This window comes from Ceratotherium simum, chromosome 40 (assembly GCF_057802395.1).
Source record: "Ceratotherium simum simum isolate JZ-2026a chromosome 40, ASM5780239v1, whole genome shotgun sequence".
Lineage (NCBI taxonomy): Eukaryota > Metazoa > Chordata > Mammalia > Perissodactyla > Rhinocerotidae > Ceratotherium > Ceratotherium simum.
Genome location: NC_141939.1, coordinates 12,536,730 through 12,680,576, shown reverse-complemented (window position 1 = coordinate 12,680,576; position 143,847 = coordinate 12,536,730). Strand labels below are relative to the sequence as shown.

At 45.2% G+C, this 143,847-nt stretch overlaps 1 protein-coding gene across 4 annotated transcripts; it reads left to right on the top strand.

The window, feature by feature from the left end:
- Nucleotides 1-41,533: 41,533 nt before the first annotated feature.
- Nucleotides 41,534-138,953, top strand: UXS1 (UDP-glucuronate decarboxylase 1). Of its 4 annotated transcripts, none has more exons than XM_087426319.1 (15): nt 41,534-41,681; nt 68,371-68,398; nt 69,713-69,761; nt 70,947-70,990; nt 76,454-76,514; nt 87,789-87,969; nt 105,093-105,197; nt 108,351-108,410; nt 111,455-111,576; nt 120,342-120,461; nt 126,838-126,881; nt 130,715-130,775; nt 133,183-133,240; nt 135,186-135,289; nt 138,101-138,953. In XM_087426319.1, exons 1-15 carry the CDS (start codon nt 41,588-41,590, stop codon nt 138,230-138,232), a joined length of 1,263 nt encoding a protein of 420 aa, XP_087282445.1. In that variant the 5' UTR covers nt 41,534-41,587; the 3' UTR covers nt 138,233-138,953. The 4 variants fall into 4 exon arrangements, with proteins under 4 accessions (XP_087282445.1, XP_087282444.1, XP_087282447.1 ...); XM_087426318.1 differs by having other exon boundaries at nt 69,698-69,761; XM_087426321.1 differs by lacking the exon at nt 41,534-41,681 and adding an exon at nt 42,333-42,605.
- Nucleotides 138,954-143,847: the final 4,894 nt, after the last annotated feature.

Genomic DNA, 143,847 nt, shown 5'->3' with positions numbered 1-143,847 from the left:
CAACACTTTGCCTGTACTATAAAGATCTGACAGCAATAAATTCCCAATTCCTCCCTCCCACCCTTGTGCTATAAAATGCGTCATATATTTTGCTTTTATATATTCTATAACACATACAATGTATTGCTACTATTTTCGTTCATGACAGCCAAATCTCTTTTAGAGCAATTCAAAATAAGAAAACAATTATTTTACCTTCTTTTGTTCCATTTCCAGTGCTCTTTATTTCTTTGTGTAGGTCCAAGTTGCTGTCTGATATCATATTCCTTCTTGCCTGAAAAATTTCCTTTAACATTTCTTCTAGTGTAGATCTGTTGACAGTACATTCGCAGTTTTTGTTTGCCTGAAAAAGTCTTTATTCTCCTTCATTTTTAAAAGACATTTTCAGTATATGTAGAATTCTTGGTTTACAGTTTTCCTTTCAGCATGTTAAAGATGTCATCTAGCTTGCATAATTCATGACAAGAAGTCTACTATAATTCTTACATTTGTTCCGTGTACGTAATGTGTCTTTTTTCCTCTCCCTGCCTTCAGAATTTTCTTCGTCTTTTTTGTCAGAAATTTAAATATGATATGCTTAGGTGTATAGGTTTTTTATTCATGTTTTCGTTGGTTGGTTTTCTGTTTTATTTTTATTTATCTTGCTTGGTATTCTCTGACCTTTTGGTTATATGGTTTGGGTCTGTCATTAAGTTTGGAAAATTCTCAGCAATTGCTTCTTCAGATATTTCTTCTGCCCTTTTCTCTCTGTTTCCTCCTTTCGGGATTCCAATAATACGTACATTGGACATATTGATATTGTCCCACAGCTCTTGAATTCTCTGTCCTGTTTTTCTACTCTTTTTTGGGGGGTGTGTGTTTCAATCTACATAATTTCTATTTCTCTATCTTCAACTTCTCTGATTCTCCAAAGGTATTCGGCTAAGTAGGTCAAGGCAGCCATAGTAGGACTGCTGTGTAACTGCTCCCTCCCTCGGAGGAGGGGGACTGTCTTGTTTGTGGCTCACCATTCGAGGTGCTGCACCCTAGGCCCTGCATTGCTCAGGTATGGTGCAACCCACCTCGTTTGTAGCCTCCACCCAGGCCCATGGCGTCACCTCATGGGACTTGAGGTGAGGGGAATCGGTGCCACTCCGTTGATGCTCCTGCTGTCTGCTGTGCTGAGTAGTAAACCTCCTTGCTCTGACCCACATGTCTGTTGTCTACTTTGGGCACCTGTGAGTGGTGGCAGGTTAATTCCTGCCATCTGCTATGAGGAGGGGCTCTTCCTGACAATTGCTTATTATTTTGTTTACTTTTATATTATGTCTTCTGCCAGAATATAACCTTAAGAGCACTTATTATATAAGTTATTCGTGTAACCTACCATATGCAAAGCATTCTAGTAGGTGAGACAAAAGAAATGACAGATTGAATGTCTGCCTCAAAGTGTTGTGATCCCGTGAGGAAAAAAAGAGGGACTCAAACCACAAAGACCCAGGGAAAGAGTCATTCACTCTCATTGTTGTAAATACCTGAAGCTTAACATTTTCTTTATATCATCCCCAATATCATCTCTGAATCCTACATCATGCCTTGTACACCGTAGATGTACAATAAGTCGTTCAACAAATGTTAAACTGACGTGTGCAGTGTTTCTGTACTTTGGCACCTGGATGAACCATATAAAATGGCTGAGATTACACCACCTTGAATTCTCAAAAGTGGTAACTTTATGTGGTTCAAACTAACGCTAAGCTTCTAATAATTACTTTTAAATCCCTTCTTGAAAGCGTCCTAGGCTGAGAGCTAAGAATGTTGAATTAAAAGGATAGATTTAGTACTAAAGATTGGGAATTAGGAAACCTGGACTTTCATTCCAGATTTACTCCTCAGAAGCTTTCTTCACAACCTCTTTGGCCCTTAGTTTTCACATCTATCCCTGAAAGTTGTAGAGATAAAGTGATACAAAATATGATTTTGAAAGGTTATCGAGCTACGAGAAGCAGTAAGTGACCCTTTATCTTGGCCTTTTATACAGAAAATAAGGAATTAGTAATCGTGGTATGATATTGATGGGATAAAAATTGTCACAGCTTTTGGAGGGCATTTTGCAATATGCATCAAAATATTAAATGTGAATGCCTTCTCTAACAGGAACTGCACCTCTGGAGCCCACCCCACAGAACATTCGCCTCATGCACACATAGCTAACCTTGCAAGAAGGTTCACTGTAAACAGCCTACATGCTCGTCAATATGGGAATGGTTGTTAAACAAACTGTATTGTGGCCATATAACAGAATACTACGGAACTCTTAAAAATAACAATATGAAAACATATCCAAGAGATATAAAAGGAAAAAAAGAACGTTGGTAACTATACGTTTGTATTAATTTGTATTAAACATCTTAATTGTGTTAATTTTTTAAAGGGTATACATGTGTGTTCATATTTGTGTGTTCATAAATGGTGTGTAAATAGTGGTTAACTCTAGGGAAGGAAGTTAAATCAACAAAGCTGTTGAGAGAGTGTGTGTGTGTGTGTGTGTGTGTGTGTGTGTGTTGAGGGATAGATTTGGAGAGAGAAATGCAAGAAGACCTGATCTGTCCGGGTTTGATGAGGAAACCATGCTATGTATTCCGGGTATAAAGCATTTAAGAAAGAACTGGGGGCTTCGTGACAATTGGAAGAGCTGGAGGAGTGGACATCCAGAAAGCTGCCACGAAAGGTCAGAGAAGTCGACAGTAAAATCTCAGCCTGAGTGCCCGGGAGTGGGTTGTGGGTGAGAACTGGAGTTCTAGCACACCCACAAAGGAGGAGTTCCTAGAAAGGGCTGCAGAACTGCTGTGTCCGTGAAGTTGGGGCTTGTGGAAAGATCTGTGAACCTGCCATGTCTGACCCCAGTAACTCTCCAAGTGATGGCCCCTACTGCACTTCACCTTCCAAGTCGCATGAGTCTTTCTCATTGGCCAATTCTAACCCAGGGCCAAACAGGGCAGGGAAATGGTCCCCAGCCTCAGATGGGATGTGCATTCTGGTGCCAAGATGACCACAAGCACTCCAGCTAGGGACTTGTACTTTTTTACCAAATAGATTGTGATATGGTTAGAATCTGGGTTAGAAGCTGGGAACATTGCACCTTCTCCTAAATCACGTTATCACATTTATAAGTCCCAGAGTTCATACAATCCCCCACATTGAAAATTCACTTGGGAGAAATTACTTCTAAAAAACACTGAAATTCTTACTGAAAATATGACCAGTTCCTGGTAATTAACACCTGTTTATTTTCATTTGAACAGAAATAGGTTCCAGCAAATTGATTGGCATCTATTCAAAAGAGTCACTAAAAGCCTGCTGTCAGCTGCACGCCCATGATTGTAAATGCCTATCATAGTGATTTATGAGGCAATAAAAAGCAGTATACCTTACTCGCTATTTTCTTTCAAAGTAAGAAATGCAAAAGGGACTTATCCTTGGTTCCATTTACCATATATGTCATTTTGCAATATATCTCTTATGGTAGCCTAAATTCCACGACATTGAGGCAGACACTTTTGTTGCCTACAATGGCCACTTCCCCCTTCCCTGTTGGCAGAGCCCCAATCTTGCTCTGAGACTAGGTAAATTGTGATTGATCTTAGGCAAACCTGGCAATCCCTTGTCAGGATTGGTCTAGGTGTGGCCAAATGAGCCTTGAAGGGAAGCTGGCTGAGATGCTTCTTGAAAAGACTTTCCACAGTCCTTAAAGGGCCCTAGGGAAGACAGCGCCTCTCCTCCCGCCAGACCTTGTCATGTCTGGATGTGATGCCTGGGACAGCTGTCGTCATCTTGAAGCCATGCTGGGAAGCAGCCTTCGGACAACGCCCAACGTGAGGGTAGCACAGCCAAGAGGACACAGGAGCCTGGTGCCTGATGAATTAAAGAACCACTGCTGTGCCGTGCACTTTCTCCAGACTTCCAGGGACTTTTGACTCTCATTGTCTTTAGCTTTAAACCAATTGACTTGGGATTATTTGCATCCCAGATCAATTTATCTGATAACAACTTTTCTTATCAGAATTCCTTAATTATGACCCTGGGTCACCTTTGTAATAAAATTTAATGATGGTGGAAGCATTAGGTCGTATGAAAATCTGGATTTGCCATCACTCCAGCTTCTTCACCTCCATATTCTATTCTCTGTTCCGCTACTAAATGACAGCGATAGCCCATATTTCCATTCTGTCATGTTTTATGATTAGTTATGAACTTTAATCTATTCTCAATGGGTGTGAATGAAAACTGGTAACAAAAACAGGTTTAACCCCAAGAGGAGACACCAGAGAAGAACCAAGCTGGATCTCTAAGAAATTGCATGCGTGAGGGGCACAGATTTATGCTGCCTTAAAGTCGCTGGGATCTTAACAAAGCAAGCTGAAAAAGTCACTCCTATTTCCACAGTTGGACATATTTTATTGGTTTTTATTGGTTTGATATTTTTTTCTTTGCTTTTATGCTTTAGCATTAATAGGCTGCTTCAGTAATAAATATATGAGACGTTTGTTTGGGGGAAAAAAAAAGACTAGACCAATTTATTAAGGTAACACTTTTGGGCAATTTGTCTTCTTATTCCTCAGAATACATTACATGATGATTTGCATATAGCACATGCTTCATCAGTGGGTGAATGAACAAGTGAAGCGACCAGCTGTCTGATCATATGAAGCCTCGGCAGTAAGAGACAGGGCTACGACTTCCTTAGCTCCATTGCCTGTTAACTGGGGGTTCAATCTGGGCGTTGACACTTACCAGCTGTGAGATTTGGGAATGTGACTGAACCCCTTCAACAAGCCAGTGTTGCTTCCTCTATCCGGTGAGGATAGTTGTCAATCCTCTTGCAGACTGTTGTTGTGATGCTGAAACAAGCTAATATCTGCTCTCTGCCCCTAACCACACACACACTTGAAAAAATAATAACATCATAATCCCAGGTTCAAGAAACCTGTATTCCAAAAGGCAGACACCCTCACCCTTGACTATTCTGGGTTGCTGTGTCCATTCAGGAGAAGCACAGCCAGAAGGAGCATGTTCTTTATAGAGCACAGGGATTGCATCCAATCTCTCCTGGCTCGTGTTCCATCTCCCCTCCTACTACGTCAGCACCCCTATCACTGACAAGAGAGGCAGTTACTCCCTGGTAGAGGGGCGACATCAGTGACCAAGCCAAGGCCACACTCCAGTAGGGGCTGCTGACACCTACACCAGGAATTCACACACTTTGGCTGTGCTGGCCTGGCCAAGAACAATGTCGCAGTCTCGAGCTAATGAGACACAGTAACCTGTAACCTGAGAATGCCCTTGTCAGCACCTGTCTGACATGACATTGAAATATTTCCACCTGAGATGCCAATTTAAAGATTTTAGAGACTGGCAAGTTAATAACCTACAAATTATTAATATAATCATTCAGTCAAGTCTGGAGATCAAAGGGTCGTCTATTCTCTGCTGATCTTTCTTCTATATGAAATTATAAACCATGTTTTCCAGAGTCCCCCACCCTAAACATCTGTAAATGAGGCCCACGGGTTGGGGAGCTGAGTCCTGATAGTACGTGGTTCTCAAAGTGGGGTCCCTGGACCAGGACCATCAGTATCACCTGGGAACCTGTTAGAAATGCAAATTCTCTTCCCCTACCTGAGACCCACTGAATCAGAAACTCCAGGGTGAGACCCTGTCATCCATGTTTTAACAAGTCCTCCAGGAGATCCTGATGCTCACTCAAGTTTGAGAACCTCTGCTACGGTGGATGGGAGGAAGTAATCAGCAGGACAAGGAGGAAATCAGCTGCACAGGAAATAGCTGACTTAGATCCTGAAACAAAAAGCCAAATGTATGACTGCTGAAAATCAATCCACAAACACCAAAGCCCTCAGCAAGGTAAAAGGAATAAAAATACCCTTTCTCTCTGTACAAACTCCCTTGGGGACAAATACTTTCGGACTTACTTTTCAATGATGCCCTAAGCATTTAGGTTAATTTATAATAAGAGCTAACACACAGCATTGCTCATGTGCCAGGCTTTATACTGAACTCTCTATTACCTCATTTAATCCTCACAACAACCTATGACATCAGTACTATTATAGTTCTCACTTCACAGATGTATATCTTAAAATTGGGGAGGGGTTGGGTGGTTTGCCCAAGGTCTCACCCTGAGTACAGAATAGAGCTGGTTCCATCCCCCGTGGCCTGATGTCACAGCCCGGTGCTCTAACCACTACACTCGACAGCCTCCCAGATTCAGCAGACACGCACAACACTTAGTACTTACAAAACAATGCACAGTGATTTCTTTCTAGAAACCAGAAAGAAGTGCTGCCCTTCCCAAGAGAGAACAAACAACTTAGTGAGGAAGGCAGCTGGAATGTGCGGCTCTGAAAGGAGGTAGAAGGAAACGAACGCCATGTAACTGAGCAAGCACAGTATGGAGGAAGGCTGGAGGAGGGCACTTACATCCAACAGCGGGCATCAGGAGGGCTTCCGGAGGATTCCAAGGGGCAAAGAGAAGGGGAAGCCAATCCAGGAAGAGAAGAGAGGGTGAGAGGAAGCGTGAGGTGACAGTAGCCCGGCTCCGGGGTGCACCCGCATGGGGGCGCAGAGGTGCATGGAGCACAAACGTGGGTGGAAAGCAGGAAAATCCCATCCTGAAGGGCGGGAAGGGCCTTGAATCCACAGAAAACAGTTTGAATTTCTGTTTGTAACCACAGTGTGTCGTGTAAAACTTCCTGAGCTTGGGAACAACATGATTTACCCAGGAGACCTTGGCAAAGAAGGTTGGGGAAGACAGGATTGGAGAGACAGAAGACAGAGCTCAAGAAAACCTGTATTTAAGGAGTCAGCAAAGGAGAAACCATTGAAGCAAAAAAGATAATTTGTTGGAATGAAAAGAAGACTTTCAAATGAGGGTAATCCATACGAACAAATGAAAACAATTCTCAATGTTGGTAGTAACACGGTCAAGGGTTACAGAAGGTCAAGAGCATGAACACGAAGCGGGTCTTGGATTTGGAGGGCGAAAAGGCAGAGTGCATTTTGAAAAACAAAACACATTCCCTTGACATTTCAGTCAGCAAAGAAATTCCTTGGCAAACATATTGTGACAATCCTTTTAGCCCTTTAGAGCACCTTTGTAATAAATTTGCCTCATAAAATAGTCTAATATTACTTCTCTGAAATTTATTGCTCTTTTAAAGTTAGAATATCTGGCTTGATTAGAAAATAGAGGAGAAGTGCATCTGCCATAAGAGGTTGCCTTAATTGAAGCTCTTTCGGTTAAAAATATAGGAAATCACCCACAATACCTTAGGCAAAATATAGGTCACATCTAGAAGAATTAGCCTCACTGGAATCAGTACGAGGCCTCCTGAAGGACAAGAACCAGAATCAGGAACGTCAGACTGAGGACGTCACCTCCATCGCCACAGTCGTGTGGCGTCTTATCCTGGCTGTTTCTTCAAGGGTGCTTTGTTGTCACTCTCACAGCTGCCCTCTATGTCAGTGTAGACTCTTCTAAAGGTCACTCGCGGTTTACATTTCTTTCCACTTCAAGCACCTAATAGAGAATAATGCGCATTTCAATAGTTCAATCCTAAATTTGAGGGAGAAAATCTGAGCAGCCCGGCTTGAGTCAGGGGATCAAGGAGTGAGCCCTGAAAGGGCTGGCTCAGGTGTCAACTCTGCAAACTCAGCGGCAGCACGTGGGCCCAGAGGCGGGCCCCTCCTCTCAGGGCCCAGGCTGGGCGGATTCCCTGCAGTGGTCCATGACAGGTATGTTCCTGAAAAGCTGTGTGCATTCCCAATTCGGTAAATTGAATCCTATTTAAAATGCACTACGAACAGCTGACATTTACATGCAATGCTGAAGTTAAAAAATCGCTTTCACCTGTTATTCCAGTTAGTGCCCACAACAACCCCCAGGAGGTAGGTGGTGTCATCTCTCTCGCGCAGATGAGAAACTGAAGCTCTCAGAGGTTGGATGGATGAGGGACACTTTGTGACATGAGTAATTATTTCTGTCAGGAGCAAGCATCAAAGGAGCTCGTAGAGTGTTCAGAGCACGAAGAGCTGATTGTTCAAAGAAGAACACGGGTGCAGGCACCTGGGGCCTATCACCATCCGCATGAGAAGATGATGGCAAACCCGCTGCACGTGATGTGTACCATGTGGCCCAGAGGAGCGAGCGCTGCAGGAATTCGGGGAAGGGAGAGGACAGGGCTAACGAGGTTGAGGAAGGTTGCCCCAAGGAGGTCGGACTCCAGCGGATACATGAGACATAGATAAACTGCAAGACAGAAGAGAGTGTGGAATTAGGAATTCCACGGAGTCTGGTTCAGAGGCAGAATTAGACTCGGGCATTTACTTTGTGTGTTTGAATATATATATGTACATATATTGTGTATTGAATATATATGTGTATATGTGTATATATGTATATATGAACAGATATAAAAAGAGCATATATATAAAAGAAAAAAATAGAGAAAGAGAGAATACAGAAGCCGTCATTTAATGGAATCCTCCTTAGCAAATGCGTTTTTCCATGTAAGTGAATTTCTCAGCCAACTGCAGGTTCAAGTACCAAAACATTTTTAATTAAAACCATTTTGGATGGAAATAGTTCTCACGTGAGATGATCCCTATAAAGCATTTTGCATGGACCTCGGCACGTAGCACTCAGCACTCAATAAATGTTAATTATTGTTGCTGCTGTTGTTCATAAAATGCCTTAGGAAGCAGAGTAAATAGAGTATAATTTAACTTTACTGGATGGCCAAAGGTCATCATGAACACTGCTTATTTAACTGAGCCGTGAGTACAGGGATGTCCTGAGAATGACCCAGAGACCATGGGGCTATTTGTCCCTGCTTAAAACAGCCCCAGGCTAGGGCCGGCCCTGTGGCTTAGCCGTTAAGTGCGCGTGCTCTGCTACTGGCAGCGCGGGTTCGGATCCCAGGCGTGCACCGACGCACCGCTTGTCAGGCCATGCTGAGGCCGCGTCCCACATACAGCAACTAGAAGGATGTGCAACTATGACATACAACTATCTACTGGGGCTTTGGGGAAGAAAAAAAGGAGGAAGATTGGCAATAGATGTTAGCTCAGGGCTGATCTTCCTCACAAAAAAAAAAAAAAAAAACAGCCCCAGGCTGTGAGGCTTGGCTAATGCTGGATCTGGTATCAGCTTGGCTGTTCCCTCCTTTGTTGTCAAGCTGTCACTGTGCCTACACTGGTCACCCCCAGCTCTCCCTTTAATTTCCTACCTCTAATTATCTGTGAGCTGAGACAGAGAGCCCTTCCCATCTTAGAACAGTATTCTGTCATTGAGCAATGCATTCAACCTCCCTCAGCCTCAGTTTCTTGTTTGTCCAGATAATCTTGAAGTTTCCAGCTCTAAAATCTATGACTCTATTAAATGTTTCATTCAAAGTGAGAGTCAGAGGTCTGCAGTGGTCTTGGGCTTGGGGTTCCATTTTGTGTATTTCTGGTGGTATTCTAGGGAACTGAATATTTGCCAACTTCCTGACATCCAAAAATTAATGTCTTATTTGATTTGATTTTCAAAGCAAAGAAAAATGGCAGCAAAATTAAAGATCTATTTGCTATAGGGATGATGTTGCCTTCGCTAGGATTGTTTAAAATCAAATGTGACTTGGGTAGCTTCTTCCTCTACCGATGGGCCTGGACCTGCCCCATGGACGACAGCCCAGGGTGGCAGGGACGAGCCAGCGCCTGCTGGAGGAGGCAGCTCTGATGCAGAGGCGAGAGTGCTGGGCTGAGAGGCGGAATGGCCAAGGTCTGGTCAACTGTGTGGTCTTATACCGGTCATACGACCTCTCCACACCTCAGCTGCTCCATGTGTAAATCTGGGATCACATTACTTGCCTCGTAGGACTGCTGTAAGGATTAAATCAAAGAATATCTGTATTCGTCTGCTAACGTATGTTTGAATGTATATGTATATATATACTGCCATAACAAATACCACAGATTGGGGGCTTAAACCACAGAAACTGGTTTTCTCACAGTATTGCATTTTCTCACAGTTCTGAAGACTAGAATGTCAAGGTCAAGGTGCTGGCAGGGTTGGCTTCTCCTGAGGCCTCTCTCCTTGGGTTGTGGGTGGCCGCCTTCTTGCTGTGTCCTCATATGGCCTCCCTCTGTGCAGGCACATCCCTAGTGTCTCCGTGTGTCCAAATTTCCTCTTCTTACAAGGTCACCAGTCAGATTAGATTAGGTCCCCTCTCTAAAGCCCTCATTTTTTTTCAGCTGTACTGAGATATAGCTGACGTAACATTGTGTAAGTTGAAGGTGTACAATGTGATGATTTGATACATATATATATTGTGATTTGATACACATATATTATGAAATTACCACAATAGGGTTAATTAACACCTCCGTCACCTCACATGATTACCATTTTGTGAGAGTGTGGTGAGAACATTTAAGATATACTCTTGGGCCAGCCCTGTGGCCAAGTGGTTAAAGTTCTGCACACTCCACTTTGGCGGCACATGTTTGCAGGTTCAGACCCCGGGCATGGACCTACTCCACCATCAGCCATGCTGTGGCAGCAACCCACATACAAAGTGGAGGAAGACTGGCACAGGTGTTAGCTCAGGGCTAATCTTCCTCAAGCCAAAAAAAAAGAGGAAGATTGCCAATGGATGATAGCTCAGGCCGAATCTTCCTCACCAAAAAAATTAAAATATCTACTCTCTTAGCAACATTCAAGTATAAAATGCAGTATTGTTAATGATAGTCACTAAGAGCCTCATTTTAACTTAATCACCTCTTTAAAGGCCCTATCTGCACATACAGTCACATTCTGAGGTGCTGGGGGTTAGGACTTCAATATATGAATTTGAGGGGGACACAATTCAGCCCATTACACTATCAATGAACATATCTTCTACATTCCTTACAAATGGAAGGTGTGGTTGCTATATTCCTAAGGGCAGAGGGAGGCACTGATAAATGAGACCCGAGGGAGCCACAGCTGGCCAAGAGTAACCAGAGTGGTTTGACCTCCAAAACTCGTGGCACTATTGGTGGTCACTTTGCATCCAACAGCTGGTTTTACAGCTGTGTCTCTTCATCAATTATTTCTTGGGTATCTGCCTTGTGTGCCAGCACTGTGCTAGGCAATCTGAGTGCTGTGGGGGTGTTGTCTAGTGTGTCTGATCCACCGGGACTAAGTGGGTCAAGACACGGGGCAAAGACCTTCTGCTGCTCTCCCCTGTCCTGAGAACCTCATGAGTCCCATGACAGGGCACTGGGCCCTTCCAGATATGTATGGCCCTTAATCTCCTCAATAATCCTTTGCGGAGCTGGATATTGAAGCTCAGGAACATGGTATCAATTGTCCAAGGCCAGACCACTCTAAACAGCTTTGCGAGGATTTGAACCCAGGTCTTCTGTGTTGAAGTCTAGCACTTTTCTCTTTAGGAGTGTGGTATTATCAGAGAGAGACTCCCAGGGACAGACAGAACCAAGTGTACCTGGGCTTGGTTCCTCTCGTGGGTCGGGATTTGGGGCACTCAGCCCTCCCCGCTGAGAGTGAGGGGCCTAGGGATCTCAGCAGGCCATTGACCCAGAGGCTCTGTTCCCTTCTTCCTTCCTTGGCCTCCGTCATTTGCTGACCTCCTCTTCCTTACCAGGGGCCCTGGGAACTCACCTAGGTGGGGGCAGGGAGGAGTAGCCTGTCCACTGTCCTTCCTGGTCCTTGACAGCCTGGCCTAGGAGTAGACCACAGGAGGGACTGGTCAAGAGTCTACACTGCTCTGACTTCCCTCCCCTTGGTTAATAAATACAAACGTGATGGCAATCACACTACAAGAACACTGAAAAAAAAAAAGAAAAGAACCGAGGGCCATGTACACACCTGTCAACTGGAGATTTTCTCTCAGAAACTGTTCTTGGTTTGGGGGTGATTTGGAGTTTGTTACATAGACTTTCACAATTAGTACAGTATATGGCCATCATGAGCTAGGGCAGTACCAGTAAGTTGGGGAGATGCAATAAAGAAATGAACAAACAAATGAAAATAATTAGAGACTAAAAGGAGCACAGAATTGCTAAATTTCATCTTATTCTGTATTCTGCAAGTCCTAGGGGATTCACAGGAGATTTGTGAAGAATGATGTGGCTCCATCCCTAAGGGAGGCATGGTTTCACTCTTTTCTACTGTTAGCTGTAACCCCCTCACCTCCGATTGAAATTTTGTTTTTGGTTTTTCTATCCCAGAGAAAGATAAGAACATCCCAAATTTTGACTACCAGGAGGAATGCTGAAATCAATTTATTTTCTCATGCTTAAAAGAGATATCTTTGCTGTCCAAGAAATTTTCACAGCATTAGTTAAAATTGGAGGTTTGCAGAAAGATTTGTTAATGATATTTTGTTAAATATATTTGTTAATATCTTAGCAGCAGTTTCACCAGCATGACCCTCAGACCACCAGCAAAGCAGTACATATGACAGTTTCTACGCTCTTGGGTCAAATGCTTAGAAGAGAGGTGTTCTACACATCCAAGTAGAGTTTACACAATTTTCAGCATAATCTTGTCGTGACAATGCACACATACCTCAGACAAAGTAAGGGCCAAATGAGGCCAAGTAGATGTTCACATTCTGTTTAGACATAACTTCATTGTGTCTGATGCAGGAACCAGGCACAAAGTGGAGGAAATGGAATCTTACAAACAAGCTTTTAATATTTGATTCTCATTCGTTGTCAAAACAGAGACAAGTCACTAACGAAAGTCCTGGACCCCAGAAAACTTCAGTAAGTAATAAGAGTCTGACCTAAATCTACAGAAACTGTACCAAGATGTGGCTATTTTTTCTCCTGGGATAAATCATCTTTTAGGACAATTTAGAAAAAAATATATCTCTTTAATTCAAAATCACATAGGTCAACACCCCTACCTAAACAGTCTGTGGCTTTCCTGCATATTCTGGCCAGTTAATCTGATGGAGTTCCTGATACAAAACAGTCAGGTTGAGATAGATGTTGCTTCATGCAATTGTTTTCTTTCCCTTTATGTTAAGAGCAGGTTGGTGAATTCTAAGCAAATCTTCAGAAGTGAATGAAAACTCTGTGAAGCTTTCTTTCAAAAGATATTTATTCACAAAGATGAATATAATAAGTAAGTACATTTCCTTATGCAAGTATCAGTTAGTTGTGTAGGAGAAATAGAAAAATATACGTATATGTATAAGGATGAGGGGGGTAAGCACTCTCAGAGAGAGAGAAAGTAATAACTGCTTAGATGGATGTGGCTATAAAGAGATTAATGTTAATATTTGAGGTGTCATAATGATGTTGTTGTGATTTTTACAGATCTTTATCTTTTAAAGATATATTCTGAAGTATTTATAAATGCAATGATATCATGTCTAAAATTTGCTTTAAAGTTCAGGTTGGATAGAGTGGGTGAGAGAAAAAAGAAACAAGATCAGCCATGAGTTGATAATTGCTGAAGCTGATGATGAAATTTTCCAGATGTTTGAAATCTTCAATAACAAAAAGTATTTTTAAAAAACTCTCAGGACAATCCAAAAATAAAATTAAGAAAACAATTCCATTTACAACAGCATCAAAAAGAATAACAGAGAGAATTTGTTGTTAGTGCCGTTGAGTGGATTCAGACCGCTAGTGACCCCGTGGACAGCAACGTGGAACCCTGCCCGGGCTTTTTGCATCATCTTCTCACCTTCCAGCGCTCTATCAGACAATGCTCCACTGCTATTCATAATGTTTTCATGGCCACTGTTTTCGAAGGTTGGTGACAAGGTCCTTCTTCCTAGTCTGTCTAGTCTGAAAGCTCCGCTGAACCCTGCCCACCATGGGTGAGCCTGCTGGTATTTGAAATCCTGGTAGCTTAGCTTTCAACATCATAGCAACATGCAGCCGCCACAGTATGACAACCAACAGACAGGAGGTGTGGTTCCCTGACCAGGAAACCAACCCAGGCCACAGCGGTGAGAGCATGGAATCTTAACCACTTAACCACTAGACCACCAACAGAAGGAATATTTAGGAATAATTTTTTAAAAAGAAGTGCAAAACTTATATCCTTATATTAGAAGATCTAAATAATTGGGAAAACATCCCATGTTCATGGATGAAAAGACTTATTGTTAAGATGGCAATATTGCCCAAACCGATTTACAGATTAAATGCAATTCCTATCAGAATCCCAGCCGACTTCTTTGTAGAAAGGGATAAGATGATTCTGAAATTCTTATGGAATTGCAAGGGATCCAGAGTAGCCAACATAATCTTTAAAAAGAAGAACAAAGTAGGAGGAACCGCTTCCCAATTTCAAAACTTATACAAAGCAACAGTAATCAAGACAGTGTGGGGCCGGCCCCGTGGCTTGGTGGTTAAGTGCGCGCGCTCCGATGCCGGTGGCCCGGGGTTCGGATCCCAGCAGGCAGCGAGGAACCACTTCTCCGTCCATCCTGAGGCCGAGTCCCACATACAGCAGCTAGAAGGATGTCAGCTATGACATACAACTATCTACTGGGGCTTTGGGGGGAAAAAATAAATAAATAAAATCTTTAAAAAAAAAAAAGACAGTGTGGTTCTGGCACAAGGATAGACACATAGATCAAGAGAATAGAGTTGAGAGTCCACAAATAAACCCATACATCTATGGTCCACCGATTTTCAACAATGGTACTAAGACCACCAGCCAGTGGGGAGAGAAAAGTCTTCTCAACAAATGGTGCTGGGACAACTGGGTAGCCACATGCAACAGAATGAAGTTGGACTTTTACCTCACATCACATACCAAAATTAACTCAAAATGGATCAAAGATCTAAATGTAAGAGCAAAAATTATAAAGCTCTTAGAAGAAAACATAAGGGTAAACCTACATGACCTTGGATTTAGCTCAAGACTTTTAGATATGACACCAAAAAGACAAAACAAAAGAAAAAAGAGATAAATTAGACTCTATCAAAATTTAAAACTTTTGTGCTTCAAAAGACACCATCAACAAGTGAAAAGACAACTCGTGGAATGGGAGAAAATATTTGCAATCATATATCTGATAAGGAACTTGTATCCACAATATATTAAAAACCCTTACAACTCAATAATAAAAAAAATAACTCAATTAATAAATGGGTAAAGGATCTGAATAGACATTTCTCCAAGAAAGATACAGAAATGGCCAATAAGCACATGAAAAAATTATCATCATTAGTCATCAGAGAAATGTAATCAAAACGACAATGAGACACTATCTCACACCCACTAGGATGGCTAGAATCAAAAAGTTAGATGATAAGAAGTGTGGGCAAGGATGTGGAGAAATTGGAACCTTCATACACTGCTAGTGGATATAAAATGGTACAGCCACTTTGGAAAAGTTTGTCAGTTCCTCAAAGCATTAAACATTGAGTTAGCATTTGACCCAGCAATTCCATACCTAGGTATAAATTCCTAGGTCTATACCCAACAGAAATGAAAAACTTGTACACAAACGTTTATAGCAGAATTGCTCATAATAACCCAAAGGTAGAAACCACCCAAATATCCGTTGACTGATGAACAGATAAACAAAATACCATATAGCCATATAATGGAATATTATTCAAGTACTGTTGAAAAGGAATGAAGTATTGGTACATGCTACAACATGGATGAACCTTGAAAACATTATGCTAAGTAAAAGAAGCTAGTCACAAAAGACCACATATTGTATTGTTCCATTCATATGAAATATCCAGAGCAGGGAAATCTACAGAGACAGGAAGCAGGTTAGTGTTTGCCTAGGGCTGGGCAGAGGGGGATTATAGTCAAAGGGTACAAGGTTTCTTTTTGGGGTGATGAAGGTGTCCTAAAATTGACTGTGGTGATGGTTGCATATGTCCGTGAATATACTAAAAACTGTTGAATTACATACTTTAAATAGGTGAATTTTATGGTAAGTGAATTATATCTCAAAGTTGGTTTTAAAAAATCATTGATACACACACACACACACACACACACACACACACATTCGGGACAGACCTGGGAAGATGGTAGTGGCGATAGCAGCATAGGTTTTGTATCCTCCCAAATCTCCACATAAAAACAGAGCAACTCAATATCAAAATGAGAAACCCATAGAAAACATTTACGACCAAACTAGGGACCATACCCCTATGAGCCCCACAACACGAACAGGCAGGGACAAACCATGAACATCCACAAAACGTGCATGCGATTGTCAGCGTCTGTATAGGAGAAAGCAGAGGGAAGCCAACTGAGCGTGCAAACTGAATTCCTCCTGGGAGCTGATGACTTCCCGACTAGAATTGTTTTAAAATTTTTTATTGAAAGGTCCAAAATTATTTACCTTTGTCCTTACCCCTAAAACACAGATTTTTTTTGTTTTGTTTTTATTATTCATTTATTTATTTTTTTTTGATTGATGTTTTAATAGTTTTTAACATAGTGAAATTTTGGGTTGTACATTTTTGTTTGTCCATCACCATATATATGTCTCCCTTCACCCTTATGCCCACCCCCCACCCCCATTGCCCCTGGTAACCACAATACAGTTTTCTGTGTCCATGTGTTGGTTTATATTCCACATATGAGTGAGATCATACAGTGTTTGTCTTTCTCTTTCTGGCTTACTTCACTTAACATAATACCCTCCAGGCCCATCCATGTTGTTGCAAATGGGATGATTTTGTCTTTTTTATGGCTGAGTGGTATTCCATTGTATATATATACCACATTTTCTTGATCCAATCGTCAGTCGAGGGACACTTAGGTTGCTTTTGCTTCTTGGCTATAGTGAATAATGCTGCAATGAACATAGGGGTGCATAAGCCTCTTTGGATTGTTGATTTCAGGTTCATTGGATAGATTCCCAGGAATGGGATGGCTGGATCATAGGGCATCTCTATTTTTAAGTCTTTGAAGAATCTCCATACCGTTTTCCGTAGAGGCTGCACCAGTTTGCATTCCCACCAGCTGTATATGAGGGTTCCTGTTTCTCCACATCCTCTCCAACATTTGTGGTTTTTTGTCTTGGTAATTATAGCCATTCTAACGGGCGTGAGGTGATATCTTAGTGTTGTTTTGATTTGCATTTCCCTGATGATTAGTGATGTTGAACATCTTTTCATGTGCCTATTGGCCATCTGTATATCTTCTTTGGAGAAGTGTCTGTTCATTTCCTCTGCCCATTTTTTGATCAGGTTGTTTGTTTTTTTGTTGTTCTGTTGTGTGAGTTCTTTATATGTCATGGAGATCAACCCCTTGTCAGATGTATGTTTTGCAAATATTCTCTCCCAGCTGGTGGGTTGTCTGTTCATCTTGATTCTGTTTTTGTTTGTCTTGTAGAAGCTCTTTAACCTGATAAAGTCCCACTTGTTTATTTTTTCTTTAGTTTCCCTAGTCTGTAGGCATGTCATCCGAAAAGATTCCTTTATGACCAATGTTAAATAGTGTGTTGCCTATATTTTCTTCTATGAGTTTTATAGTTTCAGGTCTCACCTTCAGGTTTTTGAGTTAATTTTGTGAATGGCGATAGCAGATGGTCCACTTTTATTCTTTTGTATGTGGCTGTCCAGTTTTCCCAACACCATTTATTGAAGAGACTTTCCTTTCTCCGTTGTATGTTCTTAGCTCCTTTGTCGAAAATTAGCTGTCCGTATGTGTGTGGTTTTATTTCTGGGCTTTCAATTCTGTTCCATTGATCTGTGTGTCTGTTTTTGTACCAGTACCATGCTGTTTTGATTACTATTGCTTTGTAGTAGGTTTTGAAGTCAGGGATTGTGATGTCTCCTGCTTTGTTCTTTTTTCTTAGGATTGCTTTAGATATTCGGGGTCTTTTGTTGCCCCGTATGAATTTTAGTATTCTTTTTTCTATTTCCATGAAGAATGTCATTGGGATTCTGATTGGGATTGCATTGAATCTGTAGATTGCTTTAGGTAATATAGATATTTTAACTATGTTTATTCTTCCAGTCCATGTGCATGGGATATCTTTCCATTTCTTTATGTCATCATTGATTTCTTTCAATAATGTCTTGTAGTTCTCATTGTATAGGTCATTCACCTCCTTGGTAAGATTTATTCCTAGGTATTTTATTCTTTTTGATGCAACTGTAAATGGGATTATCTTTTTGAGCTCTCTTTCTGTTAGTTCGTTATAAGCATACAGAAATGCAACTGATTTTTGTAGATTAAAACACAAATTTTTTTAACAAAGATCCTAGGAAAAGGAAAACCAGTGTGCGCTCCAGCTCTACACAACTTTGTGTTGCATTCTCACAGTGCCTCCAACTGCTTCCCCTTGTTCTTTCAGCCATTCCACGGTTTTTTTAAAATTCCAACTCAAAACTCGTCTCCTGAAAAAAGCCTTTTACAATTGATCCTTCCAGGTTAATCACTTCCCCACAATGACTCAGGATGACCTCCTCCAGTTCTCAGATGCCTAGTTTTCCACTGAATTAATTTCTCTGTGTTGAGGTTTTGTGCTTTTCCCATTGAGCCTGTCCAATAAGATGAGACATTCCTGGAGAGGAGGCTGTTTTCTCTGCATCACCCCACTGTGTCTAGGGGTGTATCTAAGTGGGACACAACTGGAAGGCAATTCTGAGGCCAGTTCCTGAACTATCGTGGGCAAGTGGGGACCTATCATCCACTACTTTAAACAGTCCTCCAACAAATGTATGATTTCTGATTGCTCACCAAAGTGCTGTATATTTCTTTAAAGCAATGAGACCAACATTAAAGAAAACCACTGCATTCTGTCTAACTAATGCTGAGGAAAGTATTGCACTGTGCACAGTAAACTTCCAACAGCTTTTCTTTTTTTAAAACAGAGCTTTCACTGTTTTTAATTTAAAAAGCGAAATTGTTTCTTGGTGAGCCAAAGTGAAGTTGTGAAGCGCATGTTCAGTAGCCCATTCTGAACAAAACTGGTGTTTGGCTAGAGGAAAGAAGAGAGGAGGATACCATACAAACCCACTTGACCAAGCATGTTTTACAAGACTGTGCGCCCACGTAAAGGCAATGTAGAATACCGATTTGCAGTTGAGACACTAATTAGAGCGGCCAGGTAACGGGCCATCCTTTCCAAAGAGCTGCAGAGCCTTCCTTTCCATCTCAAACAGGCTTCGCCTCCTCCTGGGAAAGGAGGAACCAAGGAGGAGCTAGTAACTTTTTTGCAAGCCTCTCGAGTTTTCACTCTTAAAATTGTCTGGTATCACTATGTAACCATGTAATTAGAGTGCTTAAGAATTAACTAAACTTCTAACAATGAACAGTTTATAGTAGATGAAGGCCACTGTTTAAAAGGCAACGAGTCTGCCTCTAAACTTGATGATGATAACCATTTTCAAAAGCAGACTTTGTGAATCATGATGTTGTACATCTGACGGCTGCTTTTTCCTTCGCTGATGGGAAGTTAATTACTCAGCACACCCCAGAGAAATCACGCTCTTTAATGGCTAATGCAAACTTCACAAAATGACAAATTGAAAATATAATTTGCCTGTATAATGTACTTCCCCAGAGTTGGTTGGTGGATAAGTATTCATTGAGCATTCACAACTACAGCTGGCACGCACATTAACCACCAGAATTTATTACCTGCTCATCAGAGACCTGGCCCTAGCAGAGAGACAATATTACCAGTCAGATATACAAACCACAGCTCACACTTTCATGATGCAAAAGAACACAAGAGAGAAAGCCTTAAGGAATAGCAGAAGGAAGCCTCTTTTCTCCTCTCCATTCCTAACAAATGTTCAGTGCACAGGTCGTTGCCTTTTCTTCTTGTAGATCTCTCAATTTCTACAGAAACTTGGAATTAAGCGCTTCAAAAATTACTAGTCACACCAGCATTATCTACTGCTAAACTTGGTCTTTGCCCACTGCCGGTGAACCCTTCAGTTCTGATGCTCCCGGGTGTGCCAGTGCCGTGGACCAGGGAGGTGCCGACTAGAAAAGCTGTCCTGTAAGATCTGCAACAGGCTTCAAGGTGCCCTGCCCCTGCCCCTGTCTCACTCCTCCCGCACTGTCCAATGACTCTGCTTGCCCATAGAAGCAGAGCTCAAACACCAGCAGGGAATGGAGGCAAGCGCCCCAGAACTCTCTCCTATACCCCATAACACACACTCACCGGGGAGGCCCTCCCTGGCTCCGTCACCAGCCTCCCCACTTATCCCCAGTGTTTGAGACCATCTCCTGGATTCCTTGTCTGGCTTGTGGGGTCCCAGCTGTGCGTCATGGCTCCCAACCCTGCTCAGTCCCTCAGGTCCGCTGTCTTGAGTGAAACAGACTGCTTCCCAGCCAACGCTGGCCCCCTGGAAGCCTGTCCCCACCCCCCTCCATGCCCCTTCAATAATGGACTCACAGGCATTAGAGGGGAAGAGGGGTGTGGCTGCACCCCCTGAGTATATTCTCAATATTGTCACCTCTTCAACAATTTTCCAAAGAAAATATATCGATTGTTCACTCCTTCGCATGCCAATTGTTAAGGCCACGGTGAAAAGATGCTAGAGGAAGACTCATGAATGCCAGGTGCTGATCAGTCTGGCCAAGTATGGTCAGACAGGGAGGGCACAGAGAGTCAAATAGTGTTCTCCAAGCCCCCAGCCTTGCTTCCCTGACCTTAGGCCCCACCCAGGCCTCTGCTCAGAGGGAATGTACTGTAGGCAAGAGGCTCTGGGAAAGAGAAGGTGGAAAACCCTCCTTTTTGCCTTGTGTTTTTGTTTTTGCTTTTTCCTCCAGTTCTTCCTGCAGACATCTGCTGGGAGGCCATACGGTGGAGGCACATCACACAGGCATTTGCTGATTTTTACAAACCCGGCCACCTCCCTGTCCCCTCTGCAAACAGTAACTTGCAGGCGCAAGACCACGCTCAGAGGGCAGCCGACCAATGCTGACAGGGAAAGGCAGGGAGTGGGTTTCCATTCTTCTCTTTTTTCAAAGACCAGGGCGTGTGTGGCCCTGATGATGCAAGATTTCTATTCAAAACCAAGAAAACATTCATTGCCACCTGCTAAGAACCAGGTCCTGTGCTCAATGTTTCGCTATTTGCCCAGTATCTTTTGTTTTGTTTTGCAGACAACTTGAGTATGGAAACTTTTAGGGATGTGAATGTAGATTTGATCAAATGTTTACTCGTAATATTTAACTTATTAATTTAGCTATCATACATGTAATAAAACATATTCAATAATACATAAGTTTAGAAATATGAATTTTTCTACTCTTTTATTTCTTTGGTTTCATTCAAACTCTTCATGGGGGGTTTGACATGAGTATCTCTATCACTATAAGAGCCAATTTTGAGCCTCCAAAACAAGTTTCTAGAGCGCATGACTTTTAGTTCTCAACTAAATGGAGATATAGAACCCTTTTGAACAGTATATTATGCTGCTAGTGGAAAGTTCAGCCCAAATCACAAATATCCATTCCCATGATTAACTAAGATAGTTGAATTTTTTCATTCATCCAGTACATGATCTCCATAATTGATCTTTAAGAAGCCTTGTGCAGGGGCCGGCCCCGTGGCTTAGCGGTTAAGTGCGCCCGCTCTGCTACTGGTGGCCTAGGTTTGGATTCCCGGCGCGCACCTACGCACTGCTTCTCCGGCCATGCTGAGGCTGCGTCCCACATACAGCAACTAGCAGGATGTGCAACTATGACATACAACTATCTACTGGGGCTTTGGGGAGAAAAAAAAAAGGGAGGAAGATTGGCAATAGATGTTAGCTCAGAGCCGGTCTTCCTCAGCAAAAAGAGGAGGATTCGCATGGATGTTAGCTCACAGTTGATCTTCCTCACAAAAAAAAAAAAGAAGCCTTGTGCAATGACATTCAACAGTGCAACCTGAGGTCATGCCCACAGACTAATTATTAAACCTGTGCCAAGTGTCTTTCCTCTCTTTTTTAAATAAAAGATTCCCTAGGTGACCTCAACAAACACCCAAAACTAGCATTCTTTAAGGCCCTTTCAAGCTTAAATGTTGTTCAAAATGAAGTAATTGAGACTGCATCCCATTTTATGAACATTTGTAATTACTTAAGTATAAGGTGACTCTTTTCTGAGGAGTAAATTTTAGGGGAAGAAAAAAATCCTTTGTCTTATTAGGGACTATATGATATATTATCTTGTTTGATCATCACAATGACACAATGAAAGAATATAAAAGTTAATAATTTTATAACAGAATAGACTAAACCCCACTTACTGGTAAGGATTTGATAGCTCTCTTAAAGACCGAAGACTTGGAATAATATCTAATATTATTGAGCATTTATAAAATGCTAGGCACTTTTCTAAGTGTTCTACATGTATTAATTCATTTAATCCATAAAACATCCATATGTGGCAGGTACTGTTATTGATTCCACTTAAAATAAGAGGAAATCAAGGCACTAGGTAACTTGTCCAAAGTTCTTGATCTGACCCAAAGAGCCTTCTGATTATATATCTCTTACTTCTAAAAGGCTAGACAACTGCAGGAAAACATATATTTTGTTTCTTCTAAAAAAGTCTAGAATCCCAATGGTTGATTGCACATTAGAACCACCAAGTGATGACTGGCCCCTAACCCGGACCAACTCAATCCAAATCTCTGTGGAGTGGGGGTGGTATTTTTTTAAAATGCCCCAGGAGATTCTACTGTGTCATTAAGTTGAGAACCTTCTAACTAGATTGATGGTTCTCAAGAATCTAAATAAAATCTTGATAAACCATTATCACCATCACCATCATCAGTCTCTCTTTCAGTTGAAGCAAGTAGCAAAGTACGGACCAAGCAATAGGGAAGGATAAGAATAGGAATAGAGACCCAGAAGGCAATCACATAGAGCTGGAGCCACTGTCTTTAGGAACAAAATGGGTTACAGCCTCTCTTTCACTGTAATATGATCAGTATATATATATATGTTTCCGTGTTTATAATGTTTATAAGTCTTGCTCCTTAAAACACACATTGGCGTTTTACTTTTGAATTGTGGGGCCATTTTCACCCATACAAATGACTGGGCTTCTTACTTGCGTTTATTCTACCACCCAAAAAACTTCTATTGAATGCCTACAATGACCATGGCACCATAGGAGAAAGAAAAATGAGAAGGATGTGTCCCACCCCCAAGAATTTCAGTTTATTAGGAGAGAGAGTATGTGAATATAATAATTACAATCAACTTCCTAAATATAAACACCAAAAGAGAGCTAGAAATAAAATGCTAAGAAAATTCAAAGCAGAAATGGATGACTTCTCACCAGGGGATCAGGAAAACTTTCATGGAATGAGTGCCATTTGAGCTGGACATTGTGGATAATGATGGATTTCAAATGCAAAGAAAAGAGCAGAGAATTAGACTCACAGAATCATGTGAGTCAATGCTGAGAGGGACCCCTGAGCACAGAGGTTCAGTTTGATTGGCATTTTAGGCACTTTTGAGAAAAGTAGAAGGAAGAGAAGCAGATAAAGTGCCAGGGGTTCAAGAGCTGGCCTCCTTGCTCTCAGATCCATTTCTCACCATCCCTCTGCTCTGTTCAGTATCACACGGGGTGCTCTGCATGCAGGCTGCAAGTCTCAGCCCCAAGCCAGCTGACCTCCAGCCAGATTTGCCAGAAGGCACTGGCAGAAGGCTGCGGACAGCAAGAAGATAGAGGCCAGGTCTATGCACACCCGTTTCTGCTTCAGTCCCAGCTCCAGCAGTAGCCATTTCCTCCACAGCTCCAGCTCTCACTAGACAGGCGCACGGTGCTTACAGCATGTGTTGGTGACCCTGGATTCTGTGCTCTCGTAATGCTGGCTCCTATCTTTGTCCCTGTAGGTAAGGAGGGTGTTTTAGTCAGTCCGGGCTGCTATAACAAGGTACAACAGACTGGGTGGCTTATAAACAATAGAAATTTATTTTTCACAGTCTGGAGGCTGGAAGTCCAAGACGAGAGTACCAGCAGAGCCAGGTTCTGGCGAGAGCCGGCAGGCTGCCATCTTCTTGCTGCATCTTCACAAGACAGAAAGAGAGAACTCTGGTGTCTTCAGCCCCTTATAAGGGCACTTAATCTCATTCATGAGGGCTCCACCCTCATGACTTAATTACCTCCCAAAGGCCCCATCTCCTAGCACCACCACATTGGGGACTGCGGCTTCAACATATTAATTTTAGGAGGACACAGACTTTCAGTCCATCGCAGGGGGAGTGACCTTTTGCCCTTGCCAATCACTGGGGTGCCTCACCCTCCTAGCCATCACCAGCACAGAAATTCCCTCTATTATATTCCCTGGTATTCCCTGGGTTTAGAACATTTTGGGTAGTTGCTGTTTTTCTGGTTGGACCCTGATTGAATCAAACGATTATTTAGCAGGAAAAAAATCTCACGAGGTCTTTAAGACCAGGAGGATTGCAATAGGAGTCTGGCTTCAAGGATAAGTCTATCAGATAGACACGGTTGAACCCAAAACCTCTTCTGATCCCTCTTGTCTGACTTTTATGTAGTATCTGACATTGCTGACCACAGCTTACTACTTACTTTTCTCTTGGTCTCTGCAATCTTATTCTCCGTTTTCCCTACTCATTCCTTAAAGGTCTTGTCTTTAGCCTTCCTTTATTCTCATTCTAGTCTGTCTCTCTGGGCAAATTAATATGGGTCCATGGCTTTGATATAATTAAATTCAGCTAATATCAAACCTATGTTTCCAACTCTGATAGTTCTTCAGAGCTCCAGATTCAAATTTTTATCATCTACCAGACATCTTCAGCTGAGTATGTCTCAAACTCAATGTGTCCAAAATCAAATCTGCTCTTTCTTCTCACCCAACCTGTTTTTCCTTCTTTTCCAACTAATCTTGGTGTCAGTCTAGAAGTAGCAAATTCAGTATTTATATGTTGGAGATGTCTTCATTTCACCTTCCTTCTCGAATGATAGCTTAGCTAGGTATAGAATTCAAGGTCGACCATTATTTTTCCCTTAGTACTTTGAAGTTGTCCCTTCGTCTTTTGGCTTCTTTTTTTGGTAGTTGAGATGTTTACTCTTAACCTAACTGTACTTCTTTTAAAGTCGATATGTCTTTTCCCTTTGGTCGCTTCTAGAAGTTTCTTTGAATTTGATGTTTTGCAGTTTCTCTGGTAGGAGAGTCTTGGTATGGATTTTTATTTTTTTGTTTTTGTTTATATATGAGGACTCATTATTTTTTTCCATTCTGGAAACTATAAGACATGATTTCTTCAAGCACTGCTTCTACCCATGTCTCTCTATTCCCTCTCTTTGGAACTCTTTTATCATATGTTGTATCTTCTCATCCTTAATTCCATGTGTTCTATCTTTCATCTCATATTTTCCACAACCCTGTGTTACATTTTTTATATCCTCAACTCTATCTCTCATCAAATCAAAATCCAATTAGGCTTTTTAAAAATATCTATAAATTTTTTATTTCTAAAATCTATATGTTGGGAAGGGGCTGTCATGACATTGACACCATTTGTAATGTGGTCCTAATCTGCCTTTTCATGCCTTTTAAACTAACCTTCTCCTTTTCAGACTGTTCAGCAACAATTTCTCCCAATTCTTTTGGGGAACTTCTCTTTTCTCATTCCACTCATGCTGTTAAGTGGGGCTGTTCAACCTCGGTGTCCCACCCCTCTGGCTGCAGGGATTGGCGTGGGGGCCAGGCTGATCCAGTCATAGTTCCTAATCCTGTGGCCACAGTAATTGGTTCAAGGATAGAATCATGACCAAAGCTTAGCCAATTCTTCACTTTTCTAAGTGGAATGAGTGGTAAAATTTCCCTTCCTTCTCAGGCAGATGTTGGCAAACATTTTCTTTGAAGAACCAGTTAGCAAATATGTTAGGCTGTGCAAGACCAGAGGCAAAATTAAGGATATGATGTACGTACCCATATAACAAGAGAGAAAACATATTTCTACAAAAGTTTTATTGACAAAATTCAAAATATAATAATTATAATTGAGCACATTTTTCATAATATAGGTTTACTAATGAGAATAAAGGAATTCTAATTTTGCTGCTTGGTGTTCAACGTTAGTGTTCTTGCCATCAAAGTCAATTGCAAATGTTCATATACTAATGCTGAGATGTTATGGATTTCATCGTTGAAAGTGTCTTTCCACACAGATAAGTACTGCCAAACACAGATATAAATCCTTGAGCCTATGATTTTATTGAGAATGTTCATTGCTTGGGAGTCATTTTTACAATTCTGTGGTTCTTTTGATATTTTCATTTAGCATGCCATTACACTTCAGATGAATCACTTCCAATGGAAGGTTAGGTAGAAGTTCCTCAGCTGCACAGTTATATGGATTTTGAAATATGGGAATTTCCTCCTCACCTGCAGTTTGATTGAGGTTTGATAAACATTGCTGGAACTGCACTTTGAGCTCAAAAAATACATCCACTGCAAACTCTTGTGGGAATGGAGGTATCATTTCTTATTTTAACTTTTGCCAGCATGAGAATTACATAAAGCACCTCGACATTATGTGTGATTTAAACAGTAGTTGTTATTGAAATGGCTTTACCATGGTTTAAGTTTTGCATGTAAGTGTTGTTTTACCTTCTAATTTTAGGTTTGAATTCATTAAGAAACATTATAAAGTCTGCAGCAGGAGTTAAAATTTCCAAAGCTATTCAGTGTTTGATAATTGGGGTTAAATGAAGTTCTTTTTCTTCAGAAATTCAATCTCAGCCCTGAGCTCAAAATGTTGCAATAAAACGTTACCATTGCCGAGCCATCGGACTGCTGTGTGGCAGGGCAATCCAAGATATTCAGCTTCTATTTCTGACAAAAAAGCATGAAACTGACAATGGTTAAGCCTAATATAGTGAATGAAGTCCGCTGTTGACACTTTCAGTTCAATAGCACAAGATATAGTTAAATATTTTCCACCAAGTACCTACTGATGAATAATACAATGAATAACCATAGGCTTTAAACACCCTCCATTTTCATGAGCTTTGTAAACTTGTCGAACTGAGCTGTCTACTGCTCCACACATCTTTAAACTGCCATCACGTGTAACACGTCTTAGCAGATTCCACTTCAAGTTGTACTGAATTTGTATTTTCTCAACCTCTCTGGAAATATTCTCGCCTATAATTCTTCCACACACACTATTTGTGGAAGCTACTTCTTCAGTTACTTCAAACTCAACATCAGCTTCCCAAATAAACAACAACGGCTGAGCAGGAGTGGTAATATTTGTTGATTCGTCCAGAGTGAAGGAAAACCACTTGAAATCATTTGTTTCTGTTTTGTTTTTAATTGACTATTGATATTGTCCCAACTTTGTGAGGAGCTGTTTCTCACAAAAAAGGCTAATGGTTTTAAATAAGTTCATTTTCTCTGGACACATTTCTTTAGCTGCTACAATAAAATGTGATTTAATTAAGTCACCATTGGTAAAGAGTTGTCCTTGCTTAGCTAACAAATGATCCGTGAGGAAACTTACTTTGTAGCTTTATTTCACTTTTGTATGGAAATTCAGCTTGATGAGACATTCTGTTTTAAATGTTCTAACTTTTCTGACAGTTGCTTTCCTGTGAATTGGGAATATTGCTGTGAATGCTTAGTCTGGTAACGTCAACCTTTGTAGTATTCATTTAGCATAGCTATAGTGTCATCACATGATAAACACAATGCTTTGCCATCTAATCCAATAAAATAATCCACACTCTGCTGTGCCCTAAAGGAAGACATTTCATGTCCACTTTCCTTTTCTTTTCTTATTTTGGCATAATGAGTATGCACGGGTGATAAAACACGAATGTCACGATCTGTTGATATCTGTGGCAATGGAAATGCTGTTGAGACACGACTATGTCACTGCGATTCGTGGTGTGTTGGGCAACAACACCAAGTGACAGGAGCCTCACATACGGTCTCTGCTGCAACGACTCCACTCTGCCTCTGTCGTGCAAAAGTAGCCAAAGGGGTGAGTGTGTTTACATCCCAATAAAACATAAGAGACACGGACTGTGAATTTCATATAATTTTCATGTCACAAAATATTATTCTGTTTTTAATTTATTTTAACTGTTTAAATTGCAAAACTATTCTTGGCTTGTAGGTCCTTCAAAAGCAGGAGGTCAGCAGGCTGTAGCTTGTTGACCCAGTATGGTAATCCTAGAACTCCTTGGGACCGCGTTTCCCACCTTCGGGGGGGTTCTATTTTGCACAAGAGAGAGTGTATGAGTGTGTGTGTGCATGAGAGAGAGAGAGAGAGAGTTACTGAGCTCTCTTTTCTAGTCCCTGAGGCCCCAGTTTCTATTGTCCTTCCTTTGATTTTGTGAATTATTCTAGTAGTGTTGTGAGTTATTTTGTGAATTATTCTTCTTTTTGGGGGCAGACTAGGTTGATTTTTGTCACGTGCAACTGTAACTATCCTAACAGTACAACTGAGTTTATCAGTTGCCAGCAACCTTAGATTGGGTGAAAACGTTTGTTTCTCAAATGCTGAGCGAGACATATCCTCAGTAACATCACACCTGAGGGCTCCCTTGTACAATCTGACGCACAACTAGTTAAAGGGTGAGGAGAGTCAGTGTGACGTTTCTCTTGGTGACTGACTTTTTTATTGCACCCACTACTAAGTGACAACCTGTATTTTTGCAGCATCTGCTGTTTCTGGCAGCCCTTATAAAGGGATGTAACACATTTTAAAATAGGCATTTCCTTTTTCTCCACTAGTGAAGGCAATTGTCAGCATGCCTTAATATAACATTTTGTGTATGGTATTCCTGTTTCTGAAAATGCATAAAATAGGAAGAAAATTGTTAGAAAAGTTCAAAGAGTTAACAAATCCAGATGTGAAGGATTTTATTGAAATCAACCAATAATGCTAATTGCTAGTTATAGATGCCCTCAATATAGCATTAATCTCAAAGTTTTGAAAAAGCACCCTTTTTGCAAGTGCATATTTATTGTTGTAAGAGTCAGCTATCTGAGCAAAAGCTTCAATACAGATAACACTGACAAGAGTAACAATAACAATGACTAGTGTTTATTGAGTGTCCATTCTGTGACAGGCAACATACTGTTTTACATATATTATCTCTCATCCTCACAGCAACCCTGAAAGATATGTATTATTCAACCCATTTTGCAGATGGAGGCTCAAGGAGGCCTAGTAACATGTCATAGAGCTGTAATATATTAGTTGTGGGGCTAGAATTGGAATCTGCAATCATTTGACTTCAAGTACTAAATCTTGTGCCCTATCCTCCTTACTGGCAGTGTGGCTGCTATCTATAGTGTAATACTCTACTATAAAAGGCCCTTGTTTCTTTATAGATATGACATTGCTTTCATTTCAGCAAATCATGAAGTAAATGACCACCTGCATTTGATAAAATAATTCAGAAGAATTTCCTTTGGGAGATTTTGACAGACACCTTTGAAAAGACTTTGGTGGATATTTTAGTGTTACTTTATTATTTTTGTAACATAAGGATACATTTAATGCAGCATGAGAGAATACCAAACCAGAAGATTACCATTTCTGTTACATAATTACAAGTTCAAGGAGTTCAGCATTTTATCACTTTATAGTGGGGATAGAAAGTAGGAGCAAGCCTCTTTTTCTTTATTGTGGTAAAATGTATATAACATGAAATTTACATTTTAGCCACTTTTTTTTTTTATTTTTTTTTGCTGAGGAAGATTGGCCCTGGGCTAACATCTGGGCCCATCTTCCTCTACTTTATATGTGGGATGCCTGCCACAGCATGGCTTGATAAGCTGTATGTAGGTCTGAGACCGGGATCTGAACCGGCGAACCTGGGCCACTGAAGCAGAGCTCGCGAACTTAACCACTATGCCACTGGGGAAGCCCCATTTTAGCTACTTGTAAGTGTAAAGTTCAGTGGCATTAAGTACATTCACATTGTTGTACAACTATTGCCACTATCCATCTCCGGAACTTTTCATCTTTCCAAACAGCCCTGTATCCATTAAATAATAAGTCCGTTGCCTCCTCCCTCAGCTTCCGGCAGCCACCATTCTACTCTGTGTCTCTATGAATTTGTCTATTGTAGGTTTCTGATATAAACGGAATCATACAGTATTTGTCTTTTTATGACTGGTTTGTTTCACTTAGCATAATGTCCTCAAGGTTCATCCATGTTGTAACATGTATCGGAATTTGCTTCCTTTTTATGGCTGAATAATATTTCAGTGTGTATGTATGCCACATTTTGTTTACCCATTCATCCATGAATGGACACTTGGGCACTTTATTTTGGTTTTATTTAGAAATTCACCTAGGGATATTTATTTATTTATTTATTTATTTATTTATTTATTTATTTTGTGAGGAAGATCAGCCCTGAGCTAACATGCATGCTAATCCTCCTCTTTTTGCTGAGGAAGACCGGCTCTGAGCTGACATCTATTGCCAATCCTCCTCCTTTTTTCCCCCAAAGCCCCAGTAGATAGTTGTATGTCATAGTTGCACATCCTTATAGTTGCTGTATGTGGGACGCGGCCTCAGCATGGCCGGAGAAGCAGTGCCTCGGTCCGTGCCCGGGACCCGAACCCGGGCCGCCAGTAGCGGAACGGGCGCACTTAACCGCTAAGCCACGGGGCCGGCCCCAGGGATATTTTTTTGAAGTTCTTCTTTTCCAATGAAAATCTCCCATAAGCACACTCAGCATTTTGGACTAGCTTCTCCCGGTATATGGAGGGAGAAAGGCCTTTGGCTTTCTTGAGCTGCTATTTCACACATGCTTCACCTTGAACCTGTGTATTAGACTAGGCTTACCTATCTTTAAAACAAATAAACTGACATCTACTTGCACTGAATATTCCATCCTGTTCTCCCTTCCTACTCCATGTTTTATTCCACTAAAATGCTTTAGTGTTGTCCCATTAACATTTAAAAATTCCCCCATCTCAGTCTTGAGTTCTGCACATTATCTTATGATGGAGATTTGCTACCATCACAAGATTTCTGCTTTTTCCTTATACTGGTAATTGAAAAGCAATCATAAGGCTGCATATGAAGTATGACAGTAAAGTAACTGATTTTTTTCAAGTATGTCTAAATATAGGTTGTCTTTCAAAATTATCACTTTCTCAAAGTGTCTGTGGAATTATCTTCACATCTATTTTACCAGTTTTATTACTTTACAGTCACAGGGTGCCTTCATGGCTGATTACCTCCCCCCGTTTGGCTTAACTTGGTCTGGTCCCAACCTCCCCTGCTGTGGTCCTAGACTGGGGTCCAGACCGTGGAGCGGAGGTGGAGGGCGGGAGGAAGTGTACCGTTTCATGTAGGCTTTCTCATGTCCCACCTGCTTGTTTGCTCGAAGTGTTTTGGTAAGTGAGAATTGGTTGTGCGCGAGAAAACTCAATCAGAGCAAGTCTAATTGTTATAACTCCATGGCCCCACGGCATACAGAGAAGCCGTTTTCTTGCCGTCTTCTCCTCTGCCTTCTCTCTGCATCACTACACCTAACCCTACTCCTGGCCACATATACCATGTACAGTTGTGTACTGATTAGAGGCACGAGGTCATAGAAAACATAGACTTATAGATTTACTGGACAATTTCCTGCCAGACGGAAGTAAGGTGCATTGAGGAAAGGGAGCCTTTTTCTGCTTCACACCAAAATGCCATACGGCCTCGAAGCAGCTCTGCTTCTGAAGATCCCACGCATGTGCATGCTTGAGCATGCGTGCACGCGCACACGCACACACACACAGAATTTTCTCTCCTTATTGCTCTTTGTGCCTAAAAAATGTCATTTTAAGCTTAAAGTACCATAAGGTCTGAAGAGCATGACTTGGCGGTGGCTGACACCTAATCCACAATTAACTGATTACCTCACAATTGCCTTTTTACATAGTGTCTGAGCAAAGACCTGAGCCGGTCTTAAGGGACTCATTATTACTCTCTTCCAGCTCCTTGATTATCTTAGTCTGGAATACAGGATAGGCCTTAGACTAGACAAGGAAGGATGCTGCCTACATGATATGATATAGAGGCTTTTGCTCAAAAATTGTCTCCACTAATGGTAATTTTTAGCACTTAAAATTCAGCAAAAAATTCCTAAACTTGAAGGGAACTTGCAGATAGAACCATGACAGCCAGAAGAGTCACAGGTCTCCCACCTCCCCCCCCACCCCTCCCCAAGCACCAGGCATGACCAGCATCACAGCCCTTCTCCTGCTGTGTCTGGATGCAGGAGCCCTCCCTAACTTAGAGCTTCAGGCAACCGCTATGTCTCTCCTGGAGCTGGCATGCATTTGAACCTCTTTGCCAACTTTGAATTCTAGTCCAGGAGTCTCATTAAAATGTGAACACCTGGGGGGAAATACCTTCAATCTTCATTGACTAACACCTCAGGAAGACCCACCACCACAGCATATGATATGAGAGGCCTATCTGATTAATCTTCCTCTCATTTGATCTCGACAATCAACTAGAACTTCTATTGTTCCACTTCTGAAATAATCCTCAAATGTATTGCCATGCCCTTTCCACCACAACTACTAGCATATTCCTGCTCCTGTCCACCTGGACTGTTGCACCAGCCTTCTACGCCAGGCGCCTCTCCTGTGACCATTTCCACTCCAGCCGATGCGGCCAGATAACCTGCCTGGACAATGGGAGCTGCTGCCCAGGGAAGGACAGTCACACTCCACTGTCCATTGATGAAAGCCCAGACTCTTAGCCAGAGCAGGCTTAGGTAGATATTTTAAGGGTGACACCAGACTAGTTCTTAAGGACAGAGCTGTATTTGCTTAGAAAGATACTTTTGTTAGCAAGTTTAGATGAGGAAGGTGAAGCCACTAGGGTATGGTCTCCAGGAGGGGAAACAAACTCCATTGCATAGAAATAAACAGGGATTCCAGGACTGGGGTGGACCAGGGGGTGGAGGGGGAGGGCAGGGGAGAGAGGAGAGGAAAGGCACGCATTGTGTGTGTGTGTGTGCGTGCACGTGTGTGTGCACGTGCATGTGTGTGTGTGTAGGGGGGAAGGGATGGAAGCCTGCGCACATGGCCATCCCCAGAGGCAAAGCAGATAAAGCACTCTTAGGTGACACTGCTATACATGAATATTGGAATTAGACAATTAAGTAAATGGATGGCGGATGGTGGGAGCCAGATTTCTCACTCTTGGAGCTGGAGGTTGCAACTAAGCAAAGAGGGGGTCTAGATGGATCCACGTGGTGATGGATTAGAGTTGGAGACATCAGGGTGAATTCATGTTTAGATTAATATAGATACAGATCATTACCTGTGGAAATATTTATTGATATGTCTATACACACAGGTTAGTGTACACACACATACTTCTTTGCTCTGTCAGCTATGAAGGCCTAGAAACAACAACACCCCAGTAATACTAGCACATCTAGCCCCCAGATCTTCGTTTCCAGTACCACACTCCAGTAAAAGGAACCAGGGCTCCTTGGAGAAACAGCTGACTCTAGGACTGCAGGAGGAAATATATGAGATGAGCCTGGAGTATCTTATAGTGCCAGAAAGTGAGGAAGTGCTTAAAAAAGCAACAGCAATGACGTGGGTGTATCAAAGGGGCACAGGAGCCAACGGAAAGAGCCCACAGTGAGCCAAGCTGGAACAATTTTAGCAATAAAATAAACAAAGAAGTACTTCACTATCACTCAAAGTATAAAGTAAATATCCATGAGTCCACTCTTATGTGCTGTCAAGTTGGCTCCGACTCCTGGCAACCCTACGAATGAGTGCTGTCCACAGTGTCCTGTCCTCAACAGCCTACTCAGCTCCTGTAGACGCAGGCCGTGGCTTCCTTTATGGAGTCAACCCGTCTCCTGTTTGGTCCTTCTCTTCTCCTGCTGCCTTCTACTTTTCCCAGCATTATTGTCTTTCCAGAGAATCCTGCCTTCTCATGATGCGCCCAAAGTAGGACAGCCTCAGTGTTATCATCTTTGCCTCCAGTGATGGTTCAGGCTTAATTTGCTCTAGGACCCACTTGTCGTCTTTCTGGCAGTCCAGGGTATCTGTAGAGCTCTCCTCCAACACCATGTTTCAAATGAGCCAATATGTTTCGTGTCAGTCTTCTTTCACAGCTGTACACAGTGACTGGGAATACGGGGGTGTGGATAATCTTGGCCTTGGTCTCTAATGACACTTCCTTACACTCGATGATCTTTCCTAATTCTTTCATTGCTGCCCTTCCGAGTCTCAGTCTTCTCTTGATTTCTTCACTGCAATCTCCATTTGAATTGATGACTAAACCAAGGTAAACAAAATCTTTAACAATTTTAATGTCTTCATTGTGTGTGTTAAAGTTGTGTAGTTCTTCTGTAGTCCTGATTTTTCTCTTCTTGATGTTCAAATGCAGTCCTGCTTTGGCATTTTCTTCTTTCACTTTCGTCAGAAGTCGTTTCAAGTCATTGCTGCTTTCTGCCAGGCAGATGGTGTCATGTCCATATCTTAGACTGTTGATATTTCTTCCACCAATTTTCGCTCCTCCTTCATCTGAGTCTAGCCCAGTTATTCATATGATATGTTCTGCGTCAGATTAAACAGAAAGGGAGATAAAATGCACCCTGTCTCACACCTTTGTGTAAAGGAAACCGTCTGTCTCTCCATATTCTCTCCTGACGGGGCTTCTTGTCCACAGTACAGGTCACACATCAGGACAGTCAAGTGCTGAGGCTCGCCCGTTTCTTTCAGAGCAGCCCACAGCTTTTCATGATCCACGCACTCAAAGGCTTTACTGTTGTCTACAAAACATAGACTAACCTTCTTCTGAAATTCCTTGGAACACTCCAGTAGCCAACGAACAATCTCAGTCAGATCTCGCGTGCCTCTCCCTTACTGAAATCCAGCGTGGACCTCAGGCATTTCTGGCTCCATGTGAGGTAGAGGCCTTTGCTGCAGCACCTTGAGCATCACTTTACTGGCCTGGGAAGTTAGAGCCGTGGGCCTGTGGTCACCACACTCCTGGCATCTCCTTTCTTGGGGATGGGGATGTATATTGAGTGTTCCAGTCTGTAGACCATTGTTTTGTTTTCTACATTTGTTGGCATATTCTTCTTAGGATTTTGACAGATTCAGTCTCTGTGGCTTGAAATAATTCTATCAATATCCCATCTACCCCTCGTGACTTATTTCTTCCCAGCTTTTCCAGGGCAACTTTCACTTAACTTGCTAGAATTACGGGTTCTTCCTCGTAGGAACCTTCTTCAAAGGCATCTGTCATCCTTTTCTCTCTTCTGTGTAGACCTTCATATATTGTTTCCACCTTCCCTCTATTTTCTCCTGATCAGATAGTGTGCTTCCCTGTTGGTTGTTCAGCATTCCTAATCTAGGTTTAAATTTCCCTTTGATTTCTTGAATCTTCTGGAAGAGACCTCTCGTTGTTCCTTTTTGTTGTTCTCTTCTCTTTGTGCTGGCCATTAGAGTAGTTCTCTTTATCTCCACGTGACAGTCCCTAAAAAACCACATGCAGGATTCTAGCCCTGCTTTTGTCACCTTTTACTTTTGCTTCTCCTCTGTTCTTAACAAGTTTTAGTGTTTTTTCTGTTATCCATCTTGATTTTTCTTTCTTTCTTTTTTTGAGGAAGATTGGCCCTACGCTAACATCTGTTGCCAATTTTCCTCTTTTTCTTTTTTCTCCCCAAAGCCCCAGTACATAGTTGTATATCCTAGCTGTAGGTCCTTCCAGTTCTTCTACGCGGGACACCGCCTCAGCATGGCATGATGAGTGGTGAGTAGGTCTGCGCCCAGGATCTGAACCAGAGAACCCCGGGCCGCAGAAGTGGAACGCGCGAACTTAACCGCTACGCCACCAGGCCAGCCCCTGCATTTTTCTTTCTTTTTACTTCAGGCATTGTCTTTTCGCATCTTCCTTAATGATATTTCTGGTTGCAGTCCATAGTTCTTCTGGTTCTCAGTCAATTAAGTTTAACAATGCAAATCTGGTTTTCACATGGACTTTAAATTCGTCAGGAATGTTGTTTACATTATTTCTGGCGCTACGATTCTTTCAGTGCTCTTCTTCAGCTTTATGCTGATATTCGATGTTAACGGTTCACGGTCAGCACCACAGTCTGCTCCCGGTCTTGTTTTGGCAGAGAGAACACAGCTTCTCCATCTCCTGCTTCCAGTTACGTGGTCTGTTTGATTTCTGTCTTGGCATCTGGGGATGACCGTGTAGACAGTCGTCTGTTCTGTTGTTTGAAGCGTGGATTTGCGATGGACAGATTGTTGGCTTCACAGAAATCCACGAGCCAGTCTCCTGCTTTGTTTCTGGCCCCTAGTCCAAGTTTTCTGATGACATTTGATTCCACTTTATTTCCTACTTTGTGTTCCAGTCACCTGTAATTATCAGCATGTCTCGTTTTGGTGTATGATCGATTTCTTCTTGGATACTGGTGTAAAAACTTTGTTTCATCTTCTTCAGCATCTGTAGTTACAGCATAGACTTGGATGATGGTTATGTTAGATTTTCCCAGAAGTTTGTGATATTCTTCGGTCAGGCCTTGCATCATAGCCCCTAACTGCCTGTGCTGCCTCCTGCCTCAGTATTGGAGCCACTCTGTTTCTTCTGAGTGTGTCATTTCCAGAGTGGAACACTCTGTAGCTGTCTGACTGAAAGTGTCCCATTCTCATCCATTTTAGTTCACTAACGCCGAGCACTGGGATACTTAAACATCCCAAATCTTGCTTTACAATCTCCAGCTTACCTGGGCTCATGCTTCTCACGTTGCATATTCCAGTGGTGTGTGTGGTGCAGCCTCGGACTTTCCTTTCACCTTCATGCACTTCAGCCGCTGGACATCCTTCCGGCTTTAGTCTGATGGCGTCATTAGCAACAGTGCTATTTGTGCTTGTTCTCTGCTCTTCCCCAGTCGCTGTTTAAGTGCCTTCCGACCCGGGGCCTCATCTTCCAGCGCTATCTCATATTTCATTTTAGACTGTCTCATCACAGGGTATTCAAGGTAAAAAAGTTTAAAAGAAAGAGAGAAAAAAAAAGAGGGAAAATACACCAGTGGTTACTCTTGCCTTCTGCTCTGTGGGGTGTGGGTCCAAATCACATGCGCTCAGTCCGTGGTGTCATAAACACCAAATGCCCAAGGGACTATGAGTCCATACTTACATCAATAAATGACTGAATAAGTAAATAAATGGGGGAGAAGATACTAATATCCCTTAATGAAGAATCTCAAATAATTTATATAGATATTACACTCTCAAGGAGGTGGAGCATAACTCCCCACTCCTTACATGAGAGCCGTGCAGAGTGACTTTCTTCCAAAGAGAACAGAACGGAAAAGGGAAAAAAGTGTAACTGTACAGTGGAGAAACCTGACAACACGACCTCAGCCAGGCAATCAAGGTCGACATCCACAGTCATAAACCATGTTGCCAATATGAAGTCTTGATATGAAGTGATATAAGTCCTATATAATGCAAGATGTTAATAACGGGGGAATGGATGTGGGTATATGCAGACTCTCTGTATTGTCTCATTTTTTCTGCAAATCTGAAACTGTTCTAAAAAAAAGAGTCTAGTTTTAAAAAGACACATAGAAATGGGAATGTTAGATATGCAATTTCAAGTTATTTATGTTGATATGATATTAAACCCTCCTGTCTCCCTGAGCCTGAGGTAAGGTCTTAATAATAAGTGCACTCGCTTATTCTGGTGCGACAGTGGGGTGGGAAACAAAGCAACAGGGCAGAGAACCCCCATCTATCTCTCTCCTGAGACCAATGGGAGGGAGTAGCATCCTCCAGGAAGGGACTCCAGTGCAGGCATTATGACCAGCAGGAGAACAGCAGAGCCCAGGCAGAGCTGGCACAGCCCCGAGGAGCAGCTTCATGACAGGCAACTCAGGAGCAGACGTGAGACCAGGCCTCTCTCAGATTCCTTAGAAGAAGGTGTGACAGTCAAGGTCTAGACAGGAAAAGTATTCGAAACAGACAGAATTTAATATAGAAGTTTGTTTGCAGAGCCGTTGGAAGGGTTAAAAAGAGCAAAGGGAGAAGGGTGATCCTGGAGGATCAAGGAAGAAAGGTGTGATACCCAGAGATCAGAAGCTGCAAATGCCTGTGGGCAGTCAGCTCTGGGTCAGCCCAGAAGAGAGGTCTTGATTCTGGGGGATGGATGTCTGAAAAGGTGCTGCTTCACTCTGGGCTGCTGGGGTCCAGAATCACCCACCCTCGCTGTGGCTATGGCCAGTGCTAGCAACTTCCAGGAGCCACTAGCAATGGCCATGCTGGAAGAGCCAGAAGCAGGTCTTTTCTTCCGCTGGGCTTCCACCAGGGCTTCCTACTGGCAGAACTTACCAGGGAGCATGGAAGACGCAGTGTACACACTCCTTGTGCCGGAGACCAGAAGTGCAGATGGAGGCTGAGACATCTGGTAAATAGCCAACAGAGACAGTCACCTTTTTTGAAGGTATGATTGACTTGGTTTGTACTAAGCCTTGAGGCCTTCAGAATCTTTCCTTTCCAACATTATTTATATCGTTTCTTCTTGTTCCCTGCTCCTCCAGCCAGACAAAGATCCCCACTGTGCCCTATGGGGTCCTTTCCCTCCCCAGTGTCCCTGCCTTTGCTATTTCCTGAGGGATGCTCCTGCCCAATGTGTGTAAGGAAAAATCTTACACATGCTTTCAAATTCAGCTCACGTAGCTCCTGTTCTGCAAAGCCTTCCTCTCACTGTTCTCACCTGAAAGCAGAGGAGTGCTGGTTAAAAGAAAAAGCCCTGATTTGTAGCAATCGCTCATTTCCATGGTATGAACACTCCCACTGGAGTTGTTAGCACTCAGCTTTGGTGAGCCTGTGCTAGCTGACCTGGCACACCACTCTCCCTGGAAGCATGTCTCTCTCTCTTGTGCAATTCCTTAGCCATCCGTCTGAGCCCGCCTCACAGCACTCACCACTTTCTGCCATGAATCATAGTTGTTTCTGTACACGTCTTCCCTCTCCTACAGAAAAGCGTCCTCGTGCAGGGGAACCGCAGGAGTTGAAACGCCAGCCCCTCACTCACAGCTATGTGGACAGTGACTAAACCCTCAGAGCTTCGGTTACTTGTCTATTACAGACAGCAGCCACCTACTCACAGGGCTGTTACAGAATCAAATAACACGTGAAAGCATCCGCATAACAGTCTCTGGCACATGATAGAAGTTTAATAAATGCGTTTTCTACTCTTCTTAGGCTTTTAACACTCTAGTAGTGTTAGGACACTCTAGGAACCATATTATGATTCATTTTTTAATTACCCCAAGTGTCAAGGACACTGCCTTGTAACTAGTAAAATGCTTGTTAATGTAGCCATTGAAAGAATGAAGCAGTTGATAGCAAGGGCAAAGTGAGGGTGGGGACGTGAGGCCAGAACCTGTTGCAGAAGCAGGGATGGGCTGGTTGGAAGAAGACAAGACAGAAGGGAGGACTGGAGCGCAGGGAACCGACCTGCCTGAGCCCACGGTTTCCCGATGAGCCTGGAGGGCCTCTTCTGCACCTCCTTTGCCTCAGGCCTTCTCGCCTCCACCGGGCGCACACTAACTGTTGTGTACTCCCAAATTCTGGCTTTGGCTGAGCTGGAAATCAGGGTCTTGGGCCACCACTAGCCTTCTGGGTGGTAATAATGACATGAGCGGTTACTTTGTAGCAGCTTATGGCATTTCCATATACTTAATCCAGTGGGGCAGGAGGAGTTGGCAATAGCGCATGGTGGCAGAAAAACCGCTCAACTAGGAATGCTGGGTTTTAAGGAGTTTTGTACAGAAATAGCATGTATTTCACAATTTCTGGCCTACTTGAATTGATAGATACCTATCAACTAAATCCCACCTGCAACCTAACGTGCTTGCAATTTGCTTACAGCTTCAGTTTGATTTTGCCGGTAGAGCAAGTGTCAAAGAAATCTTTTCTCATCTCTGCTCTCACCTTTCATCTAAGAATCATGGAATTATGGAATCGGAGGAGCTCAGGGCCCTACCTGCTCTAGACACTTCTCTGCAAAAATCATGGGTCTAACCCAAACTCAAAATGTTAATGATGAGGAGGCTAAGACTCAGACAAAAAACGGTTTGTTCCAGGCTAGCGTGCTCTGGCTCGCACGTCAGGTTCTCTCTGCCTCCAAAGGAAGTGTCACCTGGCAGCCTCCTGGGGTACTTCAGAGACGGACCTGGGCTTCTTGCAAGGCGGCCACTGCATTTGTGGGCATAGATAGCGGAGTGGCTCTTCCCTTAGCGAAACTGCTCAGCATGTTTCCTTCCCAATAAAGATTCTCCAGGCGTTAATGGGGAGACCTGGGATGGGGGAAGGTTGTATTAGAATCACAGAATCACAGCATTTCTGCTGTGTAGTTTGAAAGATGTAACATATTACTGTTTTGATTTATTGTTAGTTGTTTACTTTTCTTGGAGGTTTCTAACAAGGCTAAAGGAAGGTATGAGATTGTTAAGTATAGCAAAAGGGCCTGTCAGAGACACTGATGACTGCTCTGATTTCTCGCTGTGGCTGAACATTAGCAATTTTAGCCTGCAGCTCCCCAACACTTTCTGGGGTCTTTCTTGACTTGGCATCACACAGATCTGTGTGTACCATCTCTTCTCCTCTATGGGGACCAGGGTTCCCATGGATTTGATGAGCTTCTGGTATCTATGTATCCTTGGAGACACTTCCTCGCCTGTACCAGGCATCAATAAATGCTTATCAAAGAAATAAATTCAGGCACTACATATGCAATCAGTACACTACCACAATCACCTCCACAACGATTCCAACAAAAAGACTGGCATGAAACACACATGATGACATGTCCAGTGTTCTTCTCTAGGCAGAGACAAAGTGCGACTTCAGCCGTTCCTTTTCCTAGTTCGTCCTACCTTTATACCACTGGCATTACTTTTTTATAATGATACTAATAAACTCTTTATTTCTAAAAGAAAGACATCCCAGTCGATCATAGCAGAGAAAAAAATGCACCCGGTTTCGACTTGAACAGCGTTTAGTCATTAATCCTTTTCGCTGCCGCTATTGTAACTGAAAAAGCCAAGAAAACAGCCCAGAGAACCAGCCGACTTTCTGAGGGAGGCGTTCAAAGAACTTCAAAGACGAGGCCAAATTTAGCATAAATATTTCTTTTCATCGCAGTATGTGAGCGCCCACGGCGTGCCACCCGCTGGGCTGGGCTCGGAAACCCGGCGACCGCGGCCCCGCCCTCGGGGCTGGGGAGGCACCTTCCCGGTACACAGCCCCGCCGCGCTCGGGGCACAACACGCGGGACGCGCATGCGCCGCGCCGCGCCGCCGCCCCGGCGCCCCCGCCCAGCCACATTCTTCGAAAACCGAGGTGCGAGCGGCTGCAATTGCGCCTGCGGGGAGAGGAGGCGGAGGGGCGGGACGTTGGGTGGCGAGGCAGGGGGCGGGGCGGGGGCGGAGTCGCGCGTGCGCGGTAGCCCCGCCAGCAGGAAACCCGGCGCGCGGGGGCGGGGCGCGCGCTGGGGGCGGGGCTCTCCGGGGCCGCCGCCGCCGCCGCCGCGCTTTGTGCAGCAGGCGGGCCCCGCGCGGCAGGGCCCTGGACCGGCGCGGCCGCCGGGGATGGTGAGCAAGGCGCTGCTGCGCCTCGTGTCTGCCGTCGGCCGCAGGAGGATGAAGCTGCTGCTGGGCATCGCGCTGCTCGCCTACGTCGCCTGTGAGTGCGCGCCCGCGGCCGGCGGGGCAGCCCATTCATTCCCGCGCGCCGCGGCGGGGCCGGGGGGCGGCGGGCGGTGTGCGGCCCCGGGGCGGCCCTGCCGCGCGCTCTGCCTCCCGCCCCGGGCGGGACCTGCGCTTCCCGCTCCCACCCCCTTCCGGGGTGCGGACCCCTCCCTCTTCCACTCTCGCGGCGGAGCCGCCGGCCAACTCGGTGGCGGACCGCCGCCCGCTTAGGCCCCGGCGCGGAGACCCGCGGCCGGCGTGGGGCCCTTGCCCGGGCGCCGTGACCGCCGTCCTCGGCCGACCCCGCGCCGCGGCCCCAGCCCGCTGCCCCGCGTCCCCGCCCCGACGCTGGGACTGCTGTCCACGTCGTCCGGGAGCCGGAGAGGGTCCGGCCGGCGATGCCGGAGCGTGCCGCGCGGGGACACCCTGGGGACACGGGGCCGCGCGCCGCGCTGCTGAAGTAGGATGAAAATGCTGTTGCGGTTGGCAGAGCCCGGCTCCGACTGTTTGCTCCGCAGGAAAATTACTCAGCGTTTAACTCCTGGGGAGCCGAGTGTTGCCGGCGCGGGGTCCCGGGCGCGGCGGGTCCGCGCTCCTGGCCGGGCGGCCCGGCCCGGCGGCGCAGCGCGGGAGACCTCGGCGGCGCTCGGGGTGTGCGGTTCTCGCTTCTGTCGTTCCTCACGGCTGCCTGAGACAGGGCAGCAGCGGCGCTTTGCAGGCAGGTGCTGGACCGTGTGTCTTCTTGGAGGCGGAAACCGTCCTTGTAAAAATTGCTGCTATTAATATCTTACCAAGTACCAAAATTGGACCAGGAGTAGCTCCCAGTGTGAGGTCCGTTTGAATCCTAGCCACCAGACAGACACATACTGGAAGGAAACCACCTGCTAACGAGTTGAGTTACCAAGACCTGATTCCCGAGGTGAGAGGGGACTCGGGAAAGTGACGTCAGTTGAGTTTTAGGAAGACAAGTGTGGTGAAGACCCAGCCTGTGTAGTACAGCCCAGCTGCTCCAGGAGGGGGAGCCGAGGCAGCTCCTGCAGGGCGCCTGGTTGCTAGGCACGACTTCAGGCCGGGATAGGTGTTGGATGTGAGTGCTTTGCCGGGAGGAAGAGCTATTCTGAAGTGTGTGTGGTCAATCTTGAGTAAGAGAGCTGAGGCCCAAGGGGAAAGACCACTTAAAATTGCATGATTATTGTTATGACAATAATAATAATAATACCTAAATTTGCCGAGTGCTTACTATATATGTGCAGACATGAGTCTCTCTCGCTGTCTCCTTTTATTATCGCAGCAATCCTAGGAAATAGGAAATGTGATTATTCCCATATTAGAGGTGAGGAAATTAAAGCCGAGAGAAATTAGGAAAATTTACGGATGTTCGCACAGATGATAAGCTGTGGAGAGCCATGTTTTGAACCCAGAAAAGGCCAGGGAGCTGGGGGCTAGAACCCAGGTCTGCAGCAGGTTCAGTGTTGTTATGGGGGCTTCTAAAGTTAGACCAGAGGGGTTTTGAGTTAATAAGGTACGGGATCTAGGGAGCCATGGGAGGTTTTTCACCATTCATTCAATCAGGAAGTCCTGCGGAGTCCCTGTTGTTGTCTGTCACCATACTTGGTGCCAGGGGATGCCAAGGAGTGCAAAACACCTGGGCTGTGCCCTCATGGAATGGCGGGCAGTGGTTCTCAAACTGGAGTGTGCTTCAGGATCCCCCGGAGGGTTTTCAAAACACAGATTGCTGCCTCCCATCTCGAGTTTCTGATCAGTAGGTCTGGGGTGTGGCCTGACAATTTGCATTTCTAATAGCTCCACCTGGGAAGCTGTGGCTTGGTGTGGGGACCCCACTGGCCTAGAAGGTGAGGTGGCCATGAATTGGATTAATCACCCAAATAAGGGTTAAGTTATAGACGGTTACAAAGGAAAGGGAAGAGTTGAGGCTTGAGCTGAGAATTGAAGGATATAAAGGAGTTAATAGGGAGACATAGGAGGGAATGTGTTCCAGAAGGAACAGCATGTGCAGAGGTCCTGTGGCAACCCAGACCCCCCAGGCCCTTATAGTGGAATAAACTTGAAGAAGGCACCTTTGTGTTAAGTCTCTGAGGGTTTCTGGTTGCTTGTTGTCACAGCTTAACAAAGCCTGCCCTGACTGGTGCCCCCAGTGTTCAGGACCCCACCAGCATGGCCTTGGCACCTCTGTACCCCGTGTGCTGGGGACTTTTGAGCCCGTACAATCAAGAAACTCTTATTCTTTGGTTCTGGGAATATTCTTGAATTATTCTTTGGTTATCTCCTCCCCTCTGTTTTCTCTTTCTGGAATTACTGTTATGCCGATATAGAATTGCCTGGTCTAGTCCTTTTATTTTCCATTTTCTTTCATTTTAAAGTTTTGCTCTACTTTTTGGAATCTTCCTCATCTTTTATTCTGACTTTTCTAGTGATTTTAAAACAATTTTTTATTTTTGCTATCATTTTTCATTTTTAAGAGTTCTTTTTTGCTCTCCGAATTTTACAAAACTGAAAAAACATGGTCTTCGTTTCATGGTGGTGTTTTCCTCATGGTAGTTCTGTTTGTTCAGTTTTCTTCTCACAGGAGAGTCTCTCCTCCAGGTGGCTTCCCCCTTCCTCCTTGGCTTGCCGTGCCCTCGGGGGTCCTCTGTGGTTGGGTGACGGTGTGGGCGCTGGAGCCCCGCTGCCCGTGGACTGTCGGCGTGTCACTCACGGGGAGCCCGACCCCAGTACCAGGTCTGTCCTCCGGGCTGTGGTGACATGGCTCTCCCAGGCCCCTGCTGGGCGGGGAGCCCGGCTGCCCGCCATCTGGGAGCACAGTGGGGAGAGGGCTGCTGGGCTGAGCAGTACCTTGCGCATCGTTCTGGTTGGCCAGGGGCTCCCCGGTCCCAGACCCCCATCCTCCCCTCCGCGGAGATGGAGCTGCCCGTCTTCTGCCCGGGGCAGGGAGCAGAGCTGGCAGTCGTGCGGCTGTTTGGACAGATTTGAAAGTCAGGCCTCCTGTCGTCGCTGCCTTGTCACTCCATTTCCAAGTGCACCAGCGTGACCATTCTCCACCCTTCCTAGGTTTAACCTGGACTTTCCCAGTGCCCTCCTCGGGTTCTTGTAATTCCTCTGCCCTCATCCGTCTTCTTTTCACCTCCAGCAACATTTTGTTTCCCTTTTCCCTGTCCACCTAGGTTTATACCTTAAACAACAAGAACAAAAAAGAAATCTATTTTTTGACATTTTAGTGGACATTAGGAGCCATTATCTTTTCACCTTTAGCTCTTGAAAACCTGACATCTAGTAATACTTATTTAGTTTTTGGTGTATCATGGATTTTGTTGTAGTGACATTTTATTTGTGGTACCTTTTTTTTATTGATGTAATGGACAGGTAACGTGATACTAGTTTCAGGTGTATAACAGTGATTCCATATTTGTATGTATTGTGAAATGATCACCACAATAAATCTTTCACCATATGTAGTTACAGAAAATTTTTTTGTGTGTGGTACCTTTCTTTCCTGTCCCTGTTATTCCACTGAAAAGAAGACAGTAAATTAAAGCCTGAGAAGCATATGAAAGCATGTTTTATGCACGTCAGCGTTGCGTGTGTGATAACAGACTCAGGCTTCTCTGAGTTGGGACTTGGGTTAGGATAGCTTTGACCTGAGTCTCCTCAGCCCCGCGTGACTGGCAGTGGCCTCATAAAGTCACTCAGTAAACGTTCGCTGGCCTGCTGCCCGGAGGAGACATAGCGAGTGAGACGCCCGCCCTCTCGCCGCCAGCAGACTCCAGGGAGAAAAGTAGGGAAAATCAGGCAAACGATAGCGTAGGTGGTGTTTCCAGATGAGCCTGAACATCAGGATTCCCAGAGTGCGGTTCCCGGGAGCCCCTCAGACATGGGCAGCAGGAGCCCCGACTCTGCGTCCCTCCCTCGTTGGGCTTGGGAGCACAACCTGGAAGTTGTGTTGAACCCTCGGCGTTTTAGGAATTTCCATACCTATTTTGTATTCTTCTTAGTGAAAGGATAGTTCGGTGAACACCCAAATAATCCGCCACCTACAGTCACTGGTTCTTTTTTTCCACATTTGCTCTTTCTCTGTTTTTAATATATTTTTTATGTTGAAATATTTGAAAGTTGCAGACATAGTAATACTTAACCTTTAAATACTTTATATCTCAAGAGTAAAGGCATTCTTCTAATAATCTTATCGTTATCATACTCTAAAAATTACCATAAATAGTATCATTTACTATGCAGTCCACATTTGAATTTCCCCCAGTTGTACCATAAATGTCTTTTATAGCCTTTTCTGTTGTGTTTTTTTTTTTTGTGAGGAGGACTAGCCCTGAGCTAACACTTGATGCCAATCCTCCTCTCTTTGCTGAGGAAGATTGGCCCTGGGCTAACATCCGTGCCCATCCTCCTCTACTTTATATGGGACGCCGCCACAGCATGGCTTAACAAGTGGTGCGTTGGTGCACGCCTGGGATCCAAACCTGCGAACCCTGAGCTGCTGCAGCAGAGTGTGCACTTAACCACTGCGCCCCTGGGCCGGCCCCTAGCCTTTTCTGCTTTTTGTTTTTAAATCTAGGATCCAGTCAGAGTTTACATGTTGCGTCTCGCTGTTATGTCTCTAACTTTTTTCGTTTCTCATGACGTTAACCTTTTGAAAAAGCCCAGGCCTGTTGTCCTGTAAAATGTCCCACATTCTGGATTTATCTGATTATTTCCTTATGATTAAATTCGGTCAGACATTTTTTTGTGATAAAGGTTGTTGAGTTGCATTACATCAGGGGTGTCCCACCATCGGTGATGATGAGTTTGATGCCTGGAAGGGACGGCCATCACAGCACTTTTAGAGGAACATTTCCCAGTACACAATGTGTGGGGTGATTCTTGGAGACTGGGTGGTCCTATTGCCTCCTCCTCTTCTGTCTGTCAAATCTCCCCTGTGTCCCCTATAAGGACACTTATCACTGGATTTAGAGCCCAACTGGATAATCTTGGATGATCTCTTGGTCTCGAGATCCTTAGTTACATCTGCAAAGACCCTTTTTCCAAGTAAGGTCGTATTCAGGTTCTAGGAATTAGGATGTGGACATATTTTGGGGGGACCACCAATCAATTTACACCCCCCTGCCTTTTTTTAAATCGCTGTGGACTCACAGATTCTTTTAGTCTTTGAGTACTTCCTTGATCTCCAGCTGCTCCAGGCTTGTCTTGTTCTTCCCTGCCCCAAACCTGGAATCAGCGTTTCTCCAAGGAGCCCTGCTTGCTTTCAGTGGAGAACGTTGTTTAGAAATCCGGGTCTGAGCACTAGCTGTGCCCATTGCTACTGAGGTGTCATTGCTTCCCCCTCTTTCAGTGGACAGAGCCTGGAAATGTACATGTTTTTTTCCAATCATGAGTTTATGCCAACCGATACCCCCAATTAATCTTAACAGGTTTCTTCCATACTTTCCCCCATTCCATATTGCTATTCCCATTTTTCCCACAATGAAAATCTTGTTTCTAACATCAGTAAAAACCCCTTTACTCTATACTGCTACCGTACAAACAGTTTCAGAATTGCTACATCACTGCCACTACCAACAACAAACTTAAGAATATTCAGAATTTCTTTGTAGTTCTTTTGGTCGTTAGAATATATCCCCCTAAGGAGCAATTAGAGTATTGTGTTCCAAAGCTACTTGAAATAATTTTTTTCTATGCCTCATACAAGTTAGGTTCATGTTTTTCTTTTTGTGTTCAATTTTAGAGTTTGCTCTTTTCTTTCTGATGGTTAAAATATGTAAACCATTTACATGGTTCAAAAGTCAAACGTCTCTTGTTGCAGTTTCTAGCTCTCCACCATGTTCCCATTTTTATCAGTATGTTTTATCATTCCTGCGTGTCTTTTTGCAAATATAGGCATTAGTCTGTGTGTATACATGCACAACTATTCATTTTTACCCAAAAGGTAACGTATTATATAGACTGTTTTGCCTCCTTTTTTTCCTGCTCAGTATTTCCTGGAAAGCGCTCCACAGCATTGTGTGGGGATCACCTTTGTTCTGTTTCCCAGCTGCATGGTACTCCTGTGTGTGTGCACTCAGTTTGTTTGACCGTCTCCTGTGGAAGGCATTTCGGTTATGGCGGATACTTTGCTGTTACAAACACTGCTGTGGGGATGAACTTGCACATGTGCTCCCACCGGCGATGGAGGGGCGGCTGTTTCCTCGCAGCTCCCCAAGAGTGTGTGGACAGATGTTTGCATTTTCACCGATCTGAAAAGTGGTATCTCCTTGTTTTAATTTGCATTTCTCGTATTATGAGTGTCATTAACCATCTTTTCCAGTGTTTAAGGGCTATTAATATATCTTTTCTTGAGAACTGTTCATGTTTTTGCCCATTTTTCTATTGAGTTTTTGGTTGTCTTTTCCCCCATTTTTAAGAACTCTTTATATATTGGGGATGTTAACGGTGCTTTATGAAGTAAACTGCAAGTGTTTTCTCATGCCTGATGTGGTATAGGGGAAAAATAATATCTGGTCTTGGTCTCTGTTCCTGGCACAGAGCTCATAAGACCCCTGGGATTTTCTGAGTGATAGGAGTCTTTCATTATTCATACTGGGCCCCTTTTGAGGGCGCCTGAGTTTATGCCAGTGCAGTGACTTAGGGTGGGGCCCCTAGATAGCTCAGGATGGGGCTGGTCACTAGAAAGACCAACCATGTGCTTAGAGAGCTGGCACTTCAGCCCCTCCCACCAACTCCAGGAAGAGGATTGAGGGGGGAGCTGGAGACTGAGCTATATAAAAACTCCTGAACAGTGAGATTTGAGCTTCCCAGTCGGTGAACACGAGGAGGTGCTAGAAGGGTGGTGTACCCTGCGAGGCTTGGAGGCTCCAATTCCTCCCCCATGCCTGTCGCCCTATGCGTCTGTTCCATTTCTCTGTTCCAGAATTGTGTCCTTTGTGATCAACCAGTAAGTGTAAGTGAACTGCTTTCCTGAGTTTTGAGCCATTCTAGCAAATTATTGAACCCAAGGAGGGGGTCGTGGGAACCCCTGATTTAGAGCCAACTTGTCAGAATATGGGTGGCCTCTGGGACTTGAGATCTGCGTCTGAGGTGGGAAGCAGTCTTGTGGGGCCCTGCCCTTAACCTGTGGGGTCTCATGCTAACGCCACATCGTTAGTGTCAGAATTGAATTGTTGGACGCCTAGTTGGTGTCCAGAGAGCTGGAGAATTGGTTGTTGGTGTGGAAAAAACCCACACATTTGGTGTCAGAAGTGTTCTGAGGATAGAAACAGATTATAGGAACTGGGAACCTTTGTTTTCAACAGTTTTCCTGTTTCCCCACAAGAAACTGGTCAAGGCATTCAGTGAGATACAGGAGCCCGGGGGCTGTGAAGGAATGCGGATGCCCTCAGGGCCCGGGGCTGCTGCTTAGAGGATGAAGAATGAAGTTGAAGGCAGAGGCACGCTGTGACCTTAGGCATGGAGGTGACAGGGCGCAAGGAGCAGAAGTCCTTTGGGTCCATAACGGCAGAACTTGAAGTCTGACCTGACAGTGACTTTGTTCAGTGAGATGAGTAAACGTTTGATGAGAATTCATGCAGCGTGAGAAGGTAGAGATTTTGACGAACATGCCCTAAATATTCAGACATTAGGGTGGGGCCAAATAAAATCAGTTTTGCATTTTGGGGTGGCCTGTCTAGCCTGAATATTGCACTCCGCTGTGTGCATCTCCTTACGTTTTGTAGATATGCTGGCGAATTTGAATGCTGGCGTGTGGTACCGCCGCGTAGGCCAAGAGAGGAAGAGCGCGTCTGTCGTGAAGTTGAAGAGCTTTCTTGAAGAGATGTCTGATAGGCAAGGCCGGCTGCCAGACCTCCGTGTGTACTGAACGCACGTTAATGCCTGTTTCCAGTTTTTTCTTGCTTTGTGTTCAGAGTTCCTGAAGGATAAATGAGGGGAGGGGTGGTTCAGGGTCAGCTGTCTTCTGGAAAGGGTGGTTTCACTTGCCCTCGTTCAGCTCATCCTATAACTTGGGGCAAGTTGTTTCCCTTGCTGTTTCAATTTTTTCCATTTACAGAGTGGAAATACTGTGTTCTCTTATACCTTGTAGATAATCCTTTTTAAAAAATACCATGAGGGGGGCCAGCCCAGTGGCGTAGTGGTTAAAGTTTGCATGCTCCACTTTGGCAGCCTGGGTTCGGGGGTTTGGATCCCGGGTGTGGACCTGCACCACTCATCAGCCAGGCTGTGGCAGCGACCTGTGTACAAAATAGAGGAAGATTGACACAGATGTTAGCTCATGGCTGATCTTCCTCAAGCACAAAAAGGAGGAAGATCGGCAATAGATGTTAGCTCAGGGCCAGTCTTCCTCAGTAAAAAAAAAAAAAAAACTGTGAGGAATTCAAAGAATGTCTTTAAAGAAATGATAGCTTTAGTTGATGAGCCAGCTGGGAAGAAAATGGTATATCCAGGTGTGAGTGTTACAAAGTAACGTGTGATGGAGGGACTGTCCTCAGGCGGGAAGGGCAGTGACAACAGGCAAGTGGGTGCTTCTCCGAGGGTGGGCCAGGGGTTTCCTTGTCTCTCATTTCGAAGGGCAGGAGTGAATTTCAAGTTAATCCACCATTTTCTTTTACTTTTTGGTTAAGCTTTTTATTGCTGTAACCAAAATAAATACGTGAAGTAAAGTGACAACAGGGAACACTTGAACCCCTTCGTAGTAGTCATTTTCAGGAGTCTGAATGTCCTAGAAAATGAACACAACTTTGTTAAGGTGGTGAGATTTTGGAGTTTTATTCTTAGTGTCTTTGAACTTTTTATGGTATTTTCAGAAATTGAAAACAAAACATGCTGGTTCTAAGTTGGAATTCAGTTGCCATACGTAATGTAGGTGACTTGGCTTCCGTTTATTTATTTGTTTTTAAAGATGCGAGCAGGCAGTGCGTTGCAGTGCGTTGTATCAGCAGCAGGAGACTGAAGGTGTGGGATGGCTCAGTTGTAATCAAGTGAGAGACTCCTGTTAATCTGACTCTCTTCACGGGGCCCATGACAGTTCTTGTGGAAATGGTCATTAGCTGTGAATGATACGGGGTCCTCATCAACGGTGGTTCGCAGCAAAACTTGTATGTAGCCAAGTCAGGATCTTAGTTCTTTTCATCCTCTTAGTTTCTTTAACATTCTTCTGTTAAAACGAATTTAATTCTGAATGTCCTGCTCCTCTTACTCCCAGTGCATCTTAATTATTTACAAGGCAAACTTTCTGTCCTGGGTTCTTAGTGCAGTGAAAGCCTCTCCCCCACCCCTCTCCCCCCACCAGGCTCTCTGGGTCCTCCTTAGGCTTCAGCTTGCCCTGCCCCTCCCTCTGCCCTGCCATGCTGGGGCTGGAATGCAGTGGGCGGAGTGACCTGCTTTCATCATCCTACTGTCTTGCAGGGAAGCGTGAGGGGGGTGATGCGCTCTCCCATTTTATAGATGGGGAAACTGAGGAACAGAGTGGTATGTGACCTGCCCAGCTCTTAGTCTGGCTACAGTGGTATTCCGTGGTGGTGCAGAGGGACCTGAAGGAACCCCAAGGCTGCGCCTACCCCCTTTCTTAGCTTGGGTGTAGGCTTTTAGTGAAATGTGTCCTGAAAGGAATGTTACACTTTGAGGCGGCCCTGGTTGGGAGCTACAAGGTGGAGGGGGCAGGAGGTACCGGGGCTTTGCGCTTGTCTTCTTGGTGGGTAGTCAAGCTGCTTCTGGTGCTCCTGTTTGGCCCTGCAGTGGGGCTCTCTCCCCTTTCTTTACAACTCCAGTGTGGCTAATGGGGAGACAGTTTGTCTGGGCAGAGGGCCCAGGTTGTCAACTTGTCTGCATTGAAACCCCCACAGCCCAGGTTCCCCAACGTGGTTGTTTGGAATGCCCGTGCCTCTGGCCCAGCAGTAGTGTCTTGTCTAGGCCAGGGTGCTGAGTCTGCAGGGCCCGCAGTCCTTCCAGGTGGGAGTGTCTCTCACCTGCACCTGCCACACGCACTTGCCCTGCTGGTCCCACCCTGCCATGCCCCCACCCCTCGCCTCTGACTGCCAGTGCTCCCTAGAGGCCTGCCAAGGCACCTGCCTACCCACTCTCACCCTTCCCCTCCCACACTCTCACCTCCTCCTCCTCACACACCCACCTCACCTGCAACCCTCTCCACTCACTTCCCCCTCCCCATCTCTCCCCTTGGCTCTCACCCCTCCTTGCAGGAACACCCCACCCTCCACCTGCCCCCACCGCCTTCTCCCTTACCTTCTCCCACGCCCGTCTTCTCCCCTCTCTGCCTCCCTCGCTCTCGCCCCTTCCTCATACACACACCCCACTCTCCACCCACCCCCTCACCTGCTACCCGATTTTCCCCTCGCACATACCCCCTCCCATTGCCCCCCTCACTCCCAATCTCCCCCACACCCCCTTTCCTCACACTCTCCTGGACTCTGCCATCCCTGATAAACGCTGTGGGTAGAAGGCTGGCATCTTCGCAATGTGTTAGGGTGACTTACAGACACAGCTGTTCCCCAGGGTTCTGTCTCTGTGGATGACCGCGCCACTGCTGGGAAATCAGCCCAGAGCACCCAGTGGCCCTGGTCACTTGGAGTGTGGCACGCCTGGCCTGCACGTTGGCTGTGGCATGCTGGTGGGCGGCGTCCCTCAGTCTAGGTGTGCGCACCTTCCATGCCAGCGGCCGTCCTAGGTCGTCCTGCTCCTTCTTTCTGTCTCCACACCTTTAAACACAAGGTGAAAGGGCTGGCTTAAAACCACCGTTAAGATTTTTAAAGCTCCCATTTAAAAATTACAAAATAATTTGGAAATAGGAAAATAATGTGCTCAATGTGGAAAAACTAGAGAATGAAGTGCAAAGAAGATAAAATCACAATCCTGATAATTTTAGCGTATTAAAATGTCTCACCATACGGAAACAGTGATGTCTCTTCATTTAGTGGGATCTTTCTTTTTGGCCCTCACTAAAGTTTTATAATTTCTTTCATGTAGGTTTTGTACATTTTCTGTGAAGTTTATTTCTATCAAGTTTCTCTTTAGCATTCTAAATAAAGATCCAATAGCACATATGTTATTAACAAAACAACTTTTCAACAGCAAGCCACAAAATTAACCCCAAAGCTATGTTCCATTTTTGAAAAATTTTTCCTCTGCCTTTTGCACTAATCCTTATATGTACATGTTTTTTCCCATCTCGTTCTTAGTCATAACGTTCTCCTTTCTAAAAGAAGTTAGTATAACTTGACATGTAGCGTCCTATCTTCACATTCTGAGTTTGGTTACAGGATAGCTCCTCCCTCCACTGGAAGTTGTGGTGAGGAGTCTGAATTTACTTTTTCTTCCTAGCTAGTTTTCTTTAAACCTTGTTTTTTTTCGCTAGCTTTCTTTGCCTTAGGCATTCTAAAAATAGATTCATCAACCGTTATTATCAGTGGTGTTCATTCAAAGCTGGTTGAAAAGGAAGTGTTTGCAGCAGAGCTGTTGCTGTCAGCAGTTTTCAGCAGATTCATCATCGACTTGGCAGCAGATGTGTATTGAGTGGCCTGCTCTTTGCGAGAGGCTGGAAATGTGCTGCCTTCTCCTGACTTGTGCTTTCACTGAGAAGTGGCTGGTCCGAGGGGAAGGGCGCAGGGTCAGTTTCAGTGTGCACCCGTGAAAAGGCGGTTTGGGCTCCTTTAATCCCTCTCCCCAGGCGGCCCTCCTGGCTGGTGCTGGGATGGGCTAGGAAAGATTCCCCCCTGTGTTGCTCTCCTTTTCTTTAATGAATCTGTTGCTTCTTTCCATTAGAAAACTAAGGAGATACATTCGTTTGATAGTCTCGGGGAAGTCTATTTGATTTGCTGTTGTTCGAGAGAAGAATATTGCCACATTTCCTTAGGTTGAGCCTCCATCTAAGTGGAAAAAAAGCAAAAGAAATAATGTGGCTGCTTTTTCAACTGTATCACGCCGGACATCTATTGGTATTTGTGAAGTTGGAGGGGAGGAGCGGAGGGGAGAAAGGAGAGTCCACTTGTTGTCATTCGTCTTGGTGTCTAGTGATTTGAAGAAGCCAAGTGCATGTTTGCTTTCTGGAGATCAGGAGTGGTCTAACAGTTTTCTTTCTGTCTTTCTACCCCCTTCTGCAAATTGATGCTATTGTCTAGTATTTCAGATTAAGGGGTTTTTGAAAGTTTACTTATTAAATAGTAATACTGTGCACTACATCCTTGAGAATATGTTTGAGTGGAACATGTTTACAAATTTATTGGTGTCCTGCTGCAGAGAGGCAGGAGTAACTTTCTCACGTGAAGATTTGCAGATAGAATGTATCTTCATTTCAGCTGTAGGAAGTAGTCACGTAATTGTTATGACATAAGGGAAATTGTACAAGTAGCTTTCTTTCGATAGATTGTTGTCTCTGAGTCCTGAGTTGAGTTGGAGAATCTGGAAACTAAGGTGTTAGGTGGTTAAGGATAGTTTACAGTTCGGATAGTAAGGTGCAAACGGTATTGATATTTATGTTTCTTTTTGAGGCTTAGTTTTAATTCATTAATTTTAACATCCAAACGACATGGAAGCGTTTGGAAGACCCTTCTCCTTCCTCTTTCTGCTTCCAGCTAACCCTGTTTTGCTTTCCATGGGTTACTGGTTCACAGTTTAGTACTATATGAATCATCTAGATAGTTTCCTTTGCAGTCTGTGTTCATAAAATATTTTTAGGTGCTTTTAAAATGTAAGTGGTTTTATACCGTTGAGTTTTCTGTGATTTGCTTTTTTACTTAATGTATGGAGAAAATCTCTCAGTGCAGAGATCTACCTCATTCATCTAAGTGGTTGCGTAGAACTCAGTGGTAGGTATATCATAGCTTGTCCTCATTTATTTATTTATTTTTTGTGAGGAGATCAGCCCTGAGCTAACATCTGCCAATCCTCCTCTTTTTGCTGAGGGAGACTGGCCCTAGGCTAACATCCATGCCCATCTTCCTCCACTTTATATGGGACGCCGCCACAGTGTGGTTTGACAAGCAGTGCGTTGGTGCGTACCGGGGATCCGAACTTCTGAACCCCGGGCTGCCGCAGCGGAGCGCGCACACTTGACCCCCTGTGCCACCGGGCCGGCCCAGCTTGTCCTCGTTTAAATTAAAGGAAGGCTTTGCATGGCTGAGGGCTTCAATGGGAGAATTCTTTTCCTTCAAAGTGTTGTTCTTACAGCTTTCTTGAATAAGAGTGAAGCCCCTTAAGGATGTAACTCAATATTTAGAATTTTTTTCCAGTTTTATTGAGATATAATTGACATACATCACTGTATAAGTTTAAGGTATACAGCATAGTGGTTTGACTTACGTATATTATGAAATGATTACCACAATAAGTTTAGTTAGCATCCATCAGCTCATATAGATACAACAGAAAGAGAAAGCAGAAAAAGAAAAAGAAATTTGTTTTCCTTGTGATGAGAATTCTTAGGATTTACTCTTAACAACTTTCATATATATCGCAGAGCAGTGTTAATGTAGTCACCATGCTGTACATTGCATCCCTAGGACTTATTTATCTTGTAACCGGAAGTTTGTACCTTTTGACCACTTGACTCCAATCCCCCCCTCCCACCCCCGCCTTGCCTCTGGTAACCACAAATCTGATCTCTTTTTCTATGAGTTTTTTTTTAGATTCTGTATATAAGTGAGACTATACAGTATTTGTCTTTCTCTGTCTGACTTATTTCACTTAGCATGATGCCCTCAAGGTCCACCCATGTTGTCACAAATGGCAGGGTTTGCTCCTTTTCTTTTTTTTATGGCTGAGTAGTATTCCGTTGTATATATCTACACCACAACTTCTTTATCCGTTTGTCCATTGATGGACACTTAGGTTGTTTCCATGTCTTGGCTGTTATAAATAATGCTGCCGTGAACATGGGAGTGCAGATATCTTTCAAGTTAGTGTTTTCATTTGCTTTGGGTAAATACCCAGAAGTGGGATTGCTGGATCATGTGGTATTTCTATTTTTAATTTTTTGAGGATCCTCCATACTGTTTTCCATAGTGGCTACACCAATTTACATTCCCACCAACAGTGCACAAGGGTAGAATTTTAAAGCTTTACCTTAAAGACTGTCTTGGATTTTTGGGGTTGTGTTGAAATTTTGTTTTAATCTTCACTCTGCTACAGTATTCACCTTGCAGAGCAATGTACAGGATAAACAGGACCGGGCCCCTGACCTTGGTGTGGGGGCAGAGACAGATGCTGGTGTAAGGCTCTGCAGTGGTACCCAGAAAGGATCAGAGAGGGCATCTGAGGGGATGGCAAGGCCCACACAGGGTTTGGAAAGATGACAGAACAGAGCTGGCCCACTGGGAGAGGTGGAGGGGAAGGGCCTTTGTGAAAAGGGAAAGAGCTGGGCCAGGGTTTGAAGTTGGAGCAAGTGCAGTGCACTCAGACAGAGGGGTTCGGTGTTGCAGTGGGGGAGACGGTGGGAGATTAGGCTAGGGGGTGTCAGGAAGGGTCCCTCAGGTGTCCTGCCCAGGAGCATGGGCAGGGAGAGCCCTGGGATTGGCCTGCATTTGGGAAGGGCCTGATGCACTCCTGCACCTGGTGTGTGGGGAAGCCGAGGAGGGCGCATTGGACACCCTTAGGAGGACAGAGAGTCGGATGCCATGATTATGCCAGGGCTGCATTGTGCAGAGCAAATATAATATAGAGTCCCTGCTCCTAAGTGTGTCCAGTGGAGCTCATGGGAACCCAGTGCTGAGCATGCTTGATCTCAGCACCACCGTGATTCCATAATCATGAAGCACAAAGATGATATAAGAAGCTCCAAGGCATCCCGTGAGTTAGGAGGGCTGGGGAGGGCTGAGTGCGCTCAGAACTATGCTGCCTGGCTTGCTGCAGGTGCTGGAGGAGTGGAACCAGGTGGACTGGGGGAGGGGCTGGGGCTGTGGGCCGGTGGAAGGCATCCTGTGGGGCTGGCATTAGGGTTGGGGAGGTGGGCCCATGGGACCCTCTACAGGGGCCTTCTGGAAAGACATTCCAGAATGTCTATATACTTTTTACCTCATCGTTTTAAATTTTCTGCTTTTGTTAAGTGTTGTAATGAACATAACGCAGTGGTACATATACACATATATGGGGCACGTGCTCAAGATTTTTTGATCATTGGAATGGGCCATCAAAATAGTTTGGAGAACTTGGAAATCTTGAGCAGGAAAATGACAAGAACAACAGCTTTCAGGACAAGTCACCTGGTGAGAAGGGAGAAGTGCCCCGTGGAGGCCGCAGAAACGGGAGGACAGTGATGGAGGTCATCCGGTCGTGCAGTGGCCAGAGCCTGGAGGAGGGGCCGGCACAGGGAGGGACGGGGACACGTTGAAGGAAGAGTCCTAATGGTCTGGCAGCCGCCTGGGAAGGAAGGGAAGGCAGTGAAGAGGAAGAGGGGACGTCTAGAATCGTGCCTACCGCGGCAGGAGTGTCTGGAGAGGGCTTATTTTGACATTGTCTCACTCTGTTGTCTTAACAAAAGGTGGCAGGTGTAGGAGGATTTGCGCTTGGGAGAGGAACAAAAGTAGGCTGTCTCCTGCAGAGGTTGTCAGATTGTGGGCGAATTGGTGTCACCTGGAGCACTTGTTAAAACCCAGGTGGCTGGGCCCCACCCTGGAGTTTCTGACTGGGGAGCCCGGGGCGGGGCCTGAGAATCTGCATTTCCATTAAGTTCCCAGGTGCGGCTGCTCCGGGACACACTTTGTGTAGCTCGGGTCTAAACAGCCGTTTGTCCTGTCCACCTGCAGAGGGTCCCTGTGGAAGAGAGTTCGCTTGTCCAGGCTTTTAAAACAGCAGTAGATTTCCTTGAGATCATAGTTAAGTGGTTTTGGGTTTCAGGCTTTTCTAACTTACCGGTTTGGGGGATTTTAATAGGTCACCCTATCCTTTGCAAGCCGTGATACCATGATCCAGCCCTGCCTGAACTAGACAGCACCACACCAGCATCCTCACAGAGGACGCTAAAAAGTGTCATATTTCAAACTTTCTTCCTGTGAGTTGCAGAAATTAAAATAACACAGCATTATAGAAAGCTCTTACCTCATAGACTTGCTTCTATGAATAAATATACATGCGTGTAGTTTTAAACGTGTATAGTTTTAAAAAGCAAAAATGGATTCTCCTACTTGTATTTTCTAAGTTGCCCTTCTCACTTAATAGTGACATTTTTGCACGTAGATTCTTTAAAGAGCCAGATGGCATCTACAAAGCCCACAGTTTCTTGCATTTTTAACCACTTTTTAAAAAAAGGAACATCTTGGGACAAAAAGGTTTCCCATCGGCATGTTGGTGTGATTTTATGAGGTCAGCCTGTGGGGAGGTGTGAGGCCTGGAAACGTGATTGTAGCTGAAGTTGGGGACTCGCAGCTGGGGCTGAAGGGGCTGCAGGCTGGGAGCAGAAAGGACTGCCGTGCCCTGCTCGGCCGGGGCGCTGGCCTGGGCAGGGCCTGGAGCGGGGCTGGTGTTTCAGGGAGGTCCGCCGCTGGGGCTGCTCGGCACCCCGCCCAGCCTTTTTATCTAGGAGAGTTTTCGTCCTGTGTAACCACTTAGGACAGACACAGGCCTGGGCGGCTGGGCAGGATTCAGGGTTTGGGCTTGGGCTCCTTCAGCTCAGGGAGTAGCCGGGGGTCCCCTTTCAGGGATGGCTTGCTGCTCTTTGATGTATCATTGCTGCCTGGCCTTTTGGCACCTGATTCCTTTAGTGGGAATAGAGGCTGGGACACTCCCTCACTTCTGCACCTCCCCTTTCTTGTTTGGAGAATTAAAAACAGAAAAATATCTGCTAATTTGAACCTTCTGATCCATTTAAACACATCTTTTAATGCTTTTCTTATTACAAGAATCATGCGTATTCTTATCTGCTTGGAAAAACATTTCAATGTACACTCTCAAACTTTCCCCAAGGGGAGTCAAATATTTGCTCCCTTCCAGTCCTAGAATTGTTGGGGTTTGTGGGAGGTGAGCAAGGGGGCGTCTTTCCCAGGTGTGTGTTGTGTTTTGTTTAGATGGGGCAGGCGGCATGGGTGGCTGCGGTGGGAGGATGTCCCCAGGACTTCGGCCTTGACCCCCACTTTCACCCCAGTGGCGAGTCTGCGCAGAGCTTTGCCTGTAATGGAGGGAGGCTGCACGAGCACTTGGTAGGGAATGCATCGGGTGGGGAGGCGCTTGGCTCTGTATCCGGGGTGATTTGAGGGCTGCCCTGGAAACATCTGAACATCAGGAGATAAAGGGGTGGGGACATACCTGTCTGTTCTGTGGTTCTGGTTATGTTTTGCTGCTTAACCAACTACTTCAAAACTTAGTGGTGGAGAACAGCACCGTTTATTGTGCTTATGGTTCCGTGGGTCAGGAGTTTGAGTGGGGACAGCTGCTCTCTGTTTTGTGACGTCTGGGACTTCACTTGGATGACTCACAGCTGAGGCTGGAGGATCCTCTTCCAGGTGGCTTCCTTGTGGGCACGTCTGGCCCCTGAGGATGGCTTGGCCAGGACTGGCTATTAGAGGCCCTGTGAGTGACCTGTCTGAGCTCGGGGTGGTCGGACTTCTTCCACAGGCCCAGGGCTCCATGAGCCAGTGTCCCAGCAAACGAGGTGGAAGTACACGCTGTTTATGACCAGCTCCAAAAGTCACATGGTGTCACTTCTGTTCTCCCCTGGGGTCAGAGCAGTCACAAGTCCACCGGCTTCAAGGGAAGGACACAGACACCCCACCTCCTGTTGGGAGGCCTGTCCAAGAATTTTTGGACAGGTTTTAAAAGTGCCAACAGGGAGGGTCTCCCTTTGTGTAGAAAGCCCAATGACACTGTACAGCTCTGCAGTGAGTGCTTGGCAGACAAACCAAGTCATAGCTCAGAGGAGGCGTTTTGTTATAATTAACACGCTCAGAAAACCTTGAGAGGAACAGTAAACAGAGTCACAGCAGAATGCATGCAGCAGCATCATACTTTAGTGTTACTGGAAATTTCTCTGCAAATAGTACTCCTTTTAGATGAGCTCAAGGTGCCCTGTGTGTGTACGGGGTTTCTATTTTGAATACTTCTCTAAACTAAAGTGTTCTTGACCTGAGCAAGTGGAAGGTTGGAACTGCTCTTTCCTCTCTGAAATGCAGAGCATCTTCAACATTCTAATAGGCTTTGTCATCCCCCACCCCCCACAAACACAAGGATTTCATGAGGTTAATGTTACTCAGTTTTGGTTTGAGCACGTCACACCCAGGGCATCCGAGGGTAGAGGATTAGCTTACAGGACAAGTTTGGGAAAAATCAAGATGCCTTTTTTCTGTGGAGGTGGGGGTAACTCTGGAGCCCGGACAGGCCACACAGGCCTCGGAGTGAGGCACTCACACTTAGAAGTGTTGGCACAGCTGTGGCTGGTCATTAGCCATGTCACCTGGAGCAAGTCACACAATATGCCTTTTGGCTCTGGTCTTGGGCTGTGAAGTGAAGGTAGTAAGATGACCTTGTGGTTGGAAATAGCAGAGTGCGGAAGGCCCGTCTGGGGTAGATGGCAGCGATATCACATTGCTGCACTCATGGTCATGTGCCTTGGCCTTATCATGAGATCCCCAGGGCTGTGGCCTCCACGGGGCTGGATGCAGAGGTCAGTGCCACGTTTTAATGAACCTTCGCCCTGCTAGCCTCAGGGGTCCCCACCTGCACCTCCGGCTGACGCTGGCCTTCCCAGCCTGGGCCTCCCTTCCGACTTGCCTGTTAGACATCTTTCACCTGGGTCACTCTAGGGTGTCTTGAACTGACCACATGCGGATCTCTACGGTTATCCCCTCACCCAGCTGCCCTCCACCTCTGGTGTTTGTGTGTGTGGGGGGGTGTGGGTGTGGGTGTGTGTGAGGAAGATTAGCCCTGAGCTAACATCTGATGCCAATCCTCCTCTTTTTGCTGAGGAAGATCGGCCCTGGGCTAACATCCGCGCCCATCTTCCTCCATTTTATATGGGACGCCGCCACAGCATGGCCTGACAAGCGGTGCGTCGGTGCGCGACCGGGATCCGGACTGGCGAACCCCGGGCTGCTGCAGCGGAGCGCACACTTAACCGCTGCGCCACTGGGCCAGCCCCCACCTCTGGTGTTCTTATCTTGTGACCTCATCCATTTCACAACCCTGCCCTGACCTCTCCGACCTCACCCAGTTATACCGCCCATCTCGAGACCTGCCTCCGCATTCTTTACTCTTGCCACCTTCTCCCTTGCCCCTCTGCCCTTCACCCCCCTGCTTCCTGTGCTGCTAATACACAGGCTGCCGTTCGTCACCCTCTGAATGATTGCTGTTCCCTACCAACTAGAGCCCAGCTGTCTTGGAATGCTACAGAAGGTAAAACAGTGGTGTCCGTGTTTGTTCATTAACAGAATCCCCTGGGGAGCTTGTTAAGAAAATAGCCCTCATGGCCCATCCCAACCCTGCAGCCTCATCTTGGGTCCCCAGGTACCTCTGCTGGCGTTGCCTCCTCCCCTTTCCTCCAAGGGCAGCTCCTTCAGAGCCCAGTAGACGTCCCTGCGCCCCTGCACAGTTCCGTGACCTGGCTCTCCCCCTGGGCCCCCAGGACTGGGGAGACTGCAGCCTTGGCTTCTCTGGTGTGTGTGGTCTATGGTGGCTGTGGGTTCTTTTCCCTCCAAGGACAAGAGCTCCCTGGGCTGGGATCGCCGCCTCACTCTGGTGTCTCTTAGAGCAGGGGCTGACCAACTGTGATCCCGGGGCCAAATCCAGCCCACCCGCAAGCTAGGGAAGTTTTAATTATTTTTAAATAGTTGGGAAAAAGTCAAAAGAAGAATGCCATTTCATAACACGAAGTTCAGATTTCAGCGTCCTTGAATAAAGTTGTGTGGGAGCACAGCTGTGCTTTTCCGAATGCGCTCTGTTTGCCCTGCGCTGGTGGACCTGAGTGGTTGCTTCGGAGATTGTACGGCCCGCAAGGCCTGAGTGTTGACTGTCTGTCCCTTTACAGAAGCGTGTGCCAACTCCCGCCCTGGAGCAGCGACTCCAGTCATCGGGAGAGGTTGCGTTCGTGTGTTCGTTCAGCAGGTGTCTGTGAGCGCGTATTATATGCCTGTGCCGCAACACCATAAATAACAGCAGTGAACCAAACAGAAAACGCCTGCCATTTTGGGGCTTAGGTTTTCTTGGAGGGAATCAGACAGAAAACACAGATTCACAGATAAGTGGATACATTAGCTGGTGATAAGTGCTGTGAAGAAAAAGAAAGCAGGCTAAGTGTGGGTAGGGAGGGAAGAGGAGTGGGGATGGAGGTGGTGGGGGTGCTGTTACAGATAGACTGTCAGAAGAGCTCTTTGATAAGGTAGTCTTTGAGCTGAGACCTGGATGAACAGAGGGAGGGAGGCAGATGAAGAGGCTGTTTGGGAGAAGTGCAAAGGCCCTGAGGCAGGAGCAGGCTTGGCAAATTGGAAAAATTACATGGCACAGGTGTGGCTTGAGCCTGGCCTATAAGAACAGAGAGATGGGCAACAGGTGAGGCGTGGCTGTGACATCATCAGATCCCATCTCCAGCCGCCAGAGTCACCTGGGCACTTGAAAAATACGATGCTTAATCCCTGCACAGAGATTCTGATTCAGGAGGTCTTAATTGCAGACCATTCGTGCCTTGCAGACCCTGGGAAGCCTGGATTTTATCCATTGAGACTAGAGAATGCAGAGCCCACGGCTCCAGCCCTGACCCATTCTCAGTCCGTGTTAGGTCCTGGGGAGCCTTTTCAGTCTACAGGGCACCAGGGATTAGGAGCCTTTGCTGCTTGGCCTCTCATGTTGCTTGGCTGTAGCAGAGGCTCAATAAGTAAATGTCTGCATTTTTGAGCAGAGCCCTGCATCTGCTACAGCTGTCTGTGGGCGTGCCATTTCTCCCTCTGCCGTGTCCTGAAGGATTGGGCCTATGATCTGGGCAAGTTCCCCGGGGTCTTGCAGGTGCCCAGTGCTCCACCCTCTCCTGCACGAGTGGGGTCAAGCTGTTTCCTCCTGTGGTCCCAGGTGGACCCTCCTGCTGCTTGTCAGCTGGGCCTCGCCCCCTCTGGGACTCCGTCTCTGGGCCTTTTCTCTTGGTCCTCCCTGTACGTCACGCACACGTTGCCTACCAGATGCGAGAAGTGTTGTGCGTAGGGTCTTACCTCTCTGTGCACCTGCAGGCACCAACTTTGCTGGATGGATGGCTGGTGGATGAGCAGGGAGGATTTTAGGAAACATTGGAAAAACAAGGCAAATCCTACTCGGGTTTCCCCAGGGGTCAGCACTGTCTCCTGTCACCAGCTGAGTTGGTGAGCCACCGGCACGCTGGTTTGTGGGATGTCTTGTTTCTACTTGCCTGCAGGCATGCCTTATATACCCGGTTACATAGGTGTGTGCCCGTGAAGAGGGAAGGGAGTTACTTCATGCTTCTTCCTGTGACTTAGGATAAAAGTGCATGTGCTTTCACGTTCAAGTGGTAGTCAGAATGCCCGACAGGAACATGCTAAAGCGTAGCGTGGCCATTGAATAAAATGCAGAGGTGTGAATGGAAATGGTGGTTTTGCCTGATCCAGTATGATAACAGTACATAAAATAGGGTAGGAGGATTCCTGGTAAAGAATCTGCACTTTGTCTGTGCCCTGGCATCCAGGGACTGAATTTATCCCTATTCTAAAGCAAATGCGCCTCTTAAAATTCCAGGCTTTTATGGATTGTGAATGGGTGGTTCCTCATTTGTTTGGAGTCTTGAGTTATTTGGAGGATTTTTGAAAGCTGTGAACACACGGTATTGCATGGACTTGCAAGGATTTTTCTCCCTCTGAACTTCCCGAAACTCATTCGTGAATCCATGGAGAGCCACCGACTTCAGATTGAGAAATTGTGTTCTAAGAGGATTTATCTCAAGTAATAGCTGATGAATATTTACAAAGCCAAGTTAGACTAGTAGAGACTATGACAGTGTTAGGTTAGCGTTTTAATTTTTTCTTTGTTAGAGGACAGTCATTTTTAATCATACCCTGTAAAATAACTCAATTTTTTGCCCTAAATGAAAATTTCTCTGTGATTTTCTTGAACTGGGTTTCCCTGCATAGCATGAAGTCTAGATACAGACATAATGAGAATTGTAAAATTGGTGTGCCTCAGTTTTCATACAAAGTATTTTTAAAATTTATATTAAAAATTAAAATATCTTGAAAGCTGTGTAAAGGAATTTGGTTTTATGCCCTTTGTCAGTAACGGTGATTGGTTATCTTTTTTCTTTCATACTTTTCTTAATATTGAGTCCTTGTATTATAGGTAATAGATTTAATTTAGTTTAGTTTAGTTCCAATATTTGTAGAGTACATCTATTAGTAATGCCTAGCTATCTGTTTGAGTAAGGTGGGTCAAATTAAGCAGGTTGCAAAATTCTAAAAGCAACATTAATTTTAAATAATATTTAACTTTTAAACTCCATGCCCTGTAGCATTCCAGGCTGCTCTACACAGAACACTGGGAGCAGGGCCCTGTAACCATTGGAAATCGCTGTGTTCCCCCCTGGAATGAGTCCGCGGGGGTGCAGGGCCTTCCCTACCTGCCGGGAGTGTCTCGTCCATGCTGGGTGCTCAGTCCTTTTCACTCTCCAAAGCAGAGCAGGCAGAGCTTTTGAGAATTTGAAAGGAAGCCCAAAACACTTGACATAAAAACATTTTAAAGAGTAATTGGTATTAACACTTCTGAAGATAAAAAGTACTAAGCAAGGGATAAATGTAAGAAAGTGAAAAACTTCCTTGACCTCCATTTAGCTAATTTTGGTGCCTGGCCCTCGTGTGCTTGGTGCTGCAAATGTGAATAAGAGAACACCTGACCTTGCAGGGAGACCCGCCTGTAAACCGCCAATTAAAAAAGTAGTGTGTAGTGGGTGGTGTGGCAACACAGAGGCTACAGCGTCGCCTGGAGTGAGGGGGAGGGGGAGGAGGCTTGCCAGAGAATGGAGTGCTCAGGTGAGGTATGACTGCGCTTCTGGCCAGGAGACCACCTGCAGAGAGGGCTGAAGGGTTGGGATGGCAGTGGTTTAGGGAGGGTGGAGAGCCCCATGGAAGGGGCTGCTGTGGAGGTCTGACTGGTGAGGAGTAGAGGGGGCTCGTGAAGCTCTATGTGAACCGGAAAGAGCAGGCAGTTGGGGAGGAGGGTCCAGTTCCTGGTGCGGAGGGCCAGTCGAAGAGGTCTGAGCCACAGAAATAGATTTGGGCATTATTCACCTATAGCCGTTATTATCCCTTTATAAGGGGTGGTGAAGCTGTGGCTCTGGGTTCATGTCCTGGGGCAGATCCCAGGGCCTCACCCACTTCCCACGGGAGCCATGCTTAAGCTGGACCAGTGGGAGAGGAGAGAAGAGTCGGGACTGTGGTGTCTTTAAGGAAGAACAAGGTGTCCAGGAGGGGAGGCAGCCTTACACGCTTTGAAATGGTCTAACTGATGACAGAAGGATTGAGAAATGTCTCCAAAATAGACATTCTAAACTGACTCAAGATGAAGTTAAGGGGACGGGCCCCGTGGCGTAGCGGTTAAGTGTGCGCGCTCCGCTGCTGGTGGCCCAGGTTCGGATCCTGGGCGCTCACCGACGCACCGCTTGTCAGGCCATGCTGTGGCGGCGTCCCATATAAAGTGGAGGAAGATGGGCACAGATGTTAGCCCAGGGCCAGTCTTCCTCAGCAAAAAGAGGAGCTTTGGCATGGATGTTAGCTTAGGGCTGATCTTCCTCACAAAAAAAAAAAAAAGGAGAAATTAAAAAGGAAAAAACTGAATAAACTAATAACCGTGGAATGATTTGACAAGGTTGTCAGAAGGCACTAACCACCCAGAAGGCACCTTAAGGAATGGATAATTCCTTTCTGCACCATTCCATAGCATAGAATGGCGCTTCCTGGTGTGTTTTGAGGAGCAACGTCATCCTAAAGCCAAAATGAGATAAGGTGTTTATTTGAGATGCACAGGAAAGAAAAGGGCCCGTGGGGTTTGGCAGCTCGTGGGTCATCACTGATCTTCGAGGTCTGTTTTGGTGGCGACAACGCCTGGTGTGTGAGCCGAGGACTGACCCAGATGTTCACACATTGTCTAGGAAGAGACCGAGAACAGGAGTTTAGCAAGGGTTTAAATATCTTTTTTCTCCTTTTTAAACAGCAACCTAAGCACGTGAATACAAAGAAGAATAATTACTTAGGTCACCATTTAAACTCAGTATTTTGGCATTTTCATGCAGTCTTTTTTTATATGTATTTTTTTAGTAGCAGGAGTCACACCTCACATACATGTTTTTCATCTAGAACTCTCATAACTGCATTATCATGCTACAACATAGTTTCATAGTCACATTTAATGGCCTTCTGATTTCATGGAATGGCTACATCATAATTTATATAGCAGCTCCCCAGTTGTAGGATATTTTGGTTTATTCCTCTGTCGTTTTTTCTTTTGTTATAAATAAGGCCGTGATTCGTGAAGGCAGCTTTCCTGTGTATATGCTTATTTCCTGAGGCTAGTACTCAAAAGTAAGATCTCCTGGTGCAAAGGTATAAACTTTCTTTGTTTCTTTAATGAGTAATGAATATAGTAAGGCTTTATTTTAACTTCTCCCGTTTCTTGCTTACTTGCCAATTTTATTTATTTATTGCTATCTTTTCTATCATAGTTTCCTCCTCTCTTTGAAGAGGGTTATGCTTTTATGGAATCATACCTTCTTAACGGGAATTTCTTGCTGGGGGTGAGATTTTGGAGACTAGTCAATAAACATTAGTTAAACCTCTACTGTGTACCAGAGGATGGCAATGAGAAGATGTCTAGGAGTAGATCCTAACCGCAGGGCCTTCCCAAGCTCACAAAATTGCCAGCCCTGGGACAGGAGGGTGTTTGTATTTGCACTCTGTCTTTCCCCAGCACCTGGAAGCACCTAAGAGTGATACTGAACCTCTTAATCTCAAGTTCACGTGTCTGATGTGCAGTAAACCAATCACTGAGACATTGGTGCTTGGAGATGGAGAGAGGTTTATTCGAACTGGCCAAAATGAGAAGGCAGGAGGATAGGTTCTCTCAAATCGCCCTCAACAAGAGAAGAAAGCTGGGGGTTTTATAGAGCCAAGTGGCGTGGGAGGAGGAGTTTCAGAGAAACAAAGGGGAAATCCATGTCTTTCACTCCGGATAAGCCCTTGGGCAATCTGACTCCTGGGCGTCAGCAGCAGCTAGGGGCTGGTTATCTGTTGATTGTAACTTCCTTGAAGGCATTCTTTTTCTTCTGTAAAACAAGCTCATAAATCCTTGTGACCCCTGAGTCACTCCTCAGGTTAAAGAGGAAAACAGCAAATTAACAAGATTAACTTCTTTTCATCAGTGTCTGTTTTGGGAACAAGGTTGAAGGGTAATCGTGTTCTTTTTTTGTGTGCGTGGGGAAGATCAGCTCTGAGCTAACATCTGATGCCAGTCCTCCTCTTTTTGCTGAGGAAGGTTGGCCCTGGGCTAATGTCCGTGGCCTATCTTCCTCTGCTTTACATGGGAAGTGGTGTGTTGGTGCTCGCCCAGGATCCAAACCTGTGAACCCCGGGCTGCCGAAGCAGAGCATGTGCACTTAACTGCTACACCACCGGGCTGGCCCTGGTAATCATGTTCTTATTGAATATTTACAGTAACCCTCAGGTACCCAGCTTCAGGAGCACCTGGCCCTTAGGAGGTGTTCAGCATTTGGAGAGTGACTACATAAGGGCCAAATAGGCATGTGTATAAAACGTTAGGACCTTCATTCGCAACAAAGGTTTCTTTTTGAAGTAACCCTCTGTTCAGTCACTTAAAGTGGCTGCTCATGGTCTAGTATTAGGTTTTTACGGTCATCCATGGTAAAACTTCACTGTTGCAGCTGGGCTGATTCATACACGTTTTTTTTTTTTTTTTAAAGGATATTTTAATTTTATTTATTTATTTATTTTTTCCCCCAAAGCCCCAGTAGATAGTTGTATGTCATAGCTGCACGTCCTTCTAGTTGCTGTATGTGGGACGCGGCCTCAGCATGGCCGGAGAAGCGGTGCGTCGGTGTGCGCCGGGGATCCGAACCCGGGCCGCCAGCAGTGGAGCAAGCGCACTTAACTGCTAAGCCACGGGGCCGGCCCCATACACATTTATTGAACGCCAGCTGTATGCATGATAACCCGCCGTCCAGGTGTCTGTGATCAAGGAGGCCGACAGCAGACAAGAAGCCGTAAGACAAGGGAGATGTGGTAGTGCTGAGAAAGGGTGGACTCCAGCTGAAGTTAAGCCTCGATGTCAGGCCGTGACTGAACTTCTCTGGGTTTTGGTGTCAGCGAGATTGAAAGGAAGAGGAGAAGAGGTTGGAATGAACCCTGGGATCTCTTTCAGGCACGCAGTCCTTTGATTCTTGTGACTGGCTTTTCCTCAAACAAAGGTTGGGGGCATGCTCTTTATCAACACACATCCAGTTGAACGCCAAACCTCAAAAGAGATGTTCCAAATTTAGAGGGCTATATAGCATCGTGTCTCACTTATTTATTAGTAGGACTTAATACTTTAAAAGTGTGCGTTTTATTGTCTTCATGAGCTGTAATTTAGTTTTCTTAGTGAACTTTAAATATTGGTTAAAAATTAAAATTGTATTAGTTGGAATCCTTGAATGTCATGAACTTAAATATTGACTTTTCTTCTTTCCCTTACAGCTGTTTGGGGCAACTTCGTTAATATGAGGTAATTGTTTTTGATAACTTGGATATCGTGGTTGGGTTTTATAGACACATTTCAGTAGTTACATATGCACCATTGATGTCATGTGTTAACTGAAGAATATTTTAAAAATGAAACGGAGCGTTTTGCTGTTCACACATCTGGGTGTGTCTTTCCTCCTAGGAATGTTCTTGAGGAATGGAGCTGATTTTAGCATTTACCCAAGTAAAGCCCAGATGTACAGACAAATCTTGAAGCAGCAATGGTCGGCTCCTCTGTGTTGCCCACCTCAGGGTCCCTTCCCTCCTTTTGTGGACAATAGAGGACTGACCCTGGCTTTCACCCCACTAAGGTGTAAATGGCACTCTGGGTGGCTCGAGCAAGCACAAAGGGGTGCAGGTTTCCAAAGCCTTTTGCAAGGGGAGCTGTGTGAGGGAAGCCGTGGCCGCCTGGCCGCGGGGAGCAGGCCAGTGGATGCTGAGGTGCCTGTCTGTCTTGGGGTAGGCCCGAGGAGCCTTCCGGCCTGAGTGTGCATTATCTATGCTGCTTAATAGGGCAGGAGAGACACTTGTAAAAGTAAAATCCTTGTGTTAATATTCTAAAAAAAAGAAATAAAAAAGTAATAAGCATTCATTGAAAAAACAAACGTGGTGGTGTTAGTCCAGTTTTACGTTTAAAGAAAAGTTTGCTCCACTTTGTATTTCCTGGTAGTGAAAATAAACTAAGAACAATCACGACTGTGGTGATTGGGTTGGATTTGGAAGTTTAATGCTGCTGCACGAGGCCGCAGGGGAGAGGGTCGCTGTGCCCCCAGCAGGCTTTGTACATGGACTTGGTTTTGCAAGGCCCGTGGGGCATGTTGACCTGATTCCTACCAGCGGGGTGTGTGTGTGTCTCCTGACAAAGGCTTCTGTGTGTGGCTTGGTGGGGTGCTCAGATCCCGTTGAAAGGAGCTCTGTTTTTTTGACTTGGAAAAACTCCGTTTTGTGTTAAATCCCCCGAAAGCTCAGCAGACAGACTTGTACTCCTGTAGACACACTTCCTGCTTCTGATTTAAAATCCCACGTTGGGTGTAACGTGGAAGTGGGATTGTTTTAGTTTAATAGAAACGACCCTTAAGTAGTGGGCCGGTGAGATGGATCTGAGGAGCTCTCCTCTCCCCGTTGTCTGGTGGTCCTGTGGAGCACCCGCTTCTGGAGGGAACTGCTACACACGCCCGACGCTTGGGAAGGAGAGGGGATGGTCTGTAGCCTTTGGTTTGGTTTGTGTGTTAGAGATAAATCTTGAAGTCCTAAAGCCTTTCACCTGGTCTCAGTTTTGTAGCTTTCTTCTCAACAGGTCTATCCAGGAACATGATGAACTAAAAATTGAAAGCAAGATTGAAGAGGTTAGTCTCTTTTCCATATTTTGCTTCTATTTTTTCTGTGTTTGTCAACTTCAGTTCCTTTGCTTGTGCTGGTATCTTTATTGTGGCAGCTTGATGCTGATCTGTGATTTTGAAACCATCTCTCAAATTATTCCCTTATTTAAGAGGAGACTTTGTTTATTAGACTGTGGATGCATCTCTGTCAGCGTTTGTCCATTTTGTAAGGGTGTGATGTATTAAAACAGATTCTAACCTAAAAGTGAAATGGATTTAAACTTTTACGTGACCTTTCTAATGAGCCTTTCCAGAATTACTTAGAGAAAGGGAGTTGATTACCTTTACCAGGGATGGAGGCAAGTGCCAGCGTGCGCTCACCTGAGCAGATGCTGAGAGGGAAAGGACCCCACTCAGATGCTAGGACTGAAGGAACATAAAGAGTGTGTGTGTGTGCACAGACGGGGAAGTCACACACCTACTCACTGGAAGCCAGCTCCTCTGGGTCATGATACACCTTCTATTTTAAAATAATTGCTTATGTTTTCATCAAATAAATATAGCTATAGATGGACTGTTGTCACGTGGGCTGTAGCGGGGCATGGGGAGTTCTTCATTTTGATTGGAAGCCGCATGCTAGAGTCATGGGGAGGCCCTTGGATTGCTCTTGTCCTTCTGTCTGAGCTCATGGTGTCAACACACATGCATGTGGGTTGACTCACAGCCTGTAATTCACGTGCTGGTGCTGATAACATGGAGATAATATGTAGAAACATGGTGATAAACTATTGTGGGCACCACCTAGGAGATTCTTTAGTTCTTGAAAAAAAAACCAATGGTGTTGATCTGCCTGTTTTTATGAGCCTGAACCACCTTTAACATTGCTCATAGTAAGGTAGGAAAGAAAAAAGGTTAATTTTCTCAGGGATCCAGGCATCTGTGGCGTAAGAGTTCCAAATCACATTCTAGAATTGTGATTAACGAGGTTAATTTCATGCTTAATTTCATATTTTTTCATAATTATGAAAAATTAACTTTTCATAGTTAATATTTCATACCAAAATAACTTAATTTCAAACTGAAAGTGAATTGTAGAAGTAATTAAAATCTGTTTTGCATTATTTCATGCCTATTTGGAACATTAGAGTGGGGTGAAAGTGGTGGAAGATTGTGTTTTTGCTTTAAAACTGATTTTGGTTATTTTTGTTTTAGATTGTTGAACCACTAAGAGAGAAAATCAGAGATTTGGAAAAAAGGTACGTGTACTTTGTGTTTTGAGTTTAGGAAAATGCTTATCTCTTACTATTGACTTTAGAAGGTCAATATCTAATATCAAGTTCATCCCAACTGAGAAATATGTAAGGCATTCTTAAGACAAGAACTTTTCCATGAGAAGGTAAATTTTTCTCAAAAATTTGGATGCAGTGGTTTTTTTTGTTTTTTTTGTTTTGTTTTTGGAAGGAAGATCAGCTCTGAGCTAACATCTACCAATCCTCCTCTTTTTGCTGAGGAAGACTGGCCCTGGGCTAACATCCATGCCCATCCTCCTCCACTTTATGTGGGACGCTGCCATAGCATGGCCTGACAAGCGGTGTGTTGGTGCGCACCCGGGATCTGAACCCGGGCCGCCAGCAGCAGAGCATGCGCACTTAACTGCTATGCCACGGGTCTAGCCCCTGGATGCAGTGGCCCCTGGATGCAGTGTTTTTAAATCTTTTGTTTTTTGTTCTTTTGTCATTAAGAACTATTTTTTTTTTTTTTTTTGTGAGGAAGATCAGCCCTGAGCTAACATCTGTGCTAATCCTCCTCTTTTTGCTGAGGAAGACTGGCCCTGGGCTAACATCCATGCCCATCCTCCTCCACTTTATGTGGGACGCGGCCTCAGCATGGCCGGAGAAGCGGTGCCTCGGTGCGCACCCGGGATCCGAACCTGGGCTGCCAGTAGCGGAGCACGCGCTTAACCGCTAAGCCATGGGGCCGGCCCAAGATCTATTTTTGATGAAAGCCTTGGATTCGCTCCAGAAAAAAATATTTATTTATCTTAATTAATTTATTTTTCCAAAGTCCTTCCTAAAGCCCGATGACAGATCTTATGTTAAAAGTCCTTCCTCTTATATCCTCTGTCAGTTTGGTTCTACAGACTATAATGACCTAAATAAATGTCCACATAAATGTGGTTGTTTTTCCCCATTTGAGTATGATAGTGACACGATCAGAACATCGGAAGAAGAAAAGAGCTAGGTTTGTTGAAATCTTCCTTTTCTAAACCCTGTGAATTTCTCAGTTCCTTATCTTCTTTTAATTTCTGTGCAGGGCAGTCACATGTTTCTAGCATATATTTATTAGTCTAAGAGAATTGTTTCTAAAACACAAAAACAATCTGGAGGGCCTAAAAGCTAGATCCCTATGTAAGTACTGTAAGAAATTATGGATATGGAGCCTGTGATATGTCACGTTTGGTCATTTGTTTGCTTTTGCACCAAACCACATCAGGAAGTTTTCAGAATTGAGTCCAGGTAAAGTGGCTAGGAGGGAAGAATTGTATAATATGGTGGAAACTTTTATGTGAATCAGATTCTGAAGAAAATTCCTCGTCAGCCTCTGTCTTGGTGGTTCCCCACTCCAGTCGTGGCTCTGTTCCACACATTCTCACTCTAAATTGAGCTTCGGGCACTGGAACATTTTCCTTGAGTGTATTTGGAAAACATTGTGTCTGGAGTAAAAACTGGATCTTTAGAAGTTTAAAACAGAAAAATGAAAACATTCATTAACGTTTATGTAATTTTTTTTCTTTTCCTGGGATGAGTTTGGATGATGTACATCAGCGTTGTATGAACCTTTTATCAAGTCCAGAATAGAAGGGAAGAGATGCAATGCAGTTTTTTTTTTTTTTTTTTTTTGATTTTGGTGTTTTCACTAAATGAGCAAAGAGAAAAAAGGATGGAGAAAATTCATCAGTTGAAACGTGTTCATTCACTTTCTTCCTGTCCTCAACAGTTTTTATGTCGTCATGCAAACTCTTAATGTTAACTGTTACTGGAGTAAAAGTTCTTAGTATTTTTAACAGATTCAGTTAGTAATATAAGGTTGTTTTTTGTGCTTTAAATTATTCTTGCCATGATTTGGTGCTGAAATTACACTGCTTGTAACATTTCATTGGCTAGGAGCCAGAAATTCTGCCTTCAATAAGACTGGCATAATTTGGGAGATTTTAATTAAAGCTTAAAAAAATTGTTTATGCTGGGAAGTAACCCACCACAGACTTTATGTTAGTCAAAGAAAAAAAAAAATCTGTCCACTGGCAATCATTTTCTTTAGAGAATAATAATATTAATTTATTTGTGAAAAGTGAATCAATTAGATAACTTCCCTGTAAGGCAATGGCTCACACACAAGATCTCTTGAAATATGAGGATTATATGATTCTCTTTGATACTTTTGTGATGTTCTTTGTGCTTTTTAAATCAGAAAGAGAAGCACAAGTATGAATATAATGTTAAAGAATTTAGCAGTAACTCATTCTTGTCAGACTGAGAGTTACCTTTAAAATAGGTGCAGAGGTTAAGCATTTGCTGCTTTGCTAGTTACTCATTCTAAAATGGTTCTGTCCTTCAGGTCGGGGAGAAATCAGGTGACAGAGGAGCCTGAGTTATTATTTTAGTTAGAAAGTCGGGTACGGACATGAGTTTGTAGTGGAAACAGGTAGAGCTCTGTCTAGTTTTATTTTTCCCGACAGATTATGTGATAAGAGTGATCAGACAGCCATCTTGACACTGGCAAGATAAGAACGTAACTGGAAATGTGATGTCTCGATGTGCTTGTCACTTGTGGGCAAAGTGGCCCCCAAGAAATAATGGTATTTTCCAAAGGTAAAGGTAATATTTATATAGGGAAAGAAATGGGGACAGTGCCATTCTAGAAACCTGAGTAAGTGGATTATGGGGGCTTTTTCCTCTTCCCTGCCACACCCCTATTTCTTAATAGTTTGATTACATGCCATTTGTTTAATTTCATCTTCATGCCTTTAAATAGATAGCAAGTAATGATGGTCATTTCAATTCTAAGTAAAAGTACTTCTTGCTGGCCCTTCTATTAAACAGTAAGGTTAGAGTCTGGAATGGCGTAAAGTAATTACTAAAGGATTAATTTTGGGAGGTAAGAAAAGATCTATTGGGGCCGGCCCAGTGGTGCAGCGGTTAAATGCACGCGCTCCACTGCAGAGGCCCGGGGTTCGCTGGTTCGGATCCCGGGCGCGCACCGACGCACCACTTGTCAAGCCATGCTATGGTGGCGTCCCATATAAAGTAGATGTAGATGGGCATGGATGTGAGCCCAGGGCCAGTCTTCCTCAGCCAAAAAAAAAGAGGAGGATTGGCATTGGATGTTAGCTCAGGGCTGGTCTTCCTCACACACACAAAAAAGATCCATTGTTCAATTCATACTGCCTCCCTTGTTTGCTTCTCTCTCTCACACTCAGAAGTGCAGAATGCAGGCTTGCTGCAGGCCTGTTTGCTGCTGTGTCCCCGGTGCGGGGCAGAGCATAGGTGCTCAGTCGAGCTCCCGAATAAATGAAGATGTGGATGAGCCAATACACTGGGTAGGATTTTCACCCCCTTCAGGCTTTCAGAGAAGCCCGTGCCTCTCCCTTGCCCACTCTGCCCAGTGCCGCGTGAGTGCAGGAGGGCCCGCCCGGAAGGGCTGAGCGGCCTGTTGAAGGCGAGGCCCAGCCAGCACCGACTCGCGCAGTCACGCCAGTCCCCGAGCTCTGTCGCCCAGGACTGCAGGAAGGTGGACAGGGAGAGGCGTGAGGGGAGGACCCTGGAGGAGCTTTCCCCGCTCACTCCTGCAGTGTCGTGCGCCTGAGGTCTCGGGGGAAGGGATGAGGGGCATCAGATGGTTTTTGTAAAGTTTAATAACTTGATCATACATATGAAATCTGTATGTTTTTTAAATTAAAGATTTAGCACACAGTAGAAGTAGATTTGTTAGTCCATTCTGCACATGTAACTGTGTCAGGCAATTATGTTTTTGCTTTAGTTTTTTTTCTTTTAACTGTATTTGTTGTAAGAAAACCGTTTGCTGTATTTTTCCTGGTGTAAGTAGCATATCAAATTTCATTGTAACCTCTCAGACAGGTGCTATTTTAAGCTAATAAGTTGGATTAAAGTTTGTTTCAGTGGCCAACTGGCATGCTCCCTCCTGGGATGCCCACGTCTTAGTCCCGTGCCTCTGCTCCTTGCCGAGTCCCTCTTCCTCCCTCCACTTTTCAGGTACTCAGCTATGATCCATTTAGCGACATTGTCTCTAAAACCAGGCAGTCGGGAGAGAGTGAACCTCCACAGTGAGTGAAGGAAGGTGACGAGCCAGAGACGGTGGCAGCGTTTTCTGCCACAGCTTGGAAGAGAAGTGGGCCTTGTTGGCAGCAGTGGGCAGGTGGGGAAGGGGTCGGGCTGCAAGGAAGAGACGTTTCAGTTATGCCCTGGGTGTAGACTCGGGATTGAGGCCAGAGCGGTGGATGTGAGGCGCTCAGAGAGGAAAGGGGAAATTGGGGCAGCTGTGCGGGGTGCACACTGCCAGTGCTGAGGTATACTTTGCCATCCTCCAGCTGAGTAATCAAGGAAGTCCTCAGAATGACAAAAAGTGTCACTTTGCAAACAGGGCATCTGTCAGGCTCCCTCGAGGTCTCCAATTTTGCTCTGACTGAAGGCAGAACTTCCCCTGCTCCACGCAATGTAAGCACTTACCAGTAAGCACTTACCATGGGGGCCTGTGCTAGAGACAGTTGCTGCGCAGCCCTCCTGGGGAGGCGCTCCTGTTACCCCTTGACAGAGCCTGAAGCCCTGAGGTGCGCAGAGCGCTTGGGGTTTTGCTCCGGGGTCACAGAACTAACAAGGGAGAAGGTCAGGATTCTCACCCATTCCCTCGGACTCTCCCGCCTGCCTGGCTGTTTTTGTAGTCTGCAAGGGGAGCTTGGCTTTGTGAGAATCGGGCCGTTCTCAGTAGAGGAATTCATCTGCTTTGTAAAAGAAGCCCTCCTGCTCCAAGCTCCCGTTTAAGCATCTTCCACTCTTTCTGGAGATGAGAAGCACCTGCTTCAAGGGCTTCTGTCTGACGACCTGTCATCTTCTGTCATCTTGGGGACCATGGCCCCTTTACCAGGGGCAGGAGGCACTGAAAGATAAGGGGAGACCTGAGACTGGTCCAGAGCCGACTCTGAGAGACAGAGCGCTGGTGCCCAGTCATTTTGCCCGGGGATGCCAGTTGGGAAGGGCGTACTGGAATTGCGAAACTGCCCCGAATAGGGAAACAGGCTTAGTTCATATCTTCTTTTCTTACTTTTGCAAGGCACAGTCTCCTATGTTGGGTCAGTGACTGCTGCTTTCTTGCTCCAGACCCTGACGTAGCATCTTGAGAATCCTGCCCCTCCCTTATTTGTGATTGGCTGTGGCTGCTGGTCGCCTATACATTCTTCAGTTTTCCCTTCTCAGGGTGGAATCTCAGTCACATCCCTAGCTTGATTCTAAACCAGGAGGAGGTTAGGTGTTTCTTGAGTTCGGATGAGCCAGTGGTGGCTCAGTCCCTGCAGCACTCACTCGGAGCGGAGAGAAGGAGCAGACGGTAACAGTTCCAGGGGTTGGTGTTTGTCTTGATGGGAGGTGGAGAAAATGCTCACTTGAGATGTTTGACTTTTTCTTTTGTAATCTCTTCGTGTTATACAGCCTCACCCAGAAATACCCGCCAGTAAAATTTTTATCAGAAAAGGACCGTAAAAGAATTTTGGTAAGTTTGCACATCTAATTAATATTTGTAATATCAAGAAACTTGCTTTTTAAATAGAGTATAATTCACCTACCATTAAAATCCCCCTTATAGATTATACAATTCAGTGGTTTATAGTATGTTCACAAAGTTGTGTAACAGCACCACATTCTAATTCCAGAATATTTTCATCACCCTCAAAAAAGCCCTGTATTAGCAGTCATTTCCCCTTCCTCCAGCTCGTGGCAACCACTAAAACTACTTTCTGTCTCTATGGATTTGCCTGTTTTGAACATTTCATATGAGTGAAATGATATAATATGTAGTCTTTAGTGTCTTGATTTCTTAAACAGGTTCATCCACGCTGTAGCCTGAATCAGTACTTCATTCCTTCATGAATGGATGTACCACGTTTTGTTGATCCACCTATCAGTTGATGGACATTTGGGGTGGTTTCTGCTTTGAGGCTATTGTGAATAACGCTGCTATGAACATATGTGTGCAAGATTTTCTGTGGACACAGGTTTTCAGTTCTTTTGGGTATGTACCTAGGAGAGGAATTACTTAGGTCATGTGGTAAGCCTCTGTATAACGTTTTGAGGAAATGTGAAACTTTTCCAGAGCAGTGGTTTTTAAAACCTTTTCTGGTTCACAGACCACGTTGGTGATCCACTGGGGGCTTCCTTGGCTAGTGGTCTCTGTGTTAAACATCAGTATGTATTCACTGGTGAAAGAATCCCATTTAACCATTGTGCAGCAAAGTGTGTCCAAAGAGATTGGCACTATTGCATTTTTTAAAAATAACAGCTTTATTGAGATATAATTTACATACCATACAATTCACCCTCTAAAGTATACAATTATTAGTGTTTAGTACATTCACAAAGTTGTGCGATCATCACAAATTTTTGAACATTTTCATCACCCCAAAAAGAAACCCCATACCTATTAGCAGTCACTCTCCATTTTCCCCCAAGCCCCTCCACATCCCAAGCCCTAGGCTACCACTAACTTGTTTCTGTCTGTAGAGATTTGCCGATTCTGGATATTTCATATAGGTGGAATAATGCAATATTTGTCCTTTTGTGATTGGCTTCTTTCACTTAGCATGTTTTTAGGATTCATTCATATTGTAGCATGTATCAGTACTGATGTTTTTTATGCGTGTGTGAGGAAGATTAGTCCTGAGCTAATATCTGTTGCCAATCCTCCTCTTTTTGCTAAGGAAGATTTGCCCTGGGCTAACATCTGTGCCCATCTTCCTCTACTCTATGGATGCCGCCACAGCGTGGCTTCACAAGCAGTGCGTTGGTCTGCGCACGGGATCTGAACCCAGAAACCCTGGGCTGCCGAAGCAGAGCGTGCGAACCTAAGCACTACGCCACTGGGCCAGCCGCCAGTACTTCTTATCTTTTTATTACCAAGTAATATTCCATTGTATGGATAGACCACATTTTATTTATCGATTTATCGTATGGATCATATGGCAGCTCTGTGTTTAACCTTTTGAGGAACTGCCAGACTGTTTGCCATAGCAGCTGTACCATTTTACATTCCCATCAGCAGTGTATGAGGGTTCCAAATTCTCCACATCCTCACCAACACTTGTTATTATCTCTCTTTTTGTTGGTAGCCCCCCTGGTGGGTGTTAAGTGGTATCTCACTGTGGTTTTGATTTGAGTTTCCCTGATGGCTAATGATGTTGAGCATCTTTTCATGTGCTTATTGGTCATTTCTTTATCTTCTGTGAAGAAATGTCTATTCAGATACTAAGCCCATTTTTTTAATTGGGTTATTTTTCTTTTCATTATTGTGTTACATGAGCTCTTTGCCTGTTCTTGACACAAGTTTTTTATCATGTATATGATTTGCAAATATTTTCTCCCATTCTGTGGTTTGTCTTTTCACTTTCTTGATGGTGTTCTTTGAAGCACAAAAGTTTTTAATGTTGATGAAGTCTGTTTTTTTTCTTTAGTTCCTTGTACTTTGGTGTCATATTTAAGAAATCATTGCCTAATCCGAGGTCACAAAGATTTACCATGTTTCTTCTTAAGAATTTTATAGTTTTAGTTCTTATGTGTAGGTCTATGATTCATTTTGAGTTAATTTTTGTATATGGTGTTAGATAGGGGGCTTTCATCCTTTTGCATGTGGCTACCCAGTTGTCCAGCACCGTTGGCTGACAAGAATAATCATGCCCCATTGAATTGTCTTGGCGCCCTTGTTGAAAATCAGCTGACCATAAATGTAAATATTTATTTCTAGATTCTCATTTCTATTCCATTGTTTTCTATGTTTATTCGTATGCAAGTACCACACTTAATTACTGTAGCTTTTTTTTTTTTTTTTTGTGAGGGAGATCAGCCCTGAGCTAACATCCGTGCTAATCCTCCTCTTTTTTTTTTTTTTGCTGAGGAAGACCGGCTCTGAGCTAACATCTATTGCCAATCCTCCTCCTTTTTTTTCCTGCCAAAGCCCCAGTAGATAGTTGTATGTCATAGTTGCACATCCTTCTAGTTGCTGTATGTGGGACGCGGCCTCAGCATGGCCAGAGAAGCGGTGCGTTGGTGCGCGCCTGGGATCCGAACCCGGGCTGCCAGCAGCGGAGCGTGCGCACTTAACCGCTAAGCCACGGGGCCGGCCCTAATTACTGTAGCTTTGTAGGAAGTTTTAAAATTGGGAAGTGTGAGTACTCAAGCTTTGTTCTTTTTCAAGATAGTTTTGACTATTCTGGATCCCTTATAGTTCCTCGTGAATTTTAGGGTCAGCTTGTCAATTTCTCCAAAGAAGCTAGCTGAGACACTGATAGAGATTGCATTGAATCAGTAGATCAATTTGGACAGTATTGTCATCTCAACGATATTGTCTTCCAATCCTTGAACATGGGGTGTGTCTTTCCATTTGTTTAGGTCTTTACTAGTTTCTTTTAACATTTTTTTTATAGTTTTCAGAATACAAGTTTTACAGTTCTTTTCTTAAATTTATTCTAAGGTGTTTTATCCATTTTTGATGCTAGCTTAAAGGGAAATGTTTTGTTTCATTTTTGTGTATTGCAAATAAATAGACATGCAGTTGGTTTTTGTATTTTCTTATGTCCTGCAGCATTGCTGAACTCCTTGGTTAGTTCTAATAGTTCTAAGTGGATTCCTCAGGTGTTTCTATGTACGAGATCATGTCATCTGCAATTATAGGTGGTTTAACGTCTGCTTTTTCAGTGTGGATACCTTTTATTTCACCTGCTTCCTAATTGTCCTGGCTAGAACCTCTGACACAGTGTTGAATAGAAGCGGGAAGAGCGGACATCCTTGTCCTGTTCCTGGTCTGGGGAGAAAGCTTTCAGTTGTCCACTGTTACGTGTGACGGTAGCTCTGGGTTCTCAGAGATGTCTTTTATCGGTTGAGGAAGTTCCCTTCTACCTCGAGTTTGTTCAGTTTCCTTGCTTACCAGGGATAAATCCCAATTGGTTACCATGTGTAATTCTTTTTTATTTATTGCTGGATTTGATTTGCTAGTGTTTTGTTGAGGATTTTTATGTCTATTTTCATAAGAGATATTGGTCTTTGATTTTCCTTTCTTACAATGTCTTTTTCTGGTTTTGGTATCAGGGTAATACTGGCCTCATAGGATAAGTGGGGAAGTATTCCCACTCTTCTGTTTTGGGGGGAAGAATTGGTGAAGATTAGGTATTTTTTAAATGTTTCGTGAAATTCACCACAGAATCCATCTGGGCTTCGGCTTTTCTTTGTTAAAAAGTTTTGTTTAGCTTACTAACTCAATCTCTATTTTCTTGAGTTTTGGTAGTTTGTATCTTTCTAGGAATTTCACTGCTTTAGCGGCATACCCTAAGTTTTGGTATGCTATTTCTTCATTGTCATTCGTTTCAAAGTGTTTTCTAATTTCTTTTGTAATTTATTCTTTTATTCATTAGTTATTTGGGAGTGTGTTGTTTAATTTCTACATACTTGTGAATTTCTCAAATTTCTTTGTTATTAATATCTAATTTCATTCCATTGTAGTCAGAGAACATACTTTGTATGATTCAAATCCTTTTAAATTTATTGAGGCTTGTTTTATGGCCTAGCATATGGTCTATCCTGGAGAATATTTCATATGGTCTTAAAAGGTATATGTATTATGCTGTTGTTGAGTAGAGTGTTCTCTGTTACAGTTCTAGCTGGTTTATACTGTTTTTCAGGTCTTCCATTTCCTTGTAATCTTCTTCCTAGTTCTATCCATTATTGAGAGTGGGATATTGATATATCCAATTATTGTTGTTGAATTCTCTATTTCTCCCTTCAGTTCTTTTAACTTTTTTTGTGTGTGTGTGAGGAAGATTGGCCCTGAGCTAACATCTGTTGCCAATCTTCCTCTTTTTGCTTGAGGAAGATGGTCTCTAAGCTAACGTCTGTGCCAGTCTTACTCTACTTTTTGTATATGGGACACTGCCACAGCATGGCTTGATGGGTCCCATGCCTGGGACCCAAACCTGTGAACCCTGGCCCGCCAAAGTGGAGTACGCGAACCCAACCACTATGCCACTGGGCTGGCCCCTAATTCTTTTAACTTTTGCTTCATATATTGTGGGTCTCTGTTGTTAGGTGCATAAATGTTTGTCATTGTTATCCACTTGATGGATTGACACTTTTATCATTATAAAATGCCCCTCTTTATCTCTTAACATTTTTTATTTTAAAGATATTATTATAGCCACTCCAGCTTTCTAATTGTTGGTTCTGTGCTATATTTTATATCTTTTTATGTTTAACACATTGTATCTTTGAGTCTACAGTGTGTCCCCTTTAGACACTGTAGTTGGATCTTGTTTTGTTTTGTTTCTTTTCCGGTTTGACAATCTCTGCCTTTTCAGTGATTGTTTAATCCATTCACATTTAATGTAATGTTATCTGACATAGTTGGCTTTATATCTGCCATTTTACTTTGTGTTTTCTATATGCCTCGTATCTTCTTTGTTCTTCTATTCCTCCATTACTGGGTTTTTTTTTTTTTTTGCATTAAGTAAATCTTTCCTTGTCCAACATTTGAATTTCTTTAATGATTTATTACTATATTTTAAAAATTTATTTTGTTCCTGGTTGCTCTAGTCCTTACCTTACTCTAGTCCTTACTGTAGACGTCCTGACTTATGATACCCTACTTCAGAGTTATGCTGTGTTCCAGTGAGATGTAGCAATGTGTAACGGTCTCACTCCTGTATGGTTCTGTTGCCTTTTCCTCTGCTTGTGATATTATTTCTGTCCATTTTATGTATTGCTTCATCCATGTTACAAACCCAACAAAACATTGTTACAATTATTGCTTTATGTAATTTTATGTCTTTTAAATAAGTTGAGTGCATAAAAGAGAGCAAGGATATATTTATAGAATTTGTACATTAATCTTTTTATTACACTGTCTGGTTTTCTTCATTTGTTCCTGAGGGTTTCAGTTGACTTTTGGTGTCATTTCCTTATTGCTATAGAACTTTGCTCCTACCTACCTTCTTTGTACTATTCTTGGCAAATATATTATATTTCCACATTTTACAGGACAAATAATATAATTATACACATTTTATACAGTTGACTTTTTTGTTGTATGGTAAAATATTCATAACAAAATTCATTATTTTAACCATTTTTAAATATATAGTTCTGTGGCTTTAAGTATGTTCACATTGTTGTGCTATACAATTTGGTCTTTAAATCAATTGAGTAGATAGGAGAAAATACAATTATATTGTCTTTATAATTACCTAATTACTTTATTTATTCCCCCCACTTTTTTCCTCTGTGGATTAAGTTACTGTCTGGGATCATTTGCAATCAGCCTGAAGAATGTCCTTTAGTATTTCTTGTATGGCAGGTCTGCCAGCAATGAATTCTCTCATTTTTTGTCTGTTTTTTATTTTTAAAAGTTATTTTTGGTTGTGTATAAGATTCTTGGTGGACGGTTTCTTTCTGCACTGTGAATGTGTTATCCCACTGCTTTCTTTCTCTGTTATTTGTTACAGTAAGTCAGCGGTTAATCACACTGGGGTTCCCTTGTACCTGAGGAATCATTTTCTTTTTCTCCTGTTTAGTTTCCTAGGGCTACTGTAACAGTTATCACCAACTCTGTACCTTAGAACAACAGAAATTTAATGTCTCCCGGTTCTGGGAGCTAGAAGTCTGAAATCCAGGTGTCGCCAGGGCTGTGCTGTTTCTGCAGGCTCCAGGGGAGAGTCTGCTCTGTGCCTTTCTCTTCTTGGCTCCTGGCGTTGCCAGTAATCCTTGAGTGGCTTGCCTTGTAGCTGCGTCACTCCGGTCTTTGCCTCCATCATCACGTGGTGTTCTCCCTGTGTGTCTGTCATACTGGACTCAGGTTCCCCCTACTCCAGTATGACCTATCTTAACTAATTACATCTGCAATGGCCCTGTTTCCAAATAAGGTCACGTTCTGAGTGTCCAAGAAGGACGTAAGTTTTGCAGGACAGTATTCAACCCAGTACAACCACTTTCAGAACTTTTCTTTGCCTCTGATTTTCAGCATTTTTAGTATGTGTCTGTGTACATCTATTTGTGTTTACATTTATCCTGCTTAGAGTTTGTTGAGTTTCTTGAATTGTGGATTAATGTGTTTCATCAGTTTGGGGGAGTTTTTTTTTATTATTTCTTTGAATATTTTTTTCTCTTCTCTGGTACTTCAATTACATGCATACATGCATGTTGGTGTGTTTATTAGTGTCGCATATTTGTCTGAGGCTCTGTTCACTTTGCTTTATTTTTTCTCTCTGTTCTTCGGATTGCATAAGCCCTCTCAATCTATCTTCAAATTTGCTGATGTTTCTTCTGTCAGATCCAATCAGTTGTTGAATCTCCAGTGAATTTTTCTTTTTGGTTACTATACTTTTCACCTCCAGAATTGCCATTTGTTTCTATTTTGTAATTTTTCTCCTTCTAGTCGCTATTTACCTCTTTAAGCATGGTTTCCTGCAGTTCTTTGAACATATTTATCACGGCTCCTTTGAAGTCTGTTAAATCCAACATCTAGGCCCGCACACAGGCAGATCTTGTTTCTTGGTTATTCTGTGTATGGACACATTCCTGTTTCTTTGCATACCTAGAAATTTTTTGGAGAAAATTGGACATTTTAGGTAGTATATTGTAGCAACTCTGGATACTGTTCTTGCCTCCCCCTGAGACTTGTTTATTTTTGTTTACTTGTTTATTTGTTTGGCGACTTGGCTGGTCTGTTTTGGTGGCATCTGTTTCCCCTGGAGTGTGAAGCTCTGGAGGCTGCTTCTCAGAGGCTGCAGCCGTGGGCGTGGACACAGCCACCTGGGGTGACACTGGTTCTAGGAGGGGTCTTGTTGACTGTCTCTTTTCCGAATGTCTCTGTTAAGCTGTCTGCCTTGTATCACACCAGCTGTTAGGCTGCAGTAATTGTCAGCTGAGTGAACTATTCCTTCATCAGTGCTTTGTGTCATAAGTTGCTCCCCAGTCTGATCCAGTTAAATTCTGGGCCTTTTGCAGAGGTAGATTTTGAGGCCAGTCTTTGAGATTTGTTCAGATCCCAGCCTCCTTTTTATTTCTTACCACTTAAATCTCCATTGTTTTTGAGGGCACCTTTATGCTTGAACTTCCCCACATTCTCTTTCAAATAAAGTCAATTCCTTCCGGGAAAGCTTTGGAACTCGGTTTTTTTTGACTGCCTCTGTCCCGTGGGGAAAATCTCTGAGCCACTGGAGCTGGAGGAGGGAGTGACACCCCTGCTTACAAGCAGGGAGCTGGGCAGGAGCAGTAGCCCCTGATCTCCTTGCCTTGTCTCTCAGCTTGGAATCGCCACCCTTTGGAGCAAGCTGGGGCAGGGGTCACCAGAGTCCCATTATTCGCAGCCTGCCATGCCCGGGGTAGAGTTTCTGCCCTCTGAGTGGGAACTGGATGGAGGAGGGGAACTCACACATCAGGGATTTAGCCTCTGAAACTCATAGCTGGAGGGGATGAGAAGTGCAGGTGGCCTGCCCTTCCTGGTGAGATACCATATCTTGACTGGGAGCTCCATTTTTTTGGCCACACCTAACACTCTTGCCCACTCTGAACTGTGAGAGTAGAGAGTGGAAGAAGGGAATGGGCCATGGCTCAACTGTCACAGACTCACTGTTCTTATTGAATTTTAGTAGATTTTCTTGAATAAATGTTTCTTCATTTGTTGTATACCCTTAGGACAATTTCCAGAGACTTTGAATTGTTGGTGTTTTTGAATTAATTTTCACCAGTTATGTTTGTTTTGCTGGGGAACAGGTCTGTGGAGCGCTTCACACTGGCGTTCTGTAAGAAATTTTTTAACTGTGCCCTTGGTATATAAATGGTTAGCACACAGGTGGTTTTTTATTTTACTCATCATCTAGTTTGTAGGACCATGCGTCCCAAACACCCAAGTAGTGCTCTTGAATCAACATTAAACTTTCCCCCACATAATCCTGTTTTCTTCTAGAAGCTATAGAAGATCTCTTGCCTTTTTTGATAGTTTTCATAAATCTCACCCTGAGCAGACTCTAAAGTCTGGTATACTTGTACCCATCTTTTTGGGTTACTTTTATTACATCAAAAATGTGTAGGCATTTAAGCATGAATTGAGAAATATATCAGTGACTTCAGCAGCAGAGAAAAGGTAATTGTTGTAATCTTTCTGATGCCGCTGTCAGAGTGATCAGAAAATCTGATGTTCTACACTAATATATGAACCCGGCACAGTCTTGTAAGGGTTCTTTCCATGTGCGATGATCTTCCTGTTGATGCTGTGTCACAGAATTTCTTTCACTTTACACATAACCACAACAAATGGACTTGGTGTTTTTCATTCATCTGCCATCTCATAGGGTAAGCCACACTTTGGAGTCACTTGGTACTCAAGTCTGGCATATTGTTGCTGAAACTTAAAGCTTTTTCAGTAATGTTGAAGCCTTAGCACAAAGAAGAAGTTTGTTCGAAAAGACTTCTTTTTGCTGAGTTGCTGAGCAGCATGAGTTTGAAGGCTGACCTTGAACTGGACCGCTTTAGCTGCCTGTCAGCTCCCACAGGAGCGAGACGGACAAGCCCCCTGAGAGGAGCTCAGAAACTGCAGGGCCACGCAGAGGCTAAGGGCTCAGGTGTGAGGCCAAATCCATTTCAGCCTAAGAGGTCTTATGGCTTTTCTTCCCACTATCTTTTGGGTATTAGCTCCTTGTTATTCAAAGGGTGTGCTTGGGTTTGGTGATTAGTTTTTCTGAGGAAACTTCCTAAGTGGTAAGCTTCTGCCAGTTTTGTTTCTCTTTGAAATACTTGCTTAATGGACTGAAATTGATTAGAAACATTTTATCACCACCCAGCTATGTTACATAAATCCTTAAGTATTTTAGATAGAAAGGAATTATTCAAGAAAAACAATTCAAATGCATTTTAAACAAGGCTGAGGTGCTTCCAACAATTTTATGTCACTACCAAAACTAGTGCAATGTTGGAGGCAATTGTGTATAATTTAATACACTGCATTTCTGCTTGCTCTGAGCTGTCACTCAGTTATTTTAGGTGCAGAGATTAAGTTAGCATGCCACAGAACATCTTATTTTAAGAAAATTTGCATATAGATATAAAGTTACATTGAAAGGGGTTAAATTTCTTTTAAAAATGTAATTTTTCTGATTTAAAAACTAGAAAACTTGGGAAAATGAATAAAACGAAGGTAAAATTAAATGAAATCTCACCCCGTGAATTAATCACTAGTGGTGAGCCAGATTTGAAATTCAGTTATTTTTCCAGAAAATTCTTTTTTCAAATCATTGTTCAGGTCTGCAGGTAAAATGTAGGAGTGCTAAAGATAAAACATGAACCAGACAAATGACAGGTAGTACAGAGAATTTGCGATCAGGAAGACTGTGGGCTTATTCTGTAGATCTTTACTCGTGATGTGGGGATCTTGGTCAAAAACTCAGTTCCTTTGGGTGTCAGTTTCTTATCTCTAAAGCAAAGGGGATTTAGACGATGGTGCTCTCAGTAAAGAATGAATGTGGCTGATTGAAGGTTGTTGAGTATTGGAACTTTTTGACCATTCACGTTCTAAACCATTGTATCTATGTTTTCGTCGGCGTGTATGTAAACATCTGGTTGGTGGTTGATGAGTGGTTCTTCTCGGGGCTGGCATTAACCCTCCTGCTGCCCCACATCTACCTCCTTCACCCAGGGCAGGTTTGCTCTCACTGTGATAACATTGGAATTCTGTGTCAGGTTTTATTTGAACAGAGGACCTCATGGTAAATGTTTTAAAACCATGACCTAGGAGTTTATGTGCTTTTCATTTAGAAAGAATTGGTATTTTTTCTACTGTTAATTCTTTCAGTTTGGAACAGGGGGGCAAGGTGACGGAGAATTCTGATGGAGGAGAAGGCGGAGTGGAGAACAGAACAGAATAGGACAGAGAATGTAGTGTCACATCACGTCTGTTTTCTGAGTTTGTTATTTTCACTACTACCTCCCCGATTGAAGTACGCTTTATCTAGCCCCCTCCACTTAACACCATTTAATTTGAATAAAGTCTTTTTATTTGTTTAAAAAATTTTTTTCGATCGTAATTGACTTTTCACGTTTGTCGTGGTTTCAGTTTTAGAAGCCCATTGTTGCTGAACTGCTGCCCCTCAAGAGCCTCCGCGTGGCTGTGTCGTGTCGCAGTTTGGCTGGGTTGTCGGCACTATGTAGTGTTTGCACTCCTGCTCAGGGGTAAACCCAACAGTGGGACTTAATCACTTAGGGCTTTGGGCTGTAGACTGTATCTATTGCTTATTAATTTGTTCTTATGAACAGTTTAAGAGATAACAGTTTTTCTGAGGTTTGTGATACCAGTTTAAATGTCACATACTTTTTTTGGTAGTTCACCAAATCTCTGCATGTTGCTAATCACTTTTTTAAAAAAGTAATTCTAAAACTTTGTAGTAGTATTAGAACCATGTAAGTGATGTTCAACATCCTGTCCATTATAAAACAAGAACCTTTTAATAATGTGAAATTCTCTATCAAAGAAGACATTTTGAAACTTGTAACTACTGTTTCTCTGTATTATTTACTGGGTGGTAGTTTAAATTTTAGGCTGCTTACAAGTTTACGGATAGTATGACTTCTTGCTCAGGAGTAAGAGTAAAGATGCTGCTTTAAAACCTTTCCGTCTTCCTTGCCCTGTTCCCAAGTTTTAAGTTGTGGCTGGACCAAAGGCACAGCTCCTTGAAGTCGGTTGTCACTGTTCTCTTGTGCTTTTTTCTGGGGATGCTTTACGACTGTCCTGATGCAGATAACTGGAGGAGCGGGGTTCGTGGGTTCCCATCTCACTGACAAGCTCATGATGGATGGCCACGAGGTGACGGTGGTGGACAACTTCTTCACGGGCAGGAAGAGAAATGTGGAGCACTGGATTGGCCATGAGAACTTCGAGCTGATTAACCACGACGTGGTGGAGCCCCTCTACATTGAAGGCGAGTGAAACCTCCCGTGGTTACCGTTTAGAGCCTGGTGGGCAGGCTCACTGAGCATCTGCCCCCGAGGTTAAGCCCTCTCACTTGGCCACACTGAATTTGTGTTGTCTTGTTTTTGAAATGGTCTTAGTGTGCACAAGGCACTATCCTGGTTTCTGTGATAAAGAATGGTTATGATGTTGTGAATGTCTCACTTCACTATTATGTGGCACCTTGGTTTTGAACTTTGTAGCCTGTTGAAGCAGGGCTTGTGTGGTACACATCAGCCCTATTTCTAACAAGTCTTCTGCCGGCCCCACTCTGTGAAATGACTTCCAGCTTCCTGTAGGAAGTTAGCTGGTGTAGAATGCTGATTTAATAATGAAATTCCACGTATGAGAGTTTAAAGCCCTCTAGTAACTTTGCCACTTCAAAGGAATTAGGGTTTGGGGGCTTTAGTGAGTTGGGTGGTGATCCCCAGAAAGATATGTTTACGTCTTAACCCCTGGAACCTGTGAATGTGACCTTATGTGGAAAAAGAGTCTTTACAGATGTGATTAAGTTAAGGATCTTGGGATGAGTTCCATCTGGATTACCCGGGTGGGCAAGTGTCCCTATAAGAGACAGAATGGAGAAGACATAGACACATGGGGAGAAGAAGAGAGGACTGCGTGAAGACCAAGTCAGAGATTGGAGTGGCGTAGCCGCATGCCAAGGAATGCCTAAAAAGGCAAAGAAGGATTCTCTTCCAGAGCCTTTGGAGGAAGTGTGGCCTGGCCAACACCTTGTTTTCTGACTTTTTTTCCTAGAACTGTGGGAGAACAAATTTCTGTTGTTTTAGTCCACTTAGTTTGTGGTACTGTAGTTACAGCAGCCAGAGGAAACTTAGGTAGACTTTTTCCCAGATTGTCTAGGGTGTACTGAGAGCTGCCCCCAGGTGCTTGGTTAGCAGGCCTCTTAGCATCACCCCGACTTCACGTTCATTCTCATTTGAAGCTGATCGTAGTCTTGAGAGGTAAGTGGTCTCATCCTCACTTATATATGTACATGTGGAAAACCAGAATCAGGTTGTGGCCTGCCCAAAGTTATACAGGGCTGTGAAGCGGCCGAGCCAGAATTCATCCTCAGGTTGCTGACTCCAAAGCTTGTACGATCATCCGCCCCTCCACCTGCGTGGGTATAGTGTCCTGCTTTCCCATTATTATCAAATCATGAGCATTTTCCCATGTCAGTGAAAAGTATCTTGAAGACAGGGTAGTTGCTGAGCGTATTATTATATGGGTATACCATGGTTTCTTGAATCTTACCCTTATTTAAAGTTCTCCAGTGTTTTATTACAAATATCTTTGCCTGCATTTTATTTCCTCAATAAAGAATCCAAATATGAATTGTGCCAAATACTGATATGTCTCCTCCGTTTGGTGGTGCATGTTTCACTAATACGTTAGTACCATTGAGTATTATCGTAACTAACAAAAATATTTTACTAATTTGATAGAAAACCCATGTTCAACATACATTTCTTTGGTTACTAAAAAGGTTAGACTTTCTAACATGTTAGTTCACAGAGGAAATCTAAGTAGTTTCTTTTACCTTTTCTTAAAATTTTCTTTTAGTATGAGTTATTCATATTAGAGATGTTAATCATCTGGGTGTATTTAGCATTACCCCCCTCAGTCTGCCTTTTGCTTTTTTAATTTCAATGAAATTTTGTAATTATAATATCATTTACTTCCCCTCTGTTTCTCTGTTTCTTTTATGCTATAACCATCCCAAGAATAGCTAAATATTCAGCCATGGTGTTTTTTGTTTGTTTTTTGCTTCATTTTTAAACATTTAATTATTGGGGCCGGCCCCGTGGCGTAGCAGTTAAGTGCGCACGCTCTGCTGCTGGTGGCCCGGGTTCGGATCCCAGGCGCTCACCGAGGCACTGCTTGTCAGGCCGTGCTGGGACCGCGTCCCATATAAAGTGGAGGAAGATGGGCACAGATGTTAGCCCAGGGCCAGTCTTCCTCAGCAAAAAGGGGAGGATTGGCGTGGATGTTAGCTCAGGGCTGATCTTCCTCACAAAAAAAATAGAATAAAATAAAATAAACATTTAATTATCTATCTGGGATTTATTTTGGGGTTAGGTCATAGTTTTTGTAAGGTGAAACACATAATTGAGATAATAGATAAATTGGCTCCCTTTCCACTTGCAGTTCATCACAGGGTTGCTGTGAGGGTTGGTTGAGGTGATGTGTGTGACAGGGCTCTGGTAGGCAGGGCTGTAGAGGTGTGGGACTCTGGGTCCTTCTGTGAAAGGACTCTACTGATGGAATTAAGGTTCTGAATCAGCTGGCTGTAAGATGTGGAGATTGCCTTGGATTATGTAGGTGGGCCCACATAACCACATGAGCCCTTAAAAGCAGCAGAAGAAAGTGGAAAAGCCAGTCAGAGATTTGGTAGAAGAGGTGCTTCGAAGAGACAGGCAGTAGGCAATAGGGAAGTCAGAGAGGTTCGAAGTGTGAGAAGGACTTGACCCACCGCTGCTGGCTTTGAAGGGGGCTGTGAACCAGAGCATACAGTCAACCTTGAGAAGCTCCCAGCCGACAGCCAACAAGGAGACAGGGACCTCAGGGCTGTAGCCTCATGGAACTGAATTTTGCCAACAACCTGAATCATCCTCTGATGACAGGAAGGCAGCCCTGCTGACACCTTGATTTCAGCCTGTGAGAGTCAGAGCAGAGAACCAGCTGAGCCATACCATGCCCTGACTTCTGACCTGCAGACCTGTGAGATTATAAGTGGATATTTTTAAGTCTCTCAATTTGTTAGAGCATCAGTAGAAAACTGCAACAGAGACTTAGCACAGTGGCTGGCCCATAGTAAGTGCTCCCCAAATAATAGCTGTTATTATTATTACTCTTTCCTCTTTTTTGCACATGGCAGTAAACATTTGTTGAATAAAATCATTGATTACATAATTTCAGTACTACTAAGAAACCAAAACTTAGTAAAAATGGTATGTTGGTAAGTAAATTATCTGCTTTGACTCTGAGCTTTGACACCAAAGCTATTCTAGGCCATTTCTCTTGCTTCTGGCAATAGACTCTGTGGAGGACACACACACACATATACGTGCACACACACACACACTGAGTGGAGTCACACAATACATGATTAACACTTTTTGTTCTTTGCTCAGAGTAGTGAGTTCCCTCAAGTGGTGCTTATGTTGGGAGAACCTAAGACATTTCTCCACCGCAGTAGTTTAAAGGATATTTTTCACTTTCTCCTTCAACGGCGTTCACAACCTTAGCATCAGTTCGCGTACTTGGTAATCCCCCTGCTCCCTCTCTTCCCCCCATGTCTTCACTCTTTCTTCCCCCACAATGCCCACCTGGCTCTGAACTCCTGGTGTGAAGAAGGGCATCATTTGACCCCCTGTGGGTGCAGTTGTGCTATTCAAGGGTAATAATCCCTCTTTCCCCCTTAAATCAGACGCAGCATGAAATTAACCAGGTGAACCCAGTTTGGTGTGCTCCTCCCCTTTCCTTGGTGTTGCACTGTCACTCAAAGGATGGCCCAATTTAGGCCCCCTGAGTGACACGTCATGGCCTTGCACTTGCAGGCCTGTCATATTTCACTTACACTGCAGTCTGGGTTTTCCTCTGATTGAAGTTTACGGCCTGTGCTTACCCTCAGGGTGTTACCTTTTGGTGTGGGATGTAGTCCAGTCTTTCAGCAGCAATGAACAAGGTCATATGTCCTCTTGATGTGATAACTTATTTTCCTCCTTTGTCTGATTAAGAGTATACCCAAAATTTAATATGTAACTCTATTTTTTAGTGCCTTTTTCCTAATAAAAGAAAGTTGAGTTGATCTGATATTTACACCATAGCAGGAATGTTCTTGAGCTTTGAAAAGCGCTTTTTGGGATTTATTTTGGTTTGTTTGTTTTTCTGGGGCTGACAAGTTGTGTGGATTTTCGTGAGGGAACAATGGTGTCACTTACTGTGGCAGCATCACAGCAGAGTGTCATTAATTTTCCTTCAGCACAAATGTCCCCCTCTTCTTATTTTCAAAGTATAACCATTATGTTTCAGAAGCAAAGACATTAGCTATTTTACTCTAATTTCACATTTCCAGTGGGAAATGATTGTCTGGATTAAGAATGGGGTAGAATTGGAAAGGTGACTTTGACTGCAGTATTCTCAGGATCAGGATCGAGATGAGGTTCTGTAGAATTCAGGGACTGCCACGTGGTAACAAATTACAAAAATGATCAAGGCAAGAGGAGCTTTGTCACAGGGGTTACGAGAGAGGCCTCTGCATTGTCTGGGTTAGATTGTAGAGAAAGAACATCGTTGCTTTGGAAGGAGTTGTAAGTATTCATTGGAGTAACTTAATCTGATTTTATATTGCTTTAAGAGAACTCTGGATTTTACCAACCAAGGCATTTAAGTTTTGGATATTGAAGCTACCCTGCAAAATAGTTAGCTCTGGAAGGAGTAAAGTTAATTATCCTTCCAAACCATCTGTTCAGGACACTGGGAGGTTTCTGAGAAGCTAGGGTTCAGGCTTAGCAGAGTGTGATTCGATTTTGTGAGGGAGATACCGGCCATCAAGAGGGTGAAAATGGAACTGTAGTGTGAGTGAGCTCCTTGTCCAGCCTGGAGGGCTCGAGAGTGAGTGCTCGGCCCTGGGAGTGCTGTGAGGTGAGCGAGGATGTCTCAAGAAAGAGCCTGTGTGCTCTTGGAGGTGAGGATTGGGGAAGCACAGGACACAAGCAGTGACCGTGGAGGACTTTTCAGAACCGATGGGCTGCTACTGAAGGGAGGCAGAAGTACTCATTCAGTGGGACGTTCACGCAGTAGGTCAAGTGTAAGAGAGAATAACGACTTCACAGTGGGATTGTGGACCGAAGGTTTCTGGTTTGTCACGTAAGGAACTTGGAAAGCATCACTCCCATCCTCACAAGGAAAAAGCTGAAAATCAGCAGTTCTTAGCTCTGTCAGAGAGTTGAGGTCACAGAGCAAACTGCCACCCTGAGAAGTAGAGACACAGGTGTGCAGAGAGAATCACAGCTTCCGGGACAGAAGCCTCTGCTGGAGGCTGGTGGAAACACTGAACAGATAAGTGACTCACTGCTGGAGACAGTGTGCACAGGCTTGAGGGATAGAAGCTCCAGGGTTCTAGCTTGGGGGGGTGGGGGCTTCTGTGAGTTTCACCTCCAGGAGCCCCACTAGGTTCTCACAGTGAAGATCAGAGAAGAGTCTCCTCTTGTTTCCAGCAGGGGGTGTGTTATGAGAGGTTCGGGGGATTCGATCGGAGATGTAAAAGAAACCTTCTACTCCAAACAAATGGACTAAAGGTATATTTTATTATATAGAGGAGAGTAAAGGCGATAGTCTGCAAACAGATCCGAATAGGTCAAATATTAAGAGGGAAAAACATCAGCTCGACTGGAAAGGGAAAACATCCACATCAACTGAAGGGAGATGACACAAATCAACCAGAAAGAGAAACACCAGGTTGACTGAAAAGAGGACACGTCAGATCGGTTACTCACAACATCCACGCCCCACTGCCAGAAGAGTCCCTTCAATCAACGCGGCTGGGCTTCGGGAATCACATGTCCTGGGCAAGGCGTCCGTTCCACAGGTGGAACTCTCACCAGGCCTCAGTTTCCAGCAGTTTTTATAGCATCAGTAATTTCCAGAGTAAGCAGTTACAGAGTTTGCAGAGCAAGCATTTAGTGTTGCCATGCACAAATGGTTATCAGTGGTGTATGTGCATTGTTTTTTCTGGTTATCGTCCCAGCCCGGCACAGATGGCCAGTCTGTCCCGTGCTGTGATGCCCAAAGAGCCTTGAAATGTTACAACTTGCAACTCTCTCCATGGGAGAATGGCCAGTTCCCACCACAGAGAAAGCAGCTTTATATTTCTTTGTGTGCTGGTGGCTGTAGGTCAATGGAATGGCCAAACATGGCTGTACTCATGTCAAGACAGGGTGGTGGAGAGAAACCATTCTGAAATATGCCAGAGCATTCTGGTCTCCCTAACAAAGGCCCGCCCTCGAGGAAAACTGTTTTCCTAGAGCCTGACTGACATGAGGGAGGGAAAGACCCAATTCAGGCTCACTGAAAGACTGAGAGCTAGTCATCGAACTACAGAATGCTTCCTCTCCTCCCCCACAACCCTTTACCACCCCATCAGTAGAGATCCTGTATGATAACAGTTACAGCTGAAAGAACTGCAGGGCTCAGGCCCTACTTAAGAAGGAATCTCTAGGGAAGCCTAAAGACAACAGGGGAGACCAAGACAAAGATGCTAAAGGAAATTTTAGCCTCTGACACCTGCAGCTCCAACACAGTAAACACAGCCTAACTCCTAGCCACATAAACATGAAACCTCACACTAAAGGCCTATTTATTTCAGTTTCTTTTATTTGATACATCATAACTGCCTTGCAACAAAAAATGATAAGGCGTGCTAAAAGACAAAGAACACAGCCTAAAGAGACAAAGCAAACATCACAATCAGACCAGATATGGCAGAGATTTTGGAATTACCAGACTGACAATTTAAAATAAGTATGATTAATATGTTAAAGACTCTAATGGAGAAAGTGGATTCTATGCAAGAACCAGAGGGGTAATGAAAACAGAGAGATGAAAACTCTAAGAATCAAAAGGAAATGCCCAAAATAAAAAAGGTGACAAATGAAGAATGCCTTTGATGGGCTCATCAGTACAGGGGACAAAGCTTAGGAAAGGATCAGTGAGCTGGGAGATATGTCAGTAAAAACTTTGTAAACAGAGAGAAGAGAATAAAACAATATCCAAGAACTGTGGGACAATGACAAAAGATGTAACATATGCATAATGCGAATACCAGAAGGAGAGGAAAGAGAGAAAGGAACAGAAGAAATATATGAAGTAATAATAGCTGAGAACTTTTCAAAATTAATGACAGGCACCAAACCACAGATCAAGGAAGCTCAGAGAACACCAAGCAGGATAAATACCCCCCAAAATCTACACCTAGGCAAATCGTATTTATTATATTCAGATTGTGGAAAATTAAAGATAAACAGGTAAAGATAAAGATAAATTTAAACCTTGAAAGAAGTTGCGGTGGGGTGGACACACTTTATCAATAGAGGAACAAGGATAAGGATTATATCAGACTTCTCTTCAGAAACCACGCAAACAAGAAGAGAGTGGAGTGAAATATTTAAATAGTTGAAAGAAAAAACACCCCAGCCTACAATTCTCTATCTAGTAAAATTATCCTTCAAAAGTGAAGGAGAAATAAAGACTTCCCAGACAAACAAAAGTCGAGGGAATTTGTCCTCTGTAGATGTGCCTTGCAAGAAGTGTTGAAAGTTCTTTAGAAAGTAGGAAAATGATGTAGGTCAGAAACTCAGATCTACGTAAAGAAAAGAATGTTAGAGAAGGAATAAGTGATGGTAAAATAAAAAGTTTTATTTTTGTTATTCTTAATCTAACAGATAACAGTTTTTCAAAATAATAATAGCAACAATATTGAGTGATTACTGCTTATGGATAAATGAAATAAATGACAGCAGTGTTAGACAAGTGGAAGAATTGAGAATACTCTGATATAAGGTTATCAGAGTATAACTTTCAGAGTACCTATGAAGCAGTGTAGTGTTATTTGAAAATGGATGTAGATTTGTTGTAAATGAATATTACACATTCTAAGACAACCGCTAAAGATTTTTTTAAAAATAATTCATATGCTAAAAGAGAGAAAATAGGATCATATACAACACTCAATTAAAATGAGAGACGGCAGAAAAAGAGTGGAAGACAGAGAAAAGAATAAGGGAAATGAATAGAAAATAGTTACAAATACAGTAGATCCAAGTATATTGATAATCACTTTAAATATGAATGGTCTAAATACATCAATTAAAAAACAGAGACTGTTATAGTAGTTAAAAAAAAACAAGACCTAACTATTTATTTTGTACAAGAAACCTGTACTTTCACAGATCGATTAAAAGTAAAGGGATAGAGGAAGATATACCATGCTAATACCAATCAAGAGAAAGCTGGAGTAGATGCATTAATTTCAGACAGACTAGAATTCAGAGTGAGGAGAGTTATCAGGGATAAAGAATGACATTGCAGGGGCCGGCCCCGTGGCTTAGCGGTTAAGTGCATGCACTCCGCTACTGGTGGCCCGGGTTTGGATCCCGGGCGTGCACCGATGCACCGCTTGTCCGGCCATGCTGGGGCGGTGTCCCACATACAGCAACTAGAAAGATGTGCAGCTGTGACATACAATTATCTACTGGGGCTTTGCGGGGGAAAGGGAAAAAAAGGAGGATTGGCATGGATGTTAGCTCAGGGCTGATCTTCCTCACAAAAGAAAAAAAAAAAAAGAGTGACGTTGCAAACTGATAAAGAGGTCAGTTCTCCCAGAGGACATAACAGTCCTTAATGTGTATGCATTTAACAACAGAGTGTCAGAAATACGTGAGGCAAAAACTAGTAGAACTGGAAGGAGGAGCAGATGAATCCACTATTCCAGGTGGAGACTTCAACACCCCTCTGTCAGAAATGGACAGATCAGCAGGCAGAAAATCAGTGAGGACATGGTTGAACTCAACACCACCACCATTCAACAGGGTATAATGGACATCTGTAGACTACTTCATCCAAGAACAGCAGAAAACACATTCTTCTCAAGCTCACATAGAACATTCACCAAGATAGACCATATGCTGGGCCATAAAATACACTTTACCAGACTTTTAAGTTTATTAGTAGAATATAAAAAAATTTGAATGGAAATTATGTAAAGTATACTTTCAGACCACAATGGAATTAAAACTAGAAATCAATAACAGAAAGCTGGAAAACCACAAAATATTTGGAGGTTAAACAACGTACTTCTAATTAGCACATGGGTCAAAGAAGAAATCTCAAGAGAAATTAAAAAATATTTTGAACTAAATGAAAGAATTAGATTTCTTGTTTATTTGATCAAGAATGAGATGGAAGACAATCTTAATTTTTTTCCTCTCTTTTCAAAAGACTATTCTTTCCTGATGATAAAACAAGTACATACATGTTAAAGAAAATTTGGCAAAGTATTTTAAAAAATAGGAAATTATCTTTAATCCTCCCATCCAGAAATAGTGTGTTCATGTTAACATCCAATCATTTGTCTAAATGTGATTTTTAAATTAAAAACATGCTTAATAGGCAATATTTTTGTGTGGTTCAAACTTTTTTAAAGAAAATTAAAAAGAGAGACTGCAGAAAGTCTTCCTCTTGCCTCTATCTCCTGTCTTCCCAGTTCCTAACTCTCCTCAGGAAACTGCTGTTAACAATTTCTTTGCGTTCATCTGTAGTTTCTTTATATATAAGTGCATATATATTTAATATAAATAGGTATTCATAATTTTCCCTCATTGCAGAGAAAGCAGCATATTCTATATTGCTCTGCAATATTTTTTCTTTTTATATCCTGGTGATCTTTCTATGTTATGCATAGAGAGCTACTTTATTATTATTATTATTGTTATTATTATTGGCAGCTACTTAGTATTCTGTTATGTGGCTATGCCCGATCTCTTTACAAAGACACATTTTTTCCCTCAACATTATTTTATTAGCATTTCCACATCGTATGAATACAGTATAGTTTCATTATTCCTATGCTGGATATTTAGGTTGTCTGCAACGTGGGGACATCATAAACCTTCCTTGCTTGAGATAGCCACCCAGTATACACATCTAAGTCATGTTGTCATTATCTTAGGACACATGTCCAGGCTCCTGATGCATGCAGCATATGCCTTCCCAAAAAGCTGTCCCAGTTTACTTGGCCACCATCTGCATAAACGGGAATCTTGGGACCAGCATTTCTGCGAGGACAGAAAAAGGCAGAAATGCCATTGTGTCATGGGAGCCGGCTCCTGAAACCTGTAGACCCTGTATAGAGGAGTCCAGGAAAATGAAAGCAGAAAATGGCAATAGCTAACGCCTGCTGTGTTCCAGCACTGCTCTCATCATTGTCTATGATGAACAAATTTAATTCTTTCAAACATTCATGTGAAGTAGGCAGTTACCATCTTTATTTTATAGGCGAGGAAACCAGTGCATGGAGCCCTTTCTGTTACCCACCTTCTACGCAGGTGCAGAAATCCTGTGCAAGGCCAGGAGGGCGACTCCAGGAGAGGGAGAATAGGAGAGGCTGGGCCCTTAGCACCCAGACACTGGAGTCGACCGTGAAAGGTGGGATGGGAACGGTGTTTGCCAAGCGCATTGGGTCCATGTTTATGTAGACATTTGAGGAGTGCTGCCCTGATTAGAATACTTGTGTTGAATTATAATTTAGAAATTTCTCACCTTCAGTTTGTGTTGCAAACGTGAACACAAAATGCAGAGGCTGCGGATCTTGGTCTGTTTAACTTGAAGCCTGGGAGTTCCTACTGTGCAGCTCAGGTGCTGTTGGTGCTCTTGCCGTGGTGTTAGCATGCTGAGCCCCCGCATGGTGGGGGAGAGTCTGGGTGAGGGGGGGCTGCCAGCCTGTAGGAAATTGACAAGCAGCCACACGGATTGGAACTTTTGATCCAGGACCTGAGCCAGACCTCTGGCACGTGCAGTCTTCCCTTTGCATTGTCAATATTATTTGATATGAAATCCAGGCAAAATTCCACTCTTTTTGTTACTTGTGCGAAGAGAAATGTGGTCTTTACACTTGGAAAAGTTCTGTGTCGTTAATCTTGTCTTCCATCATGAATACTGGTGTTAGGGCTGAGGGGCAGCCCATGCCTTCCATGTCGCAGAGTGACCTCTCGTGCACTATTTATGCCAGGCCTCTGACCCAAATGAAGAAAAAGAAAATGTGTAGCCAAGTGTCTTTATGATGGGATTTCACCATATACTAAATAATCATGCACGTTCGCAGCAAGAACCAACCCTTTGTTTTATTTTTTAGTTTTTCCAAAGTTTCTGGGTGTGAATCCTAATTGGTGTCTCATCAGTTTACTAAGGCTGGCCCTGGCACACGGAGGAGGTCTCACACAGGCTGCACTCGGAACTTCAGCAAAAAAAAATCAAGGGGGAGATGGACACATTCAGTCAGTTTTTATGTGGATTTCCCCTTTGGTAGGAGGTAACACATGATTTCTTTGGATTCTGAACAATAATTTGGATTATCCCAAGAGTTGGATTTTGACAGTTTTTTCTTCTGTATCTATGTATCATTTTTGTGGATTTCAGGGACAGTGAAATTCATTACAGCCTGTAGGAAGTTCACGTGTGGTTAGGCTGGTGGGTTTCAGAATTCACAGTAGGGCTGAGCATGCCTCAGCTACCCTACCCTCACCCATGCTCTCCCCAACATAAAAATAACACGCCTGCATTCTGCCAGGAATGCTGTTTTGAACCTACTTTAGGAAATTATGTGGAAAAAGGAAAACATTGGTTTGCTGTACTGTTTCCCTTCTTTGATTATTAATTTGAGCTCTTTTAGGCTCATTTTTTAAGGCTCCTGTTTTTTTAGCTGTGATTACAGCACACAGCCCTTGTAAATGTGATGGGGTCACGGGAGGGTCGGTTGGCGGGCAGTGTTGAGAGGCGCGTATCCAGCAAATGAATGGGCGTGCCTTTCTTTCTCCTTTTCTCTTCTCTTCTCCATCCCCAGTTAGATTTTTGCATATCATGCTCATTTTGGGTATACTTTGTACTGTGGTTGACATGTTGGGAGGGCTTTGTTCCTGGGCTGTGGGGGTTAACTTTGCTGCTCTGTTATTGATATTCCGTAGGGTTTTCGTAGCACTTCTCATTGCTGATGAGTTATGCTTGTTCTGAAGTTCCCCCTGCTCTCATCCTCATAATTCCTCACCAGATTAATTAGTCCACAGACTCTGGTGCTATGTCCTTTTTAGGACAGGACCTGGCGTTCTGTTGTGAATGTTACAGAAAGCACCTTCTCGTAGGAAAGAGGGGCCGTTGAAAACACTGATTTTCACAGCGTTCTTAGGACGCAGCAGTGCTGGACTTAAACCTTATGAGACGGTAGCTTTGCAGGGCAGACCTTCGCCTCTCCAGGTTCGATGAAAGGGGAGCAGCAGTTGGGCTAAACTGTCAGCTGTGAAAAAGCAACAAACCAGATGCAATAGCCTTTGGATGAGAAAGTGCCAGGTGTGGCTCCTCTCTTCACTCAGCTGACTTGTTGAGCACCCTTCCCATTGCGGCAGGCCGTAGCCCCGTGTGGGGGTGTTTGTTTCAGTCTTGGGTTTCAGGCCTGCCTAGCCAGCCTGGGCGGGACCCGGCGTGTGTGGGTGCCCATGGTGACTGGGGGTGTCACTGACTAGGTGCCTCAAGAAACTCAAAGGTGGGTTTGGAAGCAATTAACTGTTTTTCCAAGTTGTTTCTTGTCCTTTTGTGTGTTAAGGAGGTGTAACCACCAGCCATCCCGAAACTGACCAAGGAAGGCACTCAAGGGAGATGTAACCACCAGCCATCCTGAAATTGACCAAGCCTCACAAGAGCTATGCCCATGACCTTTGCCTTATTTTTAATACAAAGACCTTTCCAGGAGGAGCTTAGGCCTCATTATGTGGAAGCATGTCCTCCAGCTGAGCCTGTGCAAGCGAATACTCGCCTCTCCCTTTTGAATATTCATTCCCCAACCAAATAAAAGTTCCTGCTTTCCTTTGTTTGGGGCCCTGTGACTTTGGAGATGATTCCTCATGGCCTCCTGTTTGCCGCAAATACACTTTACTTTGTGAGACAACTTCCACTGGTGTAGAGTCTTGTTTAACTCCCCAGGGAGGCGAGCCCACTTGGTTGGGTGTCAGGGGCTGCCCTGCCTGCAGAGGGCAGAGCTGTGTGGAGATCAGAAGGAAGGAAAAGGCTTCCTTCCTGTGCTCGGTGAGCTGATCCTGAGTGAGGACGCGGATCTGGAGGCTGGCCGAGGGGTGGCAGTGGCTGTCACGCGCCGTGCAGGCAGCGGGGTGAGTGTGTGCTGCTGACCCGGGGCGGCAGGGCTCCACACTCGCAACACGCTCTGCCTGCCTTCATCTTGAACGAAGTTTCTCCTCCTTCCCCTGCACATGTTGTCACCTCAGGAGTAAACGTAGGGCTGAATGATTTGTTCTGAGATCACAGCCCGTACGCTGTGGTTGACGCTGTCTTCAGCGCGTGTGGTGCCCCGTCTGTGAGCAGAGAGCCAGCGAGGCGGGAGGAGCGTGCTCTCCGGCGCTCAGCTCCGCAGCGCTGTCCAGGCTTCGGATCTGATCTGGCACCGTGCTTACGAGAGCGGCAGCAGGCGTGTGAGGACATTCGGTACCCCGTGTGGAGTCGAAGGGCTGCTGCCTACACCTGCGTACTTTTAAGCAGGTGTGCGGGAATGACCTGTGCTCTTCCTGGTCACATCTGTAAGCTGGAAAAGGTGAAGCAGCCTAAGAATGATGGGATTTTGTGAGAACCGTCTTATTAACTTGCAGTTAGCACAATAGGATTTTTCTTTGCTGTGTATTTTTAGCTGTTTATCAACTCAGACAGACGTGTGGTTGTTCGAAAGCAGTCACGGGATCTTCCTCTTGTTTAGGTAGATGCCTTCCATGAATTGGCACATTGACGGACTATGAACAGCTTAACAAGGTTTTATGTTTTCTTGAAGAAAGATTATTCTTTCAATAGCTTAGGTTCTATTTTTAATTGACCCAATAGTTTTCAAAGGAGGCTTTTAAAAACGTATGTGTAAAGGTCCAGAGTGGCTCCCCACCTGGAGGGTCTGTGTGGGGTGCCAGGGGCCCAGGCGTCTGTCCTTCAAAAGATTCACTGGGTAACTGATGCAGAGGAGGATTGATGGAGAACCTCGAATGGTCTGCAGTGGCTCAGGAGCCTGAGTTTTAGCCTTTATATTCCCAGGGTTGACAAAAGGAGAACAAATACGTGAACCAACACCGTTCATTCTGACTTCAGCTTTGATAGAGAGTTTGATTGCTTTTCACGAATACTTTTTTCCTCTGCTTTTCCCTCTCATAAGCACCTTTCTTTTGTTTTTTTTTTTTTTTACCAACAACCATTTTTAAGTGGTATAGTTCAGTAGTGTTAAGTATATTCACATTGTTGTAAAACAGATCTCCAGAACTTTTGCATCTTGCAAAACTGAAACTCTGTACTCATTGAACACTAACTCCCATTCCTTCCCCCGCTAGCCCCTGGCACCCATCATTCTACTTTCTGTCTCTATGAATTTGACTATTCAGTATTTATCTTTTTGTGACTGACTTATTTTACTTAGAATAATGTCCTCAAAGTTCATCCATGTTGTAGCATGTGACAGGATTTTCCTCCTTTTTAAGGCTGAATAATATTCCACTGAATGTGTATACCATATTTTGTTTGTCTTTTCATCTGTTGATGGACCCTTGGGTTGTTTCCACCTTTTGGCTATTGTGTATAGTGCTGCTGTGGACATGGGCGTGCAAATATCTCATCAAGACCCTGTTGTCAATTCTTTTGGGTATATACCCGGAAGTGGAATTTGTGGACCATATGGTAATTCTATTTTTAATATTTTGAGGTACTGTCTTATTGTTTTCCGTAGTGGCTGCACCATTTTACATTCCCACCAACTGTGCACAAGGGTTCCAGTTTCTCCATATCCTCCCCAACACTTGTTATTTTATTGTTTATTTTTAATTTTTTTTTTTAGTAGTAGCCATCCTGATATGTATGAGGTGATTTCATTGTGGTTTTGTTTGCATTTCTCTGATGATTAGTGATGTTGAGTATCTTTTCATATGCTTGTTGACCATTTATATATTGTCTTTGGAGAAATGTCTGTTTAAGTGCTTTGCCATTTTTAATTGGGTTATTTGATTTTTTGTGGTTGATGTGTAGGAGTTCTTTATGTATTATGGATATTAACCCCTTATTACACATATGATTTGCAAATGTTTTCTCTTATTTCATATGTTGCCTTTTTACTCTATTGATTGTGTCCTTTGAGGTTAGCACAAAAGTTTTAAAATTCAGTGTAGTCCCATTTGTCTATTTTTGCCTTTGTTGCCTGTGTTTTTGGTGTTATGTCCAAGAAATCTTTGCCAAATCCAATGTCATGTAGCTTTTCCCCTATGTTTTCTTCTAGGAGTTTTGTAGTTTTGGGTCTTACATTTAGGTCTTTAATCCATTTTGAGTTAATTTTTGTGTACGGTGTGAGATAAGGGTCCAACTTCATTCTTTTTTGCATGTGGACATCCAGTTTTCCCAGCACCGTTTGTTAAAGAGACTCTTCTCTCTCCATTGAGTGGTTTGGCACCCTTGTTGAAGATCATTTGACCGTATACATGTGAGGCTTTATTTCTGGGCATTCTGTTCTATTCTGTTGATCTTTGTGTCAGTCTTTATGCCAGTACCACACTGTTTTGATTATTGTAGCTTTGTAATGTGTCTTGAAATCAGGATGTGTGAGTTTTCTTTGTTCCTCTTTTTAGAAATTGTTTTGGCTATTCAGGGTCCCTTGAGATTTTAGAATGAATTTTTTCTATTTCTGCAAAAAACAGGGATTGCATTGCATAAAACAGGAAGACTTTTTTTTTTTATTACATCAGGAGTTTGCTGGAATAGTCTTGGCAAAGAGGCCTTACAAATAAATATCCCAAAGATGGGACCCACAGCCTTTCACGTGTTGTTCTTACCTCTCTTGACGTGTGGTCCTGATCTAGGAAAAAATATAGTCACCAGGTTATTCCATGAGCCTGTGCGATACCTAGCACCCTTCCCAAAGATTCAGTCTCCTTAGAACCATCTAGCTTCCCCTTTTCCTGGTCTTGATGGCTCACGTGCCCCCAGTCTCCCAGATGCCTTTGAGCCTGAAAGCACTGTGGTCGTTAGGGTGAATTAAGTGGAGTCCAAGCTCACGGCCTAGAATACAGTGCTCTCCTGTGCAGCCGCCACTTCTGCCTTGTCTGAAGATGATGAACTGTCATCCAGCCTCAACCCTGGGTAGGAGAGTCAGGCAACAGCCCTGATCCCAGAAGGCACTGCAGTGATTCCCACACTCCTGGGGGGTGACAGGTGTGGAGTGGGTGAGGAGGTCAGGCACTTGTTGGTGGGGGTGTTTTCTGAGAAGGTTATGAGGACTGTTGTTTCAAGTGCCTGTTTTGCCCGTCCTCTCTGAAACCTTGCCCCTGATGTGCCGTTACCTCAGAGGAGAGCAGTGGTCCCTGGTTGGGAAGAGGGTGGGAGGCCGGGGGAGCCGGGTGGGGTGGGGAGCAGAGGGGTCCCTGCGGGTGCTCTCGCATGGGGGCCAACACCCTGTGCAAGGAGCATTCGTTGGGGTAGCATCCTCGCCTCTGCCGTGGTGGTCATGTTTTCTTTCGCCTGTCTTGGGACGGCATGGCACAGACGTCGTCTGCGGGGATGGCCTTCCTCACACGTGCTTATCCGTCACGGCTGTTTCACAGGGAGACGTTGGTTCCCAAAGGGCCTCTGCTGTGTGGCGGGTCTTACCAGACCTGAGAGTGAGCGCTGTGGTTGGTGATGTTCAAGTGAAGGCCTGTGCACCAGGGGAGGTGTGTGGAGGGTAAATTGTTTAGCCGTCCATGGCTTTGAAAACCACCCGGCCTGACCGTCTTCTCGGGCTCTGGTTTTGTGTCTACAGAATGCAGACAAAATGAAGCAAAAGGCTATTTTATTTTCTCCCATACATTTGTGCGTTTATGTTGTCAGATTTGTTTTACAAATTAAAAACCTTGTTTAATTTAGATATTCATGTCTAATTCTATGTCTGAAAAACCAGTCTTCCTTCTGATTTGGATGCTTTATCTGGGACAGATCTTCTCAGAAAACAATCAACTCAGTAATCAGATTGACTCTAATTAGAGGAGAACAGGCCCACATAACTGGCCCAGCACATGTCTTTGTTCCAGATAATTAGACTTGCTATTTTTGTTTATGTTCCAGATAATTAGACTTGCTATTTTTGTTTAAAGTCTTCTAATTGCAAATGTAAATTAGTTTCTATGAAGAATAATGCAACAACTAGAATTTCAGTGAAAGATACATGAACACCTTTATTATACAGTCTGCTTCTTGGGAGTTCAGAATAATTCTAGAGTTTTTCTTGGAAATAACATATTTCCGTTTTGTCTCCTTTAGTTGACCAGATATACCATCTGGCCTCTCCGGCCTCCCCTCCAAACTACATGTACAACCCCATCAAGACGCTGAAGACCAACACGATCGGGACGCTAAACATGCTGGGTAAGCGCTGCCCTTCCTGCTTTCGAGGCTGTTGTTGGGCATATTCAGACGACTCTGGCGTAGGTAGTTGACTGTTCTCTTAGAGTTTGATCTTGGTCTTCACACCCTCCCTCACCCCCTGCCCGTGCTATTTCAATGTGGCTTGACTTGAATTTGTCTAGAGGAGACAGTCATTGTAGTAACCAGCCTGCATTGCCTCAGTTGAATCCCCTGGGAGTGACCACCTGTGCTTTCAAGTGACCGCCCAGCCTTCCTCCACTTTCCCCTCTGGCACGTGGCGCATGTGGCTCTGGGCTGGAAGGAGGCACTGGCGACTCATCTGAGATTGGGTTGGAGTGGACTGCACATGCATGCACACACACACGTGCACACACACGGGATTTCAGTAGCACTCTTGGAAGGAGTGGGTGGAGAGCGGTCCTTATGGTTGTCGGGACTGAGTACCTGGCTCTGAACTGAACCTCAGAATTCACCTTAGAAGTGAAAGATGAAGGATGCAAGAGTGAGCCCCGGTAAAGGTGGCCACACTTGTGTCTTCACAAACAGCAGGCCTTAGATTTATAGCTGTGGATGATAAGCACATATTAATGCTTGAAATTAGAGGCACGCTTAAGTTTGGCACAGGCTTAAAAAACTGGGGGATTTGATTAATTGCAAAGTGGAGGAAGGGAACCACTTTTTAAAATGTCAAGTAAAAAGTGAATTTAATTATAGGAACATTTAAAACAGGTTCTATAAATGGATTTCGGAAGTAAAGTGCTAAATTTTAATTTGAGTGAAGCACAGAGACAGGACGGAAAGGGCAGCAGAGATGGGTTTTCAGGTCTCTGAAACTAAACATGTTGGCGGATCAAGCTCTGCGTGAAGTTACTTCCATTGTAATCTGCAAGGGCATTTGTCCTCCTCTTTGTCCCGACCCCTGCCCTGGTCGCTGGACAGAACAGAGTCCCCCACTTCTGCTTAGAGGTGTGGTGTGGTAGAAGCTGTTCCCCATTCTTGACACCGCAGTCTCCTGTCCCTCCCTACTCTCGCTCTGCCTCCCTAGCCCCCTCCTTCATACCAGAACTAGATTCCATAGAGGGAAAGCCACCAAGCACATGATGTTTAAAGAGATGTCATTCATTCCACCTGTTTAGGCAATGCAGCCACTGAGCCCTAGGCACTGTCCTGTCCGCTGTGGAGGGAATTCAGATAAGGGTTGTAATCAGGCTTTTCTGCCAGGGAACTTAGTGTCTCTTAGGGGAGGCGAAATATGGGCACAGGCATCAGCGATACTGAGTAGGAGAGGAAAGTTTCCAGAAGAGAGGTGCCAGTGACGTACTGTTAGAGTTCAGTGATCCTGAGCTGGGCCTGAACCACGAGTGAGATTGGACCTGGGGGTCCTGAAGGAATGGTAAGGGTCTTCCGGGAATGACATGGACAAAAGCTAGGGGGAGATGGGAGGCAATTGGTAGGCCAGAAAGAGACCCAGAGGGGCTTTGTGTTCCGAACTGAAAGGAGCCGTCATTAGTCATTTTGCTCTTGAGACAAGATGCACTGAACTTTGCCTGGCTCCTTCCTGGTGGGCCCTGCCCTCTCTGTGGCTCCCCACCTCCCCGGTCCTGTGCTTGACTTCTTCGTGATGCAGCTTCTTTGTCCAGTCTCAGCATAAACCCCCGGGCGCTAGGGCAGTGTGGGTGAGCTCCCCTGGCTTCACCCAGGAGGGATCCTTGCAGCGATGGGATGTTCTGTGTCTTGACGGTATCTGTTGTCACGATCCTGGTTGTGATGTTGTACTGTAGTTTTGCAAGTTTTTACTGTTGGGAGAAATTGGGTAAAGCGTTCATGGGATCTCTCTGTATGACTTCTTACAACTGCATTTGAGTCTACAATTGTCTCAAATTACAAGTTTAATTTTAAAAAAGACTTCGGAATTCTTCATTACTACCGTTGTCGCTGGGCAATAGTGTGGTATGCTGCTCCATCTTGCAGACTTCTGCGGGGTGAAATTGGAGTGCCTGTGATGGGCCCGTGATGTTGGCAGCCTGTAAATTCCATATCATACTACACCCCTTTTAGCATTTTCTTCCTCAAGCACATGGTGGCGCTTGCACAGGTTATCTCCACATCATTACCTTTTAGCAACCCCCGGCTCTTGTTCTTGACATGCGTCTTCTTGCCTCCCCCAGATGCTCCTACACACTCATACCCACTTCTGTCTCGCCAGCCTCCCCCAGCAGTGCCCGCAGGTTGTGTGTGCCCACCTCACCTCTCCCTCCTCGCAGCACTTCACGGGCACCGCATTGGACCTCTGCCCCATGTGCAGTGCTGGGCACTGAGGGGTGTGCGGCACAGCTGGCCCCTCCCCTGATGGTGTCTGTGCACAAAGGCTCCGTGGTGGAGTTGTTTGGGAAGGAAGCACTGGGTTAAGTAAAGGGCAATTGATTTCTTTTGTGCTGGGCGTCTCAGAGCCTCTGGTGACCTCTGTACCTTGGGACTCTGCGAAGAGTGTTTGGAGGATATTCCATACTTATGTGACCACCGTGGATAATGATGTTCTAGTCCATTTCCACACGCGAGGGTAAATGCAGGAGAGGGTTCAGAGCAGGACGGAGGAATGTGGCAAGCTGCTTTGGAGAAGGTGCTGTTGAAGCTGCAGCTTGAAGGAGGCAGGAGGAGGAGGCAGAGGTGCCCAGCCAGGGAGTCTGGCTCAGGCACAGTTGGAAGATGGCAGGGCGCACACTGAGGGAAGTGGCAGGGGGACTGCTTGCGGGGAATAGTGGCAGTTCAGGTGTGAAGGGCCTTGCCTTCTGCCTCCCAGGGTGAAGCCACCCAATAAACACTGGGTGATGTGCTGAGGCAGAGGAGTCTTTATGAAACTCCTCAAATCACACCTTCTCAAACCAACAGACTCTGCATTGGCCCTGCTTACACTTATAAGTATCCAACTAAATACTGTGCTTCTGAGGGTTCATTTATGTTTTTCTTACTGTTTTTGTTTTTATTTTGTTCCAAGGTAGTTGCAATAAGAGTGGATAATTGAAGATGCATGGATGATCAGATATCATTAATACAAAAATTCCTTACATTGACACAAAAATGTGCATGTGCGTCTGTGTTTTCCTTGTTTGCCTGAAGTTGACAGTTTCTCTTATCCTACCTTTGCTTTCTTAGGGCTGGCAAAACGAGTCGGTGCCCGTCTGCTGCTGGCCTCCACCTCAGAGGTGTATGGAGGTGAGTGGGGGGCTTCCACTGGGGACGCATGCTCCGGCCCCACGGGACTGTTTGTATCCTGTCTTAGGTGAAGAAGAAATAAGAAATGAGTCCTGGATTCCATTTCTAAGGCCCAGCCTGCTCTTCCTATCCCAGGGCGTGACAGTGAAGAGGCTGCCCGTCTCAGCCATGGGTGGTCTCCAGGCTCCCTCCCCTGGGTGGGACGAACTCCTTTGGCTCCTGCTGGAGCACACTCCCAGAGACTGTTATCATTTCACCTTCCCAGTAAGGTCCCACCATTTACAATCCACAGAAGTGTTTTGGCCATTCTGTTCTGAAAGTACCCCAGAAATCACTCATTAGGGATTTTTTTGCCAGTTTAGCTGGCGTGTGTTATTCTTCAGCGTGAGCAATGCGTGCCGCCTGCCTGACCCACCAAGAACTCGGTGGTTGCTTAGTGCAGAGACTCGCGCTGATTGCCTCACCTGCCATGTAATGATTTCTGGAAAAATCTTAAGTAGGCAGTGCCAGAAAACTTGTGAGCCTGTTTTGCAACCTGCAGTGCCTCGCATCCCTCCCCGGGCCCGTTAGGGAGGGAACGACAGGTGTGGGATGAGGGCTTGATTTTCAGTTCACGTGGATTTCCATTCGGCCCCAAACCAGCTAGGTGCAGGGCTGTTGAGAACTGCCTGCTTGATGCAGCAGAAGCCAGGCTCTGACATGTTGTAGTTTTCTGCTTCATTCACGTTATTGTTGTGGACGGGAGAAATGAGGAAGTGAGAGGGCAAAATGTTAAGAAATGTTTTCTTTTTAAAGTAAGGCAACCAAATGAAAAAAATCACAGAAACAGAAATTCTCCTAAATGCAGAAAAGAATTACAAAAAATTACAAAAAAATTTTGTAAATTTGTAATCCCTCTGGAAAGGTGGAGCAGCATCCACTTCTTTGAAATCCTAGGTAGTTCAGAGGGCAGAAGTGTCCACCTCCCACCTGTTCACCCCGTTGCTGTGGAATAGGCCCTTGAGCAGACTCCTGCATTCCCCCTCCCTGTCCTTCCACGTAAAGATTCTACAAAGGGTCAGCAAGTTCTCCTCTCTCCGACGCTGGCGGATTCCCTTTGCTTCCTCGACGGGCCTCATGTAATGTGGAAGGAATGGTGTTGATATAGTCCAACGGGCTGAATCCTTCAAATGTGTCTCCAGTGAAAAGGTGTTCGTGTTATCTGTCCAAAAGGGCACAGCGCTCCTTTTCCACAAGCACCCTTCTTCCTCCTCCCCCTCCTTTGGTATCTGCATATTTCACAGTGTGTTGTGTTCTTCAGGGTTCTTAAACAACGTTAGGGTGTAACTCACAGAATTCACCAGTTGATCTGCTCTGACATCTGGGGACGGTTTGTGGAGTGCATGCTTGGTCTATTAGCCTCAAAAAATGCTGAAAAGGGGAGACGAATTTGAAATCAGTTTTCACTCTAGACTTTTACTTTTGTCCTAACAAAGTGATTTTTTTTTTTCACTTATTTTTTCTTCTTCTTTTTTTTTTTTGTGAGGAAGATCAGCCCTAAGCTAACATCTGATGCCAATCCTCCTCTTTTTTTCTGAGGAAAACTGGCTCTGAGCTAACATCCGTGCCCATCTTCCTCCACTTTATGTGGGACGCCACCACAGCATGGCTCGACAAGCAGTGCGTCGGTGCGCGCCTGGGATCCGAACCGGTGAACCGCGGGCCGCCGCAGTGGAGCACGCGCACTTAACCGCTTGCGCCACTGGGCAGGCCCCTCACTTATTTTTTCAAAGTGATTTTGTGAGGGGACTGTTGAAAGCTGTGTCATGACCCGTGGGCATCCTGGGCATCTCAGCCAAGACGGTGCCATTTGAGGGGCGGTGGGTGTGCCCACCCTTCTCTGTCTCGTCCAGCTTGCCCAGCCCTCGTCAGAGATCCCCAGGAAGGCCTGCTGTCAGTCGTCTGTCCCATCAGTGAATTTAGGTCATTGGTTTTCTTCTCTCAGTGAGTATTTGCCTGAGACCTTTTTTCTCATCATTCAGTAAAAATGTGCCCTTCATGCAGGAATTTTGAACCACAGCGGCAGACAGAGAGGTCTGAACCTGCACCGTGCCCCTGCCACGCCCTGGGGGGCGCCAGCCTCCTGAAGGGGGACGGCAGGCTTAGGCCTGTGTGTGTTCGTGTCCCTGTCCCTACACAGGTCCCGTTGTACCCCTGAGCTGAAGTCAGACTTCGGCTACAAAATAAGCAAGAAATGAATTTGTAACGTAGAGTTCCTGCGCCTCGTCTCGATTTCTTGCAAAGATTTATACATTTTTATACCGTGGTTGTATAAAATTCCTGGTGTACCAGATAAATTAGGTATTACTTCACATTCCAAAAATATGCTTGTGTTAAAAAAGAATTTGTTATTAGGTTTCTTTAAATAGTCTGTTCCCCTGGTACATCTTAAAGTGTGACTGACTGACACACGGCAACACGGGAAGCGGGAAATAGAAATGCGTGCTGACGGCACAGGTGGCCATTTGCGTTGCACATCCATCCCTCCGCCTCCGCCAGACAGGCCTCCGGCCTGTGTCCTCGAGGTTCTCAGGTTTGTTCTGGGGCAGCACGTGTGAAAGTCATCATGTTCCACAGAGATGCTCTTAAAATGTTTTCAATAAATACCGGCTTTACTATAATTATGTGTTTTATAAATATAAAAAAATGTATATCTCTTCACATAGATTATATTTAATTACAGTTTGTATAATAATCTAAAAGTTGAGAACACTTTATAGGAAAGAGGGGAGACTTACCGTTGAGAGAGTTTGATCTTCTAATGTATTTATTTTTCCTGTAAAGTACTCTCATTACTTAATGTGGGAGCTGAGAACACCACGTCTCACTGGAACCTAGAGAAGGGACTGTGGAGCCTGAAGTTCCCTCTGATACAGATATCTCCGTTTGTAAATGTCTGCCTTGGTCTTGCCAAAGCTCCCTTTGCATCATAAGTATTCGTCGTCCGTAAGGCACAGGAACTTGAGAAAAGGAAGGATGAAAACACAGTCTCATTTCCCCCGTAGATCCTGAAGTCCACCCTCAGAGTGAGGGCTACTGGGGCCATGTGAATCCAGTGGGACCCCGAGCCTGCTACGACGAAGGCAAGCGTGTTGCAGAGACCATGTGCTATGCCTACATGAAGCAGGTACTGACCCAAGCTCTGGGCTTGCCGTGTAGACGCACAGAGCGTCTGTTCCCTCAACTGTGAAGAATGAAATGCCCTGAATAACCGTGCTTGGGGGTGTGTGTCGGGGAAGCCCGGGTGCACACTGCTGTAAATGGGTGGTACTATCAACAGCTTTTCCCATGTTTCTCCTTTTTAAAAAGTGGTTTCTGGGGGATAAATTCCTAGGTTGGAATACTATTGTGTGGCTGTGAACAGAAGCTTCTTATTGCCTTGTTGCCCACCAGCAGTTATTTTATAAGTGCCTCGGATTTCCTGAAGCCTCCAAATCAGTGGACTTTTATTTATTTTTTCTACTTTTCAGTGATCTAATAGGCATAATAAAGATGAATTCCTTATTGCTTTAATTTGAACCCTTTAGGAACTGTTATGTATATTCATTACTATTGTTACCTGCTGTCTTAATTATTCGTTGCAGTGCTGAGGGCTTTTCCCACAGTACACGTTTCATGTTACAGGGCTGCTCCCCACACACTAGCAGGAGCCCACGGACCGAGAGGCGGAGGGTCTAGGTTCCCCTAGTGGCTCTACCCCCATGTGCCTTGGCGACGTGACCATTGGTCACAGCACTGTCCTGCCCTCCTGAAGGCTGTGCGGGAGCCAATGAGATGTCCAGACAGGGACCCCGAGGGGCCAGGCCAGGGCCCAGCTGGTCCTTCCGTTTCTCAGTGACTGTCCTGTTGTGGCTGTCCCAGCTCTTGGAGATCTTCATGGACATGCCTCTGTTGGGGGTAGACATGCAGGTAAACCAGCGTGGAGAGGAGTGTTGTTGCAGGACAGGCTGTGGACAGGTGTGGGTGGCCGTGCTCTTAGGACTTAGAGACGTGGACGTCTCTCCCTGGGGGCAGCATTCTCAGGCGGGGGGTCAGCCTGTAGGTGTGCTGGGAGCTCAGGCGGCAGCAGCTTTGTTCGAGGGCAGAGGCCTGTCTGGGTGCGCCCCCTCCCCCCCTTTTTTTGGAGGAGAGTTGTCGGGCTTTTTTCTCACTATATTTTTAATGAAATACCAACGTTAAAGACCAACAAAATAACCTTGTGCTTATATAGGATTTAGGCCTTTCTGCCTTATTTCTTGACCAGAAGCAGAACTAATTGCTTTCTAAGCTACTTTGGGCAGTTGGCTCATGTTATCCATTTATTTTATGAAACATTGAACAGTTTTAGAAACGACATACTTTTATCATTTTTGAGCCCAGAATATCTTGACCTCCAAATTTAAGATGGTCCCAGATACATAGAGCCACCTGTGTGTATGTTGGTACTTAAGGAAACTAACTTGAGTGCATGAGGGGTGTGTAAGTGCGTTTTGTTCTTAGTAGGTTGGAAGGGTACGGTGAGTCTCAGCTGTTTGTTTTCCTTTCAGGGTGTGGTAGAATTTCCTAGTGAATTTTTATGTAGGGAAAGCTGGTGGGCAAATAGGACATTTCTATTGAACTTTTAGTTTTTATTAAATGAGCATAAGTATACATATTACTTTAAGGTATGGGTTCATGATAATTATAGTATTTAGTAATAATGTAACTGGCATTGATTGAGCACTGACTGTGTGCCAGGAACTGTAGTCTGCACCTGGATGCTAGCCAGGGTGCTCATCACACACACACTAACTGTGGACGCATACATGTCGTCCGGCTCTGAGCTTAGGAATGCAGTGCCTGGATAACTCTGGAAGTGTCAGTATTGATATTTCTGCTCACAGACGTCTTGGGAATTGAACGGCATAGGTGATATTGCCCCGAAAACCGTAATGTACCCGTTAGAAGCCCCTCTTGTGTGTACAGCTGGTCTGTCCCTAGGTGTCCTGACAAGAGCCCTGTTAGGCTGTGTTCCTGCGCAGCAGATCCGTCCTTGTGAAGGACTGTCGCTCACCTGAATGATACCTCCACTGTGGAACGTCTGGCGTGTGCTTCACACCTGGGAGGCCCCCACCGACGAGTGTTGTGTGGACGGAGAAGTCACGTCTGTGGTCAAGTTGACAGCGTGATTCTCACTGGGGCACCATGGGTTCTGCTGCAGGAGCAGTGCATGGGTTACTCTCCGTCATGAGACCGGGTTTCAGAATTGCCCTGTGGAAGGTAGGCTCAGGCGCTTTTTGTGAAGCTTGGGGTCTAGGCCGACCCATAGCGCTGAGTAATCTGTAGATTCGTCCAGGCGTGCCGCATGGTTTAGCACCCCTGCCCAAGGACTCGCGTCTGCCCAGGGGAGTGTTGCCGTTGTGTGTCGTCTGCAAATAGCACTGAGGAGGGCCTGCCCCTGACCGCATGTCGGGACTCCTGAGCAGGTATGACATAGCTGCCTTTCCCCATACCCCCCGCCCGCTCCTACTGGGTGGCCCTTAGGTCGGGAGTGGCGTGCCTCTGGCCTTACAGGTGGCAGCGTCCTGTCTGGTTCTGGTGGCTCTGCCGCTGTGGGAGTTGTGGCCTCCCGATGCAGGGACACCATGGCCAAGAGTGCTGAGTGGGAGTTCCCGTGGCCACGCCTGAGCTCTGAGAGGCCTGTGAGGAAGGCACGCGTGGGCTTCCCACCTCGTCCCCTGTTATTCCTGTTGTAAGTGCTGTGCTCCCTTGTGGGGAGAGCCCACAGCAGGGGTCCAAGACTGTGGCCCTGCTGGGCTCTAAAACTCGTCCTCGAGCTCGCTCTCCCTCGTGTGTCTGGATCAGTGCTGAGGAGGAGGAGATGGGGCCGCCCTGCCTCTGCCCACAGGAGCAGCTGGGAGATGTTGGTGCTCCTGCTATGGCAGGATGCTTGGCCAGGAACAGACAGTAAGAAAACACAGAAGAGCAAAAAGGAAGACAGATTGTTACCCCAGGCCCATCCAGAGATAAACATAGGGGAGAACAAAGTGAAAACCACTGTGTGCAGATTGTGAAGGGTGTGAACATTTAAGACATTAGCACGATTCTTTTACTCAGGATTTTATATTAGCTGCCAGCAAGGGCGGGTCAGCACCTCCTGTCCTCCTTGGGTTGGCCTCTGGGCATGGCCTGGTCTGGGGGGCTCAGGGGTGGTCCCTCGAGGTGTGGCCTGGTCTGGGACAAGTCAGAACCTCTTTGGGGCTGAGACTCCAGCATGACAGATTTTCAGGACTCCAGCTCTGCTGCTTCTCGTTCCTCGTCCATCCGTGGAGGGGCCCTCCCAGACCCCGAGTGCTCAGCACAGCTCTGCGGGCGCCCGTGGATGTGCCGCCCAGATGTGCCGCTGTCTCCTGCAGTGGGTGTTGCAGGGAACAGGAGCTGAGGGCTGCGGGCTGCAGTGGGCTGGCCTCTGTTAGGGCTCAGCCTGTGTTGGGGCTCGGTCTGTTCAGTCTCCCCTCATTCCTGCCGCCCTGTTGAGGTGGGGCTGGGTAGCCCATTGTACAGATGGGAGAGTGCACTCCAAAACTTGCTTCCAGCACCCAGACCTGGAAGTGGAGCTTGAACCCACAGCTGGCTGCCCGCAGGCCGTGCTCCTTCCCCCCTCCCTGCCGTCCTCGTGGGCCATTGCTGCTGAGAAAGCTTGGCTGAGGGAGAGAAGCTGCAGCTCCCAGTCCAAGGACATCGTGTGCAGTCAGGTGACAATGCCCAGGACAAGCAGCTCACGCGGCAGTGCTCCAGAGTTACCAGCTGTTCCTCAGAGCAATGAGGTTCATCAGCAAGGAGCTGCAGTGTGACGTCGTCAGCCTTTCAAGATAGCGACTTTTAGGAGAAAATTCAAAACTTGAGGTGTTAATGATTTATGCTGCGTGGAGACAAATGAAAAGAAAATGACCAGAAAGAAGGATAAACCAGGTGGAATAGTGCGCCTCTAGTATATTTTTAATTAATTTTTTTTTTTTTTTTTTTTTGTGAGGAGATCAGCCCTGTGCTAACATCCGCCAATCCTCCTCTTTTTTTGCCGAGGAAGACGGCCCTGGGCTAACATCTGTGCCCATCCTCCTCCACTTTATATGGGTCGCCGCCACAGCATGGCTCGCCAAAGCAGTGCGTCAGTGCGCGCCCGGGATCCAAACCAGCGAACCCCGGGCCGCCGCAGTGGAGCACGCGCACCCAACCGCTTGCACCACCGGGCCAGCCCCTAATTAATTATTTTTATAACTTAAATTCTTATTTTTTGTACGTAATGACACTCTTAAGTATAAATCGTTATGTTTTTGTCAAGACCCCATATGGTAGGTAGATGTGGCTTATTCTGAATAATCCTAATACATAAGGACTGAGAATATAAACAAGATAAATAGAGGTTGGAATAATCTCTTTACAGAAGAGTTTCCCTTTTCCAAAGGATTCTTTTCTGAGTTTCTTTATTTTACTGAATGAAATATCTTAATGTACTCAAAGTAGAATTTGATTTGCCATGAAAATCTACTGCACAGGCACATGTCAGAACACACCCTTACATAAAGAGAAGCTCCCTTGAGGTTTCTTCCAGGGGATGGAAGGAGATGGAAGTTGGGATCAAAGGGCAGTGCATCTTACATGAATACTTGGAACTTGTCAGAGAGGAATTCCATTGCACTTTCCACGTGCACTTGGAGGTGGTGGATTTATCAGAGTGGGGACTTGTCTGGTGCACTGTGGTCAGTGCTTGGTGTGCGTTTGAGCTCATGGCCCCTTGTGAGGCAGACTCTCCAGGGTCTGTGCCCCCGCACTGGGCTGGGTCCCCAAAAGAGACCACAAGTCCTGAAACCGTAGACTGGCAAACAGAAAGAAAGCTCATCTAGTGCAGTGGCCTCGAGGGTATGGTTTTATTTTATTTTCTGACATCACAATATTTTTAAAAAATTAAATTGTTTGTTTGTACATGATACTTCAGTTCACAAAAAAGCATTCAGCAAGCAGCTAGAAGAAGTCAGATGTTCGACAGGTAGGATTCACACCCTAGGGGTCAAGACCCCCATGGCCGGGCCCCGCCCAGTGGGCTTTGTTTCCTGGCTCTGCCGCCTGCTCGCTGGTGCCAGCTCTCCATGCCCCACTTGCCCCACCTGGAAATTAGCAGTGACACTTGTTCCTTCTGGCCTGGGCGGTGAGCGTTGGCATAGCCTGCTGCATAGCGAGCTCAGGACCGATCGTTAAGACTGGAGCAGGGCTGTTGAGAGATTGCAGGCAGACGTGTACCCACTATCCCCTGACCTTACGTGGCCTTGTCCCTCTGCTACCCCTGAGTGAGAACTGCAACGGTCCAGCTCCTTCGAGAATCTTGCTCAGCAGGTGAGCTCTGCGTTCTGTAGTGGCCATGGTCTTATCCCCAGGTAGGGAGCAGGTCCCATCAAGGTGCATTTATGAGAGGCCACAGGGGAACTACGTGGTTCACCTCCAGGGCCTCATGACCCTGTTGCTTTAGGGCTGTGTGTGCGTGTACTTCTCTCAGGGGCATGAGGAAGGCTAAGGAGGCCTCGCAGAATTGGGCTGCCGTACCTGGGAGCACTTCCTGTTATTTCTCTGTCCCGTCCCCTACAGGTGAATATGCCCTGGGTGCCTCCTTCAGGACAGGCTCTCCACAGTGGAGAGGTGACGATCGCCTCCGGGTCCGCCCCACTCCCTGTGCAGTGCTTCTCTGCTCCGTCCCCCGGCACCTTCCGTCAGTGAAGACAGTGATCGTAATCATACTGTGTGTTCAGTGGCTTGGATCGCAGTTGAAAAGAGAGCTTTAGAGGGGGCCCATTTATTCCTGCTGGCAACATTTCTGTCCTTGGAGATCCTTGGGGAGGGGAATCCCTGTCCCTTCGTTGTGCCGCCTGGATCACCACTCACCAGTCATCCAAGCCTGTCTACCCAGACCCTCAGCCCTCTCGGCTACTGGAAATGGAGGAGGGAGGCATTCCGATGGCAGCTTTCCCAGCTGGGGTTATGTGTTATTGCAGCCTGGTCACTGTTTCCAAAGCCCAGTTATTAAAGTGTCTGCGTGCCACTCACCCACCTGTGCTGACGTGCGCTCGCCCGTGTGGCGCCCCGAGCATTGTCCTCTCTTAAGTGTCTACTGATTTTATGCTGATGTGACGTAAACTTCCAGGAGTTGTCCTAATCCCTGATAGAAACTTCTTGGATGCTTGGAGTCCTAAGTGAATGAGTCATGGTTCCCCACACTGGGCAAAACCACGGCCACGAGGGGAAGCCCAGCCGTGCTTAAGAGCTACTCAGTTCCTTTTTTGAATCACTGCCACGTGTGTGCACGCACGTGGGTCTGGGCCCCGTATCTCTCGCCGTGGTGAAGCTCGGGGTACCCGAGTGGTAGTTGGTGGGCCTCTGTTACTGGCAGACGGAGCGTTGAAAATGAGACAGGAGTTTGAGTGTTTGCTTGTTAGTCCTTCAGAGGAGGGTCTCCCTTAAAAGAGACGTGTGGCCTGGAGGGACTCCTGGGTTTTCATCCTGGGAAGCAGGCTTTGGGCAGACCCTGGCCCTTTCCTCAGGTCTGAGGTGGGAAGTAAGTATCCTTCCTCCAAGGTGTGCACGTGGGTGACCGTCCACCCTCCCGCCAGGGCCCCCGCAGGTCCCAGGGGATGAGTGTCAGGTGCTGACGGACTGTGCCTGCTGGATGGGGGGAGCCTCTGTGTCCTGACACCCTAGAAAGAGAGAAGCGACACACAAGCTCCAGAAGACCCAGCGCACGAGAGGAGAGCAGGTCTTCATTGAGTGAGTCTTGGGTTTATGTTTATTTCATTTGAGGAGTTTAGGCTTAACATGGAGCTGGTCTTGTTGGGGTGAAACCAGCTGGAGAGCTGTAGTTCTTGGAAAAGTGTCGTGGCTAAATTGGTGGCTGCACCTGTCCAGAGGCTCGTCCTGTGTCGCCTGAGGTTACGATCCAAATGGAAAGCAAGACAAGCAGGCCTGTGTACGTGCTGGCCGGGGATGTTTGCAGAAGCCAGCTTTTAGTGAGGTCGTGTTCTGGAACGTTGTTCCTGAAGAAAAGGAAGGTCAGGAGGATAACAGTGTTTGATTCATTGCAACCTTTGCATAGCCCACTCTGAGCTTCCTCTGCCAGGCACATGGGTTTGACTACTGTAAATTTGCTGAGGTTTTTCCAGTCTCTTCCTAGAAAAAGCCATATTGATCCACTTCTGATTGTTTCCTTGTCGTAACAATTAAATGCAAGTGAATACTTTTGAGTTATTTTCCATTAGGATCAATGGCTCTGTTCCCCTCACCTTTTTAAAAAAATATTCTCTGGTTAGTTCAGTAGAGAAAAGGGTTGATTTATTCCTGGGCCTAGAGTAATAGCTCATATGTTAGTCCTGAGACTCTGAAGAGCTCATGTGGAAGCATCGTAATGTAAAGTTAGCAGAAGTATAGCACTCTGGTTTCTAGACGTTAACTGTGTGCTGGTTCCCTGCTTCCCAGCCGTTTCCTATCTCAGGGTGTGTAGAAACTGTGCCTGCTTGTCTGGCACACTGGGGCAGAGGGGGCCGGCGGGGTGGCTCCAGCCCCTGGGAGGCCTGACGTGGGCCTGGGGCATGCAGCTCAGCGCCTTTTACTCACTGTGCTGGTGAGGACATTTCTGTGCTGAATAAGCCCCGTTAGCTAAGGGTCCATTAGATTCCTAGCCTGTGCCAGATCTCAGATGGCAGAATTAGAAAAGAGCTGTTTGGACTGGTAGTGGCAGCAGTAGCAGCTTAATGCTCAAGGCCGCTGGGCCTGTGCTGAGGGTTTCACAGGGGTTGGCTTAATTTGTATAAAAGCCCCGTAAGGGAGGCACTGTTCCAATCCCAGTCGTTCTGGGGCTGAGAGAGGTCAGTGGCAGGCCTGTTTAGTAGGCTGTAGAGCTGGAGGGCACATGAGCCCCAGGTCTTCGCACCACCATCCTACCTGCCCTCAGACACCCAGAAAATGTACGTCTGTGATTTAATGGATCAAACAAATGAGAAACACACATGCTGTGCAAGTCCACTAATCCAGAGTGTGATAAAAACATTTAACTTTTTTATCCACGGAAAAGCAGTCTGTGAAATTAATAATTAAATAAGATAGTTTGGAGAGTGCTTTTGGAGTTTAAAAAATATATTTTCCTGATTATGTATTTGAAAATATGCTTTTTTCTGATTATAAAAGTAATACATGTTTATTGTAATAAAAATAGAAACATTGAAAAAATACACAGAAGAAAATGAACGTCTGTAATCCCACCGTGTAGAGATGGCTGTTGTACACGATGTTCATATGCGTCTTCCAGGCCGTTTGGCTGATAGCCTGTTTTGGATACTGCACTGTCTTTAGTTTTCACTAGAGCAGATTGGGGGTGTAGGTACCATGTTGCTCTTTAGGAATGCTTATCTGTCCCTGCTTTCCCAAGGTAAGGTGCTCTCTTGTTTTTCTTCAAACCAGATATTAAATGTTCATTGACAAATTTGAGTGATAAATTTGCCCCAAATATTATGTGAAAAAAATTATAAAAGAGTATGCATAGCATGGTGCTAGTTAGGAAAATAGCTATTTATTTACTGGGAAAAAAATTTATATAAATGCATCTTTTCCTCTTGCACTGTTTAACAGTCTCGCAGGTTTTCTACCAGAATGTTAATGCCGGTGGCCTTGTGGTGGTGAGATCTGGGACACATCTGAGTTTGGTATAACTCTCTGTAGTCTCCAAATTGGTTTACAATGAACATGTTATATAATCAGAACAGAAAAGCCACGTCCATCCTAGAATGAAAAGCAGAATGTTTTCTGACTTGCTTTCTGTGCAGGGACCAGAAATGGGAAAGCATAAATGCGGGCTGCAGGGTGAAGCCCATCTTTCTTCCCTCCTCTCTGTTCCAGGAAGGCGTCGAGGTGCGCGTGGCGAGGATCTTCAACACCTTTGGGCCGCGCATGCACATGAACGACGGGCGGGTCGTCAGCAACTTCATCCTGCAGGCGCTGCAGGGGGAGCCGCTCACGGTACGTGCAGCCTCAGCAGGCGCAGAGGACTCGGGAGTCGGCCAGCACGCGGTGAAGGAGGCTGCGTCGTGATTCAGGGAGTAGCATTCCCGAGGTTGCCACTTTCTGTTAAGTGTGTCCTGCTGCCCTTAGCGAAGGGGAGGGGGTGCCGGGAGTGAATCCAGAAGAGGAATGACTGTGGTGGGGTGCAGGGCACCTTGCTCCCCGAGCCCACAACATCCTAGAGCCGTGGGCGGCAGGCTTCGTCCACGTTGCCCAGGCGTCGGGGTCTGTCTGCCTGCCCCAGCCTGCCTGCAAAGACCTTTCTGGACGTTTTCTTTGCCCACTGGCTGTGCCCAGTCGTGTATCTGTACTCAGTGCCCCTCGGGTTGCCAAGAAATGGAGCTGTGTCTGGTGGGGTCTTGGCAGTTTTCTCGGCAGTGCTGAGAGGCACTCCCTCTGCCAGTTGCTCTCACCCCGGGGAGGCTTCTGGAGCCCCGAGCCCTCCGGGGGTCTAGGGTCAGTGGTTCGAGCGTGTGGTGAGGGTGAGGCCTAGCCGCTCAGTGCCCTCACACACCCTGTGTGGGTCACGGTGGGCTGCTTGTTCCACGCATCCCCACCGCCCTCTCACCGGCTCTGGGGGCGTTGCTGATGAAGTTTTGTTGGTTCTCTTCTGTTCTGCCAAATCCCCAGTGCTCTCCTCTTCCCGCTTCTCTCCTCTGCCTTTCCTAGTCCTCTTCTCGCCTGTCTGCCTCTGCCTCTCTATTTGTCCACTGTGTGGCCTCTGCTCCTTTAAAGTCAGTGTTTGGTGGGTGTCCAGAATAGATGAGTGTTCTGTTATTCTGAACATTCTGCAGGATGGTTTGCTTATCAGCTGAGTCCCTGGCTCCTGGCAGCTTGTGTTAAATGCTGGTGGAATTAACGATTGGGTTTATGGTGGCTGCTTTCCTCTGTGATGAGCACAAGTGGCCCAGTGACTTGTTCTGGAAGCTGGCAGTTGTGGTGTTGCTGCGAGGTGAAGCTGACTCTTCGTCCCTGTTCCCTCTGCCCGCTGTTTGGTTCTGAGGTGCCCGTGCCCTGGGACCCTCGTCCAGCTGCTCTCTTGAGAGCTCCTCACTTCAGGGACACTCCGGAGCCTTTGAGCCGCCGCACTCCGTAACTCTGCTCACACCATGAGATCAGAGCTGCTTTGTGTGCAGAGTAAACTGCTGAAAGCCTTCCGAGAAACAGCTTCTTGATTTATTGTCTCCTGGGCAGCAGCCAGGCCCCAAGTGTCCCAACCCAAGAGCAAGTCCCCGGCCTGCCTCAAGAATGCACCCATTATGGACAGATGGTCATAACTCGTGTTGTCTGCGTGCTCCACAAGCTTCTGTGCCAGTGACGGAGGGAGCAAGAGGGCTGGTGCCGTCCAGGACTGCAGTCGGTCCAAACCCTCGGCACTTAGTCTCCTGTAGACGCCTCTGGTGGCAGGAGGCAGAGTCCTTGGGGACGCCTTTCAGAATGGATCTGCTTCCTCTCGTTGCACAGAATTCTGTTTCCCTTCAGTGGTTTGATGAAGTTGCTGACTTTTCATCCTCTTCTGTCCAACTGAGATAGCATCTCTTGCTTTTGTCGCTTGGTTCTCTGGAGAATTCCTGGGAGGGGGTCATACATCATGATTCTCTCACTCCAGCCAACCTTTGGGAACACTGTTTATTAAGGAAGGAGAATAAGGAGGTGTGTCCATCTTGTTCCCTTTCTGCTATATTTCCAAGTCATTTCTGAGACTGAAGACGTCTTCAGTGGTGGTTGGGAACAGCTCGGTGTCTTGTCTTCCCTTTTCCACGCTGGGTGAATGAAATCACTTGGCTTCCAGCTGCTCTTTTCTGAAGCCCTTTGTTATCTTATCCGTCGGCACAGTTCATTCTTCGGGCATGTCCTAGCGTCTTGAGTCACTGCCCTATCGGATGCCTGTTGGGATAGCTCGGGGAGTATAAGCTAAGTTCTGTGAGTCATGCACAGAAGCTCTATTCTAAGTTGAATCACATAGAAGCTCAGAAAATATTGCGTTCCAGTTCAGAAGATTTAGAAGGTAGACGAGTGTGGTTCAGGTGGAGCTAGCGTATTAAGTTGATCTTGAAGAGACTTGAGTTCACACTTGAGTCACAACACGTGTACGCACACGCGTGCATACACACGCGTGCATACACACGTTCACAGTAGGGTTAACTCCTTTTTTGCCACCTTACTGTGATTTCTCTCAGTTTGTCTCGATCTCAACTTTACTGAGATGAGTTTTTCCAGGACAGCCCAGACGTGGCAGGACTGGGGTTTGAATCTGGGTCTGTATCATTTTAAAAGCTTTGCTATTTTTCCAAAGCGAAATTTTGAAGAAATCATACTTCTGAGACCTGTCCAAAGTTGGCGTTTCTTTACCCTTCATACCCACATGTGTATCCTAAGTGATTCCTGACTTGGGGCGACAAACAGCATCCTGGACCCGGGAGGCATAGCACTGGGCGTGGTGTGGTGCTCCCCCCAGCTTGTACCTCCCTGCGGTGCTCCCCACGCCCCCAGCTGCCTGTCCGCCCACCAGCCTGCCTCTCCCTTTTGGTAATTCCTAGATGCACGCCGCTTTGACCTGCACACAGCCCTCAGTTAGCCACACCTGAGTAGGGACCCGGATCTCCTTGCGTCTCGCCCATTCTGTGAAATGAAGCCAAACCTGCTGCAAGTCCCCCTGGCTTCTCTTAGAGGGAAACAAGGCAGCGGGGGGCTGTGCAGAGCTCTCCCTGTCAGTGTGCTCCCTGCGTTTTGAATGTTCTGGCTTTTGTTAACACACCTACTTTGGGCCAGGTCTGTAGACGAGGTATCATGGGAGAGGGGTGTGCACAGGGGTTCCACATGCATTCCGGAGGTCAGGGAGAGTGTATTGGGAGCAGGGCATAGCGTCTTCTCACACACACAACCCCTTTTTTTACTCTGCTTTTTCACATTGAGCACACAGAGTGAAAATTACACACGAGTTATAAGTCCTCATATTGCAAAGTACTGTGTTGATGATATAGGGAGGCCGATTTAAACCAAAATATAGATGGAACAGTATGATGTACTATAGAAACTTATATTCAGCAGGACTTGAGAAGGATGCTGGAGGGAGGGTGCAGGGACACCGCTCACATCGCATCTTATCTCAGGGCGGGCACTGGAGCACATACATCTTCAAGGCTGCGTCGTCAGCAGGAACCAGGAGAGTTGTACCCTGGGGGTCCCCAGGATCCACGCATTCCTGCCGCAGCCAGGCACAGTGCCTCCTCCAGTAACGGGGACTTGCTGCCGAGGCCCAGATGCCACATGGATATCCAGTGAGACCTCAGTGGGAGGGGTGCTGTTGAGGGGCTTTTGTCACTGGACCTTGAGGGAGCGGGCTGAGCTCTCTTGATGACTGTGGTGCCTGCAGTCAAGCTCCAGGCCTCCCGAGCCTTGTGGCGATGGAGTCAGGGAGGGAGGTGTGCCTGCAGACAGCCCGGCCTCCTGGTCGTGACCCCCGCTCCAGGAGGGCGCTTCGAATGAGGCAGCTGGGGGAAACACACAACAGCCACAGGTTTTTTCAACCTTCAGGAGCTTTTTTTGGCCTTGCCACTCTGTAGCTCTAAAACTCCCTTTGGAATTAGGTGACATTCAAGCTACTAAGTGTCTCCATCACAGTGCCCTTCTTCCTTTCGTTGAGAAGGTGTTTGGTGTGATTCTTGAGAATCCTAACCCTGGCGGCCCCTTTTAACCTGTCCCGTCGTCTCAGGCTCAGCCAGCACATGGTGCCCTCAATCACGGTAACTTCCAGCACATTTGGGTGGGCCGGGAAGCTGCCTCTGTGTGTTCCTCTGTGCGTGGGTGGTACGTCACGGCTCGGAAGGGTGATCAGACTGAAGACCAAGCCTTCATCCAGCTTCTTGCTGCTCTGCACGTGCAGTGGGCTTTTCAGGAATGCGCCAGAACGCAACAGTGACCCTCACCGAGTGCGGTGGGAAATGCAAAGAAAGTAGGCAGAGGTGTGTCTGTGTACCCTCAGCTTTGACCGGGCAAACCCAAGAACGGCAGGTGGATGCAAACGAACAGAGGACTAGCTGCACACCCACAAACCTACCCAGTAAGGGGTACTGTAACTCGGATTGACAAGTCTTGCCTAAATCTGATATTCACATTACAGTGAGATTGGAGAATGCCCCAGTGCCAGCTTTCCAGCCATAGTACACGGCGGAAACTGCCGGCAAATCTGAAATTGTCGATGCAGTGGGGTAGGAAAAGGAATCTGGAACTTGGAGTCAGGATAGGTTTTACTCTACTGGGTGCAGGTCACTGTAGCGCTCTGAGCTTCTGTGACCTCATCTTTAAAATAAAGTTGTAAAAAATATGTATACATATAAGTGTTAACACCTGCAGGACTGGGGTGGAGGCTGGATTTCCAAGATGAGGGACTGGCGATGCAGTAATGGGTGGAGCCTCTCTCCTGCTTAATCAGGCCCGTTGTTTCCATTCTGATTCTGCCAAATGTATCATGTGGGTTAGCGAGGCCAGAGAATTGGGGTCAGACAGAACTGCCAAGGAAGGGCCAGTCTGCTTTTCAGAGGCCCACCCCGCCTCTCCTCAGTTTCCTTTACAGAGATGTGCTGCTGCTGTTATGTCTATAAAACAGAAATCTACAAAAATCAGTACTCCCCTAGCCTTTTCTAATGTGGGGCCTTCCACCTGAGAACATAACCGAAACAGATAGATCTGATGCACCTACAACACTGGCGTATATAAACGCTTATCGAGATAAAAACTGCCATTTAATGGGCTGACATCCATGCCAATCCTCCTCTTTTTGCTGGGGAAGGCCAGCTCTGAGCTAACATCTATTGCCAATCCTCCTCTTTCCCCCTCGCCCCCAAAGCCCCAGTAGATAGTTGTATGTCATAGCTGCACATCCTTCTAGTTGCTGTGTGTGGGACGCGGCCTCAGCATGGCCGGAGAAGCGGTGCGTCGGTGCGCGCCCGGGATCCGAACCCGGGCCGCCAGTAGCGGAGCGCGTGCACTTAACCGCTAAAAAAAAACCCTGCCATTTAAACCTGCTTAATAAGGACAGAAAAAGGCACTGGGGACCTGTGAGGTGTGCCTTCTCCCATACCTGCTCCTTCCCTTTTCCCTCTCAGATCTGGTGGGCTGAACCCTGGGAAGCTGGTTGGGAAGTGAGGCCAGTGGAGCTGGCGTCTGCAGAGTTCTTGGCCTCCTGGCTCTTCCTTGCTGTCTGGTGGCCGACGGGAGGAGGCCCCGGTGTTGTTATAATTGGGCTTGGAAATCCGGCTGTTCCAGGAGGCAGTCCCCCCTCCGAGCTGCCTTCTTTCCACTGCAAGCCAGCAAGCAAACACACCATGGCTCTTTCGTTCTCTGACTGTAGGGTCAGGGAGTCTCTCAGGGAGCCTTCTGTTTCAGTCTCTTCGTTCTAATTAAGTGGTATAAACTGCAGAATTCACCAGCTTATTGTTGAGCACATGTGCATCGAGCACTTGGGTTGTGCTGGCTGCATTGGCAAAGATGAGTCAGACATGACTCCTGTCCCAGGGAGCCATCAGCTGGGAGGAACTGGCAGGAGTAGTGAGTCTAAAAGGTGAGGGAAGGACCACGGAGCACAAAGGGCAGAGCAGTCCATTCTGTCCTTGGGATGAGCCAGAGGAGGCATCACCGGGAGGCAGCATCTGAGCTGGTCCCTGAGAGATGAGTAGCGCTTTGCCAGGCAGACAGCAGACGAGAGGATGTGTAGCGGGTGGAGAAGAGAACGCCAGCACAGAGGGGGAGATGCAGAAACATATAGTGGACACAAATGGAGGCTGAGGCCCTTCCCTCCCTCCCGCCACCAGTGTCTCCTATCCAGAGTCTCCTGGGTGCTTCTCAACCTTGGCCACACACTAGAATCACCCGGGAAACTGGCTGTAAGAATGCCGAGATGCCTGCCTGCCTCATTCCCAGAGGTTCTGTGGGCCGGCCTGGCGGAGCGCCCGGCTGTTCTGACGGGGAGCCAGGGTGGAGGGCCCCGGGTAGATGCGCTGACCGGTATTTGTGTGTGGGTCTGGACTCGGAGATCTCTGTCCCCAGAACCTGACGAAATGCCAGACACATCATAAGACTCTAATGGAGGCTGAGTCCTTCCTTTGCTGTCTTTTGAGGAAAGACTTTACACATGTACTCATGCACACATGAAGTATTTCCGCTGCCTGCTCACTGTTAGGACTTAAATTTGAAGTAGGAAATGTGAGTTGGAGTGTCGCTGGCCCTGCAGCATCAGTTTTGGGGTCAGTCTGTGCCCCTGGAGACTTAAGGAAGCTGCCCTCTGGTTGCGGTGTGGTTTTCTCAGGAGCCCTAACTGTTGGTTTCCTCCTAGGTGTATGGATCTGGGTCGCAGACAAGGGCCTTCCAGTACGTCAGGTAAGACCCCCAGGCTCCCTGCGCCAAGCTCCGCCCACCCTAGCGACGGTTCCAGCAGGGGTGGTGCAGATCCAACAGACATTAATTATTCTCGCAACTGTAACTACATGGCTTGGTTAAAAGTTCATTTTAATTTTCAGATGGGAACGCTCTTGCCATTCTTTTTGCAGTCGTTGAAGTTTTACGTGCACATCCTTGACTTTTGACTCATGTGCTGCTCTTTTACTGCCACCTAGTGGTGCCTAGGCAAACTTGCCCAGCTCTGAGAGTGGTGGTTTCGGTTCAGGTCAATTTAAGGTTTGGCCTTAGTCACCCAACAAACCTACTTATTCCAAAATCTGACCCATTTTAAACAGAGCTTTCTAGGGTAGATGAGATTGTCCTCATAGAGGGAAAGATAAGAGAGAGTGTTCTAATGTTGTCAAATTTTGTGCTGAAACTGAATGCAGGTAAGAATATGTTTAAGAACCTTGTTGAGTAGTCTCAGATGGTGATTTTTATTGTTTTCTTGGTATTCCTCAAATCTAATTTTTTGTTGGTCAGTTCAGTTGACGACAAATTTTAAAATGCAGTTTGGGTTCTGAGAGAAGAGTTGCCATGTAGGCAGTTATATATACCAAAATATTTTCTCACATGACACAGTTACTGTGAATTTTGTATAAGTTTCTGGTATCTGAAATCATTGTAAAATCCAGTTCTGTATTTTGACACCATATATTTTCACTTTTCAATGCAGATACCCTATAATGCCAATCAGTTGGAAAATGCTATTCCTGGTGTCTTGAGACCATCCCAGGGGTGCTGTCGGGGTGAAGTGGTGGCAGTAGGGGTGCAGGTCTGGGCAGCCCCCCAGCCCACCTCAGCAGTCACATAGACTGTGTCTGATAGTGTGAGGGTCCAGGGTGGACGTCTCTTTCAGAAATGGAGCTATTAGTGAAAAATAAATAAATAAATAAAACCACTGTAGATTTTTCCAGGAAGCGTTTGTGAATTTTCATACTTAGTCCAAAAGAAAGCTATGAATAAACATATAACGGTCAGTGTTTTTTCTCCCCACCCAGTAGTATCTTGCCAAGCAGGGCAGAAAGCCTGGGAGCATAAAATAACGGACCCACTTTGTTGCCCAAACGTTCTAAGAAGGGATTTAACCAGGAAACGGCAGCTGGCCCTCCCTCAGGATTGCTGTCATCTCAGAGCGCTTACCCAGGCAACACATGCTCAGAGGAGACTGCGTGCACGTTTCTGCATCGGCCGTGTTGATCAGACCTCTGTGTATTGCGTGCCATCTTTCCATAATAATGTGTTTTCATCCCACCTCCTTCGCTCCCTCCCCTCCCAGTCTATGTGCTTTCTGGAGGGAGTCTTGCATTCTTCAGTTACACTGAATTTCCTCCAGCCTCATCCATGCCCCCAAGATTACTCCAGCTATAACACCACATGAAATACTAGTGAGACTGCACAGTAAAGGGAAATCAGAGCCCATTCTTCTCAGTATTCCCATCACATCAAAGGCATCAAATACAAAATTCATTTTATTTTATTTTGTGAGGAAGATCAGCCTTGAGCTAACATCTGATGCCACTCCTCCTATTTTTTCTGAAGAAGACGCCCTGGGCTAACATCCGTGCCCATCTTCCTCTGCTTTATATGGGACGCTGCCACAGCATGGCTCGACAAGCAGTGTGTCGGTGCGTGCCTGGGATCCGAACCGGCGAACCCCGGGCCACCTCAGCGGAGTGCGCGCACTTAACCGCTTGCACCGCCAGGCCGGCCCCCAAAATTCATTTTAAAACAGCCTCAAATACATCTTTTTGCTAGAGACTAAAGTATTTTAAGACTTCAGTGATGCATGTGCTGCCTTCCATCAGCTCAGGGCAGAACATGCCCTGCTGCCTGGGCCCGGTTCACGCGCATGGTCATCATCTCATGCCAGCAGCCAGCTTGGAAAGAAGACTTAAGTCGTTTCACTAGAAGTGTTGTTGGTAACCCTTTCAGAAACACTTTCCTCATGAGATGGCATCATCGTTTCCTCCCCTGCTCTGGAGATATTCGCTCAAGTCTCAGGTTAGGGGCTGAGAAAAAGAGCCTCCCGTGACTTACCAGACCCAGGAGAGGGCTTTCCACTGCCACCTTTAGGTGGGCAAGACTCAGCTGAGATCGGTAACTTACCCAAGTGCTGCTATTTTTAATAAGCTATTTTTTGGAAACTGAGAATCTTTTACTTCACAGTTAAAAATGCACAATGGCTGATTCTGTGGTTACTGTACAAAATTAACTGTTTCCAAAATCCATGGTTGCCTTAAGGTGGCATTTCATGGTTTCTGAGGTCTAGGTGATCATACCCATCGACATCTTGGCATGACCGTGTTTGCTATGTTCATGGTCAGGGTGCGTCCTCATCCACATAATTTAAAAAGTCACTTTGTCAAAATGACACTTTTAAAGAGCTGCAGGTTAAATGAGTGTGGTTTGTGCAATTTTGACCTTAAAAGTTGCCGGTTTATTACATAAAAAATGCGTGGCCTGCCCCCCTTACCTCCCCCAATGAGGATGACTGTATAAGAGTCAGTCGTCTTCCAGCCTAATATGGACCCCCCTCCCAATTCAGTATTAAAAACGATTGTGGATGCTACTGGATGGCAGCTTTTAATGTCTTCTTATGAATACGCAGAGACGTATGCCATAAGAGAACGTGTTGTGGTGTAGTAATTACTGCCATAGTGATGAAGTGACTTTTTGCCAGTTCCTAGAAAAGAGAAATCATCCAAAGTTAGCAGATATTTGCATTTGTGCTTGATCTGTGAGACTAGAATGACTTCAGGCATGTTCGTATAAAACATTTGTTGTAAGCAAAAACTCAGCACATAGTTTGTTTACTTAATACCCCACCAAAAAATTTTTTTTTTGATGAAAAGGAAAGCAAAAACTGAGGTTTTCTTTTGGAAGTTTACGATAGTAACCTGCTCCTTGCTAGTAATGATGGAGGAGGAGGGAGAAGTTTCAAAATAGACTTCATTTGGATCACCAGAAGAGAATTTCAAAAGTCTTCTAAGAAATACAGCTGATGAAAATAGACTTAGAGAAGTCTTTGTGTCTAGCAGTGAGGTGTCATTTTTACGAAGTAACTTTTTTTTAACAGAGCCACACTTTAAAGCTTCTGAAAATAAGCACCAAACCTTGGTAAGCGACAGTTTGCTTACTTCTCTTCACCTTCATGGCCCCATCGATCACGATCCATTTGAAACATCCAGATGTCCCTGACAGTGTCATACGAGGTGTTCCCTTGGGGGTGGTGGACCGAAGGTTGAGGGAGTAGGGAGCCACGTTCCCGTTTAGTTCACCACTCAGGTTTGCTTTGTCTGTGATTTGCCAGTGTGGGGGTTACATACTGGAGTTCTTGCATTACAGTGGATCTTATTTTTTTAAAAATCATCTGCTTTGGTATGCGCCAACTACCTGGGTTCACATTATACATGGACTTGCATCAGAAAGTTGTATAAATGCCATCTTTTTTGGGTGTGTGCCTATTTTAATTTATTTTTTAGTTGTTAAAGGGTTTCAGAAACACACAGAGTTGATAGCTCAACCCCATTGCTCAGTTTGCATCCTGTCTAACCGTCTCTGCCCCACACACTGAAAGCACACCCCACATGTCATTTCATTTCATCCGTTAGTGCTTCAGCATTCCCAGCCCCCTCTTGTGTGCAGGGTTTTGTGTTGACGTTCAGGTTTCCGTTGGGCTGGGCTTTTTCTCTGGGAGGTGACGTGCCTGATGCTCGGCACCAGCACTCTTCAGCAGGCGGCACCTGACCTGGCCGTCTCTTCTTTTCTAGCGACCTCGTGAATGGCCTCGTGGCTCTCATGAACAGCAACGTCAGCAGCCCGGTCAACCTGGTGAGTGCAGCCTCCCCTTCCATCTCTCCAGAACAGGTCAGAGTTCCGTTCTTCCGTGAAACCACGAGAAGCACCAGGCTGGGCTTTATTTGCCATCAGCACACTTAGGACATGCGTGTTTGTTGCTTGCTGAATGTGAATACTAGAGAAGAACACAAAGCAAAACGAAGTAAGAGTTACAGAGAAGTACAGCATCTGCACGGTGTGGATGTGCAATGTAATTGGCACTAAACCAGCTTCGTCCACCTGAAGGGCCCAGGTCTGAAAATTGCTGGAGCTTTGTGGTGGTAGTAGATGGACATTTTTTGTGTGCATTCCTTTCTCCATCATTTAATGTATAGATAATCTTTCTAAGACTTGATATAGTGAGTTTTCAGAAGATGGGGGTTGTCAAGAAAGTGTCCCACATGTTGATCACGTCTGTAGTTCAGCTGTGCAGACCACCTTCCCTCCTCCGTTGCTCGCTGCAGTCCCAGAATCTCGCTGTTGGCAGCATTAGAAGGTTGCTTTGCCCAGTCTCTCTTCAGCCTTAAACACTTTCACTGCTGGTGAACTTGCTTCCCCTCAAAGCAGTTCATGCTGTCATGTTCTGGCTGACAGGAAGTTTTTCTTTATGTTTAGAACTAAAATCTCGTTCTCTGTACACCTGCCCGCTGGCCTTACTTCTCCGCCTGGAGGACCATTCACAGCTAGTCAGATGTCTCTGCAATATGGCCGCTTTCCAAGGATTTAAAGGTTGAGGTCATACCCCCGAGTCTTCTCCTCTCCAGCTCTTTCAGCCAGAGTTCATGTCATGCTGGAGTCCTCCTACCTTCCAGTCACTGTGTTCTGAATGCTTTCATTCCATCTCGTTTAAAACATGAAGTGTCCAGTGTAGACTGCCCAGCATTCCAGATGTTCTGCTTCTGTTGATGGTAGTGAAGGGGCTCATTAGGGAGCCACCTCACTGCCTCACCTGGACAAAGCCTTGGGGTCTATTTCAGGGGCTTCTCCCAGACCACCTCTTCTGCTTCCTACTACGTTTTAGATCCCTCAGATGGGTGTGGCCCTGCCTGCTTATTTCTTGGAAACCACGTCGCTCAAAAAACTTTCTTGTACTTTTCTTTGTAACCAGCAGTCTTAAGCATGTTCCATAGCATTCATTGTTCACTGAGTTGGGAGGGAGTTCTTACCAGATAGGAAGGGGTGCCCTGGAGTCGTCGCCCCCTTGTGGGCTGTCGGCCAGTTCGTGGATACTGGTGGCTGCAAGCATCGAGCCCGCACTGCTTCCACTTTTGAAGAAAAATGCAATTAAAAACAGAATAAGACGTGTCTTCTGAGCATTTGCTGGCCTGACGCTTGTAAAGGCCCTGCCACCCTGACCCCTGTATTTTCCCTACATCCCCTTCCAAATGTGCGTGTTGTCTGTGATCCCTTTGAGCATCCACACTCTTTTCTTTAGATACCATGTTCCTTCTTTCCTCTTTTTGGGGGCCTTTGCACAGGGACATTTGGGAACACCCGTCTCTTGTAGAAACCTGTCTTTTCTAAAGTCTGAAGAGTGTGTCTGCCAGTAGCCCTGATAAAGACTGCCACCTTATCCCAAATTCCCATCACTCCACATTGCTAGTCAGTCCTTTCTTTGTGCCCATAATGAGGCCCAAGGTCCCTGCGTGCCTCTCTTATCTTCTAGCTTCAGACCAAACTAGTAAATTGGGGATGAAGGGTATTTAGGATATGTAATTGCCAAACTTTATGGTTGTTTCTTACGATCAGGAGTAGGGTGGCAAATAAGAGTAACAGGATTGGGAAGGGAAGGGGGGCGGTGGTTGCTGTATTGTGTGATGGGAGGGAGACAAGGAGAAAATGGTTTCCCTTAGAGCACCCCAAAAAGTAAGCGTACTTTATAAACCAAACTGAGTCCTTCCCTCTGGCTTGCCCAGAGCCCTCATCTTCGAGTACCTTTCATTCCTGTTATGGTTTCAAGTGTGAGTTTGCGAGTCTTTTATTACTTAAGCTGTTGACATAGAGCACCCAGAGGGAAATATATTGTCTTAGGAGAGCTAAAATAAAATTTGCAGAACAAATTTTTATGCCAAGTGACACTGCACTTACAGTGACGTTAGATACAGAACTTGTCTGTCCTGGTAGCTCGGCTAGCGCATGTGTGTCCACGTTAGATACTCTTGAGTTAGCCGGACGGGGTTCTTGTCAACCATGAGTCTGGAGGACAGAGGCAGAGACAGGTGAGTTGAGCACTTGGCCAGGCTGAGTAATCGTCATCTTGATGATGTGAGACGTGAAGAGGCAGGAGTCTGGAGACTTCCTGAGACGCCCATGAACGTCTCTGAAGACACGCATGTGGTTTGGGTGGTGAGGTGGCTGCTGTTTCAATTACGCTTATAACCAGAAACCATTTCTTCTTTAGGGGAACCCAGAAGAGCACACAATCCTCGAGTTTGCTCAGTTAATTAAAAACCTTGTTGGTAAGTAGGACAAACACCTTCCTGAGTGAAACCGGCTGCACTTACCCTATCAGTTAATAACACCTTGACTAGAAAGTGGGTAATTTATACAAGCTAATTGAACTGGATAGATAAAAAGCAGAACTTTATCGGGAACACTTGATTGTTTTCTGATTCTTTAATTAAGTAATGGGAAGATACAGCTGAAGAGGTGGGAAAGGAGGCTGGCTTTGTGCACAGTTGTAATTGCAGGTCTGTGTGGAGTGGGATGAGGGCTTGGGATGTGTTTGTGGTAGGTCCTTCTGCACAGGTGACGATTGTTTCCAAACACTGGCAGTGAGGAGCATGAAATTTCAGAGAGCAGAGAGAGAGAGGCCGGCTCGTGCATTTCTGACGGAATCTGTTGGCGAGTTTTAAGTTCTATTTACAGTTCTGGCCAACCTGGCCGTGAAACATTGTGGGCAGTGTAGACATGGGGAGTAGCCCCAGTCAAGGATCTGCTCTTAAGCCACAAGAAGTTTGTGTATTTTCAGCCGGCCCCTGGGTTGCAGGCCTGTTGGGGGAGCCCTTGGTCACGTCATCAGGCCTACTGGCACTCTGGGAAGTCTGGCTCTTGGGGAGTGTCTGTTTTACGGGGTTGATGGAGAAATTTGAGTCAAAACACAACCGGATTGGAGTGTGGTTGGCTAGACTGGGGGTGTACGTCATGTAGGACGTTCTGGAGTGGCTGTCCAGATGCTACACTTGGCTCAATTGATTCTTCAGGGTTGGCCTTCCTGGCATTGAGCTGTCATCCGCCAGCACTGTTCTGATGAGCTCTGGACAGTTGGACAGGAGAGGGGTGGTCTTCTGCAGACGTAAACGGCAGCCTCTCGTGGCTCCAGCAGCCCCCATTCAGGGCCATGCCCCAGCTTTTCCCTTCTGAATCTGTCTGTCCCTTCCCAAGTGAGGAAGGGACGTGCTTAGATAACAGCTGGTGTGGCATCTAGGCCATGGAAAACCTCTCTTCCCAGAGTGGAGCCCCTGGGCCAGCATCCTCAGCATCATCCAGGCCCTTGTTAGAGATGCAGACTCACACCCACCCACGTCTCCTGGATCAGAATCTGCATTTTCACAAGCGATGTGCATATTCAAGATTGAGAAGCGCTGGTCTAAAGCCTGCGTGGGCCACAGTATGACCAACCGTGTTTCTGTGAATGGCTGTGTAACACACCACCCCCACACCGCAGTGGCTGAAAACAGCCACTGTTTGATCTGCTCAAGATTCTTCCATGAAGGCTGGCCTTCCCTAGGAGTGTCTTCTAGCTGACGGTCACTGGTGTGGTTTCATTCTACTGGCCAGCAGGGTCTGGATCCAGCTAGAATGCTGGACAAGCCAGGCTTCCCTGTCCTTCTGCATGTGGTGTCTCCAGGATAACTGGACATTTTAGGTGTTGCCTCAGGACTCGATGCTGCAGGCACATAAGTGACCAGGTTTCTGTAAGGCGCTGGCCTGTTACTGGTCCTCCCCCCTACACTCTACTGGTTAAACAGTTGAAGGCGAGCTAATTACTCCAAGGCATGAACGCCCCAGGTGTGGCTCGTTGGGGACATCAGTGTCACAGACCACCATACACCACACACCACATTTGCTGTTTTCATGTACTTTGGCATCGGACTTGGTGGGCACATATGCTGTGTCAGCTGATGGTGGGTGGTCAGCCTTGGAGCCAGCAGTGTGGGGCAGACCCTCCTGTTTCACTCGGGGTAGCTCAGGCCTCTAGAGGCAGAGGAACCTGCTCCTCACCAAGTTCTTGACGGGCCAGAAGTACAGTCCCTCACGTTGCTAGGTGACTTGTGAGAGATGTGTTATGCAGTCTGCACCCTTACTCGCTGCACAGGTGGGATTTTACTTTGATGTGTACAGTAAAAGTCACATTTCTAGTGGTTTGTGATTGTCTCTTACTTTTTTTTTTTAACAACTCAGGTAGCAGAAGTGAAATTCAGTTTCTTTCTGAAGCTCAGGATGACCCACAGAAAAGGAAACCAGACATCAAAAAAGCGAAGCTGATGTTGGGGTGGGAGCCCGTGGTAAGTGTGGGCGAATTACGTGGCCTCGCAGGGAAAGGTCTCCACATGCCACATCCGTGTCCCTGTGGGTGCTGGCCATTGTTGGGTGGCCCCCAGCAGAGTGAGGTGGGCTGGGCATCTGGGAAGACCAGGCATAGGGTTTTCTTCAGGTCATTACACAGAGTCTCATATCATGTGTCTCATTCTCTGTTACGGGGAAAGTGGCTTGGGCCTCCTAGGGGCTCTGTTTTCGTAAAATCCCACACGCACACAGCTTACTCCCAGGAAGCAGCGTTGAGGGGATGGCAGCATGTGCTCTGGGCCTTTGTTGACCTGCCTGTGTCTCCTCGGCCTGGAGTGTCTTTGGACGTGCAGGGTTGGGCCAGGTTGCTGTGTGAACTGAGTGAGCAGGTCCACACCAGCTCCTGCGCAGGTACAACACCTGCTTAGACGTGAGAAAGACTGAAGGCGAGGAAACAAGTGGACCTTCGTGCCTTCCCTTTGCTCTCAGACTGTCCGACTTACTGTGGCCTGCAAGAAGGTTCTTCTCCCTCTGTCTAGAATGCTTGTCCTCCCGGGCCCTGTGTCCTCCAGGGCTGCCTAGATTCCAGGGCCGCCTGTCCCCTGGGGCTGTGCGTGGCTGCTGCCTTCTTATCCTTCAGGCCTCAGTTCAGAGGCCATCTCCTTAGAGAGGCCTTCCTGGGCAGCCACACCCACAGGAGCAGGCTCACCCCATTTACCTTATGTCATGTCTCTGCCTTCCCTCTTTGCTTCTTTGCTTACCCCCATGGGCCCTGCTAGAATGTGCCTTCACTGAGGGCAGATGTGTTGGGCTTGTGTACAGTACCCACAGCAGCTGCCGCAGAGCCTGCCTCACAGTGAGTGCTCGATAAATGGAGGACCGTCCTGGGTGTGGCTCTGCGGGTTGTGGCTGCCTCCACGTTAGGTCACAGGCCCAGAGAGGTGGGGGCACGGCCGAGGGCTGTTTACGCTTTAGAAAATGTATGTAGTACTGAAGGTAGGGAAGGAAAAGTAATTTTCCCTCTACCCTTCTGTGTTCTTTGCTGAGACCCCCACGTAATAAAAAACAGATTAACAGGAGAAGAACAAACAGAAGTTTATTAACATGTATCTATGGGAGTTACCCAGGGAAAAACCAGTCACTCAAAGGGGTGGCTTAGAATTCAGGCTTAAATACCATCTTAACTGGAAAAGAGGAGTGGGGCACATAGGCCTCTGAGAGGAGAGTAAATGATTTTTAGGAAAGATGAGTGGGCCCTTAGAAGACTGGATGGAGATATGATTGTGACACACTTCTCTGATGTCAATGTCTAGTCTCCTCTCTTGTGACGAGTCAGTCCTCATGGGTGATGCAGTTCCCAGGGAGGGGACTTAATGACAGTTGAGTTCCTTTTGGAGCGTCTGTCTTTAGGCAGATAAGGGGAGTTTAGAGAAAGCCTCTCCTGCATTGGCTGTTTTTCAAGTGCCTACAGCTCAGGATAATCAGTATACCAAAGTGGCCTGTTCCTGGGGTGGCGTGTTGAACTGCTCCCTTCAGAGAGCTGAGTCAGTGGAGACAGAGCATGGTGACCCTAAGGGAGGTGAGAACTCCAGCCACTCCTTATTTTGTGCTGTGACCCACAAGTCTGAGTGATCTGCTGAAGGCCACTGAACTTTGTTGAATGAAATAAATATAGGATCATTAGATTAACAAAACCTAATGTCACGATCCCAGATGTACGGCATGAGTCACAGCAGGCAGAGGTCTTCATGTTTGGAAAGCATGTGCCCTTGGTCCCTTTGTAAGTAGAACCTATGTTTTAACTGAAGTATTTTGAAAAAAGTTAAATACACATTCACCACGTAATAGCTCCTGCTTCTACAGTATGTGAAGTATGTCTACAGTGGGTATTTTTATTTGTCTGGAGTTTAAATGTATAATATTCTAACATTTTTAGAATATGGGGAATTTACCACTAGTTTCCCTTTCTACTAGTAGTTTTAATTGCTAGGAAATTTTTGAGGGCTCTTGTCCAAAGAAGCTTTTAGTCATATCTTCATTTTCCCACGTGTCTGTTTTTAACAGCTTTGTTGAGGTACAGTTGACATACAGCAAACTGCCTCTATTTGAAATGTGCAATTTGATAAGTTTTGACGTATTTTTATACCTGTGAAACAGTCGCCACAGTCAAGGTAACATACAGCCCTCTCCCCTGAGGTTTTCGGGGTCCCTTGGCAATGCCTCCCTCCACACTCGTCCCTTGTTCTCATGGCAGCCGATTTCATTTGTTTCCTGTTTGCTGCGGGGCAGCTCCAAATCAAGATTGCTTCCGAGGTGTTGTCAGGGATCCCTTTCAGACTCAGCCTCTTGGGTCACTGGGGATGAAAGTGCAAAGGGCAAATGTCATGTGGGCAAATGAGGCATATGGATCGGGCACAGATGCTTCTCAAGCATCTTCGCTCCGTGGTAGACTTCTCCTGAAATGAAGGTGTGTGTGTGCGTTATTTCTAACGTGATCTCAGGGATTGATTCAAACTGGAGTAGATGCCAACCAGCAGGAGGAGGTTTGGGGCCTTTGGGGGGTTAGAGCTCGTTTTATGTCAGTTAGGAGTGAAATGTGTCAGACTGCACAGCACGCTCTGAAGGCAGCTGTGGAAGGACCTCTGGCTTCTCCTGGTTGGCCAAGTGGCCGAGGGACCCACGTGTGGTGCTCTGAGTCCCTCCAAGAGCCCTGACCACAAATTGGCACCTCCCTCCTGCAAGGCCCGGGCCAGTCTGCTGCTTCTCCCAACAGCGACCCTGCCTCTCATTGCCACTTTCTCCTCCCATAGGTCCCGCTGGAAGAAGGGCTAAACAAAGCAATTCACTACTTCCGGAAAGAACTCGAGTACCAGGCAAATAATCAGTACATCCCCAAACCAAAGCCCGCAAGAATAAAAAAAGGACGGACGCGCCTTGGCTGAAACCTCACCTCCTGGGACGAGAGACTCCCTGTGCACACTTGATGGGATGTATTTTTTTTTTATTATTTTTTATTTTTTTTAAAGAAAGACTTAAACAGGTGTCATGAAGAACAAACTGGAATTTCATTCTGAAGCTTGCTTTAAAGAAATGGATGTGCCTAAAAACTCCCCTCAAAAAACTGCAAATTTTGCCTTGCACTTTTTAAATCTGTCTTTTTATGTAAGATAGTGTAGATGCATCTCTGCGTATTTTCAAGTTTTTTATCTTGCTGTGAGAGCATATGTCGTGACTGTCGTTGACAGTTTTATTTACTGGTTTCTTTGTGAAGCTGAAAAGGAACATTAAGTGGGGTGAAAAATGCTGATTTTATTTATAAAAGTGGGTACTTGTAAAGGAGACATTATACTATGCATAAAGGAAAAATAACAAAACAACCTACCAGTATTGTCAGGTGGATGGCGTACCGGCATTTATCCTTCGGGCGATTAAAAGAGTTCTGTTTGAGAGCTTTATGTTTCTTTTAATTCAGAATTTTTCCAAGGTCTAGTTTTTAGTCGCAAACTTGACTTTGAAATATTTCTGTTGGTTATCATGATCAAGGACATTTGAAATCACTACTGTGTCGTGCTGCGTATTCTGGGTTGGGGGGGAGACAAAGTTAACGTATTCTTGGTTAACAGTAGTTAAATATGCTATTTTAATAAAATATTGAAACCTTCAGTGTTAAAGGTTGGCTTTCTGCTTTGCATGGTTCATTGTTGGATTGCTAAGAAAAATATTGGAGAACTTAATTTAAAAGAAAATTCTGAAAACATCCAGGTTGTTATAATATTGTGATTTGATGAGTGGATATTGAAAACATTTACATGCTACTTGAGCTGAATCTGTGCACATGGTATTGACTGCTGTGTGGAGCGAGTTTCAGGTCTTACCCAGGCTTAGAATCATCGTGTGTCCTTCCGGCAGCACAGACCAAATGGAGAAAAAGAAGTGCCATTTGTCATAGTGATCTGTGAACCAGACTCCTTGAGTGAAAACTTGGAGAGCTTTCACTTTCGTTAAGAATTCTCTCAAGGTTTAGTGTTAGGAGTCTTTTATTGCTTTTATAACAAACGGGAGAACGATGCAGTAAGTTAAAGCAACACATTTTCCAAGTCAGTTGGCTCTGCAAGATAGCGACAAAACCTGAACCAGCACCCAGGGCATAAAGCATCTAGCAGTTGGGCGGAACGCTTGCTTCCATCGCTAGCCAGGTTAAACTAGACTTGCCTGTCCTTCAAATTCACTTTGAGATGTTTTTTTAACTGGACATGATTTTCCAGTCGGTCTCTCTGGGTCCAGGCCCAGGAAGCTGTGGTTTTATATGTCTTGCTGAATTCTCCAAAAGACTCTGGAACTGAGGGTGGGTGTTAGGTTGGACGTGGTGTGAGAGAGAGAGGACTCTGGGATGGTTTCTTCTTTCTCACTGTCGTTATTTTGGCCTACAGTAAGCGATGCACCACTTACCGAGCAGGGATGAACAGACCTGAGAAGCTTGTTTGGAACTACTCGTGGTGACGGCAGACATTGAGAAAGAGCATGGACACGGGGGCAGTTTTGTGGAGCTAAGCCGTTCAGTGCAGTTTGGAAGTATCCCAAAGCCCCAGGGTTCAGAACTCGCTTACTTTTTGACTTGCAAATATCTGTGGGATTCATTCTTTTGGATTTCTTCCCCATGATTTTCATAAAATATGGAAATGAGGAAGGGGAAGAGGGATTATGTCTAATTCACCCCAAGAAAAGACATAACACATCCAGGAAAGTGGCGTGAGTTTTGGATTGAGCATAGGAATGTGGCAGAGAGAGAGGACGGCGGTGTTGAGGGAGCCTGGAGAAGGGTGGGCGGGTGGGTGGGTGGTGGAGCCCCTGCGTTTTGGGATGGCCCCTCATCCGGGCGCCACTGCTGTTGCTTGCAGGAACAGGGCAGGTACGACTCCTCTTACTTCAGTGACGGGCAGTGGGCTCAAGCAAGGTGCACTTGACAGAGTCAGAACTACTGGATTTCAGCTCTGCTCTCTTGGATACTGAGCCCAGTCCACTGGCCCCAGGTGGGATCTCACAGCATTGTGGCCAGTCCATGAGCCTTGGTGGAGTCTTGAGTCACAGCCCTGGCACTGTGGGCCAGGCCACTTTGGTTAATGGTTCTTAATTATGTGTGAGCTTGGCTTCATTCTCAACCTAGAAGTTGTGCTGAGTGAAATGCTGGTCTGTCCATGACAGTGAGTTACAATTTTGTCTCATAAGAGAGACTGCTGGGAAATCTGGGAAGTCCTCAGTGATTTCCTGGGGCAGAGGATCTGTGAGTTTTAACGTTTCAGTTTGCATGTTAAAATTATTTGTGTGCTTTACCCAGAATTTTTCTTTGGTTGATTGTTACCTTTGATAGGGAATTGAAAAATTGCCTTGCCCTGAGAGGTGCTACCACAGTGTCCGGGGTGGGGATGCACATTGCTTCAAAGATCTCAGCAGGGCCCTGTTCTGATTACCAAGATTAACCCACCAGTTTTCTCTGTATTAAAAATTCTTTGCTATGTCCTTTAACTCTACCTTAGTCACATTGAGGAACAAGGGTCATCCTTATTGACAGCTGTGCCATGGGAAGGGCAAAAGTAGGGATCTCATCATCAAGAATCTTAACTTCTTTATCTCCCTCTAGGTGGGACAACGTCTAGGGGCTGCCATTGTTATTTCCCTTTCCCAGGTCGGTTGGGCTCTGATGTAACCCCAGCAGGTCTGACTGGTTAACTAGTTTCTCCAGAGGGCAGGTCTTGTGAGGAAGAACAGAACGCTCTGACGTATTTCAGAATGGCTCCTTTTCCCCTCCTGATGCCAGAAGCATGAGGAGGTTTTCCTCTGCTCTTCATTATGAGAGTCAGGCTGACCTACTGGAGATAAAACTCACAGTGTTGTGCCCCCCGCCCCCATGACTGGCTCCCCTTGGATGTTTTAACTCAGACTTGTCTACACTGAGCCTCCAGCAATTCATCAATTATGGTTCAGATTTTCCTTCCCCAGGCACTTGTTCTCTAGGAGGCTGCTCCTCTGGTAAGTTGTGATTCTCTGTATTCGCCTGTTGATCTCTCCCATTTGGGGGACAGCAGTTTGCCCTGTGAGCTCACTTCTCTGATGGATCTGAAACGAGTTCTTGATTTTCAGTTTCTTCTGCTTTTTAGCAGTTGGGATGGAGTGGTGACATCCAAGCTCCTTGCGTGTCAGTTAAAGGATTTGTTCAAGAACCTTAATGTTTTTTAAGTCTTATTATTTTGGTACACTTTTGCATTTTGTGTTTCTGGTTTTTTTATACATTTTATTTGAGGTAAAACTAATGTAATGTGGTATAAAGACCCAGGATGTGAGAGTCAAAATAGCTGGCTTTACCATTTACCAACCATGGGAGGTCACTTTTTAAAGAAACTAGATAAAAATACAAAGAAGAGACTTTCATTTCCAAGAAGATGGAGTAAACATACTTTCCCTATTCTTTCCACTAAGTACAATTTAAAATTCTAGATGTTATATATAAAACAAACAAGACTCTGAAAGTGGATAGGAAAAGGCAGACAGACTAGGGACCTCAGGATCTGAGGGAAGGATACTGTGGTTATAGGCTGAATTGTGTCCCCCCAAAACTTATGTGTTGAACTCTTAACCCCCAGGACCTCAGAATATAACCTTATTTGGAGAGGAAGTCTTTACAAGAGGTTATTAAAGTTAACAATGGGGTCTTTAGGGTGGGTCCTAATCCAATCTGATCAGAGGAAATTTAGACAGCATACATGTGAATGTGCAGAGAAAAGACCATAGGAGGACACAGCTAATAGGTGGTCATCTGCAAGGCAAGGAGAGAGGCCTCAGGAGAAACCAAACTGGACAATATGTTGATTTTGGACTTTCAGCCTCTAGAATGTGAGAAACTACATTTCTATTGAAGCCTCCCAGTCTCGAGTATTTTGTTATGGCAGCCCAGGCAAACTAATACAAGTAGTGAGTTCCTTGGGTGTTCTTTCTGTCTTATAGAGCCCAGACTTGGAGCTGGAGAAGCCAGCAACCCAGAAATGCCAAAGAGCACAGCCATAAAAAAGCCCCAACAAAAACCCGTTCACTGTAGCCAACATACCAGGAAAGAGACAGTGTAGTAAAACAAACCTTCTAAACAATAATGGCTCTACTGCCACCAAATATCACATGAACAAACTGCAGCCCCACCCCCATTCCCACCAGCAAAGATGAGGTGGGGCCTGGAGTTCCACCCTTGCCTGGCTGTAACAAAACACCTTCACCTCCTTCCCACTCCTCTCCCGTGGTATCAGAGAAGGCCTAGTGGCAGCTGGGGACTAGGCCTGAGCTGGGACTTGCATCTCTGGTGGGTGGTAATGACTTCGTCTCTGTGGTGTCAGAAGAGACCATGTGGGAGGCCTGGACTTCCACCTGCTCCTGGCAGTGAAGAGGTGGTGGTGCTCCTCTCACTCACTGGAGTGGTGTCACAGGAAGCCTGCTAAAAGAGAAGATTTAAGTAAGACCCAGAGTTTTATAGTAGAAAACTCAAAACGACCAGGTTTCAGTCAAAAATCACTGATCACACGAAGAACCGAGAAGATCTCAAACTGAATGAGAAAAGACGACAGATGCCAACACTGAGATGACAGATGTTAGAATTATCTGACAAATATTTTAAGGCAAGCATCATAAAAATACTTCAATGAGCAGTTATAAACATACTTGAAACATGAAAAAAATAGATCTCTGCAAAGAAGAGAGGTAAAGAACTAAAGGGAACTTTTAGAACTAAGAAATAACCAAAATAAAAGGCTCAGAGTGAATTCAACAATAGAGTGGGGAGGACAAAGGAAAGAATCCATGAATGTGAAGATAAAATAGTAGAAATTACCCAGTCTGAACGACAGGGAGAGAATAGACTGAAAAAGAAAATGAGCAGAGCTTTGGAGATGTGTGAAACTAGAACAAAAAATCTGTCATGTCATTAAAGTCCCAAGAGAGGAGAAAGAGGATGGAGCTGAAGAAATATTCCAAGAAAAAATGGCTGACGATTTTCTAAATTTGGCAAAACAACATAAACCCACAGATTCAAAATGCTGAGTGAACACCAAATAAGATAAACCCAAAGAAATCCCCGTCAAGACACAGAATAGTCAAACTGAAAGCTAAATCCAAAGGAAAAGAATCTCCAATGCAGCCAAAGGGAAATGACACATGGCCTCTAGGGACAGAATGGTTCGAGTGGCAGCGAGTTTCTCACCAGACACCATGGAGGTCAGAAATAGGTGGCACATTTTTCAAGTGCTGAAAGAAAACTGTCAATTCGGAATTCTATATCCAGTGAAGATATTGTTCAGAAATGGAGGGGAAATCAAGACATTCTCATATAAAAGAAATGATAAAAGGTGGAACCTTGGGACATTAGGGAGGAAGAATAAGCATGAAAAGAGCAAAAATATGGGTAAACGTAATAGCCTTTCTTTCTCCTCTTGAGTTTTCTAAATTAATGGTTGGAGCAAAAATTATGACACTTGTGGTTTTCAGTGTGTGTAAAGGAAATGAATAAGACAACTATATT

Bases quoted from the DNA above. Each gene is read 5' to 3' on its own strand.
- UXS1 (XM_087426318.1), top strand. From the start codon at position 41,588: ATGGTGAGCAAGGCGCTGCTGCGCCTCGTGTCTGCCGTCGGCCGCAGG. The intron at 87,970-105,092 runs GCGAGTGAAACC...TGTCTCCTTTAG, and splicing joins GGAGCCCCTCTACATTGAAG to TTGACCAGATATACCATCTG. The intron at 108,411-111,454 runs GTGAGTGGGGGG...TTTCCCCCGTAG, and splicing joins CACCTCAGAGGTGTATGGAG to ATCCTGAAGTCCACCCTCAG.